Source organism: Salvelinus alpinus, chromosome 38 (assembly GCF_045679555.1).
Source record: "Salvelinus alpinus chromosome 38, SLU_Salpinus.1, whole genome shotgun sequence".
NCBI lineage: Eukaryota > Metazoa > Chordata > Actinopteri > Salmoniformes > Salmonidae > Salvelinus > Salvelinus alpinus.
Window position 1 is genome coordinate 13748079 of NC_092123.1, and position 122567 is coordinate 13870645.

The 122567-nt window shown below is 42.4% G+C and overlaps 3 protein-coding genes and 1 pseudogene across 4 annotated transcripts in view; 3 read left to right on the forward strand and 1 right to left on the reverse strand.

The window, feature by feature from the left end:
* The window catches only part of LOC139566265 (integrin alpha-4-like), a 24539-nt gene extending 22001 nt beyond the window's left edge, over nucleotides 1-2538 (forward strand). Inside the window, exons 27-28 of the mRNA XM_071387323.1 lie at nucleotides 536-655; nucleotides 1034-2538. Coding sequence (XP_071243424.1) covers nucleotides 536-655; nucleotides 1034-1114 — 201 coding nt within the window. The 3' untranslated portion in view covers nucleotides 1115-2538. The remainder of the gene's footprint in view (nucleotides 1-535; nucleotides 656-1033) is intronic.
* Nucleotides 2539-9664: 7126 nt separating this feature from the next.
* Nucleotides 9665-10960, forward strand: LOC139566266 (neurogenic differentiation factor 1-like). Its single transcript, XM_071387325.1, has one exon. The coding sequence runs from the start codon at nucleotides 9749-9751 to the stop codon at nucleotides 10742-10744; it is 996 nt and encodes a 331-aa protein (XP_071243426.1). The 5' UTR covers nucleotides 9665-9748; the 3' UTR covers nucleotides 10745-10960.
* Nucleotides 10961-58611: 47651 nt separating this feature from the next.
* Nucleotides 58612-91226, forward strand: LOC139566424 (protein phosphatase 1 regulatory subunit 1C-like). 2 transcript variants are annotated; one of them, XM_071387590.1, is made up of 6 exons: nucleotides 58618-58848; nucleotides 59572-59632; nucleotides 75244-75284; nucleotides 77503-77569; nucleotides 82374-82601; nucleotides 82955-83528. In XM_071387590.1, the coding sequence occupies exons 1-6, from the start codon at nucleotides 58768-58770 to the stop codon at nucleotides 83008-83010; spliced, it is 534 nt and encodes a 177-aa protein (XP_071243691.1). In that variant the 5' UTR covers nucleotides 58618-58767; the 3' UTR covers nucleotides 83011-83528. The 2 variants fall into 2 exon arrangements, with proteins under 2 accessions (XP_071243692.1, XP_071243691.1); XM_071387591.1 differs by lacking the exons at nucleotides 82374-82601; nucleotides 82955-83528 and adding an exon at nucleotides 89046-91226 and having other exon boundaries at nucleotides 58612-58848.
* A 928-nt stretch (nucleotides 91227-92154) lies between these two features.
* LOC139566237 (dual specificity calcium/calmodulin-dependent 3',5'-cyclic nucleotide phosphodiesterase 1A-like) lies at nucleotides 92155-113279 on the reverse strand (annotated as a pseudogene).
* Nucleotides 113280-122567: the final 9288 nt, after the last annotated feature.

The window sequence follows — 122567 nt, forward strand, 5'->3', positions numbered from 1 at the left end:
ATCTGAACTTCTTCAAAACTTTGTCCCTGACCTGTTTGGAGAGCCCCTTGTTCTTCATAGTGCCGCTTGCTAGGTGGTGCCCCTTGCTTCATGGTGTGCAGACTCTAGGGCCTTTCAGGACAGGTGTATATATACTGAGATCATATGACAGATCATGTGACACTAAGATTGCACACAGGTGGACTTTTTAAAAACGAATTATGTGTCTTCTGAAGGTAATTGGTTGCACCAGATCTTATTTAGGGCTTCATAGCAAAGGGGGTGAATACATATGCACGCACCACTTTTCCAATTTAAATTGTTTAGAATTTTTTGAAATTTCACTTAACCAATTTGGACTATTTTGTGTATGTCCATTACATGAAATCCAAATAAAAATGTATTTAGATTACAGGTTGTAATGCAAAAAAATAGGAAAATAGCCAAGGGGTGAATACTTTTGCAAGGCACTGTACATTTAAATTACATTTCTACTTAAAATAGGCACGAATACGGCATTGTTTATCACTTACATATTTGGATCTATGTTCTCCAGGTTGTCCTGGAGGCCCATCATAGCCACAAACTGAAACCAGTCATTGAGCTGTCCATCATCGTGGCCAGTCTCTTACTAGGCCTCCTCATCCTTGCCTTGCTGGTCATCTGCTTGTGGACGGTACATTTTATAGTTCTTAAAAACGAGTTGATTTCCTGGTTCTTACTGATTAATTTCCTGGTTCTTACTGGTTAATTTATTACTTCTTACTTGTTAATTACTGATTCTTACTGGTACATTTCCTGGTTCTTACTGGTTCATCTTCTGGGTCTTACTGTTCTTTATGTAATTGTTAAGCATCTTGTGAATGTGTATTATGTTAGACTAAGCGACTGCTGCTTTTCATCTACAGCCTTTAAGACCATACAACATAAATGTTTTTTTTTTTTTATATCAGTATATTTTAACAAAGTAACATTCAACAATTGTTTATTGCTAACAATTAGACCTGTGCATGTCTGTTTTAATTGTGTACTAAATCAAGGACTTTGTTCACAGAGCGGCTTCTTTAAGAGGGATTTGGAGGAAAGATGGAGAATATACGAAGGCACAGCTGGGACTACTGAGGACGGACATTGATTCATATCAAATATATGACACAATATCATAGTTAAAGGGGAAATTCAGTACAACATAATGTTAGATGGTTCCTCAATCTGAAAGTAGTCTAATCATCTAAAATTAATTAGATTTGCTGACACCCTGCAGTCACATTTTGGCACCAGTAGACTAACTAGCTAGCTAGCTATGTAAACCACACCCTTCTGCGAACACGCCTTCTGCAATGATGGCTACAAGGCAGTACTTATTTAAATTAGGTAAGAGTATAAGATATTACCATTGGTGTATTAAAATTACCGGCTTTATGTGGTCTCTCACAAAGCCTTAGCTTTTCGAGGAAGCCAGTAACCGTATGGTCAAACGTTATCGATGTACCAGCAACAGTCACTTTTCATTCTTTTGTCATCGTACTATGATCTGGTTTCATCCAAATGTCATCCAATCTGATGAAAAACATGATTTTGACTGTTTGTGACCTTTAAGTTTTATAATATTGAACTTCCCCTTTAATCAGTGACTGAGGATTGATTGACCCACGGTACAGTGTCTTGCAAAAGTATTCACCCCCTTGGCGTTGTTCCTATTTTGTTACATTACATCCTGTAATTTAAATTGATTTTTATCTGGATTTCATGCAATGGACATACACAAAATAGTCCAGATTGGTGAAGTGAAATTTTAAAAATGACTTTTTTTTTATTTTTTTAATGGAAAATTGGTGCATGCATACCGTATGTATTCACCCACTTTGCCATGAAGCCCCTAAATAAGATCTGGTGCAACCAATTACCTTCAGAAGTCACATAATTAGTAAAATAAAGTCCACCTGTGTGCAATCTAAGTGTCACATGATCTCAGTACATGTACACCTGTTCTGAAAGGCCCCAGAGTCTGCAACACCACAAAGCAAGCGGCACTATGAATACCAAGGAGCTCGCCAAACAGGTCAGGGACACATTTGTGGAGAAGTACAGATCAGGGTTGGGTTATAAACAAATATCAGAAACTTTGAGCATCCCACGGAGCACCATTAAACAGCCATCACTAACATTGAGTGGCTGCTGCCAACATACTGACTCAACTCTAGCCACTTTAATAATAAAATTGATGTAATAAATGTATCACTAACAATGGCACTTTATATAATGTTTACATACCCTACATTACTCATCTCATATGTATATACTGTACTCTATACCATCTACTGCATCTTGCCTATGCCGTTTGGCCATCACTCATGCATATATTTTTATGTACATATTCCTATTCATTCCTTTACACTTGTGTGTATAAGGTAGTTGTTGTGGAATTGTTAGGTTAGATTACTTGTTAGATATTACTGCATGGTCGGAACTAGAAGCAAAAGCTTTTCCCTACACTCGCATTAACATCTGCTAACCATGTGTATGTGACAAATAAAATTTGATTTGATTTGACAAGTACTAGAAACAGTAGAATTCTATGAAATATTGGGGACACCAGGCCTGGTTTTCATAGCTGATTTTGAAAAGGCTTTTGATAAAGTACGACTGTTAAAATGTTAGCTGTTAAAATTACATCCAACAATAATATTAAGGGATTAGAAATCCATAGTTTAAAAACAAAGGTGTCATTGTACGCTCATTTCAGTTTATCGGTGATTGTCACACCCTGACCATAGCCCTTGGTTCTCTATGGTGTTGTAGGTCAGGGCGTGACTAGGGGGTGTTCATTGTACGCTAAAACCACAATTATAATCCCTCCACGGCCTCTTAGAGGATCTAGATACTTTTGGATACCTCTGGATTAAAACCCAATTATGATAAGTGTACTATATGATAAAGTGTACTATATATATTACATATTGGATCACAAAAAATTTCAAATTTTACATTACCATGTAGTTTACCAATAAAATGGTCTGACGGGGATGTGGACGTACTCGGTATAAAATCCCAATAGAAAGACATCTCACTCAAATACATTTGTATAGAAAGTTAGCAAAAATAGATAAGATCTTTCTACCATGGAAAGGAAAATACCTGTCTATTTGTGGAAAAATCACCCTGATGAACTCTTTAGTCATATCACAGTTTATCTATTTGCTTATGGTTTTGCCTACACCTAGTGACCTCTTTTTTTAAATTATATGAACCAAAAAATATTCAATTTTATTTGGAATGGCAAGCCAGAACATTTTTTAAGGGCCTATTTATATAACGAATATGAATTCGGAGGGCAGAAATGATTATACACTGCTCCAAAAAATAAAGGGAACAATTAAACAACACAATGTAACTCCAAGTCAATCACACTTCTGTGAAATCAAACTGTCCACTTAGGAAGCAACACTGATTAACAATACATTTCACATGCTGTTGTGCAAATGGAATAGACAAAAGGTGGAAATTATAGGCAATTAGCAAGACACCCCCAATAAAGGAAGGAGTGGTTCTGCAGGTGGTGACCACAGACCACTTCTCAGTTTCTATGCTTCCTGGATGATGTTTTGGTCACTTTTGAATGCTGGCGGTGCTTTCACTCTAGTGGTAGCATGAGACGGAGTCTACAAACCACACACGTGGCTCAGGTAGTGCAGCTCATCCAGGATGGCACATCAATGCGAGCTGTGGCAAGAAGGTTTGCTGTGTCTGTCAGCGTAGTGTCCAGAGCATGGAGGCGCTACCAGGAGACAGGCCAGTACATCAGGAGACATGGAGGAGGCCGTAGGAGGGCAACAACCCAGCAGCAGGACCGCTACCTCCGCCTTTGTGCAAGGAGGAGCAGGAGGAGCACTGCCAGAGCCCTGCAAAATGACCTCCAGCAGGCCACAAATGTGCATGTGTCAGCATATGGTCTCACAAGGGGTCTGAGGATCTCATCTCGGTACCTAATGGCAGTCTGCTTTTCTGATGTATCAAATACTTATGTCATGCAATAAAATGCAAATTCATTACTTAAAAATCATACAATGTGATTTTCTGGATTTTTGTTTTAGATTCCGTCTCTCACAGTTGAAGTGTACCTATGATAAAAATTACAGACCTCTACATGCTTTGTAAGTAGGAAAACCTGCAAAATCATGTATCAAATACTTGTTCTCCCCACTGTATATATATATCTCATATTGGTCATGGCTCGTGGCGCAGCAGTCTAAGGCACTGTATCTCATTGCAGGTGGCATCACTATAATCTCTGGTTCAAATCCAGGCTGTATCACATCCGGCCGTGATTGGGAGTCCAATTGGGCGGCGCAAAAAACCCAGAGTCATCTCGGTTTTGCCGGGTAGGCCGTCATTGTAAATAAGAATTAGATCTTAACTGACTTGCCTAGTTAAATAAAGGTGATTTTTTTGTGCAATTTTGTCATGTGTTTTGTAAATATTCATTCACATTTGTGGTGCCACTAAATAAACAATGACTTATTTAAATCAATATTGCCAATATTTGTATTATTACTAAAATACGGCCTTATGGTGCACCCCTTTTCCACATTAGGCACGGCCTCATGGCGCACACCAATATCAAGGTGTACATGGGCTTATTTATATAATGAATATGAATTCGAGGGGGCAGAAATTATTATATATGAAAGCTTTAGAGTTAAGAATTGTGTGTGTGTGTTCAATTATTTGTGACGTTGTGGCATTTAAAGCATATTTCACTTTAGAAGCAATAGGATTTGAAGCAATACCCCACCAGTGCGTGGTCAACTATTTCAGCACCGTTTCGCGCTACTCTGAGACCCTCGAGCGCCAGAGAGAGGGAGCGGGAGCAGGCATGACAGTTTCACCTGTCTTGTCCTTGTCTCCATCCCCCTCCAGGTTTCACCCATATCCCCCATTATCCCAAGTGCATTTATACCTATGATTTCGGTTTGTCTGTTGCCAGTTCGTTTGGTCCGTCAAGCCTACTAGTGGTTCCCCTTGCTCCTGTCTTGTTCCTGTTTTCTAGTTTTTGACCATTCTGCCAGCCTGTCCCTGAGCCTATCTGCTGTTCTGTACCTTGTCACACCACCCTGGATTATTTACCTCTGCCTGCCCTGACCCCGAGACTGCCTGCTATTCTGTACCTTATGGACTCTGGTCTGGATTACTGACCTCTGCCTGCCCTTGACCTATCGCTTTGCCTGCCCCCTGTCTAGTAATAAACTTTTGTTACTTCGACACTGTCTGCATCTGGGTCTTCTCCTGAAACGTGATTGCTATAAAATACCATAACATACCAAGAACGAACATTGAGCTTACCCTTTGTCAGGTTGTTTTTCTGATCAGAAAATGGCGGCATCCAAAGGAATCTTACAAAAAAAGCAGATATAACTTGAAGTTTCTCTCTTCACTTTGTAACATTGTTGTCACGCCCTGACCTTAGAGATCCTTTTTATGTCTCTATTTTTGGTTTGGTCAGGGCGTGAGTTGGGGTGGGCATTCTATGTTGTGTGTTCTATGTTTTCTGTTGTGTGTCTGCACCAGCCAGAACTGTTTCGGTCGTTCTCTTTGTTATTTTTGTTATTTCAGTGTGTTATTTTTGTTATTTCAGTGTTCATTAAATAAATATGGACACGTACCACGCTGCACCTTGGTCTTCTCCTTCCAACAGCCGTTACAATTGTTTCTTAATGCTCTGTCTTGACCTGGTCCTGTATTAAGTAGACTACATTTACATAAGATGGGTAAATAGGAAAAACAAATGATAATTTGCTATGCAAATATAGGCCTTTATTAAGAAAAGGAGGTGTGCAAATAAAATAGCTTTATTTGACATGTATCACCAGACAGCCCATGTAGACAAACAAAAACATTCCGATTGAATACATAAACCGTGACTGTGCAGAACTAACATCAATGATACATTCCACAGAACAACCATATTTGTCCAAAAACATTTCAGGCTACATACCGTTAAATTCTTAAATGTAACCTAACCAATACACAACTAAAAGGTTGTTGAGAATTTATTCTGTTTGTAGACTTTGAACATACACGTTGTCAGGTTTTGGCCAGGACTGTTCAGGTTTTGGTCACTAGATGTCCCCATTGCACCTTTTTTGTACCTTTTGTTTTTTCCTTGCTCTAATTATTGTTTGCACCTGTGTGTCGTTCCCTTGTTAGTATTTAAACCCTGTGTGTTCCTCAGTTCTTTGCTCAGTGTTTGTATGTTAGCACCCAGCCCCAGCCCCAGCCCCAGCCCCAGCCTTGTTGTGAACATATATTTCTCTTATTGGATTTTCCAGAGGTTCTCTGGTTTAGTGCTTGTGTATTTTTGAGTAGTCTTTTGAGGTTTGTTTTTCCCTGCTGTTTTTTCCACTTTGTGGAGTTTCTTTGTATTTTGGAGGATACCCATTTTGTGCCTCTTGGCTTTATTTTTGGACGTGGTGGATTTATATTCTTTGCCTGAAGATCTTGTCCTTTTATTAAACCACCATCTCTAGTACTGCTGAGTCTGCCTCATCTTCTGGGTTCTGCCGACTATTAGTGACTGTTTCTCTCACCGGGTCCTGACACACGTCAAGTGTATTTTCTTTGCCTTTGAGCTGTTTATTCTGCCAGCAGACCGAAAACTGAAGCCATAGGGGTAAACTTTATTCCTGTTATGTTTAATGCTAGATAACAAAGGCTGAACATGACTGAATATTATTATTATTATTCAATAGGAGCTGAGTTGAAAATCGACAAACCTCAGATTTCCCACTTCCTGGTTAGATTTTTTCTCAGGTTTTTGCCTGCCATATGAGTTCTGTTGTACTCACAGACATCATTCAAACAATTTTAGAAACTTCAGAGTGTTTTCTATCAAGATATACTAATAATATGCATATTCTAGCTTTTATGGCTTTGTAGCAGCTGTTTACTCTGGGCATGCTTTTCATCCGGGCGTGAAAATATTGCCCCCTACCCCAAAGAAGTTAAGACATGTAGCTAGCTAGCTAAACAATTAACCATTATCCCAACTCATGACGTTACCACCCTGCATGAATCTGCAGGTAGCTAACCAACCAGGTTCAATGTTAGCTAGCTAACATTAGGCTATAACTAGTGGCTCTGAAATACAAATTATAAGATCATACACGTAACTTGTGGTGGAATATTCTAATCAGGTGAGAGAGACTCATTTCTTCAAACAATCATCTTTATTCAATATCGATTAATTACTGCAATAATGAAACTAGTCAACTCAACAGTCTTGACTGTTGAGCTGAGTATCCTACCCTTTACAGACCATGCTGTTCCTTACATAGCTGATACCAAGATTGCTTAGTCACCTCTCCCATATAGATTGGGGGCACCATAAGGCACCATGGGGGCACCATAAGCCATAAGGTGTTGTTTCCCAGATGCCAGGATAAGTAGGAACACTGATGCCTTTGTTCTGTTCCTCCAGGCTCTCTCTAGCTGGTGCAGTGTTTGAATGTAGTTTCAAAGAGCGGCTCAAGCGCATTCAGACAGCTAACGTTAGCTAGCTAACAGTACACAAACTTGAAATGAATCCATTTTTTATTTTTTTATTTTTTACGTTCAAGCGGCTCTCCTATGAAGTAGTGACCCGCGACATACGCCTAGTTTCATGAAACAGGTCACATATACATTATATGCAGATGACACAGTCCTGTTCTACTCAGTTAATACCACCGGAGAGTGTGAGGAGTCAGTCTCAAAAGACATCAAGAGGGTAGCAGCTTGGTTTGCTGACAACAAGCTCTCCTTACACCCTCAGAAGACCATGGCAATGCTGTTTGGCATCCCACAAAAGCTGAGATACACAGGCAAAAATATCACAATAACAGATTGACAAAACACTTATGAAGACGTAAACACCATAAAGTACCTGGGGATGTAGTTGGGCCTACACCTAACACTGGACTGAACACGCCAGCCTGGTCACAGGGAAACTACTATCTGGATTATCTGGATTTGTCACTCTAAAAAGGGCAAGGGACTTCATCTTCAAGGATGAACAGCACTTTGAGATATCAGCTGATGTAAGAAGGGCTATATAAATACATTTGATTTGATTTGAATTTGATTTGATTATCCTGACAATTTAGCACCCATGATAAAACTCACCTGGACTACTGTGCCACAGTGTGGCTTTCCACCCTACATCATTGCAATAAGACCGGTCTTAACCAGTTACAGCGTATCATCAACAGGGTTGCTCGTATCATGACCGAGCATTCACGGAGGTAACACAGGTTAATTCTTACCGATTAAGATACAGATGAGAGGGGATGTAACCGAGTTGACAGTGTTATATATACAGACAGTGTTATATTCTCCCATCATGTCACATTTTTACACACACAGCTCTAAGACCATTCTGACCAAGTTAGTGAAGCGGGAAACACTGCTATATTGTTATTGTGTGTGCGGCTCGAGTGCCCAACCCTGGTTGAGAAGGACTATTGGCTCAGACCTCGCATCTACCGTCTCTTAAGCCACCAGCCAAGGCACGCACGGTTAGAATTTAAAAACCCAATTAAATCCATGTTTAGAGTTGTCTGACCCACAGGTCTACCTCTCTGTGCATTTGGGCCTCAAACTTTCTTGTGAAGGGCACTCTTTAGGGCTACAAGCTTTTTCCTATAGCCTAGAATAGGCTACAGGTGTTAATGAAAAGTTAACGGTATTCTACTACCTGAAATGTCTAATAAGAATAATAGGCCTATATCAATTGCTTAGGCTTTTGGGCTAATCCAACCATCAAATCCAACATTTTCCCAAAATAAATACACACTGTCACACTAAACGTAACTGTAGGCCTATAACCAACCTAATCTTTCTGCCATAACTCTAGGCCTCAATGGAAACAAAATGTAGGCCTATGCTGCTGGCAGAAATGGGTTAGGGTGCGTGTGAGCAAGCTTCTTTCATGGCATACACCTGCTAATTGGAAGAGTTCATTTATCCTGCGGGTGTTAACAGGTCCGTGCAGTCTGACTGGTGACAGATGGTCGTATTTCTTTTCAGCCACAATAGGGGAGGCACCCAGACGTCCAGTGAATCTAAATTGGAAACATCACGTGAAGCTTGAGGCCTTTTGCCGGAGTCTAGGTCCGCGACATGGCACGTGTCTGAGAAAGGGGCGGGCATTGATCCTACCGTTATCCACGCATGGATTTTATAAAGTGCATCCATTGGTGCACTGCACCATCAGTCAGCCTCAGCATCAATACTATAAAACTGCAGCATCTGAGGTTTGCAGACAGATTGAATCAGGACTTTTCAAAGGATATGGAACTCTTATAACAACATACTCTGCATTAAAAAGGTAATTATTTATAGTTTCTGTTAAGAATGTCTCTAATGTTAACTTTTTCTTGTCTGTAGACTGCTATTTGTGTTGGGTTCAAACATTACTCTGCTGGTGTTTTTTATGAAAACAATTGCAAAGACACTTTATTAAGCGCAGGGATGATGCATAAGGATGATAATGATGTAAAGTACTAGTGCCCCATTCAGCCTACTATGCCTCATAACATGATTCATTGCCTGCATGGCTATTTGGCAGGTATTAATAGTTTAATCTGTCTAAGCTCATATCATTCAGTTACAGAATCATACATGGGCGTTAGGATTTCACAGAGCCACACACATTTACCGCAGGTGTCTTTGTATCAGCAGTTTTGAACTGTGGAAGTAACTCTCCTTCTCTGCCCCAACAGAGGACAGCACCATGCCAGTGTCACAGCAGCATGTTTCCAAATGGACTGAGGGATGCCGCGCCACTCAGAACATGGAAACCGTAAATGGTGTGCACAAAACCATGATTAAGGACGGCGACAATGACGACGAGGATGGATTCAACAGAATGGAAGAGAGTAACAACGATGACGAGCAGGGGGGAGAAGGAGGGTCGGGGCAAGAAGAGAGCCTTGATGATAGCCCAAAGAGGATTGGGACCAAGATAAAGAAAATTACAAAAGCCCGACAGAGGTTTAAGGTCCGGCGCATGAAGGCCAACGCGCGAGAAAGAAACCGTATGCACGGGCTCAATGACGCGCTTGAGATTTTGCGTAAAGTTGTACCTTGCTACTCGAATACTCAGAAACTCTCCAAAATAGAAACATTGAGGTTGGCAAAAAATTACATATGGGCTCTCTCTGAGATCTTGCAATCAGATGAATGTCCAGATTTGATGTTGTTCGTGCAGGCTCTATGCCAAGGACTGTCCCAGCCCACCACCAATCTAGTGGCAGGATGTTTGCAGCTCAACCCCAGGACGTTTTTACCGGAGCAGGTCCAGGACATCCCGTCTCAGGTGCACCAAACATCGACTGCGTCCTTCTCTTTGCACCCCTCCTACCCTTACCCTAGCCCGCCATATGGTACAATGGACAGCTCCCATATCCACCACGCCAAGCCCCACACTGTCGACAATGCGCTTGAGCCGTTCTTTGAAACTACATTCACAGACTGTACCAGCACCAGCCCCCGGTTCGAGGGACCCCTAAGTCCACCATTGAGCGTGAATGGAAACTTTTCCTACAAGCACGAGTCAACGGCAGAGTTCGACAATAACTTTGCCCTTTCCATACAATATGCAACTCAAGGTCTGGCGGGAGTACAATGTCTTCATCCTTTTTATGCAAGCTCATCAAAGCGCTTTGATATTCCCATGGACAACATTATGTCATTTGAGACTCATCACGAGAGGATGCTGAACGCTTAGCTCAATGCCAAACATTTTGTTTGATTACTCATGGACAGTGAATGCACTTGTAAATGATGTATGCATTTAATGTATTCGTTACTAACGTTAGTATGACATACAATTATACTGTTTCATTCTTCGCTGCAAACTTCTCGGTAGAAAGATCAAATGAGTCTGTGTTGCCCAACCCAATCATATACCAAGACCAATAGTTTGCATTCATCAAATAATTGTTACAACAAACAATAATGGAAATAAAAACATTTCTATATGTATGACTTTGTTTGTGTATTTCTCAACCAATTACTTATCCCTCTTTGTAATGATTGTGCTATCAATGTATACCATTAATTAGGCTACTCGCTGTTTTACCCAAGCATTAGCCTGCTAACAAGAACATTGTATGTGCTGTCCGGTGCTTCAATTAGAACATCGAATAATGTAGGCTAACTAACGATAATGGACATCCAGCTTTGTACTGGTACAAAATTAGCAAACATGGACTGACTGCACTGTTCAAAGGAAAAAATATGTCAATAGTCATCATCATGTCCTTCTCCTTTCAATGGGTCAATACTCTAGCTGCTCTGTAGTTGTTGGATTCTCATACATATTATGATTAGTCAATAATACAGTTACTTCATTTGTCATTAGCCTCTGACGTTCGCCTATCAATTACTCGTAGTCAAAACACAACAGGATACTGAACACAAAAAGACGCAACGTGTGGCCTTCCGCCACCATTCAAGCTTCAGACAGTGTCAGTAGACATCAGATCATGGGTTCAAATAGTATGTGTTTTCTTTCAGATACTTTAGCTGCACTTGATTGAGCATGCCAGGCATAATGGCACCAATGCAATAGTGACAAAACCCCACCCATCTGGCACTCCAGGCAGGTTCAATTATAACAAAGTATTTTAAATAAAGCAAATACTATTTGAACCCAAATGTGGACATGGATTACTATTAAAGTACTACTCAACCTAAAACAATCAGCACAAACTGCTGCCAAACGTTTTGTATTGTAGATATGTAGTAGAGTAGTGGCCTTTTACAATGTCTTGTAAAAAGTGTTATGAAATGTAATGTCATCTAATATATTAAACTGTATACAATTGCCTTAATGTTGCTGGACCCCAGGTAGCAGCTAATGGGGATCCTTAATAAATACAAATATTACACACTACTATACAGTATAGTAATATATAGTACACCATATGAGTATACTATAAACTCTGCAGCCTTATATTATGAATGTGTGAAACACTATTATACCTGAACCGAGGACAAATAGATTGATACGGCCATTTTATGAGATCACTGAGTCCTATCCACCTCTGCATTTGAAATAACACTCTTTAGTCTCCATGGTTAATAAGGTGACACCCTTGTTGCCCACATTATTTCCACAATACACAAGGCCTGTACTGTCCTTTTGATTTGAAATGATCAGGGGCCTCATAAACAATATAATTCAGTATATACATTACAATGTAAACATGAACAGTGACAACCTATGTGTGTGTTGGTTACACCTTCATGATACAAATCCAAGCTTGACAAGGCTAGCTAAGTATTAAGGACCAACAGATTTAGGTGTCATGGGATTAAATGAGGAGAAGACTCTTGACTGGAAAACAACTTCAAAACGATTAACTTCAAAACTAAGTTGTTGTGTGTAAAGAGGGCAAAACCATCATGTGAATGAGATCCTGCCTATATTATAGCAACCCCCACACCCATTAGACAGACTGCTGTAACTATTATCCACTGAGATAGTTACCCTTTCGAATAATACGCATAATATCTGAATGTTTAAGCAATATCGTATAATGTTATCTTATTTTGAATACTATGATAATGTGGAAAGAAAGAGGGTCCGAACAAGGAATGCCAGAGTGGCTGGGGCTGCATGATTCCAGTGATACAAACTCTGACACGACCCCTACATAAAAAGTCAGTATGTCCAAAATATTATGTCAATGTGTTCCCAAAAAATATGTCTGCCAATAAAAAAGTTTGAGTAAATTTTCCACTCCGTGACTTATTACCAGACTAAATAAAGACTATCTGTCGTTCTGCCTCTGAACAAGGCAGTTAACCCACTGTTCCTAGGCCGTCATTGTAAATAAGAATTTGTTTTTAACTGACTTGCCTAGTTAAATAAAGGTAAAAATAAAAAATATTCCAAAATGAAACCTGAACAGGCTGGTAGAGCATGTTTTGACAGTGGATTTAAAAGTGGATATGAAACAAAACTTAACTTGATTGGTCATCTCTCCGAGCTCTCTTTTCAAATACATGTAAAATAAATTCTGCCCATCTGTGTTTGTGTGTGCATGTTGCTAGTTAGTGTCTCTCTCAGGGATCTACTTTAGGGTCAGCTCTAGAGATTGGGTTAAACCCTTCTTAGAATGAGCCGTTGCTCGGGTGGGGTGCGTTCACGGGTTCTCATTTAACCCCGATTAAGGAGGGTAATCCTGGGGCTTGGAAAAAGTCACTGCATCAGATGGTCAAGGTACATAAAGGCACCAAACAGGAGCAGTGTGCCCAGAATCCCAGTTACCTTCTAGGGATTTACTTTCCAATCCAAATTTAGCCCGTGATTTCAGTTAAGATTGTCAGACTAATACAGATTAGCCTATTTGAGACAAGCATGTTATGTCTTCCTTGAGCATTCAGAGCAGTGAGGACATCTTTGTTTGTTAACTGACCTACAAACTATGTACATACAAAGTAAACAAAAAGTGTTGGCATGGACCAAGCCGATCTATGCGTTCACGGACTTCAATTCACTGACCTCAGATACTGTAGATGACACACGGTGGATACATTTAAAAAAAAAAAATCAACATTTCCATCCACCCTAGTCATAAACTGTTCTCTCTGCTACCACACGGCAAGCGGAACTGAAGCGCCAAGTCTAGGTTAAAAAGGCTTCTAAACAGCTTCTACCCCCAAGCCATAAGACTACTGAATATCTAATCATATCTAATGAGTCAATCACCACCTTCCGGAGACACCTGAAACACCACCTCTTTAAGGAATACCTAGGATAGGATAAAGTAATCCCTCCCCTTAAAAGAGTTAGATGCACTATTGTAAAGTGGTTGTTCCACTGGATATCATAAGGTGAATGCACCAATTTGTAAGTCGCTCTGGATAAGAGCGTCTGCTAAATGAATTAAATGTAATGTAAATGTAATCAAATGGCTACCCAGACTATTTGAATTGCCCCAGCCCTCCCTTTTTTACACTGCTGCTACTCTGTTACTGTCACGTTCCTGACCTGTTTTCTGTTAGTTTTTGTATGTGTTAGTTGGTCAGGACGTGAGTTTGGGTGGGCAGTCTATGTTTTCTGTTTCTATGTTGGTTAATGGGTGACCTGATATGGTTCTCAATTAGAGGCAGGTGGTTTTCATCTCCTCTGATTGAGAATCATATTAAGGTAGGTGTTGTCACATTGTTTGTCGTGGGTGGTTGTCTTCCGTGTCTGTGTTTGTTTGCACCATACGGGACTGTTTCGTTCGTTCATCGATTTATGTAGTCATTTTTCCTGTTCGTGCGTTCTTCGTGTTATATGTAAGTTCGTATGTTCAGGTTTGTCTACATTCGTTTTGTTGTTTTGTAAGTATTCAAGTGAAGTTCGTGTTTTTCGTCTACACTTAAATAAATTCATTATGTCTAAATACAACGCTGCAGTTTGGTTCAATCCCTGCTCCTCCTCTTCGGATGAAGAGGAGGAGGAACGCCGTTACAGTTACTATCCATACATAAGCCACTTTGATAACTCTACCTACATGTATATACAGTTGAAGTCAGAAGTTTACATACACTTAGGTTGGAGTCATTAAAGCTTGTTTTTCAACCACTCCACAAATTTCTTAATAACAAACTAAAGTTTTGGCAAGGTTAGGACATTTATCTTCTGCATGACACAAGTAATTTTTCCAACAATTATTTACAGACAGATTATTTAATTTATAATTCAATGTAACACATTTACAGTGGGTCAGACATTACATACACTAAGTTGACTGTGCCTTTAAACAGCTTGGAAAATTCCAGAAAATGATGTCATTGCTTTCGAAGCTTCTGATAGGCTAATTGACATAATTTGAGTCAGTTGGAGGTGTACCTTTGGATGTATTTATATGCCTACATTCAAACTCAATGCCTGACATCATGGGAAAATGTTTAAAAATCAGCCAAGACCTCAGAAAAAAAATGGTAGTCCTCCACAAGTCTGCTTCATCCTTGGGAGCAATTTCCAAACGCCTGAATGTACCACATTCATCTGTACAAACAATAGTACGCAAGTATAAACACCATGTGACCACGAAGCCGTCATACTGCTTAGGAAAGAGATGCATTCCGTCTCCTAGAGATGAACGTATTTTGGTGCGAAAAGTGCAAATCAATCCCAGAACAAAAGCAAAGGACCTTGTGAAGATGCTGGAGGAAACCGGTACAAAACTATCTATATCCACAGTAAAACAAGTCCTATTTCAACATAACCTGAAAGGCCGATCAGCAAGGAAGAAGCCACTGCTCTAAAACTGCCATAAAAAAAGCCAGACTACGGCATGCAACTGCACATGGGGACAAATATCGTACTTTTTGGAGAAATGTCTTCTGGTCGGATGAAACAAAAATAGAACTGTTTGGCCATAATGACCGTTGTTGTGTTTGGAGGAAAAAGGGGGAGGCTTGCAAGCCGAAGAACACCATCCCAACCGTGAAGCACGGGGGTGGCAGCATCATGTTGTGGGGGTGCTTAGCTGCAGGAGGGACTGGTCCACTTCACAAAATAGATGGCATCATGAGGAAGGAGAATTATGTGGATATATTGAAGCAACATCAAGACATTATTCAGGAAGTTAAAGCTTGGTCGCAAATTGGTCTTCCAAATGGACAATGACCCCAAGCATACTTCCAAATTTGTGGCAAAATGGCTTAAGGACAACATAGTCAAGGTATTGGAGTGGCCATCACAAAGCCCTGACCTCAATCCCATAGAAAATGTGGGTGCAGAATTGAAAAAGTGTGTGAGAGCAAGGAGGTATACAAACCTGACTCAGTTACACCAGCTGTGTCTGGAGGAATGGGCCAAAATTCACCCAATTTATTGTGGGAAGCTTGTGGAAGGCTACCCACAACGTTTGACCCAAGTTCAACATTTCCAAGGCAATGCTACCAAATAATAATTGAGTGTATGTAAAATTCTGACCCACTGGGAATGTGAGGAAAGAAATAAAAGCTGAAATAAATCATTCTCTCTACTTTTATTCTGACATTTCACATTCTTAAAATAAAGTGGTGATCCTAACTGACCTAAGACAGGACATTTTTACAAGGATTAAATGTCAGGAATTGTGAAAAACTTAGATTAAATGTATTCGGCTAAAGTCTTTGTAAACTTCCGACTGTACATTCATATATGGTTAATATAACAGACACTGATCACAAAATAGTGCCATTAGATTCCTGATAAAAGGGTAAAAGGGGGCCAGAAAATTGTGAACCGCTCCAAAAATGGATCAAGAAATGATTTTGTAAATACACATCACAGCTCATTTACAAAATAGATAGGCTTGTAGTTCAGCCCAGCGTAATACAAATAACAAAATACTCAGAACTAATTTAAATACATATTTCAAATACATGTCACAGAAATACTGCCCATCTCTGTCAACAGTGTCTGGAACATCACTCTGATATAAGATTTGTAAGATTTGCGCGTTGTGTAAAGTAAGAATATAATGGCGCCGGAGAGGATGGCTGCCGTTCTATGGGCTCCTAACAAACGGTGCTGTTAAGTTTGTTTTTTCGCATTGTTTGTAACTCATTTTGTACATAACGTTGCTGCTGCCGTCTCTTATGACCAAAAATAGCTTCTGGACATCAGAACAGCGATTACTCACCTCAAAGATTTTTCTTTAATGAGCCTGACGCGTAGAATATACTGCTTGGTCAAGACAAGGCCCAAATCCCTGTCATCAGCGTGAAGAAAAGACAGAGGAAAAGGGGGAGGAGGGGAGGGTGCCTCGTAAGAATTTGTATACCAGTAGGTAAACCACCACTTCCCTCTGTATTATTGGCCTACTTGCAATCATTGGAAAACAAACTGGACGATCTACGATTAAGACTATCCTACCAACGGGACTGTAACGTCACCGAGACGTGGCTGAACAATGACACGGATAATATAGAGCTGGCTGGCTTCTCCGTGCATCGGCAGGACAGAGCAGCTACATCTGGTAAGATGAGGGGCGGGGGTGTGTGTCTATTTGTCAATAACTGCTAGTGTGCGATGTCTAATATTAAAGAGGTCTCGAGGTATTGCTCGACTAAGGTAGAATACCTCATGATAAGCTGTAGACCACACTATCTACCAAGAGAGTTCTCATCTATATTATCACCACAAACTGATGCTGGCAGTTAGACTGCACTCAATGAGCTGTATAAGGCCATAAGGAAAACAAGAAAATGCTCATCCAGAAACGGCGCTGCTAGTGGCCGGGGACTTTTACCTCGTTTCTACCAGCATGTCACATGTGCTACCTGAGGATTTAATTTTTTTTAAATAAAAATAAATAAACTCTAGACCACCTTTACTCCACACACAAAACTCTCCCTCGCCCTCCATTCGGCAAATCTGACAATAATCTATAGTTTGTTAACAAGACATTTGTGGAGTGGTTGAAAAACGAGTTTTAATGACTCCAACCTAAGTGTATGTAAACTTCCGACTTCAACTGTATATACTAGGCGGTGTCAGAGGTAGGCCGAAAAGAATTGTCAAAGACCAAGTCATAGACTGTTCTCTCTGCTACCGCATGGCAAGGGGTACCAGAGCGTCAAGTCTATGACCGAAAGGCTCTTTAACAGCTTCTACCACCAAGCCATAAGACTGCTGAACAATTAATCAAAGCGCCACCCGGACTATTTACATTGACCACCCCCCCTTCTCCCTTTGTTTTTACACTGCTGCTACTCGCTGTTTATTATCTATGCATAGTCACTTTAAAAATTAGCTCGACTAACCTGTACCCCTGCACATTGACTCGGTACTGGTGCTCCCTGTATATAGCCTCATTATTGTTATGTATTTTCTTTTAGATTTTTTGATAACAAATAAACAAAAGTAAAATAAATATTAAATATTTTCTTAATTCTATTTCTTGAACAGCATTGTTGGTGAAGTCCATGTAAGTAAGCATTGTATTCTGTGCATGTGACAAATAACATTTGATTTGAAATAACATCAGACTTTGGAAATACAAACACACTGCTTTGAAGGTTCAGTAAGAATATATTTAATGATCTACATTCATAATGGATGGCAATGAAAATGTTTCTTAAATGAAATGATGATTATAGTACAGATGACACCTGTAGTATGTGGGTTAATTTGGGGTCAAGTATGGTACTGGTGAGGCGTGTATGGTGTTAACCAGTGCCACCATGTGGCGCCTTGAAGAGTTGCAAATGCATTCAAACCAGTGGTTTCTAGAATAAGCACTTTCCTTACTTGAAATCGGTTCAACTTCAGGTAATTGGTAACATCCTAAAGACAAGTACCATTTAGTGGAAGTGACAAACAGAGGTCATGCATTTCCAAAATAACTGAGGGTGTCAACCTGTCTTTTTAAAAGTTAAGCAAATAAAATAAACCACATTTCAGTGCAATAGAGTGCTGAGGTGTGCCGGTGTCATTTTGTAGTACACAAAGCAAAGAAGTGATTTGCTACCATTTGCCCCCATCCATTTTCGCACAAGATGTATTTTTTATAGCGATAAAAAGGTCTGTGTAAGACTTAGGCTAACTATTTGCAATACGTTTTTTTAACCAAATGAATATCTTTAAGAGGTTTTTAGTCTTTCTTTTTAGTCAAAGATTGATTGACATCACCTTCTCGGAATAATAGCTAGTCAGTACACCTACATGCTACACAGACCTTATTGTAGCTATTTAAACTAATCACTGTGGAAACATGGGTGAAATTTGATTAGAACCAGGCAGTCAGGCTCGGCCTACAAAATGACAACACCTTGTCTCACTGTACAGGAATAACTAATCATTTACAGCATGGCACAATTTGTATTTTTTTTAGAAAAACAATACTGCAATTTAGATGGCATGTAGTCTATTGAAATTTAGAATAACATTTGAGACATTTCAAAAACTTGAGTTGCATAGAAAACAACATTTCCTTTCAAAAGCTGAGCATTTTTTCTAGTTCCTATATCAAATATTGTTTGCTTTTGTTCATGTTGGTTAATCTCAAAATGTCTCCTGTCAAATAAATATAAAGTGCATTTTGTCATTTTCCCCTGAGTTCATATAAATCCACATAAAAAAATCTATTTTAAGTGTGTCTATTTGCCAGTTTTTCTCCTGCGACTTCATTATTATAATATTTAACTAGGCAAGTCAGTTAAGAACACATTCTTATTTACAGTGACGGCCTACCGGGGAACAGTGGGTTATGAAAAGATTTTTACCTTGTAGGTTCAGGGATTCAATCCCCGCAACCTTTCGGTTACTTGCCCAACGCTCTGACCACTAATACAGTATATATATAATATAATATAATATAATATAATATATATAATATAATATAATAACCTGCCACCCCCAATACAGTGGCTTGTGAAAGTATTCACCCCCCTTAGCATTTTTCCTATTTTGTTGCCTTACACCCTGAAATTAAAATCGATTTTTGGGGGCTTTGTATTATTTGATTTACACAACATGCCTACCACTTTGAAGATGCAAAATATTTGTTATTGTGAAACAAACAAGAAGTAAGACAAAAAAACTGAAAACTTGAGCGTGCACAACTATTCACCCCCAATATTCGTGGTACCATTTGAACGGAAACACTTTGAAGTTTGTGGAAATGTGAAAGGAATGTAGGAGAATATAACACAATAGATCTGGTAAAAGATAATACAAAGAAAAAAAACTGTTATTTTGTATTTTTTTTGTTCCATCATATTTGAAATGCAAGAGAAATACGATAGTGTATCATTCCAGCCCAGGTGCAAATTAGAATTTGTCCACTAGATGGCAGCAGTGTATGTGCAACGTTTTAGACTGATCCAATGAACCATTGTATTTCTGTTCAAAATTGTGTCAAGACTGCCCAAATGTGCCTAATTTATTAATAACTTCTGATGTTCAAAATTGTGCACTCTCCTCAAACAATAGCATGGTATTATTTCACTGTAAAAGCTACTGTAAATTGGACAGTGCAGCTAGATTAACAAGAATTTAAGCTTTCTGCCAATATCAGATATGTCTATGACCTGGGATATTTTTGTGTTACTTACAACCTCATGCTAATCGCATTAGCCTACGTTAGCTCAACTGTCCCGTGGAAGTGACACCAATCCCGACAAAGTTAACAGTCTGATGGTCTTGAGGTAGAAGCTGTTTTTCAGTCTCTCCGTCCCCACTGTGATGCAGAGGTACTGACCTCGCCTTCTGGATGATAGCGGGGGTAACAGGTAGTGGCTCGGGTGGTTGTTGTCCTTGATGATCTTTTTGGCCTTCCTGTGACATCGGGTTGTGTAGGTGTCCTGGAGGGCAGGTAGTTTGCCCCCGGTGACACATTGTGCAGACCTCACTACCCTCTGGAGAGCCTTACGGTTATGGGCGTAGTAGTTGCCGTACCAGGCGGTGATACAGCCCGACAGGATGCTCTCGACTGTGCATCTGTAAAAGTTTGTGAGTGTTTTTGGTGACAAGCCAAATTTCTTCAGCCTCCTGAGGTTGAAGAGGCGCTGCTGCGCCTTCTTCACCACGCTGTCTGTGTGGGTGGACCATTTCAGTTTGTCCGTGATTGTTACGCCCTGACCATAGAGAGCTCTTGGTTCTCTATGGTGTTGTAGGTCAAGGCGTGACTAGGTGGTGTTCTAGTCGATATATTTCTATGTTTGGGTTTGAGTATGGTTCCCAATTAGAGGAAGCTGATTATTGTTGTCTCTAATTGGGGATCATACTTAAGGTGTCCCTGTTCCCACCTGCATTTGTGAGATATTGTTTGTGGTATATGCTTGTTGCAGTACGTTACTTCATGTTTCATTGCTTGTTTATTGATTTTGTTGAGAAGATTCACTTTTAATAAAGATGTGGAACTCAACACACGCTGCGCCTTGGTCCGCTCCTTTAAACGTTCGTGACAGTGATGTGTACGCAGAGGAACTTAAAACTTTCCACCTTCTCCACTACTGTCCCGTCTATGTGGATAGGGGGGTGCTCCCTCTGCTGTTTCCTGAAGTCCACAATCATCTCCTTAGTTTTCTTGACATTGAGTAAGAGGTTATTTTCCTGACACACTCCGAGGGCCCTCACCTCCTCCCTGTAGGTCGTCTCGTCATTGTTGGTAATCAAGCCTACCACTGTAGTGTCGTCTGCAAACTTGATGATTGAGTTGGAGGCGTGCATGGCCACGCAGTCATGGGGGAACAGGGAGTACAGGAGAGGGCTGAGAACGCACCCTTGTGGGGCCCCAGTGTTGAGGATCAGTGGGGTGGAGATGTTGTTACCTACCCTCACCACCTGGTGGTGGCCCGTCAGGAAGTCCAGGACCCAGTTTCACAGGGCGGGGATCGAGACCCAGGGTCTCGAGCTTAATGACGAGTTTGGAGGGTACTATGGTGTTAATGCTGAGCTGTAGTCGATGAACAGCATTCTTACATAGGTACTACTCTTGTCCAGATGGGTTAGGGCAGTGTGATTGCGATTGCATCGTTTGCATCGTTTGTGGACCTATTGGAGCGGTAAGCAAATTGGAGTGGGTATTGGGTGTCAGGTAGGGTGGAGGTGATTTGATCCTTGTCTCTCAAAGCACTTCATGACGGAAGTGTCTGCTATGGGGCGGTAGTCATTTAGCCCAGTTACCTTAGCTTTCTTGGGAACAGGAACAATGGGGGCCCTCTTGAAGCATGTGGGAACAGCAGTTTGGGATAAGGATTGATTGAATATGTCCGTAAACACACCAGCCATCTGGTCTGGGCCTGCAGCCTTGCGAGGGTTAACACGTTTAAATGTTTTACTCACATTGGCTGCAGTGAAAGAGAGCCCGCAGGTTTTGGTAGCGGGCCATGTCAGTGGCACTGTATTGTCCTCAAAGCGAGCAAAGAAGTTGTTTAGTTTGTCTGGGAGCAAGACATTGTGGTCTGCGACGGGGCTGGTTTTTCTTTTGTAGTGGGTGATTAACTGTAGACCCTGCCACATACCTCTCGTGTGTGCGCCGTTAAGTTGCGACTCTACTTTGTCTCTATACTGACGCTTAGCTTGTTTGATTGCTTTGTGGAGGGAATAGCTACAGTGTTTGTATTCGGTCATGTTACCAGTCACCTTGCCCTGATTAAAAGCAGTGGTTCGCGCTTTCAGTTTTGCGCGAATGCTGCCATCAATCCACGGTTTCTGGTTGGGGACTGTTTTCATAGACGCTTGTCTTGTATTATCTCCAATGTATTGTCCATGTAAAATCCTGTCTGATTAGGATGAATAATATCTGAGAATACTTTTTTAATACTATGCGCCAAGCATTTAGCTAGGATTTTTGCATCACAACACTGAAGTGTAAGAGGCCTCCAATTTTTTAAATGGACTGGATCTTTATGTATACCACTTGGGTCCTGTTTCAGTAATAATGAGATCAGACCTTCTTGTTGCGTGTCCGATAATCTATCATTTATATTGGAGTGGTTAAAACATGCTAATAATGGTCCTCTGAGTATATAAAAAAGAGTTGGGTATACTTCCACTGGTATGCCATCCAGCCCTGGAGTTTTCCCATCCTTAAAGTGTTTAATTGCATCAAGAAGTTCCTACTCTGTAATTTGGCCTTCACATGAGTCTTTCTGTACAGATGTTAATTTTACATTACTTTTTGGAAAAAAATCCATACAATTAGCTATATTTAGTGGAGATGGAGGAGACTGAAATGAAAACATATTCTTAAAGTACTTTACTTCCTCTTTCAAAATATCATTCGGTGAATCATGCGTGACTCCATTTGTAACAAGTTTCAATACTTATTTTTTTGGTAGCATTTGTATATTGAAAATTGAAAAGGAATTTGGTGCATTTTTCCCATATTCCATCCAGTTCGCTTTATTTTTTATAATATATTAAACTGGATCTTTCTTCAATAAGTTCCTCCATTTCTTTTGTTTTTCCTCTAACTTATTCTGTGCCTCTATGGTACTGTCACGCCCTGACCTGAGATATCTCTGTTTTCTTTATATTTTGGTTAGGTCAGGGTGTGACTAGGGTGGATACGCTAGTTTTGTATTGTCTAGGGTTTTTTTATTGTCTTGGGGTTTTGTATATCTAGGGTTTTGTAGGTCTAGGTATTTGTATGTTTATGGTGGCCTGATATGGTTCCCAATCAGAGGCAGCTGTTTATCGTTGTCTCTGATTGGGAAACATATTTAGGTAGCCATTTCCCTTTGGTGTTTGTGGGTTCTTGTCTATGTGTAGTTGCCTGTCAGCACTCGTTTCGTAAAGCTTCAGGTGTCTTTTGGTTAGTTTGTTCAGTGTTCATTCTTATTATAATAAAGAATGTACGCATACCACGCTGCGCCTTGGTCCGATTCATACGACGAACGTGACAGGTACAGTTTTTATAGCTATCTAACTGTACTGTTAGTCCTTAAATTTCATTTGTTAATATGGACTATTTTGATCTAAATTACTTTTGTTTTATAGATGAGTACTGAATTGCATTTACAAGTGTCCCATACAATAAGGGGATATGCTGTACCTATGTTATGTCTGATAAAGTCAGTTATAATTTCTTCTGTCCTAGTTAAACATTTTATCATGTAGTAGGCTTTGATTAAATTTCCAATATCCTCGCCCACGTGGAAATTCTTTAAGAATAATATATATGCCAATTATGTGATCCGACCACATTCTGTCCCCTATCAACCCTTTTTTAAACTTTTGGTGCCAGAGAGAATGATAATAAGAAAGTAATCCAGACATCTAGCTTGATTATGCCTCTGCCATATATCTCACTAGGTCAGGGTATTTAAGCCTCCATATATTCACTAATTCCAATATATCCATGACATTCATGATTTCCTTAAGTGCCTGAGGGTGATAGTTTGTAGTGGGATTTCCTTTCCGTTCCATAGAGGTATTTAAGACCGTATTAAAATCTCCCACCATAATAATAGAGTCTAGTGTTGCTTGTAGAGTTGATACATTCTTAAATATATTTTCAAAGAAGCTTGGATCATCATTATTTGGACCGTATAGGTTAATGAGCCATATCTGTTTATTGTCCAATAACATATTTAAAATAATCCATCTACCTTGATGATCTGTTTGGACAATTTGCACATTTGGATCAAAATTACTGTTAATTAATACCATCACCCCTTTTTGAATTTCTTTGCCCATGGGAGAAATATCTTTCGCCAACCAGTCCTTTTTCCACTTTCCAACTTCCTCTAAAATTGTTGAATGAGTTTCCTGTAAACAATAGATATTATATTTCTTCTCTTTTAGCTAGGTAAATACTGACCGTCTTTTCTTATTATCTGCTAAGCCATTACAATTAAAACTGCCTATACTTATTTCATCACTTACCATGAGACACAACTTTCAATTCTATTTATCAAAATATATGTTTGTAAACTTACCATTAAAAAGTAAAATGATGATTGAGTGTCTATATAGCTGTACCATGATATTTGCATTGCTACTAAGTAAACCTCCAATTGGTCCCCACTATTCCACCCGCTAAAAGCCCTCCTCATCCCAAGTTGGGTTGTCACCCCAATACCCGGCAGACCACCCCCGACACCCGGATCCCATAGCCCTGAAGAGACTGGGATGCATCCTTCGAAAAGAGCACACAGTGCAACTCAAAGAACAGAAGTAGATCAACCGCCAAATGCATTTCCATCGCCCTCACCTCGATTTGTATTATATACAGCAATCAAAAATAGATATATATTTTTAAAATCCTGTTGATCTTATTTTCCATAATTAGCTATTAATATTTGTAGTAATGTAGGCAATTTATGCAAAGGATTTTACCTCTCGCCATTAAAAAAATTACATTATTGCAAGCAATTATTGTGAATCATCCTATACTGTCCCTAACATATTTTACTCCCTCGCAACAGTTGTGGGATACACTCATACACACACATGTACACTCAACCCCTTTCCCCCACACAACCAGAGGCTCACATTCTCAACAGTTGCACCATCCCAGAGCCCAACTCAAGAAAGATCTTGATTTACAAATGCATATACAGTTGCAGCTGTATGAGAAGGCCTGCAAAACTGTGCAAAAAATGGGCAGAAATGGGGAGATATTATTAAACATTGTCACGTTCTAGATGATGGAGGTCAGATGTACCCCTTTCCCCTGAAACACCCACAACATGGTCCCCCGTATTGACCATATTCCCAAGCATCTCCATGTAGTCAGACTTTTGATTTTGTGCCACCAGGGCCACAATAATATACCCCCTCTCTGAATGTCTGAGTGTGACCCCCCTCCCCATGGGTTACTAGTGTTATTAGTGTTGCCAGCACTGCCACTGCCTGGGTGGGGGCACCCCACCGGAATCTCCACCGGCTAGGTACAAGGTCGTCAAGGTTCTCATTAACAGCTTTGAGAATTATCTTGTATATTATGCTCTCCCTTTAGGGGGCTTTGGCTTTGCAGGACCAACCCTGCCAAGCAGGCTCAGAATCTTGAGGGGGCAGTGCTGCTCTAGGTCTCTGATCGCATTTTGGCTGCATACAGACCGCTTGCAGCAGGCCCATAAAACAGTTAGGGACATCCCAGTATCTGGGTCATTCGGGTGGGTGTCTAGGGTATAGGGTTGTGGACCGTTCCATCAATATAGGATCATAAATAAATAAATAAATATTTTTTTTTAAACTGTTCCCATGATAGGACAATAAATACATTAAATGTATAATTTATTTTAAAACGCTGTTCCACCATGATAAATAAGATGTATAATTAATTCTAAAAAGTATATCCATCAACGTTGAAAGCTTTCTCACAACCCCTGCTCACAGCAATACATTGGTTCTGAGATATGCAACCATTTCCTTTCTCACTCAATGCCACACTTTCCCAAACACCAAAAATCACACACCACACCATCTACACATACTATGCCTTCTGTTTACTGAGTTTATTGTCACCATGTTGAATTGGTGCTTTTGTGTTCAAATTAGTTATATTTTAAGATATATAGAAAAGCCATATTTTTTGTTGTATTGTTACAATCCATAACCGGGCTAGAATTGTGTGTTTCATTATTTTCCTTGTCTATAAGAACTTTGTAATTTTTAAAATAGCCATGGAGTAGTCGTTGTGTCTCTGAACAACTGGTTATCAATATATAGTTTATTGACAACGAGAGCTACTCCTTTCCCTTTTAATCTCTTTTCCTTGAAAATTGGATACAGAACTTTGCGCCGTTCCGCAATTTCCTTCGGGAACTGGTCATTTATGCGAATTTTCGTGCCAGCAAGTCTTTTACCCAGACTTTTAACCATTATTTTATCTTAAAAAAAAGCAAATTTGGCAAATAATGGGCGTTCATACCTCTGCCCTCTCTGTCCAACGCGGAGTACACGTTCGAGGAGGATTTCATCGAGAGCTTCGAAAAGTGCAAAGAAGTATTTGAAAAGCTGGCTCATTTTGGACTTCTAACCCCTTTTAAACATTAAGTGTTTGAGCTACAGCCTTCTGGGTAGTACCATTGGATTGGTATACTTCTTCCGCATTTGATAGATACCTACTATGTGATGATTAACGGGGGCTGAGCTAGAGTGGTGTTTGTGAGACAAGAACGGATCCTGAAGGGGCCCGGGGCCGGGTATTTTTACACGAACGTCAAATGTGGTTTGAACTACAAAGTATTAAAAGCTATCTATGTAAAGACAGCCGAGTCTCTCAGAAACACGAACATGGGTTGGTCTATTTCTTCTGCGTCGGTAGATACCAACTAGCAATCCATGTTTGGCTCTGTGATGCTCACAAGCTACACAAGAGTTGTTAGAAGGTAAGGGGTTCTTCTACATAGAAGATCATAGGATATCCAAGGACATAGTGTCTATAATACTGTAATAAGCTCCACACAGTTGTCACTGACTAATGGATATTATTTTCCCACTGAGCAAACCATTTATGTACTTGCAGCATTCATATAAGTAAGTTACTTTTTATCAGATTTTTGCTTTGACAGACTTTTTTTTTATTGACATTTGTCTGTTTTTCTCAAATTCTTTTGTGTTTGTTCTTGTAGCCCGGGTTGTCCTGAACATAAAATGGTAACACTTCATTGTGAGGCGAAATTTAAGGGCTGGACATATATGAAACTCAGATAAATGGAAAGACGATTTTTGCTCGGGTCTCGGGACTGATAGGGTTAAACCTGTGCTGCTGGTAAAAGTTTGAGTAGCCAATAGCCTACTAAATGAAAGTAGACTATTTTTGCAGCCTATAGCCTATTAAATTGTGGAAATAGTTTATTTAAGTTTCAATGTGACTATTTCATTATCTAAACAATATTGCACTTCAGCGAACAGGCCTTTCTAATCGACCTGGCCGGGGTATCCTGGAAGGATATTGATCTCATCCCGTCAGTAGAGGATGCCTGTTTTTTTTTTAAATGCCTTCCTCGCCATCTTAAAAAAAGCATGCCCCATTCAAGAAATTTAGAACCAGGAACAGATATAGCCCTTGGTTCTCTCCAGACCTGACTGCCCTTAACCAACACAAAAACATCCTATGGCGTTCTGCATTAGCATCAAACAGCTCCCGTGATATGCAACTTTTCAGGAAAGCTAGAAACCAATATACACAGGCTATTAGAAAAGCCAAGGCTAGCTTTTTCAAGCAGAAATTTGCTTTCTGCAACACAAACTCAAAAAAGTTCTTGGAGACTGTAAAGTCAATGGAAAATAAGAACACCTCCTCCCAGCTGCCCACTGCACGGAGGACAGGAAACACTGTCACCACTGATAAATCCACTATAATTGAGAATTTCAATAAGCATTTTTCTACGGCTGGCCATGCTTTCCACCTGGCTACCCATACCCCGGTCAACAGCACTGCACCCCCCACAGCAACTCGCCCAAGCCTTCCCCATTTCTCCTTCTCCCAAATCCAGTCAGCTGATGTTCTGGAAGAGCTGCAAAATCTGGACCCCTACAAATCAGCGGGGCTAGACAATCTGGACCCTTTCTTTCTAAAATGATCTCCCGAAATTGTTGCAACCCCTATTACTAGCTTGTTCAACCTCTCTTTCGTGTCGTCTGAGATTCCCAAAGATTGGAAAGCAGCTGCGGTCATCCCCCTCTTCAAAGGGGGGGGACACTCTTGACACAAACTGCTACAGACCTATATCTATCCTACACTGCATTTCTAAGGTCTTCGAAAGCCAAGTCAACAAACAGATTACCGACCATTTCGAATCCCACCATACCTTCTCCGCTATGCAATCTGGTTTCAGAGCTGGTCATGGGTGCACCTCAGCCACGCTCAAGGTCCTAAACGATATCCTAACCGCCATCGATAAGAAACAATACTGTGCAGCCGTATTCATTGACCTGGCCAAGGCTTTCGACTCTGTCAATCACCACATCCTCATCGGCAGACTCGATAGCCTTGGTTTCGCAAATGATTGCCTCGCCTGGTTCACCAACTACTTCTCTGATAGAGTTCAGTGTGTCAAATCGGATGGCCTGTTGTCCGGGCCTCTGGCAGTCTCTATGGGGGTGCCACAGGGTTCAATTCTTGGACCGACTCTCTTATCTGTATACATCAATGATGTCGCTCTTGCTGCTGGTGATTCTCTGATCCACCACTACGCGGACGACACCATTTTGTATACTTCTGGCCGTTCTTTGGACACTGTGTTAACAACCTTCCAGACGAGCTTCAATGCCATACAACTCTCCTTCCGTGGCCTCCAATTGCTCTTAAATACAAGTAAAACTAAATGCATGCTCTTCAAACGATCGCTGCCTGCACCTGCCCGCCCGTCCAACATCACTACTCTGGACGGTTCTGACAACTACAAATACCTAGGTGTCTGGTTAGACTGTAAACTCTCCTTCCAGACTCACATCAAACATCTCCAATCCAAAGTTAAATCTAGAATTGGCTTCCTATTTCGCAACAAAGCATCCTTCATTCATGCTGCCAAACATACGCTCGTTAAACTGCATCCTACCGATCCTCGACTTTGGCGATGTCATTTACAAAATAGCCTCCAACACCCTACTCAATAAATTGGATGCAGTCTATCACAGTACCATCCGTTTTGTCACCAAAGCCCCATATACTACCCACCACTGCGACCTTTACGCTGTCGTTGGCTGGCCCTCGCCTCATACTCGTCGCCAAACCCACTGGCTCCAGGTCATCTACAAGACCCTGCTAGGTAAAGTCCCCCCTTATCTCAGCTCGCTGGTCACCATGGCAGCACCCACCTGTAGCACACGCTCCAGCAGGTATATCTCTCTGGTCACCCCCAAAACCAATTCTTCCTTTGGCCGCCTCTCCTTCCAGGTCTCTGTTGCCAATGACTGGAATGAACTACGAAAATCTCTGAAACTGGAAACACTTATCTCCCTCACTAGCTTTAAGCACCAGCTGTCAGAGCAGCTCACAGATTACTGCTCCTGTACATAGCCCATCTATAATTTAGCCCAAACAACTACCTCTCCCCCTACTGTATTTATTTATTTATTTTGCTCCTTTGCACCCCATTATTTCTATCTCTACTTTGCACATTCTTCCACTGCAAATCTACCATTCCAGTGTTTTACTTGCTATATTGTATTTACTTCGCCACCATGGCCTTTTTTTTGCCTTTACCTCCCTTATCTCACCTCATTTGCTCACATTGTATATAGACTTATTTTTCTACTGTATTATTGACTGTATGTTTGTTTTACTCCATGTGTAACTCTGTGTTGTATGCGTCGAACTGCTTTGCTTTATCTTGGCCAGGTCGCAATTGTAAATGAGAACTTGTTCTCAACTTGCCTACCTGGTTAATTAAAGGTGAAATAGGCCTCCCGGGTGGCGCAGTGGTCTAGTGCTCTGCGCCACCCGCTAGCTGCGCCACCAGAGTCTCTGGGTTCGCGCCCAGGGTCTGTTGCAGCCGGCCGCGACCGGGATGTCCGTGGGGCGAAGCACAATTGGCCTAGCGTCGTCCGGGTTAGGGAGGGTTTGGCCGGTAGGGATATCCTTGTCTCATTGCGACTCCTGTGGCGGGCCGGGTGCAGTGCGCACTAACCAAGGGGGTCAGGTGCACGGTTGGTGCGGCTGGCTTCCGGGTTGGAGGCGCGCTGTGTTAACTAGCAGTGCGGCTTGGTTAGGTTGTGCTTCGTCTCTCCCGAGCCCGTACGGGAGTTGTAGCGATGAGACAAGATAATAATTACTAGCGATTGGATACCACGAAAATTGGGGAGAAAAGTGGGTAAAAAAATAAAAAAATAAAGGTGAAATAAAAAATAAAATAAAATTGCATGTGAAGGTATTGTTTTGTTATATTGGCTATAGTCTTTCATTAATTAAGCTAATAAAGATTTGTTCACAATTGCAGTTTAAATCTGTTCTTTTCCTTGCAGTCTGACAAGCCAAAATGCACATGGAATCGGATATTTCAAGACACATTTCAAACCACCTTCATAGCTGATTTGAAATCAGATACAGATCCTTGCCATTCAACTTGTATTTGAACGGTCAAATCTGATAAATTTGCCCTCAAGTGTTTTTAAGAATATTATTTGGCATATCTTGTTGTTTGCTACTGTTTTGACAGTTTGACAAGAACATGTGGTAGCTAACTAATGTGTTAATTGTTTACAAACAAATTAGTGAATGTGCTAGAAAGCTAAACAGCTAACTAGCAAGATAGTTGACTGCCTTGGCTAGCCAAAAATGACTCGTTTTGAAAATTCGATCAATATCCTTTGAGGCTTTAAAAGTGTTCTTACACTATGATTTTGAACATTCAAAGCAACTGGGAAACATCCATGGCAGGCATTGTTGTCACCGTAGCTTGCTAGATAACTTCTGAGTGCACTAGCACCACCACCAATCAGCCTACACCACTGCGCACACACCTGCCATTACTATGACAACTAGCGTAGACATGTCAGCAAATGACTGCTGTCTGAACACACACAAGTCCGATTTGGTCACTTGTAACTTGCTGTTTGGACAGTCAGTATTCCAAAACTGATTTGAGCATTCAGGCCTGGATTGTGAGCAAGGCTTAGATAGACAATTTGATTCCTTATGAAAAAGAGCTATGTGCAGCATCGCATTATGAAAAAATAAGAAGATAGGCCTATTCTTAATTCATGGTTATGGTTACGTTTTATCCAAATGTTGAATAAACATGCACACAAATGAATTCTGACAGACTAATAGCCTTATAGCTTACTACTCTGGAGTCATAAAAACAATGAAATACATTGGTGTTAGTTCGTGTGTCATGGATCGGCTTTTGGAACGATTCTATATGTGTGGGTCGGGTTGCGGAGAAAAATCTGTCCTGATGTCAGATATCGGGGGACTCGTGGGGTGGGTGCAGCTCAAAAAAACTCACCCGTGCAGGACCTTACAAACCGGTACTTTCTCCTCGCTACTCACTAACTGATCTGATACGAGACAAATGTGGTCAAATATTGCACCCCTTGCACTTTACAAACGAAAATGCCTTAGTTCCAACTAGGGAAACAACCCTAGTTGATATTACCACCACACCATATTACCACCACACCATGACCGCAATCAAATTCAATATGACCGTTTAGTTACGGTGACTAGGCTTCTCCAAAACTGAGCTCTGATGCCGCTGATGGTCATTAGTAGCCTACCGAACTTGTTACCAGTCACTAATGGCCTGGTACTTATCGTTCTTCTAATCACTCTGACATCAATGCAAATGCATAGCCTACAGAGCCTAGTGAAACGTGGTCTTATAAGCCCAGCCATTGCGCAATCACGTGTTTAAAGACTTTTGACTGGACACGATATAAAAGAGGATCTCAGCTTTCTTGTGCTGCTTTATTTCTTGCTCACTTCTTAAAATGAAGCACATTAATCTGCTTTACAAGCGGTGTAGCCTACCAGGCATACATAGACTGTGCGTGAGTTAAGTTTGGGGAAGAACATTTTCCCAATACAAATGCACCTTTTAATAAAAGCATTACATGCATAATCACATTTGCAGACTTATGTAAGATAGCCTACTATTCGTAATGTGATGAATAGTTTGGATAGTAATTCATAGTTCCTGGCTGATTACAGCTTGGAGAATGATTTGACACTACAGGTCATACCATTTGTTTACACAACAGCCCTGTACATAGAGTTTTCTATAATTGTGTTTTTGTGCTCCTTGTGTTCTGTTTCCAGTGCCAAAGTGTCCTACCTGTTTCACAGTCACCAATGGCTCCGCCCTAGGCTTCGCCTCAGAATCCAGCTCTCCCCATGTCTCTGGCTCTGGGTCAGGTTATGGAGCCCCCAGTCATGCTTCCTGATGCGCCTGCAAGTGAAGAATGTATACCTTTGCCCTCTGCTTGTGAGAAACAGGCCAGGCAGGATCCTAGGAATGATATGGCCTCAAGGGGTCCCAGAGAGCTGAAAACGGCCACTCCTACAGAAGAGTCATTCTGTGCCCACTTCCCTGCCCAGTGTCCTTCGCGTGGTTCAACTGTGTCTGGGAGATATACTTCGCTGCATCTCACCCTCCCTCTCTCTACCATTACAACTCAGTGAGGAAGGAGGAGGAAGAAGATTATGAGGAGGATGAGGACAGGGAGGAGGAAGAGAGAGGAAGATGAGGAGGTTAAGGAAGAAGAGGAAGAGCAGTGGTCCTGTCACTCTAACCGCATCATTAACAAACCCACCAATAAGGAAAGAGATATTCCCAGCATGCCTGTGAACCTTGACCCCCCCCCCCCCAGGTCAGCTGACCAGTCTGCCCCATCCCCTCCCCATCCAAACCCTGGTCTGGCCTGAACACACCCAGTGGGAGCGGCACAGCCCCTGGAGAGCCCAGTGTGCCAACCCAACCCTCAAACAGTACTCCCTACTAGAGGCCTTCAGACTATGGACAACACTCATATTCCAGGCTACCGCCTGACACTGCAACAACAACAACGAGAATGGCAACAACCACAGCAATAACTGCCACATTATCAAAAATGAGAGTGGCAAGACCTCCAACTCCAACAGCTACAGCAGCAACAACAGTGGCAACAACAACAAGAGTGGCAACAACCACAACAACAGTCACAGCTTATTTAAATCCTAAATCCTATCCCTATGCCATGACTGACCATCCTCCAAGCAGTGCTCACTACGGTTGGCCATTTAGTAGGACTGCCAATGTCCCTCATAGCTGGGGTCACAGTGAACTCACCCATGAATTCTACGGTAACTTTAGCTTAAACACAAATCCACACATTAGGCATTACACTAACATACGCAGTCAACCGAAAAGACTGCCAGCCTAGGTGAGCCCCTCTACTGTCCTGTGTGGCTCAGTTGGTAAGAGTGACACTACACAAAGGTTGTGTGTTCAATCCCCACAGGGATCACATACACACGTACTATACATGTAATTTGCGTTTCCACATACACACTGACTGGGGGCGGCATATCCCCAGCTTTTTTTTCAGGCAGCCATTCTCTCTCTCTCTCTCTCTCTCTCTCTCTCTCTCTCTCTCTCTCTCTCTCTCTCTCTCTCGCAATGGAGTTGTTGGGGCTAACTCAGTGCATTTGTGTTGTAGACTTGGGGCCGAAGAAGAGGTCAGAGCTTGGACAGACAGTTTGGCGTGCCATTGGGCCAGTGAGTATATTTTAGCCTCAACCCATTAAAATCTCCACCCCAAGGCAGGACTCTGCATGGCAAGCGTCTGCATCCTCTCCACCCTTCCACCCAGACCTGACCTGGAGCTCTTCAGCACCCCACACTGGCAGGACTGAGGCCTTTCTCACACAGAAGGGGGAGACACAGACATGGCCCTACAGCACTGGACCAACCAACTGAACCAGGAAAGGACTGACTGTGAAGAGAAAGAAGAGGTGTGGTTCCAGACCTCCCCATCACAATGAAACATTTTGTAACAACTTGAACGCCCCCTTGATTGCAGTGGCAGTCGGTGCCGTGTTAAAATGAGGGAGAACCATTTTTGTTTTTTAATGAGCATAGCCTCATTTCTATTACAGCATATTGGATGACTGTCATTCATATTCCATTCACCCAGCTTATTGTAACATCATTAGATTTAGGCTACTACATGATACTTTAATGTTCACTATACCCATCAAGAGGTGGCTACAACCTACCCTACGAATAAAAGTTTACAAAATTGGTGTACAGGTTGAGAGAATCATTTGAGTAATCAAGGTGACAGATCTGTGCACCAACTTTGTAAACTTTTAATCGTAGGGTAGGTTGTAGCAACCTCGTGATGGGTATAGTGTCTGCCAGACAGTGACACATTCAATACAGACTTGCACACTTTAGCCTGCGTCTAGCTGATTTCCAAACAGTTGCAAAAGAGAGTTTCTATTTGACAAATTCCGGTCTGTTTATCCCCACTTCATTCCGTTTGCTTCCATTTAAGAAATATTTTAACAGAATTGGCGGAATGAATACAGCCCTGATCACCCCGAAACACAGTTCACTTTTATGGCTGTCACATACAAACAGCATGATCTCTTTGCTCGTTGTATAATTCCTTCTCGCATCTACACGCTATTCTGCAACCAGAAACCAAACCGTCATACCATAACTGCTAACCGCTACACACAGCCTACATCATTGTTGCCTTATTAGCTAACCTCATAGTCAACATAGCTACTAGAACTAACACGTTAGTAAACTCGCTACAGTCATGTAGTACGGTGTACAACAAGCAGTTTAGCAGTTACGCCGGCAGGCACCAGTGGCAATAAATTAATAAAACCAAAAGCTTAACTTGACTTGGAAGAGTTCCAGTGCTTGATAGCCATTGCCAGCTAGTTAACATAGCATCCCTCTCTGTTTGAGCCAGGTGTTTGAGTAGGCAAAAATATTTTTACAAAACTAAACCATTTATATATTTACATTTTAGTAATTTAGCAGACACTTATCCAGAGCATACTTTTTTCTCATACTGATCCCCCATGAAAATGGAAACCCTCAACCCTGGTGTTGCAAGCTGAGCCACATGGGACCATCTGTCTTATGTAACCACACTAAATTCAAGTTATTTTTTTTGAGTGTTGGATTTACGTTTACTATGTTATGTCTAGTCTATGAGACCAGGGTGTTTGATTGGGTGGACAACATGTCAGTTCATCCTGCAAGATCTCTGGTAGGTTGGAGGATGTCCTCTGGAAGTTGCCATAATTACTGTGTAAGTATGGAAGGGGGTGAGAACCATGAGCCTCCTAAGTCAATGTACCCAGAGGAGGACGGAAACTAGTTGTCCTCCGGCTACACCATGGTGCTACCCCAGAGAGAACTGTTGAGGCTACTGTAGATCTTCATTGCAAAATAGTGTGTTTTAATAAATGATTTGGTGAAGTGAATATATTTAGTATTGTTTAATCTGAAAAGGATCACTTTTTAATGTTTTACAATTAGTATTTTTATGAAATTCACTGAGGAGGATGGTCCTCCCCTTCCTCCTCTGAGGAGCTTCCAGTGCTTGGCTTATATTTTTATCAGCTCTGCTTGTTGTATTGTAATGTACATATTCTATGCTGTACATGTTAATATCATTTGTATAACAGTGTGAAAATGGAATGTTTTATTTTCTTTATTGACTATAGGTTTTTCTGCGCAACAAACTCTCAGTCTTACTGCAGAATTAGATGTTCATCCACATTCTACAAACATCACATTTTGAAGTTGAGGGTAAAATGTAGGCACTCGTTCTGAATGGTTAAGGTAAGGGTTAAGGTTTGGGATAGGGTTAAAATAAAAAATAAAAAACAGTGTCCACGACTGGGATCGAACACAACACCTTCTTATCCAGAGCCATTGGTTTACATCCATCCACAATGCTTTAGCAAAACCCAAACCTACTTGATGGTAATAGCACTCACTTTTGCCCCTAGTGGCCAGTTCTGAAAGCATTTCCCAATGTCCTCAGGACATGGATAGACGTCCAATTTCGACATCAATCTTGAACGATCTCCCTGTCCTCTCTAGGGCTTTAAGAGTGGAGCCAACAGCAGCTCCCCTCAACACTCCTGATGTAATTCTCCCCAGATAGACTCGTTCTGTCTACATGGGGACGCCGCATTTCCAGAGCTACCGCCAACTGGAGCTCAATTAGCATTGTCCACTCTCGTCACATCCATCGCGCTAGCGCTGATCATTTCCCTCTCAGAATTGATGTGTGTGTTTTGTGCTGCGTTTAACAATGTCACACTCACAGCCAGTAAAAGAGTATCATTGCCAATAAAATGGAGTTGGCTACGGTGGAGTGGGCCAGTGCGTGATTCAGCAATTTGAGGATAGTAATGGTCAAAACATATTTATGAAACTGTTGCTAAGATGGGGTGAGGTCTGTCCTTAATAAAGCACTGCTTTGCCTTCTTAACAACGTTATCAACAAGGCAGGTCCTACAGGCCCTAGTTTTATTGCACCTGGACTACTGTCCATTTGTGTTGGTCTGGTGCCACAAAGAGGGACTTAGGAAAGTTACAATTGGCCCAGAACAGGGGTCCTAACAGGGCAGCACATCTGGCCCTTGAATGTACCCGAAGCGCTAACATTAATAATATGCATGTCAATCTCTCCTGGCTCAAAGTAGAGGAGAGATTGATTTCATCAGTACTTGTTTTTGTGAGAAGTATTGACATGTTGAATGCACTAAGCTGTCTGTTTAAACTACTAACGCACAACTCAGACACCCATGAATACCACAAACAAACATGCCACCAGAGGTCTCTTCACAGTCTCCAAGTCCAGAACAGACTATGGGAGGTGCACAGTACTACATAGAGCCATGGCTACATGGAACTCTATTCCACATCAAGTAACTCATGCAAGCAGTAGAATCAGAAAAAAAAACGGATAAAAATACACCTTATGGAACAGCGGGGACTGTGAAGAGACACCCACAGGCACAGACATGCATACACACATACATGATAACATATGTACTAAACACACGCGTACACATAGATTTTGTGTTGTAGATATGTGGTAGTAGACTAGTGGCCCGAGGACACACTTAATGTGTTGTGAAATCTGTTGTTAAATTTATTGTAAGTTGTATTTAACTGTCTTCATAATTATAAAAACATTTACATATATTTTTTCTTTAAAACAACAATACAATACAATACACAGACAATACAAATAGCCGCTCCCATCAGTGGGTGCGCTCGCCCCTCCTGCCCGAGATGCCGGCAAGGCCCCGCCCCCGGACCAAGGGGATTTTCCAAGTGCGGGAAAAACCAAGCCCTGCCTGACGCCCGGGTGGGCATGGAGGCAAGCGCACCCATAACTACCAGGACCAGCACACACAACGCTCACAGCATGAAGCCAAACCACAGAACATAAATAGCGAAATGCAAAATACACAATTATTTAATCCCCTCCCTCAGCCCTGATTGGAGGACCTCAAACATTTATACTGTACATTTGTGTATATAATGATTCCAAAACTCACCAATTCCACCCTTCAGACAGTCACAAATCAACCCATCTTTCCCAATAAATCATCATTCTACAATTTCCTCTCGCAATTCATCCATCCATTCTCCGATGGTGTCTCACTAGGGACTTCTGCCAAAATTGCCCCAAGAATAACTATTTTACCCAAGTGCACAATGATATTTCCTATTGACTGACTGTTGTCCTTCAAATCCCAGAGCAATACAGTTTGCAGGTCCAACCGCACCCTGATATTACGGCATAACGGCATTATTTTTTTTATTTTTATTTTTTATTTTTTAGTTATTTTTTTAGTTTTTTTAGTTTTTATTTTACTTGCTGTGTTGTACTCACTTCGCCTCCATGGCCTTTTATATTTTTATTTATTTATACATATATTTGTTTGCCTTCACCTCCCTTATCTCACCTCACTTGCTCACATTGTATATAGACTTATTTATTTTTTATTTTTTTTCACTGTATTATTGACTATATGTTTGTTTTACTCCATGTGTAACTATGTGTTGTTGTATGTGTCGAACTGCTTTGCTTTATCTTGGCCAGGTCGCAATTGTAAATGAGAACGTGTTCTCAATTTGCCTACCTGGTTAAATAAAGGTTAAATAAAAATAAATAAATAAATAAATAACAACCATTCCTAGACCTGACTCCAAAAACAGGCCACCGACTGACAGCACCCAAATAAATGCTCTATTGTTTCTATTTCCACATGGCAGAGTCTGCACTATGCTGACTGTTGAATATACCATACACTGAACATTCTTTTTGTAGAGAGAATTTTATATAAATTGCAAAGAATGAATTGATACATCAACTGCCTTAATTTGGCTGGACCACAGGAAGAGTAGCTGGTGCCATTGCAGCAGCTAATGTGAATCCTTAATAAATACAAATACAAATCTGACAAGATCAACATTAAAACCCCCTAGAGTCAATTGACGTACTGATGCGTCAATCTAAGTAACATAATAAAAAATCCCCATCAAAATCCATCAGTGTAAGCTATAGATAGTTTCAGATATCTACCTATAGCGGCATTCCGCATCTGCAGTGGAAGTTGGCTGAGCTACAGAAAAAAATCTGTAATCTCAAGAAAACATCTGAACAGTTTGGACTACAAAACTAATTTGACCCCACTGTGTAAAGGGGAGATTCTCACAAATGCAATGATCATTTTGCTTTACTACCCCCACAATTGTCAAGAGACTCGACGGAAGGTAACTGATGCCAGTTAAAACAATTAACGATAGTATGGAGGTAGTTTTGTGCATTCCCAAAAAAGGGTTGAATATGTGTAAAAATATATATATATATAATTCCTGAGCTTTTCTTATATCTCCTAGATATAGGACAGATACTTCAAAACCGTATTCCTTACGATTCATTTTTTGACCGTTTTTTTTTTGCCATTTATGAATGTGTTATTCAATGTATTTCTATGGGCTATAGTAGTAAAGGCCAAATTCAATATATTATGCCGCAACATTTTTTTATACCTAAAATAAAAAATCGAATAGCTAAATGATCCATGGTATGGCAGTCTTAAAACAATTACATTGGTCAGCTTAGAACTCCCAGCCCCCTCCACCCAAACGGCTTAGACTTAGTGGTTAAATCTATCGAAATAGACTTTTGTTTAGATTTTTTTGCAGTTTACTAAACCGAGGAGCTAAGCACAGACAAAGTCCTAAAGGAAAACCTGATTCAGACTGCTTCTGGAGATGAATTCACAATTTAACAGGACAATAACCTAAAACACTAGGCCAAATCTACACTGCAGATAAAAGGGTTCTGTGTATGGCAAAGGGTTCTACCTATGAACCTTAACATCCTAAGAACCGCTTTTGGAGGAAAGGATTCTTTCATAATTCTTTGGAAGGCAATAAGAATTTTTTGTAAGGCATGAAGGGTTCTACATAGAACCATATATCCTATTTCCCAGCATGCTCTATTGCAGGGTGATTTTCAGAATGATTTGTTTAAATATTTTTGTTTTTGTATGTACATTTATTGGTTGATACATTTTATGCTACAAAGATATACATCATACATTTTTCTAAACTAATCCGATCTGTTAGTAGATGGATTAGTACTGAGATGGTTGTTCCAGTTTAGATGATTGAGGTAGTCTCAGTATATCATTTTCCCTACGCTGGCAGTCATTCTGAAGTCAGGTTGCAGTTCTACTGTACTTATTGGATATCCTAACTGGCTGGATTCCAATAGGAATTACGCATCACCATTGGTGTAAAAAGTACTTATTTGTTATACCTGAGTATAAGTAAAGATATCTTAATAGAAAATGACTCAAGTGAAAGTCAAATCAAATCAAATTTTATTTGTCACATACACATGGTAAGCAGATGTTAATGTGAGTGTAGCGAAATGGTTGTAGTCACCCAGTAAACTATTACTTGAGTAAAAGTATAAAAGTATTTCTAGTACTATCAAAACTCAATGTAATTGCTAAAATATACTTAAGTATCAAAAGTTAAAATAATTTCAAATTCCTTATATTAAGCAAAGCAGATGGCGACATATTGTTATTTACGGAAAGCCAGGGGCACACTCCAACATAATTTACAAATTAACCATGTGTGTTTAGTGAGTCCGACAGTTCAGAGGCAGTAGGGATGACCAGGGATGTTGTCTTGTTAAGCGTGTGAATTGGATAGTTTCTGTCCTGCTAAGCATTCAAAATGTAAAGAGTACTTTTGGGTGTCAGTAAAAAGTGTATTTTCAATAGGAATGTAGTGAAGTAAAAGTAAGTTGTCAAAAATATAAATAGTAAACTACAGATACCGCAAAAAAACGAATTAAGTACTTTAAAGTATTTTTACTTACTTTACACCACTGCGCATCACTTGTCAAGCCAGTATAATATGACTTGCAGGCCTGATGTGACCTGTAAACCAGGATTTTCCTAACACCACTGTGTTAGAGTACAACTAGGGCCAAAGAAAGGCCTTACGATACTGTATGTGTAATGTATTGTCATAAATTATTACATTTTAAAGGCTGATGAGGCTGGTGGAACCGTTCAAAGAGGGTTATAAGAAGAACCTTTAAATGATAAACTGGTTAATGGTAGAACCCTTCATAGACGGTTGTAGGTAGAACCATATACAGGGGGTTCAATAAAGAACCCTACATAGCATCAATCAATCAAATGCATTTCTAAAGTCCTTTTACATCAGATGTCACAAAGTGTCACGATCGTCTTGCGGTGAGAGAGAGGACCAAGGCGCAGCGTGTGAAAAATACATCTTCTCTTTATTTTGAAGATGAACAAACGACACAAAAACAAACAGACGAACGTGAAGCTATGCAAGAACTAGTGCACACATGGAACATAGAACATAGACAATTACCCACATTAACCTAGTGCCTATGACTGCCTTAAATATGGCTCCCAATCAGAGACAATTAATGACATCTGTCTCTGATTGAGAACCATTCAGGCAACCATAGACACAGCTAGACCTCTATACTAAACACAAACCCAACTACTCTACTTAACCCACTAAACCATACAACCACCCTAGACACTACAAAAACACATACATTCCCCATGTCACACCCTGACCTAACAAAAATAATAAAGAAAACAAAGAATACTAAGGCCAGGGTGTGACAGTACCCCCCACCAAAGGTGCGGACTCCGGCCGCAGAACCTGAAACAGAAGGGGAGGGTCCGGGGTGGCCCCCATCATGGCGGCGGCTCGGGCGCGGGACGAGGCCCCCACTTCACCATTGTCAATTCCCGCTTTGGTAGCGCCTCTGGAGCTGTGACCCTTGTAGTAAGTCCCTGACTGAAGACCATCCCAGAGGGCGCCACCGGACGGAGGGGTAGCTCCGGACTGAGGGGTAGCTCCGGACTGAGGGGTAGCTCCGGACTGAGGGGTAGCTCCGGACTGAGGGGTAGCTCCGGACTGAGGGGTAGCTCCGGACTGAGGGGTAGCTCCGGACTGAGGGGTAGCTCCGGACTGGCTGACGGATCTGGCTACTCATGGCTGGCTGACGGATCTGGCTGCTCATGGCTGGCTGACGGATCTGGCTGCTCATGGCTGGCTGACGGATCTGGCTGCTCATGGCTGGCTGACGGATCTGGCTGCTCATGGCTGGCTGACGGATCTGGCTGCTCATGGCTGGCTGACGGATCTGGCTGCTCATGGCTGGCTGACGGATCTGGCTGCTCATGGCTGGCTGACGGACCTGGCTGCTCATGGCTGGCTGACGGACCTGGCTGCTGATGGCTGGCTGACGGACCTGGCTGCTCATGGCTGGCTGACGGACCTGGCTGCTCATGGCTGGCTGACGGACCTGGCTGCTCATGGCTGGCTGACGGACCTGGCTGCTCATGGCTGGCTGACGGATCTTCTCTTTATTTTGAAGATGAACAAACGAAACAAAAACAACAAACAGACGAACGTGAAGCTATGCAAGAACTAGTGCACACATGCAACATAGAACATAGACAATTACCCACATTAACCTAGTGCCTATGACTGCCTTAAATATGGCTCCCAATCAGAGACAATTAATGACATCTGTCTCTGATTGAGAACCATTCAGGCAACCATAGACACAGCTAGACCTCTATACTAAACACAAACCCAACTACTCTACTTAACCCACTAAACCATACAACCACCCTAGACACTACAAAAACACATACATTCCCCATGTCACACCCTGACCTAACTAAAATAATAAAGAAAACAAAGAATACTAAGGCCAGGGTGTGACACAAAGTACTATACAGAAACCCAGCCTAAACCCCCAAACAGCAAGCTTTGCATATGTAGACGCACAGTGGCTAGGAAAAACTCCCTTGAAAGTCAGGAACCTAGCAAGAAACCAGGCTCTGAGGGGGTGGCCAGTCCTCTTTTGGCTGTGCCAGGTGGAGATTATAAGCGTACATGGCCATTAAGGACAGATTGTTCTTCTAGATGTTTAAACATTCATAGATGACCAGCAGGGTCAAATAATAATCACAGTAGTTGTAGCGGGTGCAACAGGTCAGTACCTCAGGAGTAAATGTCATTTGGGTTTTCATAGCCGAGCATTCAGAGATCGAGAAGGCAGGTACGCTAGAGAGAGAGAGAGAGAGTCGAAAACAGCAGGTCCGGGACAATGAAGCATGTCCGGTGAACAGGTCAGGGTTCCATAGCCACAGGCAGAACAGTTGAAACTGGAACAGAAACACAACCAGGTGGACTGGGGACAGACGCCTCACAAGTCCTCATTTGGCAGCTTCATTAAATAGTACCCGCAAAACACCAGTCTCAACGTCAAAAGTGAATAGGCGACTCCGGGATGCTGGCCTTCTAGGCAGAGTTGCAAAGAAAAGGCCATATCTCAGACTGGCCAATAAAATAAAAGATTAAGATGGGCAAAAGAACACAGACACTGGACAGAGGAACTCTGCCTAGAAGGCCAGCATCCCGGAGTCGCCTCTTCACTGTTGACATTGAGACTGGTGTTTTGCGGGTACAATTTAATGAAGCTGCCAGTTGAGGACTTGTGAGGCGTCTGTTTCTCAAACTAGACATTCTAATGTACTTGTCCTCTTGCTCAGCCTCCCACTCCTCTTTCTATTCTGGTTAGGGCCAGTTTGTGCTGTTCTGTGAAGGGAGTAGTACACAGCGTTGTAAGAAATCTTCAGTTTCTTGGCAATTTCTTGCATGATATAGCCTTCATTTCTCAGAACAAGAATAAACTGACGAGTTTCTGAAGAAAGTCTTTGTTTCTGGCCATTTTGAGCATATAATCGAACCCACAATTGCTGATGCTCCAGATACTCAACTAGTCTAAAGAAGGCCAGTTCTATTGCTATTTTAATCAGTTTAAGCTGTGCTAACATTATTGCAAAAGGGTTTTCTAATGATCAATTAGCCTTTTAAAATGATACATTTGGATTAGTTAACACAACGTGCCATTGCGACACAGGAGTGATGGTTGCTGCTAATGAACCTCTGTATACCTATGTAGATATTCCATTAAAAGAATCAGCCGTTTCCAGATACAATAGTCATTCACAACATTAACAATGTCTACACTGTATTTCTGAGCAAATTTATATTATTTATATGGACAAAAAATTTGCTTTTCTTTCAAAAACAAGGACATTTCTTAGTATCCCCAAACTTTTGAACGGTAGTGTATGTTTCTCTTAAGGATACCCTATAACTATAACACATCCAATAGTCAGGTGCTGTGCTGATGTTCTTCACCAGTGTTTACCCTTTGGAGCTGTGAATGACCCAGGTTAGCATTGTGTGAATGTTCAGAGAGTGCCGACCTGCTCCCTATCACTGTATGCAGTCAAAATGCACTCCACTCTAGATAGCACTAGTGGAAATAACTGCCTGTAATGATTCAATAGAGCACTTCCTGCTCCCTCTCCTGCCAGGTACTAATTACATTAGCAGCTCTCACAGAGATGAGTGCAAATGGCTATATTCACACACACACACACGAGCGCACACGGACGTACGCACGCACACACACGGACGCACACACACACACACACACACACGGAGCCACACACACACACACACATACACGACAAGCCTGTTAGTTCTCTTTACTGCACCTTATGTTTAAACGCAAAATTCTTCGACCGACCATTAGTGGAATTGAAAATGGAAGGCTTCTGAATGTTGTTTGGTTTTTTCATATCTGTCTGAGGGTCATATGGTAGATGTTTCAGGATAATGGAATGAGGCACACAAATAACTCCAATCTCTATACCGTAGGCTTTTATGTGTCTTTACGTAGGTCAAAAGTTTTGTTAATATTCTTGGTTTTTTGCACATTAAATACAGCTCAAACTATCAAACTACTTGTAAAAATAGAACAGTACCACTTTATTTAAACCCTGCAAAGCACATGTTTATAGGCTGTTATAATGCATTGTAAGACTTGTCATAAGCTTGTATGACCCCCTTGTAATGTGCTATTACCAATGCTTAATAACCCTTACTAAATAAAAGCCATTTTGAGTCTGTTGAAAATATCTATATAGAGACATAGCATAGCCTTATAGAGATTATGAAGGTTCACACTTAGTAAAGTGTTACCGAAATAGCACATTGGATTTGGAGGGAGATACAGTAAGGTAGATCAGGGGAGGAGAGCTACACACTAAAACATGTGGATTCCTCAAGGGTTCTTTGGGAAGGCTGCTGGTTCTATGTGGAACCATACTTACCCAAATAAGCCCTTCAATGGTTCTTTGCAGTTCAAAAAAGGGTTCTTTCCTCTTTTAGTGATACTTAAAATGTAGGGGCGGTGGGGCTCATTCGAATATTTTGGGGCGTAATTTATGCACAGCTCTTTTTGTGCAACCGTGAGTGAGAGTGTCATTCCAGTTTTTTCAACTTGTGTGTTATATATTTAAATGTTAAATACCATAGTTGTTAATGGTGTCTTGTGAAAGACTTACTAGGTCAGTAGATCTCAATTCTTTCCTCTGTGATCCCCAGCTGTTCCAGAGCTAGCACAACTGATTTAACTTGTTAATAACACATTAATAAACTTCTTAGGGATGGGCCCTTTTTTCTCTCAATTTCTGCCTGAATGATGTGCCCAAAGTAAACTGCCTGCTCAGGCCCTGAAGCCAGGATATGCATATAATTGGTACCATTGGAAAGAAAGCACTTTGAAGTTTGTAGAAATGTTAAAAAAATGTAGGAGAATATAACACAATAGATATGGTAGGAGAAAATACAAATATTTATTTTTTTGAGAGACCATCCTCTTATAAATGCAAGAGAAAGGTCATATTGTAGAATATCTCCCTGGATGCAATTCCTATGGCTTCCACAGGATGTCAGCAGTCTATGTTCAAGGTTTCATGCTTGTAACTTCAAAAACGAATAAGAAATAACAGTTTGTATAAGGACACAGTATTGGAAATCCGTGTCTTGGAAATCGGTTTCCTATTGAACATACTTCTTTCCGAAATAAATATTATAGTTTGATTACATTTTAGGGTACCTGAGGAGAAAATAGAAACGTATTTTGACTTGTTGAAACAAAGTTTAGGGGTAGATTTTTGGATTTCTTTCTCTGCAAGTTGAACGAGCGGATTACTCAAATCGATGGCAGGCACCAACTAAACAGACTTTTTGGGATATAAAGAAGGATTTTACCTAACAAAATTACACTACATGTTATAGCTGGGACCCTTTGGATGACAAATCAGAGGAAGTATTTCAAAAAGTAAGTGAATATTTAATCGCTATTTGTGAATGTATGAAACCTGTGCCAGTTGAAAAATATTTTGATGTGCGGCGTCATCCTCAAACAATTGCATGGCATGTTTTCGCTAAAATGCATTTAGATTAAGAACAATGTAAGCTTTCAGCCAACATAAGAAACTTACATGTACCTAAATGTTTAAAATCCATACTATTTATTTGAATTTATTTGAATTACATGCATTACATACATCACTTTTATTATAAGTCGAAATCCTCCCAGATTGCAGTTCCTAGGGCATCCACTAGATGTCAACAGACTTTAGAAAGAGTTTCATGCTGGTTTTCGGAAAAATGAGCCAGGAATTGTAGTTTTTCTAGGTGTCTCCCATTTTGGCTGTAGTGTTTCCAAGCGTGTGGAAGAGAGCGCTTTCTTTGGTATTTTTCTCCGGTAAAGACAATAACGATTCTCCGTCTTAAATTGTATTGTTGTTTGACTTGTTTGGAAAAGTTTATTAGTAACGTTTGAGATTCATTTTGTACGTATTTTGATGGACGGAAACTGGATTATGACTGAAGCGCGCCAGCTAAACTGAATTTTTATGGATATAAAGAAGAACATTATCGAACAAAAGGACCATTTGTGATGTATCTGGGACCTTTTGGAGTGCCAACAGAAGAAGATCATCAAAGGTAAGGCATTTATTATATCGCTATTTCTGACTTTCGTGGCGCACCTGCCTGGTTGAAATGTTTTTCATGCTTTTGTATGCAGTGCACTGTCCTCAGACAATCACATGGTGTGCTTTCTCCGTAAAGCCTTTTTGAAATCTGACACAGCGGCTGGATTAACGGCTGGATTAACAAGAAGTTCAGCTTTATTTTGATGTATTACACTTGTGAATTTCGCGCTCTGCAATTTCACCGGATGTTGGCCAGGTGGGACGCCAGGTCTCACCTGCCCATAAGAAGTTAAAGAACTAGAAAAAGGATTGTAACCGTAGCGGTACCCTTTTTTGGTGCTGTATGGAACCTTTTTTTAATGGTTCTTTATAGAAACTTAGGAAAGTGTTTTTTATAGCACCATACAGTATTTTGTTTTTTATGTATTATTTCTTACATTGTTAGCCCAGAAAACCTTAAGTGTTATTACATACAGCCAGTGAAGAACTATTGGATATCAGAGCGACATCAACTTACCAGCACTATGACCAGGAATAAGACTTTCCCGAAGTGGATCCTTTGTCCGCACCACCCAGGGCATTTGAACTGATTCCAGAGGCCAACCCAAAACAACGCCGCCGAGAAGAGGGAGATAGAGTGGTCTTCGGAGGCACGCACACCCCCCACCACTTCTGAGTATATTACTCGCTAATGTCCAGTCCCTAGATAAGAAGTTAAACGAAATCAGGGCAAGGGTTGTTTCCAGAGAGACATCAGGGATTGTAACATACTATATTTCACGGAAACATGGCTCACTCAGGATATGCTGTCAGAGTCGATACAGCCACCTGGAATCTCAGTGCGTCGCGCCAACAGGAATAAACATCTCTCTGGGAAGAAGAAGAGCGGGGATTTCATGATTAACGACTCATGGTGTAATTGTAACAACATATAGGAACTCAAGTCTTTTTGTTCATCTGACCTAGGATTCCTCACAATCAAATGCCGACCGTATTATCTCCCAAGAGAATTCTCTTCCATTATTGAGTCACAGATGTATATATCCCCCCTCAAGCTGATACCACGACAGCCCTCAAGGAACTTCACTGGACTTTATGCAAACTGTAAGCCATATATCCTGAGGCAGTATTTATTGTAGCTGGGGACTTTAACAAAGCACATTTGAGAGCAAGGCTACCCAAATTTTATCAGCATATCGACTGTAGCACTCGCCCTTGATAAACACTGTACCACTGTTTGTCACTCAAACTGACGTACGTCGGACACCGACTTATTGCTTCCAGACAAACTAAACACCTTCTTTGCCCGCTTTGAGTGTAATACAGTGCCACCGACGTGGCCCGCTACCAAGGACTGTGGGCTCTCCTTCTCCGTAAGTAAGACATTTAAACGTGTTAACCCTCGCAAGTTTTAATGCACCGTAATATTGGAACAAAATTCTGAATACATTTTATCTTGATGTTCTGGTGCTGTTCGGGCAATTTAAAGTATTGATTTATTTGTGGAGGAATTTAACTGTTTTCTGTGTGATTTGTAATGTGTTATTTGTGCTTAGCATGACTGTTTTTGTATTTTAATGTGTGTATGTACACTGAGTATACAAAACATTAAGATCACCTGCTCTGTCCATGACAGACTGACCAGGAGAGTCCAGGTGAAAGCTATGAACCCTTATTGATGTCACTTGTTAAATCCACTTCAATCAGTGTATATGAAGTAGAGGAGACAGGTTAAAGAAGGATTTTTAAGCCTTGACAATAGAAACGTGGATTGAGGCTGTTCTGAGTACAAAATGGGGTGTGCAACTCAATATTAGGAAGGTGTTACTAATGTTTGGTATACTCAGTATATATATACAGTATATATGTATATATATATATATATATTTACATTTACATTTAAGTCATTTAGCAGACGCTCTTATCCAGAGCGACTTACAAATTGGTGCATTCACCTTATGATATCCAGTGGAACAACCACTTTACAATAGTGCATCTAACTCTTTTAAGAGGGGGGGGGTTAGAAGGATTACTTTATCCTATCCTAGGTATTCCTTAAAGAGGTGGGGTTTCAGGTGTCTCCGGAAGGTGGTGATTGACTCCGCTGACCTGGCGTCGTGAGGGAGTTTGTTCCACCATTGGGGTGCTAGAGCAGCGAACAGTTTTGACTGGGCTGAGCGGGAACTGTACTTCCTCAGAGGTAGGGAGGCGAGCAGGCCAGAGGTGGATGAACGCAGTGCCCTTGTTTGGGTGTAGGGCCTGATCAGAGCCTGAAGGTACGGAGGTGCCGTTCCCCTCACAGCTCCGTAGGCAAGCACCATGGTCTTGTAGCGGATGCGAGCTTCAACTGGAAGCCAGTGGAGAGAGCGGAGGAGCGGGGTGACGTGAGAGAACTTGGGAAAGTTGAACACCAGACGGGCTGCGGCGTTCTGGATGAGTTGTAGGGGTTTAATGGCACAGGCAGGGAGCCCAGCCAACAGCGAGTTGCAGTAATCCAGACGGGAGATGACAAGTGCCTGGATTAGGACCTGCGCCGCTTCCTGCGTGAGGCAGGGTCGTACTCTGCGAATGTTGTAGAGCATGAACCTACAGGAGCGGGTCACCGCCTTGATGTTAGTTGAGAACGACAGGGTGTTGTCCAGGATCACGCCAAGGTTCTTAGCACTCTGGGAGGAGGACACAATGGAGTTGTCAACCGTGATGGCGAGATCATGGAACGGGCAGTCCTTCCCCGGGAGGAAGAGTATATATATATATAATATATACAAAATATATATTGTGTTTAATGTGTATTTTATATTGTATTATACAGGGCGCATTTGGTAAAGAGACTTCGTTCTCAATATGTCTTTCGTGTCAAAATAAAAGTTAAATAAAACTAAACATAGGCTTTGAAAAAGCACACGCAAGTACCAGTAGCGACAAGTTGGACATGGACTTGGACATTTTTGCCAACATATGGCTAACCTTTTGACATGTACGAACACACCAGTGTGATCATTACACTCAAACCGGTGTGATTAGAACACTGCAATATAACATTGCCACAGTCAGCGTTGGAGCTGGCCACGCTGTTTTTCACAGAAACATTTTGCACAAACACAGTCTTTACAACTTTATGTCCTCAATGGGAGATGTTGATTTTTAAATGTAGATGTTTGGACATTCACAGAAGTAGCAAAAGCTTACACAATTCTCATCCAAATCAGAAAATGTAGGCTACATTAGTCTGAGGAAAGAGCGGGCTAACACAAGCGGTCATATAACACAAGCGGTCATATCCCGACTGACAGAAACCATAATATGAATTAGCTAATAGCATTTACTATTTAAAATGTATCACATAAGGGGTGAGCTCACCAGTGATCAAAATAATTGAGTAAAACACTTTCTAAAAATCTAAAGTAATCTGATGGTGGGCAGAGTGTGTGCACACTACCATATTTGTTTTTCTGTGTCAACCAACACGCAAAATGCATGTTGAAGGTGAAGGGGGTGGGTCGTCTACATCATTCACTTCCCATCATTCAGTTTACTAATTTTGCTATGACATCTTTAGTCTGACAGACATTTACGTGACCTTAAACGCATTCTCTTAACTTCCTACGTTACCTAACCTGCTGCTTTAGTTAGTTCCATCAATATATTCCCTCCAAAAGGTACAGGTTTGGGGTCAAGTACTTTGTTATGTGCGGCGTGAAGACCAGATTTGTCCAGGACATTATTGTCTACACAGGGTTCACCACTGACTTCTATCTAACCTTAAAAGGGGCTTGGGGTGTCTAGGTCCGTGGTCATGACAATGCTGGCTCCTCATCTCAGGGAGGGCCACACTTTGAATGTGGACAAGTCCCACACCCTTCCAGCATCTGCTCTCCCACAGCACAGGGGCCTGTGGCACAGTCCGGTTGAACAAGAAGGGGATGCTGGCAATCAGAAGCAGGAAGATGCAGAGGGGGAAGGTGGAGTTGGTCAACAGCTGGCAGTAAAGTGGCATGACAACGAGACGTCCATGTTCTCTCCACTGTCCATACAGCAACCATGTCTGCCACATAGACGGTGGACCATCTGACGGGAGAGAGAAAGATCAAACCAGACTGAGAACCTCATGAGAGAGCTGCTGGAGGAGCACTACACTGCTCAGCGTCCATTCATTGGGGGCCGCCCTGCTGCAGACAATCCCCTACGCCTCACTGTAAGTCATTTTCCCTACAAAGTTTTTAAAATTGCTGCTAAAGGCAGTTGCACACAGAGGCATTGCAAAGTCCGGCACCAGGAGAAAGAAGCAGAGGAGTTTGACAAAGTACACTTGTTTATGTTGTGACACACCCCTGTGTGTTGCACCATGCTTTGGGGAGTATCATAAACTCAAGTACTATTGAGCACATCTGCAGCAATTAGTGACTGACTGACTGACGTGACCTGCCATGATATGATACTATGCCCTAAGGGATGGCGGTGGGAATGCAGTTGTTCAATTCATATGAATATTGAAATATAGGTTAGGCATATTATTAAGTTGTCAATCTTTTCTTTTGTTTTTTTCCTCAAGTAAAACTACTTTTTGTTTTTGTTGTTCAACCACTAGCAATACTTCAATAAAATAGACAACCATTACATATAGGCCTATGTAATTTCTTGCATTTTCTTCCTCCAGTAAAACTGTAAAGCAATGCATGATAAAGCACTATGTTGCTAGTTGACAGAAGCTGGCCTCAATCTTCAGCAATAAATATGTGCAGTTCCAGTTATGATGTTGGCAAATCATTTTAAATACTGTGTGTGTGTGTGGTTTCTGAATGTACAAAATAAAGAGGAAGAATTAGTACTTATAATATCAGGATATAGCAATAAAACAATATTACAATGGAGTAACATAATAACACTGCTATAAAAAATAAGTTGCAATGACAAAAATCACAATTATGAATGATATAAGAACAGTAACTGAAAAGCTCTACAAGGGCTCCACAAGAGGGCAGGGCAGGACAGGGCAGAGCTATGCTAAACAGGCCAAATTAATACATAGGCCGTGGTCACGATAAGACCAGGGTAGCTTCAAAGGACACAACACAAGCTAATACTTCTTTGACGCCATTAGCATTGTTTTACAGAGCTAATAGAATAATGTAGCTAGCTACATAAGCACAATTGAGTATATCACTACAAAGGTTATGAAATTAGTATCTTGCGTTGCACGGTTACAAAGGCATACACACAGAATACGTTATGCTCCATACATACATACATGCTGTGACGCTCGTTGATAGAAGGATCGGACCAAGGTGCATCGTGGTAGGCGTACATCTTACTTTTATTTGATGACACCGAAAAAACAACAAATACAAAACAAAACGCACAGTTCTGTAGGGCTGGAAAGTAACAGTACAAAAACAAGATCCCACAAACTAAAGGTGGAAAAAAGGCTGCCTAAGTATGATCCCCAATCAGAGACAACGATAGACAGCTGCTTCTGACTGGGAACCACACCCGGCCAACAAAGAAATAGAAAAACTAGAATGCCCATCCAAATCACACCCTGACCTAACCAAATAGAGAAATAAAAAGGCTCTCTAAGGTCAGGGCGTGACACTACCCCCCCAAAGGTGCGGACTCCGGCTGCAAAACCTGACTCTATGGGGGAGGGTCCGGCTGGGCATCTAGCCTCGGTGGCGGCTCCGGTTCGGGACGTAGACCCCGCTCCGCTCGCTGATCCCTCCGCTTCCGTGGAACCGGACCGTGGATTGTCGCCGGAGGCTCCGGACCGTGGATTGTCGCCGGAGGATCCGGACAGTAGATCGTCGCCGGGGACTCCGGACCGTAGCTCGTCACCAGAGGAACCAGATCGTGGATCATCGCCGGAGGAGCCGGACCGTGGATCGTCGCCGGAGGCTCCGGACTGTGGATCGTCGCCGGGGGCTCCGGACCATAGATCGTCGCTGGGGACTCCGGACCGTAGGTCGTCGCCGGGGACTCTGGACCGTAGTTCGTCACCGGAGGAACCAGATCGTGGATCGTCGCCGGAGGAACCGGACCGTGGATCGTCGCCGGGGGCTCCGGACCGTAGGTCGTCGCCGGGGACTCCGGACCGTAGATTGTCGCTGGGGACTCCGGACCGTAGATCATCGCAGAAGGCTCCGGACTGGGAACCGTCGCTGGAGGCTCCGGACTGGGAACCCTCGCTGGCGGCTCCGGACTGGGAACCCTCGCTGGAGGCTCTGGACTGCCGACCGTCGCTGGAGACTCCGGACCTTGGATCGTCTCTGGAGGCTCCGGTCCATGGATCATCACGGGATGCTCCGGGCCATGGATCCTCCCTGGAGGCTTTGGGCCATGGATCATCACTGGAGGCTCCGGGCCATAGATCATCACTGGAGGCTCTTGGCCATGGATCATCACTGGAAGCTTCGGGCCGTGGATCATCACTGGAGGCTTCGGGCCATGGATCATCACTGGAGGCTTCGGGCCATGGATCATCACTGGAGGCTCCGGGCCATGGATCATCACTGGAGGCTCCGGGCCATGGATCATCACTGGATGCTCCGGGCCATGGATCATCACTGGATGCTTCGTGCCATGGATCATCACTGGAGGCTTCGGACTGGGAACCTTCACAGGAGGCTCCGGACTGCGAAGGTGCACTGGAGGCCTGGTGCGTGGAGCCAACACAGGGCGTACCAGGCTGGGGAGACGCACGTGAGACCGGGTGTGTGGAGCAGGCACAGGGCTTACCAGGCTAGAGAGACGCACTGGAGGCCGGGTGCGTGGAGCTGACACAGGATATACTGGGCCGTGGAGGCGCCCTGGAGGTCTGGAGGGTAGAGCTGGCACAACCCGTCCTGGCTGGATGCTCACTATAGCACGGCAAGTGCGGGGCGCTGGCACAGGACGCACTGGGCTGTGAAGGCGCACTGGAAACACAGTGCGTAGAGCCGGCGCAGGACATCCTGGTCCGAGGAGGCGTACTGTAGACCAGGAGCGCTGAGCCGGCACAACCCGTCCTGGCTGGATGCTCATTTTTGCACGGCAAGTGCGGGGAGCTGGCACCGAGCGCACAGGGTTGTGAATGCGCACTGGAGACACAGTGCGTATCACCGCCTTGATTTGAGCGGGCAGGGTGCCTTGGTTTGAGGGCAACGTGGGTTAACTGACCTGTTGTGTGACATTCATATTTTGGAACAGTGACATTCTGGGTTGCCGGTTTGCCCAGGTAGCTGTCCCTGGGCAAAAAAGTTTGAAGACCCCTGATTTACAAGATACCTGCAATTTGCTCTTTAGCGCCATCTGTTGAGTACACTATATAGCAGATCAGATGACCTGGGTGGTCATTTCAGCGCCCCAGGACAGTCCATTTACTTTGTGCTGCAACCCGAAACCCTTCAATCTCATTGGTGCAGAGCAGTCCCATAGCAAAGCAATCCATTAGCTTGCAATGCAATCCGAGCACTGGGTGGCAGGCCCTTGCGCCTGGAGCTTATTGTAAGAGTAGGGGTGTTAACCCGGTATCCTGGATAAATTTCCAGTCTGGCCCTCATACCATCATGGCCACCTAATCATCCCCAGCTTCTAATAAGAATGGCGCCGGAGAGGATGGCTGCCGTTTTACGGGCTCCTAACCAATTCTACTATTTTGTTAGTTTTTTTGCATTGTTTGGAACTTATTTTGTACATAATGTTGATGCTACCGTCTCTTATGACCGAAAATAGCTTTTGGATATCAGAACAGCGATTACTCACCTCAAACTCGACAAAGATTTTTTCTTTAACCTTTCTGGGAACGGGGTTCTCGCCAACAGCCAATAAAATTGCAGGGCGCCAAATTCAATCAACAGAAATCTCATAATTCAAATTTCTCAAACATACAAGTATTAGACACCATTTTAAAGATAAACTTCTCGTTAATCCAACCACCGTGTCCGATTTCAAAAAAGCTTTTCGGCGAAAGCAGAACATATCATTATGTTAGGTTAGCAACTAATCACAGAAAATATACAGCCATTTTCCAACCAAAGAGAGGAGTCACAAAAAGCAGAAATGGAGATTAAATTAATCACTAACCTTTGATATTCTTCATCAGATGACACTCCCGGGACAACATGTTACACAATACATGTATGTTTTGTTGGATCAAGTTCATATTTATATCCAAAAACCTCAGTTTACATTTGAATTTGCACAGAGCCACATCAATTTACAGAAATACTCATAATAAACATTGATAAAAGATACAAGTGTTATTCATAGAATTAAAGATATACTTCTCCTGCAACCGCTGTGTCAGATTTCAAAAAAACTTTCCGCAAAAAGCAAACCATGCAATAATCTAATTTTGGCGCTCAGACAACAAATCAAGCCAAACAGATATCCGTCATGTTGGAGTCAACATAAGTCAGAAATAGCATTATAAATATTCACTTACCTTTGATGATCTTCATCAGAATGCACTACCAGGAATCCCAGTTCCACAATAAATGTTTGATTTGTTCGATAAAGTTAGTCTTTATGTCCAAATACCTCCTTTTTGTTCGCGCATTTAGCCCAGTAATCCAAATTCATGACGTGCGATCACTAGGTGCAGACAAAAGTCAAAAAGTCCGTAAAAACATGTCAAACGAAGTATAGAATCAATCTTTAGGATGTTTTTAACATAAATCTTCAATAATATTCCAACCGGAGAATTCCTTTATCTTCAGAAATGCAATGGAACTCAAGCTAACTCTCACGTGAACGGGCATGGTCAGCGCATGGCACTCTGGGAGAGACCTTACTCAATCCCCTCTCATTCGCCCCCACTTCACAGTAGAAGCATCAAACAAGGTTCTAAAGACTGTTGACATCTAGTCAACAGCCTTGGTTGGTGCAATATGACCCCATAGACACTGTGTATTCGATAGGCCAAGAGTTGAAAAACTACAAACCTCAGATTTCCCACTTCCTGGTTGGATTTTTCTCAGGTTTTCGCCTGCCATATGAGTTCTGTTAAACTCACAGACATCATTCATACAGTTTTAGAAAAGTCAGAGTGTTTTCTATCCAAAACTAATAATAATATGCATATATTAGCAACTGAGACTGGGGAGCAGGCCGTTTACTCTGGGCACCTCTGGGCACCTTTCATCCAAGCTACTCAATACTGCCCCTGCAGCCATAAGAAGATAAGCTTCCCACAATAAATCATGCCAAATATTGGCATCTTACATTCAAACAATGAATCCTGATCTAGGATAACTTTTAAAACATGAAATTATTTGGCTTGCTCTAAAAGGATTTGGCTAAAAGCAAATCACATACACATGGTTAGCAGATGTTAATGTGATTGTAGCGAAATGCTTGTGCTTCTAGTTCTGACAATGCAGTAATAACCAACAAGTAATCTAACCTAACAATTCCACAACTACTACCTTATACACACAAGTGTAAAGGGATAAAGAATATGTACATAAAGATATATGAATAAGTGATGGTACAGAACGGCATAGGCAAGATGCAGTAGATGGTATCGAGTACAGTATATACATATGAGATGAGTAATGTAGGGTATGTAAACATACAAGTGGCATAGTTTAAAGTGGCTAGTGATACATGTATTACATAAAGATGGCAAGATGCAGTAGATGATATAGAGTCCAGTATATACATATACATTATATTAAGTGGCATTGTTTAAAGTGGCTTGTGATACATTTTTTATCAAGTGAGCTGGAGTTGAGTCAGTATGTTGGCAGCGGCCACTAAATGTTAGTGGTGGCTGTTTAACAGTCTGATGGCCTTGAGATAGAAGCTGTTTTTCAGTCTCTCGGTCCCTGCTTTGATGCACCTGTACTGACCTCGCCTTCTGGATGATAGCGGGGTGAACAGGCAGTGGCTCGGGTGGTTGTTGTCCTTGATGATCTTTATGGCCTTCCTGTGACATCGGGTGGTGTAGGTGTCCTGGGGGGCAGGTAGTTTGCCCCCAGTGATGCGTTGTGCAGACCTCACTACCCTCTGGAGAGCCTTACGGTTATGGGCGGAGCAGTTGCCGTACCAGGCGGTGATACAGCCCGACAGGATGCTCTCGATTGTGCATCTGTAGAAGTTTGTGAGTGCTTTTGGTGACAAGCCGAATTTCTTCAGCCTCCTGAGGTTGAAGAGGCGCTGCTGCGCCTTCTTCACAACGCTGTCTGTGTGGGTGGACCAATTCAGTTTGTCCGTGATGTGTACACCGAGGAACTTACAAATTACTACCCTCTGATGCTGCCATCCCTGTGGGATGATGTTCTTTGGCTTGCAAGCCTCCCCATTTTTCCTCCAAACATAACGATGGTAATTATCGGCAAACAGTTTTATTTGTGTTTCATCAGACCAGAGGACATTTTCTCCAAAAAGTATGATCTTTGTCCCCATGTGCAGTTGCAAACCATAGTCTGGCTTTTTTTATGGCAGTTTTGGAGCAGTGGCTTCTTCTTTGCTGAGCGGCCTTTCAGGTTATGTCGATATAGGACTAGTTTTAGTGTGGATATGTCACGACCTCCGCCGATGTCGGCCCCTCTCCTTGTTCGGGTGGTGTTCGGCGGTCGACGTCACCGGCTTTCTAGTCACCACCGATCCATGTTTAATTTTTGTTTTGTTTTGTCTGTATTACACACACCTGGTTTCAATTCCCATATCATGTTCCTTATTTAACCCTCTAGCATACCTTTCTGTTCTGTCCGTGATTGTTGGTGTCTTAGTGATTGTAGTAGGTGTTATTTTGTATGTATTTTCCTTATTGGAATATTGCTTGTATTTTTTTGTGATTAAAACTCAGTTGTTTTTGTTCAAACCTGTGTCCTGCGCCTGACTCCGCTACATCTCTTCACCCAATCGCTGACAGGATATAGATACTTTTGTACCTGTTTTCTCCAGCATCTTCACAAGGTCCTTTGCTGTTGTTCTGGAATTGATTTGCACTTTACGCACCAAAGTACGTTCATCTCTAGGAGACAGAACGCGTCTCCTTCCTGAGCGGTATGACGGCTGCATGGTCCCATGGGGTTTATACTTGGGGACTATTGTTTGTTCAAATGAAAGTGGTACCTTCAGGCGTGGAAATTGCTCCCAAGGATGAACCAGACTTGTGGCGGTTTACAATTTCTTGGCTAAGAAGGTCTTGGCTAACTATTTTAGATATTCACGATGTCAAGCAAAGAAATTGACACATTGACTCGGTACCGGTACCCCCTGTAGATAGCCTCATTATTGATATTTTAATGTGTTAGCTTTTTTTTTAACTTAGCCTATTTAGTAAATATTCTTCACTATTTTCTTAAAACTGCTTTGTTGGTTCAGCACAAGTGAAAAAAATTATATTTTATTGGCTCATTCATCCCCTCTCCTCTCCCCTGTAATTATTCCCCAGGTCGTTGCTGTAAATGAGTATGTGTTCTCAGTCAAGTTACCTAGTAAAATAAGGGTTAAATATAATTAAATAAAAGGCTGTCAGTCATACTCAGAGCCCTGTGAACTGGGCCACCCACACATATTCTGTACGGTGGCTCAGATGCAGCCCTAAAGAGATTTTGTAACGCTTGTCGTCTGGAGGAGAAGAAGAGGACCAAGGTGCAGCGTGGTAAGTGTTCATATCATTTAATAAAATATGCAACACTAAACAAAACAACAAACACGACAAATGAACAGTCCTGAAAGGTGACACAAACACTAACCCGGAAACAACCACCCACAAACATAGGTGGGAACAGGCTACCTAAATATGATTCTAAATCAGAGCCAATGAATGACAACTGCCTCTGATTGAGAACCATACCAGGCCAAACACACAGAAATACAACACAAGGACAACATAGAACACCAGACATAGAATGCCCACCCAAACTCACGCCCTGACCAACCAAAACAGAGACATAAAAAGGATCTCTAAGGTCAGGACGTGACAGATTTAGAGGCAGTATTTTTAAAGGAGGGTGGAGATTCACTCTGCTTGCATATTTTTTTTACAGATATATCAGAAACAGAGGTGGCAGGTTAAGAGGAAACAAAGTGTGAGAGGTGGCATCAGGTATTGAATCCCAGTCTCATGCGGGGAATCGTACATGTGCGTAAAGCCGGGGCTTAATGCATCATGTACATGGGACGCACATGTACAAAGGAGCTCAGCTACATTAGACAGCTACATTACCCACAGATATCAAGTACTGATCACTGCACAGAAGTTCTCTTTCAATCTCATCCCTTCTCCCGTGTGCTACAACCTTAACCATTTGACTGGCGAAGAGGAGGGAGGGCTATCCACTCCGTGGTAGTTAGATGGATTGGGAGGAGGAGGAGGAGAGTGACTGCTGCTGTGTGCCTGTCTACACAGCCCCCCTCCCTCTCTCACTCTGTCAGCAATCCCCTCTTCTCTTTCTCCCTCTCCATCTCCCTTGCGCTCTCTCTGTCTGTCTGTTGTGTTAGCAGTATGGAGCCCAACAGTCCTAAGAAGATCCAGTTTGCTGTGCCTCCCTTTCAGAGCCAGTTGGACCCTCAGGCAGCTGAACATGTGAGTTCATCCAACTGCACTATTGGCTTGTGGGGGGTGGGTGGGTGGCGGGTAATGTGCATGGGTGACAGGGATATTTGATCATTTGGACTTCACTAGAGAGTAGATGGCTAGTTGGGTTTGTTGCTAATTGACAAGCTGGGAACGTATCAAGTGTCTCAGCGTAACAGTGCTGATTTAGGATCACTTTAAACATTTACATCACAAAAAATTATATTACATGGACAGAGGGAGCTGAGCCTAGATCAGCACTCCTGCTCTGAAACACTTGATACATAATTGCCCTGGTCTTTATGAAATAGCTTTTGGTTTTATTCGTGGTCATCTTTACAGCTGATTTCAATATTTGTGCATTAAACTATCTAACAATTATTCTAAAGATGATTCACAAACATCATGCTTGAAGTTGATTGCATTTACACAGTCAGCATTGGATGAACAATATCATGTTACTTTAATGGTTGAAGCAAAACCTTCATGCCCCTAAATCCATTACTACAACCAACATCAGCCTGATGCAACTCTTTTGGCTAGTAATGGCTGGAACACACAGAATGAGAGGATTGGATGCAGTTGAGGATTAGATGCTGCTGTGCATTATACTGTAGGGTGGTTACCCCTAGGCTCTGATCGTGGGTCAGTTTTTGATTTTCCCCTCTAATGGTTATGGTTGGGATTGGGAAAGGGGAAGCTGATCCCTCACCCCTTCCTCCCCCATCTCAGATTCGTAGGAGAAGACCCACCCCTGCGACGCTGGTCATCTACCAAGAGCCATCTGGGGCAGGTAAGACAGGGAAAACTCTATCCCATCACAGTGTGTGAGTGTGTCTGTCTGTCTGTCTGTCTGTCTGTCTGTCTGTCTGTCTGTCTGTCTGTCTGTCTGTCTGTCTGTCTGTCTGTCTGTCTGTCTGTCTGTCTGTCTGTATGTTTCTAGGAGGTTTAGGGTTAAGGTTAGAATTAGTATTAGGGTTAGAATTATGTTCTAACCCTAATACTAATTAGGGTTAGGGTTAAAAGCTAGGGTTTGTTTTAGGGTTTGGTTTAAGATTATGTTTTAGGGTTAGAGTTAGGGTAAGAGTATGGGTTAGGGTTAAGGTTAAGGTTTAGGTTAGGTATAGGGGTTAGGGAAAATAGGATTTTGAATAGGACTGAATTGTGTGTCCCCACAAGGTTAGCTGTACAATACTGTGTGTGTGTATGTGTGTGTGTGTGTGTGTGTGTGTGTGTGTGTGTGTGTGTGTGTGTGTGTGTGTGTGTGTGTGTGTGTGTGTGTGTGTGTGTGTGTGTGTGTGTGTGTGTGTGTGTGTGTGTGTGTGTGTGTGTGTGTGTGTGTGTGTATCTCTCCGTGTGTGTCCTGCAACTAAGGTTACAATGGAGGGGCGTACACCACCATATCATTTTTACCAGCTTTTACAGAATGTCTGGAGGCTCCTGAGTGGAGCAGTGGTCTAAGACACTGCATCTCAGTACAAGAGGTGTCACTGCAGTACCTGGTTTGAATCCAGGCTGCATCACATCTAGCTATGATTGGGTCCCATAGGACGGTGCACAATTGGTAAGGGTCGTCCGGGTTTGGCCGGGCTAGGCCGTCATTGTAAATAAGAATTTGTTCTTAATTGGTTAAAGGTTAAATACATGTCTTCACTCTCACACTAGAGACTATATACTTTATCTGCCTCAACATTATCAGCATAACATTTACTGTGAGTTTATAGAAGTCAGGACATTCACTCATGCTCACTCATATGCTATTGAGAGCCAATTATCTAAGGAAAACTCTTCTGCTATCTTGATCAGGACTATCTTGAAAAATGTATTTGTATCTTAATGAGACAAAGATGGATAAATAAATATCAAATAAAAGGAGTCAGCTGATAGTTTGTACAGGAATTCCAGCGGAATGTTAGTCATAACAATGTAAGAACCTTTTAGCACTGGCCCAAATTCAAAGGCGTCTGCATCCCAGAGCATATTCCAGTCTGTGCTAGCAAAACAGTCCTGTAGCTTAGCATCTGCTTCATCTGACCACTTTCTTATTGACCGAGTCACTGGTGCTTCCCTGCTTTAATTTTTGCATGAAATCAGAAATCAGGAGGATAGAATTGTGGTCAGATTTGCCAAATGGAGGGTGAGGGAGAGCTTTGTACGAGTCTCTGTGTGTGGATTAAAGGTGGTCTAAAGTGTATTTTCCCCTCTGGTGGTCTGTAGGTTTCCTTCCAGTGTTGGCCATTTTAGTTTTGTCCCACACTTGTCTATAATCTCTGTATAGGTTGCCAGTGGCATTATCCTCCTCTCATCATTTAGGGTGGCCATTACTCCTAGTAGCCATCTGAATGGTCACTTTTATCATATTTGGAATTCTGGAGCAACATTAGGACGTGCCAATGCACAGGCTGTGCAGTTGTAAAGGTGCTTTGGAATGGTTAAACTGTTCAACCTTGAATCTGAACCTTGAATCAGCGCATGCTCGGAGTACACGTCCTGGTAATCCGTCTGGCCCTGCGGCCTTGTGAATGTTGACCTGTTTAAAGGTCTTAATCACATCGGCTGCGGAGAGCGTGATCACACAGTCATCCAGAACACCTGATGCTCTTATGCCCCCCCCCCTTCCAACAGAGATCAAATGGACAGAACTCATAGAAAGTTGGTGGTAGGGGGACACTGAAACATAGTGAGTGTTTTGGTTTTGTAAGTCTGGTGGCTAAGCCTTACTTTTTAAAACATATGTTTTGTTATTTTTATTGAATATCCAAAACATACAATATACTTGCAGTGAAGCCGCTCAACAACTACATCATACCAGTCAACCAACAGACTCCCATTTAGAGCGACACACAGAAAAATCCAGGGTCAATGCCCTGCTCAAGTGCACATTGACAGATCTCCCACCAGGCCAAAAAACATGAACCCGAACCCAGCAAGATGTGTGGGGGCCACAGTTCCCCAATAGCTGTCCCTCAACCATTCGAGACCCCTCCAACATCCCCCCCCTCCAAGAAGAAAAATGTGATTCGATTCATTCCATTCCCCTGTCACGACTTCCGCCGAAGTCGGTCCCTCTCCTAGTTCGAGCGGCGTTCGGCGGTCGACGTCACTGGCCTTCTAGCCATCGCCGATCCACCTTTCATTTTCCATTGGTTTTGTCTTGTCTTCCCTCACACCTGGTTCCAATTCCATCAATAGCCTAGCCTAGCGCCACAGGGATATAATATAATTTCATGAAATCACAAGTCCAATACAGCAAATGAAAGATAAACATCTTGTGAATCCAGCCAACATGTCCGATTTTTTAAATGTTTTACAGCGAAAACACAACATATATTTATGTTAGCTCACCACTATATCCCAAAAAACACAGCCATTTTTTCACAGCAAAGATAGCTTTCACAAAACCCACAAATAGAGATAAAATTAATCACTAACCTTTGAACAACTTCATCAGATGACAGTCATATGACATCATGTTATACAATACAGTTATGTTTTGTTCGATTATGTGCATATTTATAGCCAGAAATCATGGTTTTACATTGGCGCCATGTTCAGAAATGGCTCCAAAATAGCGAAAGTAATTACAGATAGCCACGTGAAGTACAGAAATACTCATCATAAAACTTTGATGAAAGATACATGTTGTACATATAATTAAAGATAAACATCTTGTGAATCCAGCCAACATGTCCGATTTTTAAAATGTTTTATAGCGAAAACACAACATATATTTATGTTAGCTCACCACAATATCCAAAAACATACCGCCATTTTTTCACAGAAAAGATAGCTTTCACAAAACCCACAAATAGAGATAAAACTAATCACTAACCTTTGAACAACTTCATCAGATGACAGTCATATGACATCATGTCATACAATACATTTATGTTTTGTTCGATTATGTGCATATTTATAGCCAGAAACTGTGGTTTTACATTGGCGCCATGTTCAGAAATGGCTCCAAAATAGCGAAAGTAATTACAGATAGCAACGTGAAATACAGAAATACTCATCATAAACTTTGATGAAAGATACATGTTTAACATATAATTAAAGATACACTGGTTCTTAATGCAACCGCTGTGTTAGATTTAAAAAATAACTTTAGTAAAAAGCACAGCATGCAATAATCTGAGACAGCGCTCAGCCATTCTCCGCCATGTTGGAGTCAACAGAAATACGAAATTACACCATAAATATTCCCTTACCTTTGATGATCTTTCATCAGAATGCAGTGCCAGGAATCCTAGTTCCACAATAAATCGTTGTTTTGTTTTATAATGTCCATTACTTCTGTCGGATTAGCAACTTTGGCTAGCATGTGTAGTACACGTGTCCAAACACTTGCGCAATTGAACGAAAACGTTGAACGAAAACTTCAAAAAGTGGTATTACAAGTCGAATAAACTGGTCAAACTCAGTTGAGAATCAATCATCAGGATGTTTTTCTCATTTATATCCAATAACGTCCCAAACGGAGCATTTCTTCATGTCTATCTAACGCAGTGCAGACAAAGACATCACATGCCCTCTGTGCGTGGCCAAGAACTGGCAATCTGCCTGACCTGTCACTCCAAAGGCTCTCATCCGGTCCCACATGAAGCTATATGCTTCATTCCATGTTCTACTGCCTGTTGACATCTAGTGGAAGGCGTATGAAGTGCATACAGATCCATAAATATAAGGCAATTGAATAGGCGATGCCTTTCACAGCGACCCATTTCAGAATTTTCACTTCCTGTTTGGATGTTTGCCTGCCATATGAGTTCTGTTTTACTCACAGATATAATTCAAACAGTTTTAGAAACTTCAGAGTGTTTTCTATCCAATAGTAATAATAATATGCATATTATATGATCTAGGACAGAGTACGAGGCCGTTTAATTTGGGCACAAATTCATCCAAAAGTGAAAATGTCGCCCCCTATCCCTAAGAAGTTTTAAACAATGGATGAGCTTTTCTTAGTAATCTACTTGAGAACCATTTAGGGTTCAAATACATCTTTTGAATAAGTGAAGCTTTTAGAGAGAGGTTTAGTGCTTTTATATTTTATAATCTCAACCCACCCAATTCATATTCATTAAATAGATAGGCACTATTGTGCCTATTTTGTCTGGTTTAGCGTCCCAGATGAAGCAAAATATTTTTTGCTCATATGATTTGAAAAACGAATCATCAGGAGTAGGCAGCACCATAAGTAAGTGAGGGTACTGAGATATGACTAAGGAGTTAATCAGGGCAATTTTCCATAAATAGACAGGTATTTACCTCTCCATGGTTGCAGGATCTTGTCTATTTTTACAATTATTCTATTGAAATTCATTGTGGCGAGCATATTTATATATTTTGTGATATGAAAAGCAATTATGTCTACTTCACCATAATATTGTACACTTATCATAATTAGGTTTTAGTCCAGAGAGTACAGAAAAGTTATCTAGATCTTCCATGAGACATTGCTGGGATCTAGCTTGCTGACGTAATATAAAACTTGAGTCATCAGCATACATGGATACCTTTGTTTTTAAGCCTTGGATTTCTAATCCTCTAATGTTATTGGATCTGATTTTAAGGCCTGGCTTCTTAGGAGTTACATGATGTTCTATTATTTCTAGTATATATCTACAATGTATCGTCCATGTAAAAAACCTGTCTGATCAGAATGAACAATACCTGGTAATACCTTTTATTTCTGAGTGCTATGCATTTCGCTGGTATTTTTGCATCACAACATTGAAGTGTAAGGGGCCTCCAGTTTTTTAGATAGACTGGGTCTTTATATTTGCCATCTGGGTCTTGTTTTAATAATAGGGAAATCAGAAATTCCTGCTGAGTACCTGACAGACTACCATTTCTATAGGAGTAGTTACAACAATCTAACAGGCTGACTACACTGCACGTGTGTTTCAAAATACATTTTGAAATCTAGGTTATTCAATTATTGCATCCACACTGGTCGTGCGCGCCAACGAGTGTCTGCGTTGCCAAGGGCTAAAATAGAAGTCCGTTCTATTTCTGATGCAGATTGCGCCACAAGTCCTGCCTCTCCCATCTCCTCATTGGTTTATAGAAGCAGTTACAAACGCGCCATCTCCTCATTGGTTATACCCACGTGGGTGACTGAAAGACGAACGAGGTCAGTGGCGGTAATGCACCTAATTTAAGAAAGTTCCAATCGCAATTTAAAGTCAAGAGAAGAAAATGCCTCGAAGGAGGAGAGATGACTAGAAACGATTCGGTTGACCATTTTATGTGTGGATTAATTGTCAGAGTAGAGGACCTTGTGCATTTCAGATAAAATAACAACTCAATGTTTATATCCCAGGACAAATTAGCTAGCAACAGCAAGCTAGCTAAATAGGACAAATTAGCTAGCAAGTGCAAGCTAGCTAGCTAAATTGCCATAAATGTTTAATGCTTTTTGACCTGTCCCCAAATGAATGTAATTGGTTCAGAGTTGGTTTTGATATGTTAACCTGCGTGTCGTGATCGCGTTTGGTGTGGGGGGACAAAATACATTTATGCATGATGGCGCACGGTTTGGCTTCCGTGTAACAATGGAGCTTTTAGTATATCAAAAAAGGCTTGATATACCTCTACCGGTATGCCATCAAGCCCTGGGGTTTTTCCAGATTGAAAGGATTTAATAGCCTGAAAAAGTTATTCCTCTGTAATTTGGCTTTTCACACTGATCTTTCTGTACATTTGTTCAAAATTTTCATATTATTTGGAAAGAATTCCTTACCGTAATCTTCATTCAGTGGGAAAGGATGAGAAGGAAAAGAGAGCTGCTAAAATAATTAGCTTCCTCTTAAAATTTCATTCGGAGAATCATAGATGACTCAGTCTTCAGTAACAAGTTTCTGCAAATTCTTTGTTAGCGTCCCTGTATTGGAGAAAGGAATCATTTTGTGCATTTTTCAAAAAATATTCCATTCAGTTAGCTTTATTTTTGTAATATTTTACTTGAGATCGTTCTGGAAAAAGTTCCTCAAGTTCTTTTTGTTTTTCCTCTAACTTATTTTGTATCTCTGTGGTATCGTTTTTATTGCTATCTACTTGTACTGTTAGTTAATGGATTTCCCTTGTTAGTCTTGTCTCTTATGGTGGTTAATTTCTGTATTACCAAATGAGGAGAAACAAACTTCACACATCAGTCTGAGTTATACTTAAACTACATCTTTAATAAGAGCTCTGCAATAGCATTGACTTTCAATGATTCCCTATTTCTAATTAACCGTTGAGAGTGACAACACAAAAGTACAAAGATATTTTATAGCCAAGATACACCCCTCTCAACCTACATGACGAACAACAGATACATAGAATGGTCACAAGGTTAAGATTTGTATGAAAGATATCTATAATACATAGCAGACAGGATCTGCTATGTCAACAGTTTATTGTATAGACCAGTGTCTGGTCCTCCTACTCCAAACTGGAACCGTCTCTTCCTGGTACGGTATAGAACAGAAACATTAGCTCATCCAATGGCATAACTCAATTGTCAACTCTAGATTATCTCATCTCAAGTAAAACCCCTTCTTGACCCCACTCCTGGACAAGCTCACTGAGGGGAGTGAGTCTCTAGGTCATATGCTATCCCAGGATAAGTGCAACATCAGAGAGGACATACAATGGTTCCATACACTGCCATACACCTCCCCCCAATGCCAAAGGAGGGAGTGACTTGCGCACAGACACTGTGGAGACAAGTAATTGGTTCCCCATTATTAATCACGCCATCCCTTCACATGGTTTAAGAATAGGTAAAGACACATTCACATATGAAGACAATGGTCCATCCTGTCCTCTTCCCTTTCTGATATTCTGCATAGCACCAGAGACATGTAAAAGGCAAGCCTGACCTTCCCCTCTCTGGGCCCCAAGTGACTGAGCCCCAGCTGAGGGAAGAAGTGCAACTGCCAACACCAGAGTCCAAAGGGATACATTCTAATAACAAGTATATCACATAAGCATATTATGCAGATAAGACATCTTAATTATTTATGTTACCCAACTAATTCTGATTCATCCGCCACACTCTTTAGCAAGAAACTGCTTTTTTATTATTGATAAATATTGAATTGAATGACCCCTGAAGGTACATTTTGTCACTACTTCCGCCGGAGTCGGTCCCTCTCCTTGTTCGAGCGGCATTCGGCGGTCGACGTCACCGGCCTTCTAGCCATCACCGATCCACTTTTCATTTTCCATTTGTTTTGTCTTTGGTTTTTACACACCTGGTTTCAAATTCCCTCATTACATGTTCATTATTTAACCCTCTGGTTTCCCCCATGTTTGTGTGCGTGTTTGTTCTATGTTGATGGCTGGGTTTTGTATTTACGCCCGTTTATTCGCGGTACCGATATAGTTCACGCACCGTTGTATTGTTTCTATACTGGTGTATTAAATACCTTACCTATATCTCACTAGGTCAGGGTTTTTTAGTTTGCAAATATCCACTATTTCTAATGTGTCCATCATATTTGTGATTTCCTTAAGGGCACGGTGATGACAGTTTGTAGAGTGATTACCTTTATGGTCCATTGAGGTACTTAACGCTTTGTTATTGTTACGGCTCTCGTTTGTGGAATGACCGGACCAAGGTGCAGCGTCGTCGGCGTACATCGTTCTTTTTATTGATGACACCAAAAGCAAAATAACAACGACAAAAACGAACGCGCACAGTTCTGTAATGCAAAATAAACTATACAGAAAACAAGATCCCACAAAACCCAAAAGGAAAATGACAACGTATATATGATCCCCAATCAGAGACAATGGTAGACAGCTGCCTCTGATTGGGAACCATACTCAGCCAAAAACACAAAGAAATAGAAAACATAGATTTTCCCACCAGAGTCACACTCTGACCTACCCAAACATAGAGAATAATAAGGATCTCTAAGGTCAGGGCGTGACAGTTATAGTATCCTACCATAATGATCATTTGTTGCCTGTAAGTTCAATAAATTGGTATAAATGTTTTCGAAGAAGCATGGATCATCCTGATTTGGACCATATAGATTAATGAGCCAAATCTCTTTTTCATCCACTTTAATATTCAAAAGGATCCACCTTCCTTGCGAATTATTCCTGACTATTTGCACATTCAGATCGAAATTTTTTGTTAATTAATATAATCACACCTTTTGAGTTCCTTTGTCCATGACAGAAAATTATTTCACTACCCCATTCCTTTATCCACGCAACTTCATCTAAGGATGTGGAGTGAGTTTCCTGTAATCAGTATATGTTATATTCCTTTTCGTTTAGCCATGTAAGACTGATATTCTTTTTTTATAATCTGCTAAACAGTTACAATTATAACTGGCTATACTTATTTCACCCCTTAACATAACTAGATACTATTCTCAGTCTAAATTGACCATACTTAGTGTTTGTAAAGTTACTTCCATCAGAGATATTATGACGGCCAAAACTAGAGCTTTCAAATATCTGATATTTTGAATTCAAGAAATAGGTTCAAGCAATATTTGTTTTATTCCCTTGCCTGTTTGCCTGTGAGCCAATGCCACAGATGTTAACAAACTGAGACAAGATATTATGTGTTTAGTAAATCTGAGTAGGTTCATGTGTATGATATTGGATGTGATTTAGTGAGAGTGTGTATGATGTCTATATAAGACTATTCCCCTGATTTCAAAACTCAGTCCTCCAGAAAGTGGAGAACAACACTTTTGCAGTTCTAATAAGTGATATCTTTAAAAAAATATACACGTTAGAAAGGCTTACCTACACATACTGACCAGTTCATGTTATAGATAGAAGCCTGCTACATGGCAGACCAATCCGAACTCATCTCTCGGCATTGATCCATTAAATCAAATCAAATGTTTATTTGTCAAATGCGCCGAATACAACAGGTGTCGACCTTACTGTGAAAAAGGTATCAGCTTTCATTATCTCAGCCAATCAAGGCTAGCGGGAAGGTTCCTGTCTTTTCCCGTGGCTAAACCAACTAGGCTGGTAATTTAATAATGTTACTCGTATTTACAGATGGCATACATATTAAGGCACATGAAAGTTCACATGTTCCTGATGGAATTTCTGCCACACTTTTTCCCGGTTCTGTTTCTGTTACTTAGTTTCTTTTTTGTATTTCAGTTCTGTTCCCTGAACTGGTTCCAACCTCTGGTTAGGGCCCCTGTCTTATCCAAAGCTGTTGTCAAATAGAGTAGCTCTTTGTCAGGTTGCTGATTCTCTCCTGCCAGATGACTTGTCACTGTTAATTCCAGAAATACCAGGGCGGGTTCTTAATCGTCATGTGTTTCCTGGACTTACAGTAGTAGACCTGTATCCCTATCGAGATGGTAAAGATCATTGTGCCGCAACTAGCAAACAAACATGAATTTGTTTATATGACTTCATAGCCATTTCAATCTTGCATGAATTTATTCCATTTCATTTTAGTGCTGCTGTAGAGTCACCGGCTTCATTAATATGTGCATTGACAACGTCGTCCCTACAGTGACTGTACGTACATACTCCAACCAGAAGCCATGGATTAGAGCCCACTGCAAACAGACGTCAATTCAACGTCTATTCCAAGTTGGTTCAACATAATTTAGTTGAAATGGCGTGGAAACAACGTTTATTCAACCAGTGTGTTCCCAGTGGAAGGCCACATCTGCACTGAGCAAAAGGCTAGATAAAATGTGATCTAATGTGCTTTGATTTGAAGGAATGATTGAAGTGGTGTGCAGTTTTTGAGGGTGTAACAAAAGTTAGTGTGCTGTTTCCTAGTTGATTCTCCAAGTCTCGGCTCTTGTGTAAAATCATCAATGGGCACTTTACTCTGGTATTGCCCCCTGTGAATGATCAAAGCACTCGCTAACACCAGGGGGATTTGGGGAAAACTTTTACAAGCAAACCTATTAGAGCAGTGCAGGCCTTTCCAGTTCCTGTTACTCTCCCTCTGGTCATGATTACAACATGTTTGGAGCTTTAACAATAGTGCTTTCGTTGAGGAGTGTGGTCAGGGAATAAGAGAGTGAGAGTAAAAATAGTTATTTTGCCTGATTCCTCTGAATCAATTATGAATTGTGACAAGTCACAAATCTTGCAGCTTTGATGGCACACTCTGGTATTTAACCCAATAGATATGGGAGATTACCAAAATTGGTTTTGTTTTGGAATTGTTTGTGGGTCTGTGTAATCTTTGGAACATATGTGTCTCTAATATGGTCATACATTTGGCAGGAGGTTAGGAAGTGCAGCTTAGTTTCTACCTCATTTTGTGGGCAGTGTGCACATAGCCTGTTTTTCTTGAGAGCCAGGTCTACCAACGGCAGCCTCTCTCAATAGCAATGCTTGTTTCCTTAATTTTGGGTCAGTCACATTGGTCAGGTATTCTGCCACTGGGTACTCTCTGTTTAGGGCCAAATAGCATTACAGTTAGCTCTGTTTTCTGGTCAGTTCTTTGTAATAGTAATTATCTTTTTGTTTTCTCATGATTTTGTTGGTTCTAATTGTGTGCTTTTGCTGTCCTTGGGCTCTGTGGGGTCTGTTTATGTTTGTGAACAGAGCCCCAGGACCAGATTGCTTAGGGAACACTTCTCTAGGTTAATCTCTCTGTAGGTGATGGCTTTGTAATGGAAGGTTTGGGAATTACTTCCTTTTAGGTGGTTGTAGAATTTAATGTATATTTTCTGGATTTGGATAATTAGCTGGCATTGGCCTAATTCTGCTCTGCATGCATTATTTGGTGTTTTACATCGTACACTTTAAATGATGTTGCTGAAGTCTGCATGCAGAGTCTCAATATGGTATTTGTCCCATTTTGTGAGTTATTGGTTGGTAAGCGGACCCCAGACCTCACAACCTTAATGGGCAATGGCTTCTATAACTTATTCAAGTATTTTTTGCCAAATCCTATTTGAGATGTCAAATTTGATGTTCCTTTTGATGGCGTAGAAGGCCCTTCTTGCCTTGTCTCTCAGATCGTTCACAACTTTGTGGAAGTTACCTGTGGTGCTGATGTTTAGGCCGAGGTACGTATAGTTTTTGTGTGCTCTAGGGCAACAGCTTTTAGATGGAATTTGTATTTGTGGTCCTGGCAACTGGCCCATTTTTGGAACACCATTATTTTTGTCTTAGTGAGATTTACTGTAAGGGCCCAGGTCTGACAGAATCTGTGCAGAAGATCTACGTAGGTGCTGCTGTAGACCCTGCTTGGTTGGGGACAGAAGTACCAGATCATCAGCAAACAGTAGATATTTGACTTCAGATTGTAGTAAGGTGAGGCCGGGTGATGCAGACTGTTCTGTTTCTTCTCTCTCTCGTTTTCTTTTCAAAACATACATCTATTAAAATATGTACAGTACATACAATAATTTCCAACATTATTGGCACCCTTAATAAAGGCGAGCAAAAAATGCTGTGTAAATGAGATAATACAACAACTGAGCTATATTAATTGTATGCAACTAAAACAAAACATTTATTTTGCAGAGAAAGATTTTTTTTATCTAAAAAAGGTAGGTATCAAAATGATTGGCCTCCCTAAAGATTCATATAACTAATATCTAACAAAATAAAATCTGCATAAACATAACACTTTTTTAAGTTTAGCTATTGTAAATTGACGACAAAATCAACATTTTGCTATGGCCGTCTCAGTCTCAGGACTTAAACCCCACTGAAAAGCAGTGATTTGAATTGAAGCGGCAGTCCATAAGCACAGACCGAAGGATATCAAGGATCAGGAAAGATTCTGTATGGAGGATGGAAAGATTCTGTATGGAGGATGGTCTAAGATCCCTCCCAATGTGCTCTTCAATCTCATAAAACGTTATACAGTAGAAAAAGGCTAAGTGCTGTTACAATCATAAGGGGAGGGTGCACAAAGTATTGAAAACAGAGGTGAAAATAATTAAGACACCTATGTTTTTTCGTTTGTTTTGTATTACTTGTTAAACATAATATTTTTCTCTGAGCAATTTTATTAGCATAATATAATATGATTTACCTATTTTATTTTTGCATACACTAACAGCTCAGTATTTGTACTATTTAATACTTTTATATTGCATATACAGTACAGTACCAGTCAAACGTTTTGACATCTACTCTTTGAAGGGGTTTTCTTAATTTTTACAATTTTCTACATAAGAGTGAAGACATCACAACTATGAAATAACACATATGGAATCATATAGTAACCAAAAAAGTGTTAAACAAATCAAAATATATTTATAGTTGAGATTCTTCACAGTAGCCACACTTTGCCTTGATGACAGCATTGCAACTCTTGGCATTCTCTCAACCAGCTTCATGAGGTAGTCACCTGGAATGCATTTCAATGAACAGGTGTGCCTTGTTAAAAATTAATTTGTGAAATGTCTTTCCTTCTTAATGCGTTTGAACCAATCAGTTGTGTTGTGACAAGGTAAGGGTGGCATACAGAAGATAGCCCTATTTGGTAAAAGACCAAGTAAATAATATGTAAAGAACAGCTCAAATAACCAAAGAGAAACAACACTCCATCATTACTACAATACGGAACATTTCAAGGACTTTTCAAGTTTCTTCAAGTGCGTCGCCAAAACCATCAAGCGCTAGGATGAAACTGGCTCTCATGAGGACCGCCACAGGAAAGGAAGACCCAGAGTTACCTCTGCTGCAGAGGGTATTTCGTTAGAGTTACCAGCCTCAGAAATTGCAGCCCAAATAACTGCTTCACAGCGTTCAAGTAATAGACGCATGTCAACATCAACTGGTCGTATTGCCTCAAAGAAATCACTACTAAAGGAAACCAATAATAAGAAGAGACTTGCTTGGGACAAGAAACACAAGCAATGGACATTAGACCGGTGGAAATCTGTGCTTTGGTCTGATGAGACAAATTTGCGATTTTTAGTTCTTACCGGCGTGTCTTTGTGAGACGCATAGTAGGTGAACGGATGATCTCCGCATGTGTGGTTCCCACCATGAAACATGGAGCAGGAGGTGTGATGGTGTGGGGGTGCTTTGCCCGGTGACACTGTTGGTGATTTATTTAGAATTCAAGTCACACTTAACCGGCATGGCTACCACAGCATTCTACAGCGATACGCCATCCAATTTGGCTTGCACTTAGTGTAACTGTCATTTGTTTTTCAACAGAACAATGACCCACCATACATTGAGGCTATTTGACCAAGAAGAAGAGTAATGGAGTGCTGCATCAGATGACCTGGCCTCCACAATCACCCGACCCCAACCCAATTGAGATGGTTTGGGATAGGTTGGACCGTAGAGTGAAGGAAAGCAGCCAACAAGTGCTCAGCATATGTGGGAACTCCTTCAAGGCTGTTGGAAAAGCATTCCTCATGACGCTTGTTGAGAGAATGCCAAGAGTGCCTGAGAATGCAAAGCTGTCATGAAGGCAAAGGGTGGCTACTTTGAAGAATCTCCTTTGTATTTTGATTTATTTAACACTTTTTTGATTACTGCATTATTCCATATGTGTTATTTCATAGTTTTGATGTCTTCGCTATTATTATACAATGCAGTACAAATCAAGAAAAACCCTTAAATGAGTAGGTGTGTCCAAACTTTTGACTGGTACTGTATATACATCACATTCGGAAGGTATTCAGACCCTTTGACTTTTTCCACATTTAGTTACGTTACAGCCTTATTCTAAAATGGATTAAATAGTTTTTCCCCCTCACAATACCCCAGAATACCCCATAATGACAAAGCAAAAACAGGTTTTTAGAAATGTTTGCAAATGTATTAAAACAAAAAAAACGGATATATCACATACGTAAGTATTCCGTCCCTTTACTCAGTACTTTGTTGAAGCACCTTTGGCAGTGATAACAGCCTCGATTCTTCTTGGTTATGACGCTACAAGCTTGGCACACCTGTGTTTGGGGAGTATCTCTGCAGATCCTCTCAAGCTCTGTCAGGTTGGTTGGGGCACGTTGCTGCACAGCTATTTTCACGTTTCTCCAGAGATGTTAGATCGGGATCAAGTCTGGGCTCTGGCTGGGACATCCAGGGACTTGTCCCGAAGCCACTAATGCCTTGTCTTGGCTGTGTGCTTAGGGTTGTTGTCCTGTTGGAAAATGAACCTTCGCCCCAGTCTGAGGTCCTGAGCGCTCCGGAGCAGGTTTTCATCTCTCCCTCGATCCTGACTATTCTCTCAGTCCCTGCCGCTGAAAAACATCACCTCAACATGATGCTGCCATGCTTCATCGTAGGGATGGTGCCAGGTTTCCTCCAGACGTGACGCTTAGCATTCCAGCCAAAGAGTTCATTCTTGGTTTCATCAGACCAGAGAATCTTGTTTCTCATGGTCTGAGTCCTTTAGGTGCCTGTATGTGTGCCTTTTATGTGCCTTTTACTGAGGAGTGGCTTCCGTCTGGCCACTCTACCATAAAGGCCTGATTGGTGGAGTGCTGCAGAGATGGTTGTCTTTCTGAAAGTTTCTCCCATCTTCATAGAGGAACTCTTGAGCTCTGTCAGAGTGACCATTGGGTTCTTGGTCACCTCCCTGACCAAGGCCCTTCTCCCCTTATTGATAATTTTGGCCGGGCGGCCAGCTCTAGAAAGAGTCTTGGTGGTTCTAAACTTCTTCCATTTCAGAATGAAGAACTGTGGTCTTTGGGACCTTCAATGCTGCAGACATTTTTTGGTAGCCTTCCCCAGATCTGTGCCTCGACACAATCCTGTCTCTGAGCTCTACGGACAATTCCTTCGACCTCATGGCTTGGTTTTTGCTCTGACATATACTGTCAACTGTAGGACCTTATATAGACAGGTGTGTGTGCCTTCCCAAATCCTGTCCGATCAATTTAATTTACCACAGGTGGACTCCAATCAAGTTGTAGAATCATCTCAAGGATGATCAATGGAAACAGGATGTACCTGAGCTCAATTTTGAGTCTCATAGCAAAGGGTTTGAATACTTATGTAAATAAGATATTTCAGTTTTTTATTTTTAATACATTTGCAAACATTCTGAAATCCTGTTTTTGCTATGTCATTATGTGGTATTGTGTGTAGATAGATGAGAAAAAAATATATATTTTATCCATTTTCGAATAAGGCTGTAATTTAACAAAATGTGGAACAAGTCAAGGGATCTGAATACTTTCCGAATGCACTGTGTATAATATATGATGTCAAATGGTATACTTCTTTATCAAGCGTGTAAATAATTTTGCAGGGGACTGGATGTGCAAACTTTTTATTCTCAATGCTGTAGACATTTCTAGAAATCAGTTATGCTTCATGCATGTTTAGAATGAAATGGAATCTACTTGTGACCTCTGGGCTAAAATACTACTTACATTGGTAAGATTCCCTTTTCACATATATGTAATTGAAAACTGTATACCCACCTCCTTTTCCAAATCAGTGTGCTTGTGTCCCTTTTTCTTCTAGAAGCAGATGAGAAGCGGACAACAAGCAGTAGTATGGAAGATGTAAGTAAAGATACTCTATTTGGTGTAGGGTGAAGTTGCCCCTAGACACTGATCTTCGGTCAGTTTTTCATTTTCGCCACTAATGGTTAAGGTTGGGATTCGGGGAGGGGAAGCTGATCCTAGATAAACTCAGCAAAAAAAGAAATGTCCTTTTACTGTCAACTGCGTTGATTTTCAACAAACTTAACATGTGTAAATATTTGTATGAACATAAGATTCAACAACTGAGAAATAAAGTGAACAAGTTCCACAGACATGTGACTAACAGAAATGGAATAATGTGTCCCTGAACAAAGGGGGGGTCAAAATCAAAAGTAACAGTCAGTATCTGGTGTGGCCACCTGCTACATTAAGTCCTCCTCATGGACTGCACCTGATTTGCCAGTTCTTGCTGTGAGATGTTACCCCACTCTTCACAAAGGCACCTGCAAGTTCCTGGACATTTCTGGGGGGAATGGCCCTACTAGCCCTCACCCTCCGATCCAACAGGTCCCAGACGTGCTCAATTGGATTGAGATCCGGGCTCTTCGCTGGCCATGGTAGAACACTGACATTCCTGTCTTGCAGGAAATCAATCACAGAATGAGCAGTATGATGGTGGCATTGTCATGCTGGAGAGTCATGTCAGGATGAGCATGCAGGAAAGGTACCACATGAGGGAGGAGGATGTTTTCCCTGTAACGCACAGCTTTGAGATTGCCTGCAATGAAAACAAGCTCAGTCCGATGATGCTGTGACACACCGTGGCGGACCCTCCACCTCCAAATCGATCCTGCTCCAGAGTACAGGCCTCGGTGTAACACTCATTCCTTCGACCATGGACGCGAATCTAACCATCACCCCTGGTGAGAGAAAACCGCGATTCATCATTGAAGAGCACTTTTTGCCAGTTCTGTCTGGTCCAGCAACGGTGGGTTTGTGCACATAGGCGACGTTGTTGCCGGTGATGTCTGGTGAGGACCTGCCTTACAACAGGCCTACAAGCCCTCAGTCCAGCCTCTCTCAGCCTATTTGCGGACAGTCTGAGCACTGGTGGAGTGATTTTGCGTTCCTGGTGTAACTCGGGCAGTTGTTGTTGCCATCCTGCCATGTTCGGATGTACCGATCCTGTGCAGGTGTTGTTACACGTGGTCTGCCACTGTGAGGACGATCAGCTGTCCGTCCTGTCTCCCTGTAGCTCTGTCTTAGGCGTCTCACAGTACAGACATTGCAGTTTATTGCCCTGGCCACATCTGCAGTCCTCATGCCTCCTTGCAGCATGCCAAAGGCACATTCATGCAGATGAGCAGGGACCCTGGTTATCTTTCTTTTGGTGTTTTTCAGAGTCAGTAGAAAGGCCTCTTTAGTGTCCTAAGTTTTCATAACTGTGACCTTAACAGTCTGTAAGCTGTTAGTGTCTTATCAACTGATCAAACAGGTGCATGTTCATTAACTGTTTATGGTTCATTGAACAAGCATGGGAAACCGTGTTTAAACCCTTTACAATGAAGATCTGCGAAGTTATATACATTTTTACGAATTATCTTTGAAAGACAGGGTCCTGAAAAATGGATGTTTCTGTTTTTGCTGAATTTATGTACCTTGGGAAACTTCACCCTGGACTATTGTCTATATGTAGGGTGAGGATTCTGACTTATACCATCATCTACTACATTCACACCCAATCCCAAACTGATTTCTAACAACTAGCCCCTAACCCCCTAAGTACTTGTTTATATCTGTCAGGATTGGAGAGGTGTAAACATAAACAACATGGCCAAAATTTCAAGACTTTCGTGACAACAAAGTTGAACTATTACCATGTTGCTTACACCTATCCAATCCTTCTAGATCTACAGGAAACGCAGAGGGGTAAGGCCTATGGGTTAGATTGGGATTGGATGCTATCGTCAAGCGCCAGGGATCCCTTTTTGCAGGTTTTTACCAATGTTGTACGTATGTGACGTGCTGTGGAATATTGCCATGAGAAACCTTCTGATTCACGGACAATCATTGTGTTGTGTAATACTAGTTGTGTAATACTAGAGTCTGATAGACTTCCTTCTTCTAGAGATCATTTCAGCAGTCCTCTGGGAGGTTATTTTATGGAGGCACGTGGTTTCTTGAGAGGTTATTTTATGGAGGCACGTCTCACCCGGTACCTTTGATTCTTGTCATCTTGAAATAGCTGGAGTGAAACTAGATCTTTTTATTTTGTTTACTCCTCTCTTCCCATCAGCTCCAGGGTGCAGATTTGTCCTCGGCACAGAGGAAGCAGAGCACCTTCATTCCGCCAACTGTGAAAGGTACCACCATAATGCCCACCTCCCATCAGCCATTTCATGAGTACCCTAATAGTTGCTACTAGATACACACCAGAACAGGAGTATGAGGGTATAAATTCTAACAATGCAATATATTTTCATATGATTTCCCTTTTTTTTGAGGGGGGAGGGCAATTGCAACAATTCGACCATGAAGGCCTGATTCACGCAGTCTCCTCTATTCAGTTGATGTTGAGATGTGTCTTTTACTTGAACTCTGTGACGCATTTATTTGTGCTGCAGTCTGAGGCGCAGTTAACGCTAATGAACTCATCCTCTGCAACAGATGTAACTCTGGGTCTTCCTTTCCTGTGGTGGTCCTCATGAGAGCAAGTTTCATCATAGCGCTTGATGGTTTTTGCGACTGCGCTTTAAGAAACGTTCAAAGTTCTTGAAATGTTCCGTATTGACTGACCTTCATGTCTTTAAGTAATGATAGACTGTCGTTTCTCTTTGCTTATTTGAGCTGTTCTTGCCATTATATGGACTTGGTATTTTACCAAATAGGGCTATCCTCTGTATACAATCCCTACCTTGTCGCAACAGAACTGATTGGCTCAAATGCATTAAGAAGGAAAGAAATTCCACAAATTAACTTTTAACAAGGCCCACATGTTAATTGAAATGCATTCCAGGTAACTACCTCATGAAGCTGGTTGAGAGAATGCCAAGCGTGTACAAAGCTGTCATCAAGGCAAAGGGTGGCTACTTTGAAGAATCTCAAATATAACATATTTTTCGATTTTTTAACACTTTTTTGGTTACTACATGATTCCATATGTGTTATTTCATAGTTTTGATGTCTTCACTATTACTCTACAATGTAAAAAATAGTAAAAATAAAGAAAAATACTTGAATGAGTAGGTATGTCCAAACTTTTGACTGGTACTGTATATATAATTTACATAACTGTAATAGAATACAATAAATCATCTTTATAATAAATCATGCTCTATACTCTAGAACTGATTAACCTAAACTACATGGATTGGACCATAGTCTCTTGAAAGTCCCACAAATGCGGAGGCAGTGTGTGAAATAACACAATTCAAATAAATTGGACAGAAATACCATTGGACTCAAATGAGCCATCTTCTGCAGAGCTATTACCTCAACTGTGAAGCAATGAGAAATGTGGGTGTTTTTTCGAAGAGGTAGGGGGTGAGCATTAGGATCTCCATGCTGACTCACTTTAACAGAGCAGCTCATTCCTGGAATAGTTGTGCTGCTTAACGCTAAATGCGTCTTTATCTCTGTTATTGATCCAGCCAGAGTGGGCATGCAGTAAATGGCTGCAAATGGACTGGCGGTGCCAGCCCAAGGCTGAGTTGTGTGCAGGCACTTAGCTAGCTACCTTGAGCCGCTCTGTAACAGAGCTGTAATGGACTTCCAGTTTCTCTGCTACTCCGGGCATATCAAGTGTTTGAGAATCAGTTAATTACAAATAGTTTTCTGTTCAATGCAATATACACAGTTTTAAATGGTTCATGATGAGTTTTGTAGCAATGTGTCAGGGAATATGGTGTATTGGGTGATTGGTTAGTTGAACCAAATAGTGGAATAGGTTAATATGTTGTATTTTTATTATTTCACCTTTATTTAACCAGGTAGGCCAGTTGAGAACAAGTTCTCATTTATAACTGCGACCTGGCCAAGATAAAGCAAAGCAGTGCGACAAAAAACAACAACACAGAGTTACACATGAGATAAACAAAAGTACAGTCAATAACAATAGAAAAAGCTATATACAGTGTGTGCAAATGGAGTAAGGAGCTAAGGCAATAAATAGGCCATAGAAGCGAAGAAAGTACAATTTAGCAAATTAACACTGGAATCATAGATGTGCAGATGATGATGTGCAAGTAGAAATACTGTTGTGCAAAAGAGCAAAATAAAGTAAATAAAAACAATATGTGGATGAGGTGGGTAGTTGGATGGGCTATTTACAGATGGGCTGTGTACAGCTGCAGCGATCGGTGAGCTGCTCAGATAGCTGATGCTTAATGTTAGTGAGGGAGATATAAGTCTCCAACTTCAGCGATTTTTGCAATTAGTTCAGGTCATTGGCAGCAGAGAACTGGAAGAAAAGGCGGCCAAAGAGGTGTTGGCTTTGGGGATCACCAGTGAGATATACCTGCTAGAGCGCGTGCTATGGGTGGGTGTTGTTATGGTGACCAGTGAGCTGAAATAAGGTGGCGCTTTACCTAGCAAAGACTTATAGATGACCAGGAGCCAGTGGGTCTGGTGACGAATATGTAGCGAGGGCCAGCCGACGAGAGCATACAGGTCGCAGTGGTGGGTGGTATATGGGGCTTTGGTGGCAAAACGGATGGCACTGTGATAGACTGCATCCAGTTTTCTGAGTAGTGTTGGAGGCTATTTTGAAAATTACATCACCGAAGTCGATGATCGGTAGGATCGGAATCGTGAGTGAAGGAGGCTTTGTTGCGAAATAGGAAGCCGATTCTAGATTTAATTTTGGATTGGAGATGCTTAATATGATTCTGGAAGGAGAGTATAGTCTAGCCAGACACCTAGGTATTTGTAGTTGTCCACATATTCTAAGTCAGAACTGTCTAGAGTAGTGATGCTAGTCGGGCGGGCGAGTGCAGACAGCGATCGGTTGAAGAGCATTCATTTAGTTTTACTAGCATTTAAGAGCAATTGGAGGCCACGGAAGGAGTATTGTATGGCATTGAAGCTCATTTAGAGGTTTGTTAACACAGTGTCCAAAGAAGGGCCAGATGCATACAGAATTGTGCCGTCTGTGTAGAGGTGGATCAAGGAATCACCCGCCCACCCGCACCCGCAGCAAGAGCGACATCATTGATATATACAGAGAAAAGAGTCGGCCCGAGAATTGAACCCTGTGGTACCCCCATAGAGACTGCCAGAGGTCCGGACAACAGGCCATCCAATTTGACACACTGAACTCTGTTTGAGAAGTAGTTGGTGAACCAAGCGAGGCAATTATTTGAGAAACCAAGGCTGTTGAGTCTACCGATAAGAATACGCCTTGGCCAGGTCGATGAAGACGGCTGCACAGTACTGTCTTTTATTGATGGCAGTTATGATATCGTTTAGTACCTTGAGCGTGGCTGGGGTGCAGCCACGCTCAAAACCGGATTGCACAGCTCGGAAACCGGATTGCACAGAGGAGAAGGTATGGTGGGATTCGAAATGGTCAGTGATCTGTTTGTTAACTTGGCTTTCGAAGACTTTGGAAAGGCAGGGCAGGATGGATATAGGTCTGTAACAGTTTGGGTCTAGAGTGTCTCCCACTTTGAAGAGGGGGATGACCGCGGCAGCTTTCCAATCTTTAGGAATCTCGGACGATACGAAAGAGAGTTTGAACAGACTAGTAATAGGGGTTGCAACAATAGCGGCAGATCATTTTAGAAAAAGAGGGTCCAGATTGTCTAGCCCAGCTGATTTGTACAGGTCCAGGTTTTGTCGCTCTTTCAGAACATCTGCTATCTGGATTTGGGTGAAGGAGAAGCTGGGGAGGTTTGGGCAAGTAGCTGCGGGGGGTGCGGAACTGTTGGCCGGGGTTGGGGTAGCCAGGAGGAAAGCATGGCCAGCCGTAGAAAAATGCTTATTGAAATTCTCGATTATCGTGGATTTATCGGTGGTGACAGTGTTTCCTAGCCTCAGTGAAGTGGGCAGCTGAGAGGAGGTGCTCTTATTCTCCATGGACTTTACAGTGTCACAGAACTTTTTGGAGATAGAGCTGCAGGATGCTTGAAAAAGCCAGCCTTTGCTTTCCTAACTGACTGTGTGTATTGGTTCCTGACTTCCCTGAAAAGTTGCATATCGCGGGGACTATTCGATGCTAGTGCAGTACGCCACAGGATGTTTTTGTGCTGGTCGAGGGAAGTCAGGTCTGGAGTGAACCAAGGGCTATATCTGTTTTTAGTTCTACATTTTTTGAAAGGGGCAGCTTATTTAATTAAGATGGTGAGGAAATTATGTTTAAAGAACAACCAGGCATCCTCTACTGACAGAATAAGGTCAATATCCTTCCAGGATACCCGGGCCAGGTTGATTAAAAAGGCCTGTTCGCAGAAGTGTTTTAGGGAGCGTTTGACAGTGATGAGGGGTGTCGTTTGACCGCGGACCCATAACGGATGCAGGCAATGAGGAAGTGATTGTTGAGATCCTGATTGAAAACAGCAGAGGTGTGTTTGGAGGGAAAGTTGGTCAGGATTATATCTATGAGGGTGCGAATTTACGGATTTAGGGTTGTACCTGGTAGATTCCTTGATAATTTGTGTGAGATTGAGAGCATCTAGCTTAGATTGTTGGACGGCCGGTGTGTTAAGCATATCCCAGTTTAGGTCACCTAGCAGAACAAACTCTGAAGATAGATGGGGGCAATGAATTCACATATGGTGTCCAGGGAACAGCTGGGAGCTGAGTGGGGTCTATAACAGGCGGCAACAGTGAGAGACTTAATTCTGGAGAGATGAATTTGTTTAATTAGAAGTTCGAACGGTTTGAGCAAAGACCTGGAAAGTATCATGTATAGGTGTATACGTTTCTCATATGGCTCATTCCTCTGATACTTCTCTGTTGCCAACACACTCTTAATTATGCTTTTATTTTACGACCCTTATTTCCCCCCTTATTTTCAACCAAACTATAGTTTATCTTCTTGGTTCAGTTTCAAAGACCGCTCAAAGATCCACATTAACACATTATTATTAATGAATGTTTAAAATGTATTAGCTCAGCTGTCAGCTTCCCACCATAGGCGATGCCTCTGTGTTCCCCTGTTGAGTTCAGAGCTACAGATGGTGATGGACCAAAACTTTCAGAAACCGGAACATCTGGAAGCGGGCCTCTGTGAAAACACTGACCAGCTCAGCCCAATCACAGCCCAGCACTATGGCAATACTGCCCAACGGGCTAATCATAATGGGCCTGATGAGCCAAATGGCAATGAGCTGTATGTCAATCATCGACTGCTAGCCAATGGGGGCCTCTCATTCGCAGACAGCAACTGTACTGGGGGTAAGTGTGGCTCATTGTTTGCCACTGTCCCACCTCACCTTAAAAACGAGGAAACTATTTGAAATCTCCATGTTTTCACAAAGGACACTAAGTTGCTTATCACCTGCACCATCATCCACAAAACAGCCGTTTTAATCTTCTCTATACAAAATATCATAAACACATAATGAAAATATAATAAGTATCAAGATGAAAAATGTAAAGTTTGTGCTGTACTCTCTATTCCTCTTCAGATTTTGGGGGGGGGTTGAATTCTCCAACATGTTACTAATATATCTCTTTTGTCTTTCTCCCCTCTTTTGTTTTCATTATTACCATTATTATTGTCATTATCATATTTGTATTATTATTAGAGACTTCTACAAGTCAGCAGGACAATCTCTCCAGTCCCACATCTATCTCTCGATAACGTTGCCACTCTGTTTTGTCATTCTGTCTATCGCTTGTTCCTGGGTCGTGTTCATTAGGGCATAAAAAACGTAGCAAAACGTTTTGCAATGGAAACGACAAGTTGACATAGTACCTCCCCATCTCTTTAAGCATCAAAAGTTTTATTCTGTTTTGTGCCTACTGAACAAAACCCTGGTCCTCTGTTTCCTCTTCCAATTATACAATGGTTGTTGTCCCTGGAAGTTATGTTTCCATAAACTATACAGCTCCAGCTCTCCTGATGTACGAAGTGTCTCAGAAGTGTAAGATTGGATTATTTTCATTGCTTATCTAACTGGATGTTACATTATTTCTGTATTTAGTGAGGTCAAATTACATTTTTGTTCAGAAAGCTTTCTGGTTTGTTTCTTAGTTTTTAGTCCATTTATACGATAGTTGGTCTCTTGTTATTAATATGTTGGTATGTACTGTTCTTAAGATTTATCTTGCAAAAATGAATGGAACTTGTTCAAATAAAATGTGTTTTATGAAATGCCACATAATTCTCTGGTACATTGAAATAACACAAGGATTCACAGTACAGTAAACGGATAGGGACTCAACTAGCACAGCAACACCATGAAAATACCTAAGTCTGGCTTTGGTGCGCATGAGTCAGCATTCCCATAGCTGTAAAAGCACAAACAAAACTTCTAGCACCTGACACAAGCATAAAACATGTCATATGGATCCCAATTAGAACAGAAACAAAGGGAGAAAGAGAGAGCGACAGAGAGAGAGAGAGAGAGACTTTGGGGAACATGTTAAGAACATACATTTACTTTTACGCACCTCTGCCCCTCACCAGTTGGGACACTCTGTGGGAAGGCAAAAAACCTGACCTCTGATCTCAGAGCAGTAGGGATAGACAAATTCTTCTCCTTATTGGGCCCATAATGGCTCAGTTCTTTGAGTGCACTACGTCAGCTCTGACACTAAGTAGAGAACAGGGGTTTAGATTTCTCTAAAGAGGTCAGTGTATACCATAAGTACTCCAGAAGGGTGGTGGGTGACCTCATGGAACAATTAGATGATTCCCAACAGGAGGGTTATTATAAGTATGCGTCTGACAGTCTTAGGCCTTGATTCAATCAGATCAAGCATTAACCAGCGATACCCGACACCCGCATAGCTGATGTTTTGCAGTCGGGGGTGTAACTGCGTTGGAGCTATCAAATATGAGAGCAGCTGCTCTTGGTCATTGTCACAAAGCCAGAAGTTCAGGACAAGAAAGTGTAGGCTATAATAGAAATAATGAGGATTTCTATTAGCATATTTGAGGTCTAGATTACATCTAAAATTCCAGTGTTTTCGCTTGTAAACTTGGTTGTGTGGTATTTCTCTTAATGCGACTCCGTGCAGTTAATAGCAATGTCCGCTTTAAGTATAATGCCAGGAGCTGCTTCAGTATTTGACAGAACTAATGCAGTTCCACCTCCGACACTGCCATAACATTGGATCTGACTGAATAGTATGCGGTATCTGTCGTATTTACAGTACCAGTCAAAAGTTTGGACACCTACTTATTCAAGGGTTTTTATTTATTTTTACTATTTTCTACATTGTAGAATAATAGTGAAGACATCAAAACTATGAAATAACACATATGGAATCATGTAGTGACCAAAAACCTGATGACAGCTTTGCACACTCTCTGCATTCTCTCAACCAGCTTCATGAGGCATGCTTTTCCAACAGTCTTGAAGGAGTTCCCACACATGCTGAGCACTTGTTGGCTGATTTTCCTTCACGTTGCAGTCCAACTCATCCCTAACCATCTCAATTGGGTTGAGGACGGGTGATTGTGGACGCCAGGTCATCTGATGCAGCATATTCACTCTCATTGGTCAAATAGCCCTTACACAGCCTGGAGGTGTGCTTTGGTTCATTGTCCTGCTGAAAAACAAAAGATAGTCCCGCTAAGCGCAAACCAGATTGGATGGCGTATTGCTGCAGAATGCTGTGGAATCCATGTTGGTTAAGTGTGCATTGAATTCTAAATAAATCACCAACAGTGTCACTAGCAAAGCACCCCCACACCATCACACCTCCTCCTCCATGCTTCACGGTGGGAACCACACAAGCAGGGGATCATCCATTCACCAACTATGCGTCTCACAAAGACACAGCGGTTGGAACCAAAGATCTCAAATTTGGACTCATCAGACCAAAGGACACATTTCCACCTGTCTAATGTCCACTGCTCGTGTTTCTTGGCCCAAGCAAGTCTCTTCTTATTATTGGTGTCCGTTAGTAGTGGTTTCTTTGCAGCAAATCGACAATGAAGGCCTGATTCACGCAGTCTCCCCTGAACAGTTGTTCTTGAAATGTGTCTGTTACTTGAACTCTGTGAAGCATTTATTTTGGCGGCAATTTCGGAGGCTGGTACCTCTAATGAACTTATCCTCTGCAGCAGAGGTAACTCTGGGTCTTCCATTGCTGTGGCGGTCCTCATGAGAGCAAGTCCTTAAAATGTTCCGTATTGACTGACCTTCATGTCTTAAGGTAATGATGGACTGTTGTTTCTCTTTGCATATTTGAGCTGTTCTTGCCATAATATGAACTTTTACCAAATAGGGCTATCTTCTGTATACCACCCCTAACCTGTCACTACACAACTGATTGGTTCAAACAGATTAAGATGGAAAGAAATTGCACAAATTAACTTTTAACAAGGCACATCTGTTAATTGAAACGCATTCCAGGGGACTAGCTCATTAAGCTGGTTGAGAGAACGCCAAGAGTGTGCAAAGCTGTCATCAAGGCAAAGGGTGGCTACTTTGAAGAATCTCAAATATAAAATATATTTTGATTTATTTAACACTTTTGGTTACTACATGATTCTATGTGTGTTTTTTCATAGTTTTGTCTTCACTATTATTCTACAATGTAGAAAATAGTAAAAAGAAGAAAAACCGCTGAATGAGTAGGTGTGTCCAAACTTTTGACTGGTACTGTATGTTTGTTTATAAACAGTGTATGCACGTTAAAGGGGAAGTTCAGGATTTTACAACTTGGCCCACTGACTACCCTGAAAGTGTAAGTGGCCAAGAAAAACTGTGATCCGTGGTTCTGTTTTCTTTACAACCACTACATAGTTCAGCTAACTTTAACTACCGCTAGCTGACAATCAATGACAGTGATAAAGGGATATTGTGAGAAATAAAAAAAGTGAAAAACCTTTCACTAACATCAAACCAAATAAGTTGATTTGGCCATGAGATTTTGTCAATTGGACAATTGACCGTATCACTCCCAGGGTGTTTCTCACGCATCAGTCAGAGTATGAGTCTAAATCAATGTATGCAAAACGGAGCATGGAGGGGACTTCTCTGATGTGTACTCGGCTTGTACACATTTCGAAGTATGCATCGATGCAAGCTTCAATGAAAAGTATGGACAGAAATATATGCATGAATATGGATGAAATATGATGTAAAACTCAAACGAAAAATATAGTGAAATCCATGGTGCCCATTATTTGGGCTGAAATGAAAGAAAATAAACTCAGGCTTTGGAATAAAATGTTGCCCATTCCTATCTCACATGTTGCCTGACTACAATATTTTATCTTGATACATTAATAAACACATTGTGTTCATTTTGGCATGTTTACCTGCAAAAAATACTGACGGTAATGTGCGTATATCGCAATCCCATAGTACTGTAAGTTAACAGGGCTAACTTGCTACAGTTGATGTCGGAAGTTAACATGCACTTCGGTTGGAGTCATTAAAACTTGTTTTCAACCACTCCACAAATTTCTTGTTAGCAAACTTTAGTTTTGGCAAGTCGGTGAGGACATCTACTTTCTTCGTGACCCAAGTAATTTCTCCAACAATTGTTTACATTCTTTCACTTATAATTCACTGCATCTTAATTCCAGTGGGTCAGAAGTTTACATACACTAAGTTGACTGTGCCTTTAAACAGCTTGGAAAATTCCAGAAAATGATGTCATGGCTTTAGAAGCTTCTGATAGGCTAACTGACATCATTTGAGTCATTTGGAGAGGAACCTGTGGATGTATTTCAAGGCCTAACTTAAACTCAGTGGCTCTTTGCTTGGCATCATGGGAAAATCAAAAGAAATCAGCCAAGACCTCAGAAAAGAATTGTAGACTTCCACAAGTCTGGTTCATCCTTGGGAGCAATTTCCAAATGCCTGAAGGTACCACTTTCATCTGTACAAACAATAGTATGCAAGTATAAACACCATGGGACGACGGAGCCGCCATACCGCTCAGGAAGGAGACGCATTCTGTCTCCTAGAGATGAACGTACTTTGGTGTGAAAAGTGCAAATCAATCCCAGAACAACAGCAAACGACCTTGTGAAGACGCTAGAGGAAACAGGTACAAAAGTATCTATGTCCACAGTAAAATGAGTCCTATATCGACATAACTTGAAAGGCTGCTCAGCAAGGAAGAAGCCACTGCTCCAAAACCGCCACAAAAAAAGCCAAACTACAGTTTGCAACTGCACATGGGGACAAAGATCGTACTTTTTGGAGAAATGTCCTCTGGTCTGATGAAACAAAAATTGAACTGTTTGGCCATAATGGCCATCGTTATGTTTGGAGGAAAAAGGAGGAGGCTTGCAAGCCGAAGAACTGTAAGGGTCCTGTGTGTAGCTGGTGTAGAGAGTCAGGCGCAGGACAGCAGATATGAGTAATCAACGTTCTTTTACTCAAAGATACAAATATACAAAGGAACATACCGAGCCCACAAAGACGGACCGAATTACAACAAACAATCACTCACAAACACAACACGGGGAAGAGAGGTTTAAATAATAAACAAGTAATTGGTTGAGTGAAGCCAGGTGTGTAAGACAAAGACAGAACAAATAGGAAATTAAAAGTGGATCGGCGGTGGCTAGATAGCCGGTGACGTCGACCGCCGAACGCCTCCCGAACAAGAAGAGGGACAGACTTCGGCGGAAGTCGTGACAAGAACACCATCCCAACCGTGAAGCACGGGGGTGGCAGCATCATGTTGTGGGGGTGCTTTGCTGCAGGAGGGACTGGTCCACTTCACAAAATAGATGGCATCGTGAGGAGGGAAAATTATATGGATATATTGAAGCAACATCTCAAGACATCAGTAAGGAAGTTAAAGCTTGGTCGCAAATGGGTCTTCCAAATGGACAATGACCCCAAGCATACTTCCAAAGTTGTGGCAAAATGGCTTAAGGACAAAAAAGTCAAGGTATTGGAGTGGCCATCACAAAGCCCTGACCTCAATCCTATAGAAATTTTGTGGGCAGAACTGAAAAAGTGTGATCAAGGAGGCCTATAAACTTGACTCAGTTACACCAGCTCTGTTAGGAGGAATGGGCCAAAATTCACCCAACTTATTGTGGGAAGCTTGTGGAAGGCTACCCGAAACGTCTGACCCAAATTAAACAATTTAAAGGCAATGCTACCAAGTACTACTTGAGTGTATGTAAACTTCTGACCCACTGGGAATGTGAGGAAAGAAATAAAAGCTGAAATAAATAATTCTCTCTACTATTATTCTGACATTTCACATTCTTAAAATAAAGTGGTGATCCTAACTGACCTAAGACAGGGAATTTTTACTAGGATTAAATGTCAGGAATTGTGAAAAACTGAGTTTAAATGTATTTTGCTAAGGTGTATGTAAACTTCAGACTTCAACTGTAGCTATCCACAAGAATTGGTTAGCTAACGTTAGCTATCCATGAATAATTGACAGCTAGCTAGTCATCTCCCTTGCATTCCATTAGTTTTGGTTTGCCTGTTAAACTAGCTGCCTAGCTCGATTGTTATGATTCACCTATAGTTAGCTGATAATTATGAACTTAAACTTTTCTTTATGTACTTATCTTGTTTCATCTGTGTTACCATTAGTCTGGATGTCTGGCAGGCAGCAGATTAAGAGAATAGGCAGTAACATTACAGGTTATAGTTGTGCCCTGGAATGTTACAGGGCACTCACACTTCTCATCTGCCGGCTCTCACCCTCTCACTTAAAAAATTTAATCTGACGCAGAAGATGGCGACCAGTGCTGACTGCCTGATGACATCTGCAAACCACAACTAATCCCCTGCAATCATTGGGAAGACCACAAGAGATACCTACACTCACAGACAGCGCCACGACAGCAGCTCTCAGTGCTTCCTTCCACTGCCGCCCTCTAGCTTCCCTCCTCTGGATGGATATTCACCTAGCTGTCGGGTCTGTATTGTCCGGATGTTTATTTGTAGTGTAGCTAGTACCAGGTTTAGTACCAGGTTTTTATATTGGCATGTTTTCCCAGGGTTGACAGAGTCCTTGCTACTACTCCAGTAGTAGCCCACGTAGCCATGGATCATGACGAGTGATAGCTTAGCTAGCCAGCTAACTTGGGCTGCTTGCTAAATAACCATGGATCATGATGAGGGGTAACATCTAGCTACTGCACTAGCAAGTTACCTTTTGTATTAGACAAGTAGGGTCGTTACCTATGCTAATGTTCTATGTTAACGTTTTGTTAAATATGTTGCAAAATAATTTATATAATGTCTCTTGCTAGCTAGCTACTTTTGTTGACCACATTTCTATGTAGCTATATAACACAAAACAACAACAGATTAACAGTCTCAATTTCTTTACTAACAATAATGCAATATTAAACTAAATCTGATGTTCAGATCTACCCTCCTGCTGTGTTCCGGTCGAATTGGACCGACTTACAAGTTGTCTCTCTGAAAAATGTAGTTCATTTAATCTGATTGTCATAAGGTTCCATGACTTTGTCCACACAGGGCATCTGAATAAACAAAATACATGTTGATGATGTTCCTAAAATATGGGGTGTTTTGTTTAACTTTTGTACACCTGTGGTGTTCCAGGGTTACCAGGAATCAAGGTAAGACCCAAGTGCAGACTGTGTGGAGTAACAATGTTTATTGTAACCACAGGGGCAGGCAAATTACAGGTCAAGGCAGGCAGAGGTCGATAATCTAGAGCAGAGGCCAAGGTACAGGACAGCAGGCAGGCTCAGGGTCAGGTCAGGCAGAGGTTGGTTATCCAGAGATGGAGCAAAGGTACAGGACGGCAGGCAGACACAGGGTCAGAGACAGGCAGTGGTCAGGCAGGCGTGTACAGGGTCAGGACAGGCAAAGGTCAAAAACCAGGAGGAAGAGAAAAAGAGAGACTAGGGACAAACAGGAGCTGCGACAAAACGCTGGTAGGCTTGAACAAACAAGACAAACTGGCAACAGACAGACAGAAAACACAGGTATAAATACACAGGGGACAATGGGGAGATGGGCGACAAGCACAAGGACAGCTGAAACAGATCAGGGCGTGACACCGGTCAAAAATGACCGGTCATTAGAATTGAATGAGTGAGACTACAATTAGTGTATAAAATTGAGTTCAGGCACATGCCCATTCATCAGATGGACACATTTCCTCTGCCAGACCCCCACATACATGTGTGTTTGAGCACACACACACACCTCACTCCCCTTCTTGGCGTTTATGTCAACCCCCACGAGAACCTTTCCCCAATATAATATTTCCCCCATGGGAACCACACCTGTTAGCATTCTCACAAACAATCGCAACATTGTTTCAATAATATATAGAACTTTTCTTGTGGCTCTGGTATATAAAGCTTTTTTGAGGCCTTGCTCACAATTCATTCTGTGGCAGCACAATGACCAAACGATATACTGTATGTGAGGCTCTTGATCATATCTTTGATCATGACACTGGTGAGGAGGAGAGAGTCCTTGTTCAACTTTGACACAGAGTAGTCTGTGATAAATAGCACAATATGTTTCATCTGAGTATTTGGTATAGTCAAAATAATCCGTACATTATGCTTTTATGAGCTCAGGTCAATCTGGACTACAGGCCATAATTAGCAAATAAAAGTTCAAAACTTGTAATGTTCACAAGAACTTAAGTTGATAAAAACATCTAACACAACATTAGGTGATAATATATGTATTATTATGGATTTATAATCAGCTATAATGGGGTGGTCATTTTGGACCGGGAACACAGAATTAACTAACATGAAACGAACACAACAGGAGGGTTAATGAGCTTCTTGATATGCCACACCTTTTCAGGTGGATGGATTATCTTATCTTATCTTAAATTAACAAATTTGTGCACAACATTTGAGAGAAATAAGCTTTTTGTGCATATGGAACATTTCTGGGATGTTTTAGTTCAGCTCATGAAACATGGGACCAAAACTTTATATGTTGTGTTTATATTTTTGTTCAGTATATATACTAGAGCGGAATTGGTTTGCTGCAAAGGCTATATCACCTAATGCATCTGTCCAAGCCAGAACTACCCAAGCCAGAACTACCCATACCTTTAGCGAATGCTTTTACCATGGCCCCTAATGGCCATCAAAAGGAAATTGAATCAAACTGAGTGCTCTGCTCCTCTTCATTAGACTAGACCGGAGAGTTAGGTTTCAGCTGACACATCCATGATGGGTTCATATTTCCAGAGGGAATCCTGCCAATCCTCCATCTGTCTTTGACTCTTCTTGTCTATTATTTTGTAGCCAGCCTGTACTATAGGCCTAATATTATGTTCAAGATACAAACATGTATGTTAACCATATGCTTTGGCACTATTTCTTGTTTGGATATTTTGGGAGAAAATAAAGATATTTGTCCTTGTACATGTTTATCCTTGTATGCTACAGAGCACAGTGCTAGATGATTCATGATTCAATTCCATAATCCATTGTATGAAGGTGGGGTTGGACACCTTTACAAAGGTGACTAAGCATGATTTAATCATTTAAATAATTAATTCAACAATGTGTGTTATAAGGGAGCACATATATACTGTAACCAGAGTTTTGTAAACAGAGAATTGCAAAACGCCTCCTTATCACGTTTCTTTTTTAAGAAAAGTTTCAAATCAAATCAGTACTTTTTGCACAGATCTGTTCTCTTTAGCGCCCCGAAAATGGTGCCAATACAGCATAACAATGTAGCCTATGCAGAACTGATTGTTGAAAATAAAACATTGTGCTGCAGTCACTACCCTACCTTTAATAAATAGCTGAAAATAATGCATTTACAAAAAATAATAGTACTGATACTGAACATGAGAGACAATTTTGCAAAAAGGTGGATCAAGGGCTCTGGGGCTCCTCTTCCTCTTCATTAATCTCTGTACTCTCTCCTGTGAAGTCATATCACACACCAGTCACGATAACGTCTTTCACACACGCATGTCGCCAAGGTAACATGACATTTGTCTCAGGGGAAGAAGGATGCACAATATAATTGGAACATTTGTCTGCATTAGAATACTATGGATGTAAAAATCCAGCTGAATCCAAATGAAGCAAAAGGTTGGAATCCTAAAGCACTGTGATCTTCTTGTTAAAAATATATACACCCAACACACCTGTGCACACAGTGGTGTGTGTGTGTGTGTGTGTGTGTGTGTGTGTGTGTGTGTGTGTGTGTGTGTGTGTGTGTGTGTGTGTGTGTGTGTGTGTGTGTGTGTGTGTGTGTGTGTGTGTGTGTGTGTGTGTGTGTGTTCGCACGTGCACATGGCATATGTCTGTCTGTGTGTTCTTGTGGTCAAATTCGAGACGGGAGTTTCTGGTGTGTCCACCCCTTTGTCTACAAAGGAGGGCCAGCAGTCCTGTGGTTGGGCATTATGGGTATCATCCAGTTCATCTAGACCCTCTGTATCTTCTGTATCGTCTATATCATCACTCCTCTCCAAAGCTGTCTGTGTCAGTGAAACCTTTGACCCCTCTGTGACTGTGCTCGACTGGTCTTGTCCATGCTCATTTCTTTGACACAACCTCTCTTTGCTGGCCAGCTCTGGTCATCAACAAACAACAGAAGACAATGACACTGAAACAGCTCACTAGACATTATTGTGTTATTATTACACAGGCATTACAAGTGTAGTAAACACTTTTGTACACAATTCCGGATGAATAGACTGGAGTTGTGTGAAACACATGGTGAGACAGATTTGTGCTGGCTAGGCATAGACAGTGTTAGGGTTAGACCATTTAGTCATGCGGTAATATACTGTAAGAGCTGGGAATATTATATTGTGCAATGTTCTTTATTTTTTCTACGTGTACAAACAGTGGTAACCAGGTGGTGAATCGCATCTCTGCATGTCTGGCAGACATATCAGTGTGGATGACGGATCACCACCTCAAGCTGAACCTCGGCAAGACGGAGCTGCTCTTCCTCCCGGGGAAGGACTGCCCGTTCCATGATCTCGCCATCACGGTTGACAACTCCATTGTGTCCTCCTCCCAGAGTGCTAAGAACCTTGGCGTGATCCTGGACAACACCCTGTCGTTCTCAACTAACATCAAGGCGGTGACCCGTTCCTGTAGGTTCATGCTCTACAACATTCGCAGAGTACGACCCTGCCTCACGCAGGAAGCGGCGCAGGTCCTAATCCAGGCACTTGTCATCTCCCGTCTGGATTACTGCAACTCGCTGTTGGCTGGGCTCCCTGCCTGTGCCATTAAACCCCTACAACTCATCCAGAACGCCGCAGCCCGTCTGGTGTTCAACTTTCCCAAGTTCTCTCACGTCACCCCGCTCCTCCGCTCTCTCCACTGGCTTCCAGTTGAAGCTCGCATCCGCTACAAGACCATGGTGCTTGCCTACGGAGCTGTGAGGGGAACGGCACCTCCGTACCTTCAGGCTCTGATCAGGCCCTACACCCAAACAAGGGCACTGCGTTCATCCACCTCTGGCCTGCTCGCCTCCCTACCTCTGAGGAAGTACAGTTCCCGCTCAGCCCAGTCAAAACTGTTCGCTGCTCTGGCACCCCAATGGTGGAACAAACTCCCTCACGACGCCAGGTCAGCGGAGTCAATCACCACCTTCCGGAGACACCTGAAACCCCACCTCTTTAAGGAATACCTAGGATAGGATAAAGTAATCCTTCTAACCCCCCCCCCCCCCTTAAAAGAGTTAGATGCACTATTGTAAAGTGGTTGTTCCACTGGATATCATAAGGTGAATGCACCAATTTGTAAGTCGCTCTGGATAAGAGCGTCTGCTAAATGACTTAAATGTAATGTAAATGTAAACAGTTAGTCTGCATTCTGTTGGCTTTTTGAATGTAGGAGTAAGCTTAGGAGTATGCTTCTACTCTAGAAGACGCTAAACAAGACTGGTCTGGTTGTTATGTTTGATAAATCAATAAAATACTGAGTTAGGTTGGGCTACCTTGCTCAGCTAGCTCCTTCCATCTTTCCTTGTTGTGCTGGGTTAGGGTTAGGGTTAGACGGTGTACCCGTCTGAGGTCTATGCTGGGCAGGGAGTAGTCAAATGGAGCTCCACAGCCAATGTGTCTCTGTACCGACTCCATCACTGTCCCCGTGTCTGTGCCAGTCATGCTTAAAGAAAGACCAACACGTACAAACGCACACACCAACATATGCACGTGCAGGCACGCACACATGTAAGCAAGCACCCTCACGTATAAGCACACACATGCATGCTTTGAATTTACTTATACCTGAACACACGGAAGTAAATGCCATTTTTTAATATATCTGCTCTAGTGTCAGATGAGTCTATGGGTCTCTGCTTGGGTTTCATGGAAAGTACCTGGACATTCTGACTCCAGAGGCTCCTGACTTCACAGTCGATCAGGGCAGAGAACGTCGGCTCAACAATGAAGTCAATGAATCCTGAGAGAGAAGGGAGACCATTCCAAAGAGTAATTGCAAAGAATTTTGTAATCATGCCAAACTTTAAATTAAGGTCAAACATTTTCCTCATCAGAGAGGGTGCATCTTAGTAGTGACGTGTCTTCCTCTACTCATCTACTATACTGAAAACACAGAACAGGTGAAAAGCAATATGTTGGAAGTTATGTTGTTTTCTCTATTCCAGTTCTGCTAGATCAGTGCAGATATAGGGAAGGAGACAACAAGGCCACTTTTTTTTATTGAGATGCAAGCAATTGTTGAAGCTAATTTCCCAATATTCCACTGCCCACACGGGGTGGTAAAGCCCTGTGATTAAGACTGAGGTAGTGAAAGGCCCTGTCCAAACACTTTGAAATGCTTCCTTCCTTCCTTGAAGTAATCACTGATCTGACATTATAGGATTGGAGCAAGCTTTCCAATTGAATCGAATGGACTATCCTCGCTAAATAAAATACAAATGAAAACAAATGAAAAATGAATGAGGATGCATTTTAAGAGTTTTCTTACTGGGCTATCTGTGACTGAGCGATCATGGTTGTGTTGCGGTCACAGAGAGGGGAGAAGGGCAGTCCAAATTCAGCCTCCTTGTCACCCTGAAAACATACAAAAAAAGCCAATGACAAACAAAAAAAGCCAGAACAAAGACATGAGTACAGTGCGTTTGTGTTTTCGCACACTAATAAGTGCTCCATATAGTATGCACATACAGTGGGGAGAACAAGTATTTGATACACTGCCGATTTTGCAGGTTTTCCTACTTACAAAGCATGTAGAGGTCTGTAATTTTTATCATAGGTACACTTCAACTGTGAGAGACGGAATCTAAAACAAAAATCCAGAAAATCACATTGTATGATTTTTAAGTAATTCCTTTGCATTTTATTGCATGACATAAGTATTTGATACATCAGAAAAGCAGAACTTAATATTTGGTACAGAAACCTTTGTTTGCAATTACAGAGATCATACGTTTCCTGTAGTTCTTGACCAGGTTTGCACACACTGCAGCAGGGATTTTGGCCCACTCCTCCATACAGACCTTCTCCAGATCCTTCAGGTTTCGGGGCTGTCGCTGGGCAATACGTAATTTCAGCTCCCTCCAAAGATTTTCTATTGGATTCAGGTCTGGAGACTGGCTAGACCACTCCAGGACCTTGAGATGCTTCTTACGGAGCCACTCCTTAGTTGCCCTGGCTGTGTGTTTCGGGTCGTTGTCATGCTGGAAGACCCAGCCACGACCCATCTTCAATGCTCTTACTGAGGGAAGGAGGTTGTTGGCCAAGATCTCGCGATACATGGCCCCATCCATCCTCCCCTCAATACGGTGCAGTCGTCCTGTCCCCTTTGCAGAAAAGCAGCCCCAAAGAATGATGTTTCCACCTCCATGCTTCACGTTTGGATGGGTTCTTGGGGTTGTACTCATCCTTCTTCTTCCTCCAAACACAGCGAGTGGAGTTTAGACCAAAAAGTTATATTTTTGTCTCATCAGACCACATGACCTTCTCCCATTCCTCCTCTGGATCATCCAGATGGTCATTGGCAAACTTCAGACGGGCCTGGACATGCGCTGGCTTGAGCAGGGGGACCTTGCGTGCGCTGCAGGATTTTAATCCATGACGGCGTAGTGTGTTACTAATGGTTTTCTTTGAGACTGTGGTCCCAGCTCTCTTCAGGTCATTGACCAGGTCCTGCCGTGTAGTTCTGGGCTGATCCCTCACCTTCCTCATGATCATTGATGCCCCACGAGGTGATATCTTGCATGGAGCCCCAGACCGAGGGTGATTGACCGTCATCTTGAACTTCTTCCATTTTCTAATAATTGCGCCAACAGTTGTTGCCTTCTCACCAAGCTGCTTGCCTATTGTCCCGTAGCCCATCCCAGCCTTGTGCAGGTCTACAATTTTATCCCTGATGTCCTTACACAGCTCTCTGGTCTTGGCCATTGTGGAGAGGTTGGAGTCTGTTTGATTGAGCGTGTGGACAGGTGTCTTTTATACAGGTAACGAGTTCAAACAGGTGCAGTTAATACAGGTAATGAGTGGAGAACAGGAGGGCTTCTTAAAGAAAAACTAACAGGTCTGTGAGAGCCGGAATTTCTTACTGGTTGGTAGGTGATCAAATACTTATGTCATGCAATAAAATGCAAATTAATTACTTAAAAATCATACAATGTGATTTTCTGGATTTTTGTTTTAGATTCCGTCTCTCACAGTTGAAGTGTACCTATGATGAAAATTACAGACCTCTACATGCTTTGTAAGTAGGAAAACCTGCAAAATCGGCAGTGTATCAAATACTTGTTCTCCCCACTGTATACAGGACACACGTACAGCACACAATGCCTTTCTTTTTTGTGTTCAATATTTTTCATGTATGAATGCTAAGGTTTCATTGTGTGCTAAGGTTTATTTGAGCTTCTACGTATTTGCAGCTGATTGCTTTGGAGGTTATCCAATAAGGGTCAAATCCTCTGTTCTCCTCGAGGTCATTGATGATAGAATGTTCATATTTGAAGATTTCTGAAAGGCCAGACTGTTAGTCTTGACAATGACAAAGGAGTAGGCAAAAGTGCAAACAGATCTGGTACCAAGCTAGAGTAAACGTGTACAGAAAACATTTAAAATTAGTCGATTTAGATAAGGGGAATAAAGAGTTGATTGGAGAGTTGATACGAAGCAGTTCAGAACGGGAGTGGAGGGAGCAGCATCTTTGGTCAGCCTGGTATCATAGACTAGACGTAACATAGTAAACGTAGTAGTAAACGTAACATAGTAAACGTAGTAAATGCAAGCGTCCCACATGGCCAACATCCAGTGGAAATGCCGAGCACCAAATTCAAATAAATTACTATAAAAATTCAACTTTCATGAAATCACACATGCAATAAACCAAATTAAAGCTACACTTGTTGTGAATCCAGCCAACATGTCAGATTTCAAAAAGGCTTTACGACGAAAGCACACCGAACGATTATGTTAGGTCATTACCTAGTCACTGAAAAACAAAGCCATTTTTCCAGCCAAAGAGAGGAGTCACAAAAAGCAGAAATAGAGATAAAATGAATCACTAACCTTTGATGATCTTCATCAGATGACACTCATAGGACTTCATGTTACACAATACATGTATGTTTTGTTCGATAAAGTTCATATTTGTATCCAAAAATCTCAGTTTACATTAGAGCGTTACGTTCAGTAATGTTTTGCTTCCAAAACATCTGGTGATTTTGCAGAGAGCCACATCAATTTACAGAAATACTCATCATAAATGTTGATGAAAATACAAGTATTATGCATGGAACTTTAGATGCACTTCTCCTTAATGCAACCGATGTATCAGATTTCAAAAAAGCTTTCCCGAAAAAGCAAACCATGCAATAATCTGAGTACAGCGCTCAGAGCCCAAACAAGCCATACAGATATCCGCCATGTTGTGGAGTCAACAAAGTCAGAAATAGCATTATAAATATTCTTACCTTTGATGATCTTCATCAGAATGCACTCCCAGGAATGCCAGTTCCACAATAAATGTTTGATTTGTTCGATAAAGTCCATAAAGTCCATTTATGTCCAAATACCTCCTTTTTGTTCGCGCTTTTAAACATGTCAAACTATCAATCTTTAGGATGTTTTTGGCAGACCTCTGACTCATTCAGCTCCCATTCCCCCCTCCTTCACAGTAGAAGCATCAAACAAGGTTCTAAAGACTGTTGACGTCTAGTGGAAGCCTTAGGAAGTGCAATATGACCCCATTTCCACTGTATCTTGGATAGGCAAAGAGTTGAAAAACTACAAACCTCAGATTTCCCACTTCCTGGTTGGATTTCTTCTCAGGTTTTTGCCTACCATATGAGTTCTGTTATACTCACAGACATCATTCAAACAGTTTTCTATCCAAATCTACTAATTATATGCATATTCTAGCTTTTAGGACTGAGTAGCAGGCAGTTTACTCTGGGCACCGTTTATCCAAGCTACTCAATACTGCCCCCTGTCCCAAAGAAGTTTAAAGTTGCGAGCTTGCACCGCGGGACTTAGAGGTACCCAGCGTCACGGCTTCATTGCTCCACACCACCACAAGGGGGAGTTAGAACACTCATTATGCATTTGGGTTCCAAGATTTTATATTACCAATCATATTCAGTGGTTCCAATGATGAATTTGACGCGAGTCACCCGTCCCTGGTGACTTTCTGCAGCAAAGATAGCTGACAAAACATTACAGGGGAAGCAAATGTAAGCAATTATAACATAACGAGTCAAGCAAAACATTTATAATTGAGAAGAATATATTAGTTAATGTAGAGACAAATGGTTCAAATTTTTTTGTCACAAAGTTAATTTACGAAAATCACGATTTAGCAAGTTAACTGACTAGCTAACATTAGCCAGCTAGCTAGCTGGTGTTACAGTATGACATGGTAATTTGTGCTGTTTAATGTTTTAGGGACTCCCGAGAAAACCAGCAAGCCAGGCTGTCGTCTTGGGAAACCATGGATGTAAAAAATCTAGCTAGCTAAAGCATTTACTGCAAATTGAATGTACAGTTGTGTAAGCTTGCCTTGCAATGCAGCTGAAGTAACATAGCTAGCTAACTATTTACTTGCTTGTTGTGTAGTGGAGAATAAGAATAAAAATATCTGTATGCCTATGGATGTGTAGCTAGCTACAGTATGTAGCCAATCTGTGTATGGACCCTAAAACTTTAGGTTCTGAACTAATTTTCATACCAATCTATGAACCTCAGCTATCAGAGTTGTTGTATCAACTTCAAGTCTGAATGGCATGGATTGAGTAGGATATAATAACTTTATTGTGCCAAGGATGCAGGTCCTATATACTTGTACTGTAGTTATTACCACGCATGATATCCCCACATTGAAGCCTGTACATTGAACATATTCACTGATCATGTACTCTTCCTTGGCAAATAAAGGTCTGGTTCAGGTATGAATCTCTGTGAGACATTCTTTTTCAGTCATATCCAATACCAGGTGTATTCTTTGAATGATGCTGTGTCTGGATGTATGTTTTACAATTATACACTTCAACAGTGTTCAACACTCCTGCTCCTGGGACATTAATGATTACACATTGTAACTATGCAATAGACTAGAAACATGATTTAAGTAAAGGCTGATTTGTAATTCATGAATACAGAAAAAAAAAACTTTGCATATCAAACTCCCTTCATCTGCATTAATCTGAGGACACAGGATAATATTTCAATGAGATACTTCATTTCAACCAGTGGAGAATGTGAAACGTTTTATTGAAAGAAGTTCATTATCCAGGTGTCATAAATACATAATACATGCATTATAATTATGATTATTGAAATATTATATTATAAATACAAGTTCAATCTGTACTTCAATGCACATCTGGTGTGCATTATAAAACGAGGAAGAAATACGAGGTGGAGAGAGGTGTAGAAGACAGAAAGGGAAAGAGGTAAGAACAGAAGCAGACAGCATATGATTAAATGAATTACAGTGATAGCATAATATTCTCTCAGTTCATCACAATTACAGTGTCTCCTAACCAGCCTTGGGCCCCCAGTTGGCCCAAAGGTTATCTTAAGAGCGGGTGAGGTCGCGATGACTGGACTGGCTGCCTCTCTCACATCAAAACATACCTGGAGACGAGAGACAGATGGATAGAGAGAGAGCATGATTAAGCCTTGTTTTTTTTTTATTCTAACACGGTCAGTCATCATAATCATCAGGAGGTGAAATGCAAATCTGACCGTGGATCATTAACTCTGGGACTACTACATCTCTATCTGTATTTCAATGGAAAGGATCTCATTAATTATACATCCTGTTGACCCGACCAAGTGACCTCTCAGCTATGATCATGCTGTGCTCTTTGTGTCAGCCAGTTCAGATGCGGGAGGGGTTCACCAACACTGCTGAAATAACCTAGAGGATTTAGGGAGAGGGGGAGTTTAAACAGTTTAATTACATCTGGTTATGGACACTTTTGCCAGTTCCTCGGACAGTGAACATCTGGAAATATCTAAATTTTCGACCCCTTCATCAACTCGCACTCTGAAAGTAAAGAAAATAGCTTCTTTTATGTAGATATGAAAACAATAACTGAGATATGACCTCTCAATCTAGACCAGCAGATGTCATTTTCAGGATACGTCAATACAGCACAGAAAGCTTAACACCAGACTGGTATTGTGGTTGTTCATTAGGTGATGGGAAATATGCAGTATGTATACAAAATAATATACTTACCTGTTGTATCTTGAAAAAAAGCATTGGTATTAAAAGTGAAATGTTTACCCTATTAACCTCCATTATTTATGTATTTTACATTTAAGTCATTTTAGCAGACGCTCTTATCCAGAGCGACTTACAAATTGGAAAGTTCATACATATTCATCCTGGTCCCCCCGTGGGGAATGAACCCACAACCCTGGCGTTGCAAGCGCCATGCTCTACCAACTGAGCCACACGGGACCATGTATATGTATGTATTAACAGTTGATGAAGAACAACTCTAATTTCATACATCATTGAACATTTTTCTAAGAATAAGAAAGAATGAAAAAGTTGAAATAACGTTTTAGATGTGATGGAGACATTATATATCTTAATACCTTATCAATTTATGATTTGTATCAATGTGGACGCGAGACAGGGGGTGCAGGAACAGAGTATTTTTGCCGAGCAATGCAACGAAGCTGGATCATTCTGGCAATGATACCTCCACCATCTACACACTGCAAAGACTCCCTAACTCTTCGCCATTGTACACGATGGCCCATTGCTCTGAGACTTCCTTTGACCATTCTAAAGCCCGCATGGGGAATCCTTGTTTTAATGGCGTTTACTTTCTGGTCTAACTCTTTATATGACATATCAGAATAGTATTCCCTGACAAACATATTGTGTTCTTTCATCCTTCTGTACAAAAACGTAACCGTTACACTGTCATGAAATATGATTATACTGTATATCGACTATGAAATAAATAGGACATGGCCTGCTTATGAGTTGCTATGAAAGAAAGTTAGATTAATTAAACTGAAAATGGTGAGAACAGCCGTTCATAGCTAAATGCTTTTGATTAGCTTGAGAATAATAATTGCATGATTTATCATTCTACGTATGTATGTATGTAATATTGTACAATGTTATGAATTGAATCTTAAAACCTTTTCTCAATATAGGGGGTGCTGTTTCAACGTTACCATTTATCGTTCCCAAATTAAACTGCCTCGTACTCAATTCTTGCTCGTACAATATGCATATTATTATTACTATTGGATAGAAAACAATCTCTAGTTTCTAAAACCGTTTGAATTATGTCTGTGGGTGAAATAGAACTCTTTCTGCAGCAAAATTCATGACAGGAACTGCGAAGGTCTGAAAACGAGGCTCTGTTCTCAGATCAGTTTAAAGCTCTGTATGTATCCTATGGGTCGACATGAACTGAACGCGCCTTCCCCTGGATGTCAGTAACCAATGAGAATTGGAATGGAGTTTCTACGTAGATCTCAGACCTTATAAAGCCGCAAGGAACGGAGGGAGCTCTCTTTTTGACGTTCGTCATGACACAAAGCAAGACCTCAGGATGGCATTTTGAAACGCTCAGTTATCGGCCTTAGATATATCCGTCTGTAATTTAATTCGATATAGGTGTTAGAAACATCATAACGAAGTTATTTTAAACCGAGTTATATCAGTTTATGCGAGTATATTGCAATTTTCGGAATTTCCTTAGTATTGCGTTTTGAACATTTGGGCACGTCTTCGCCACATGGCTAATGTTTGCTGCTAATTCCTAAGTTGAAGACGGCAATCTACAACCGAGCAACGATGATTCTGGACAAAGGACCACTTGCCCAAGATTCTGATGGAAGCTCGTCCAAAAGTAAGAGCTATTTATGATGTTATTCCGTATTTATGTGGAAAAATGTAAAAGGATTTGTCCGCCATTATTGCGGCACTGGTCTGGCTGTAACGCACACTGTATGTCTAGTAATGTTAATTTTAAAAATCTAACACAGCGGTTGCATTAATAACTAATGCATCTTTCAATTGCTGTCCAACCTGTATTTTTTAGTCAAGTTTACGATTATTTATCGATTAGATTAGGTGCCTCTCTAAGATGGCGCCGGCCAGAATGCATGAAATGCTGCTACTGTTCACATTGTATAACCACGATTTGTGCCGCTAAATATGCACATTTTCGAACAAAACCTATATGCATTGTGTAATATGATGTTACAGGACTGTCATCTGATGAAGTTTATCAAGGTTAGTCCAATTATATATCTTTTGCTGGATTGTTACGATCGCTAACATTTGCTGCTGGTAAATGCGGTTGTGTTTCTGGCTATTGTGGTAAGCTAATATAATGCTATATTGTGTTTTCACTGTAAAACACTCAAACAATCTGACATATTGGCTGGATTCACAAGATGTTGGGCTTTCATTTGCTGTACGCTGTGTATTTTTCAGAAATGATTTATGATGAGTAATTATGTATTTGACGTTGGTCTCTGTAATTATTCTGGCTGCATCGACGCTATTTCAGATTGCAGCTGCAATGTAGAACTGTGATTTATACCTGAAATATGCAAATTTTTCTAACAAAACATATGCTATACAATAAATATGTTATCAGACTGTCATTTGATGAAGTTGTTTCTTGGTTAGTGGCTATTTATATCTTTATTTGATCGAAATTGTGATAGCTACCTATAGTCGTTCTCAATGGACGTTCGGGAGCATTCGTAAATTCGCCCTGGCTATCTACTCCGATTTCAGAGCACTCTCGTCTGAGTGTACCAGAGGGCGGAATAATGAATTTACAAGCGCTCAACACCCGTTGAATATGGCTGGTATCAGTAAACGTCGGCAAAAAAAACGTAATTACATTGTTTCCAGCAGCACAGTTACAGTCACCAACGCTCTGGTTAACACAAAAATTTGAGCCTAACCAGCTCTGCTAGGGTGAGTAAAATGGTCAGAGTGGTCTCATTTGTGTCTGGAAGTAGTTAGCAAGCTAGCCAACGTTAGCTTGGGTGCTTGATTGCTATTGTAAGGCCAGAATGCTCAAATCAACTCTACTCCTCGGCCCGAACATCCAGTGTGCGCTCAGAGAGCGAAACGGTCTGAATTTACCCAACAAGTACCAGTCAAAAGTTGACACCCCTACTCATTCCAGGATTTTCTTTATTTTTACTATTTTCTACATTGTAGAATAATAGTGAAGAGATCACAACTATGAAATCAGTTAAGAACAAATTCTTAATTACAAGGACAGCTTACTCCCCGTTGGGGAATTGAACCCCGATTGAACCCCGAATTGAACCCCACACAACACAGGGATTCTTTAGCTAAATATCCCAGTACTGTACTGCCGACCGTCAGGGTTTTTTGTTTTTCATTAAATAGTATTAACCATAATATTAATCAAATTAATTAAGCAAGTACCAATCAAAAGTTTGGACAGACCTACTCATTTTAGGATTGTTGTATGTTTTTACTATGTTCTACATTGTAGAATAATAGTGAAGACATCACAACTATGAAATAACACATATGGAATCAGTTAAGAACTGATTCTTATTTACAAGGACAGTCTACTCCTTCCTCCCCGTTGGGGGATTGAAACCCGGTCACCCGCGTGCCTGCAACATGGAAGACTATCAAATGCTTCTCAAAGATGCCCTCTGTTGGTCAAACTAGCAATAACTTGCATTGACAGAAAAAATGGCTGACATATAGATAAAGTGCCACAGAATGCTGCAGCAGCCCGCAAGGTGTGCTGCAGTATGATGAAACTTTTAGAGGAACCACTCTATGTGTTCAGACAGCATTAATTTGCTGACATGGCTATGCTTGTTGTCATAGTAACAACGGGTGTGTGCACAGTGGTGTAGGCTGATTGGTGGTGGTGCTCGTGCTTCCTATCACTTAGAAGTTATGTTGCAAGCTAAAGTGACAACAATGCCTGCTACGGACATTTCCCAGTTGCTTAGTGTAAGAACACTTTTTAAAGCCTCAAAGGATAGATAAGATGATCCAACTTGCAAGACTAGTCCTTTTTGGCCAGCCACAGCTGTCAACTAGCTAACTAGGTAGATGTTTAGCTTTCTAGCACATTCAATCATTTGTTTGTAAACAATTAACAAGATAGTTAGCTCCACAGCTACCACATGTTCTTGTCAAAACTACCAACAGGGTAGTTAGCAAGCAAGCAACATGATATACCAAATAACAGTCTAAAAACCACTTGAGGGGAATTTTTCAGATTTGACCGTTAAGACACAAGTCGCATGGCCAGGAATCAGATTTATATCTGATTTCAAACCACCTGTGAAATGTGGCTTGAAATATCTGATTCCATGTGCTTTTTGTGTGTTCAGACTGGAGGAAAAAGCACAAATTTGAATCAGACATGCAAAAACAATGTATGAATTTGAGTCACAACTGCCAATGTGAACAAGGCTTTAGAGAATTGTATACAGCATTAGCATACTATTTTACCCACTGGAAACAGTAACAATCTCAAAAAACATAACTTTAAAACAACTAATTTCAACTAAGCCACAGGAGCGATCAGCTTCTGGCACCATGGCGACAAGCTTATTTGAATTATCATAATTTATGATGTTCCGGAGCTCTTCATATGACGTTGTGTGGTGTTTACTGTTTTTGTTGAGTCTGTTCTGTTTGTTACTGTTCATTTCTGTGTGTGAAAATCAATAAAGAAATGTGAATCACAAAAATGCTGTTCACAAGAACTTCAGTACCTGTCTGAAGAATTCCATGAGGGCCTGTGTCCAGCGGTAGTGCAAAGGCCAGTCCTTGGCTGGGTGGCTGATGTCAGCCACATGTAGCATCAGAGAGAGAACCTTGGCCTTGTACACGCTGAACTCCACAGACAAGCATACATCAGCCCATACACACACACACACATACACACAAAAATGCAAGCACGCATGCAAATGCACATAGACACACACAGGCAGACATGCACACAAACAGACACACACATATGCATGCAAACAAATACAGGCTCACACACACACACGTACACACAAACAGAGGAAGGAAAGAAAGTGTCAGTTGTATATGTGTGTGTTTGTGTGTGTGTGTGTGTTTGTGCTCCTCTGTTTAGAGAGGAATCTTCAGGACAAAAGCATTGTTAAGAGGTGTAATTAGAAGATCTGAAGTGTCTCAAAGCCTCTTGAGTAGAGTGGGAAGGAAGATAGGAGGGATGGTCTGGAGTGCAACAGATAGAGGAGAGGAGCAGTGAGAAAGGAGTGGACAGAGTGTGAAGACACACCCGTCTGACTGCTGCAAAAGCACTCCTCGTGGTCTTGATCTGCTGAAAGTGGCACGACAGATCTCTGATCATGACCATCTCAATTACCAGTGCACGGAGCTCCCTGCAAACACATGCAGGCACACACACAAGTTCACACATGCATACACAAACGGATACCTGTTGTTAGCTCCTTTGTTTCCTCTGTGTCTCCCTGGATCTGCTAATGGAAAACCCCTTACCGCCAGTCATATTTAGGTTGAGTTTTAACAGTATATATTTATCTCCTGCTCTTTCCCCACATTTAGTCATTACTCCACTCTATTCAATACTGACAACTGTTCCCTTTCATGTAAAAAAGTGTCAAATTACATTTCACAACTGAAAAGTGTTGTGATCTACAGAACCGTTTGTCTTTCTAAATCAGGGTTGGGGTCAATTTGAATTGAAGTAAGTCAATTCAGGAAGTAAACTGAAATTACAATTCAATAACTGGTCAGTAAGCTGAAAGGAGAAGGTATTTATTTAATTCTTTCCAGTTTGGGATTTGAAATTCAAATCACTTTCTGAATTGACCCCCAACCCAGTTCTAAATGAGACTTACCAAAGAGGGAGAGTGCTGACTGACTTGGTCTGGATATGGAAGTTGTTGGTGGTCCCTGTGTGCTCAAAGTGGCTAAAATCTCTATGTCATTGAGCCAGTGCTGCAAAATGAATATCCAGGTTGGAAATCTAGTATAGCTTCTTTGCATGTGTGACAGTGTGTGCGTATGCAACACAATAACTACAATTAGCTATGCAAAATGGCGACACTGCATTGTTAGGTAGTACGCAGGATTGCCATTTTGCAGAGCAAATTGTGTTATTGCATTGTGAACGTACGTAGGGTATAAATTAGGCTTAACTCACCATAACACCGGTGTGGAGCATTAGGTAGTGTGTGGTCTCCGTGACATCGGAAGCGTGGATCAGGTTGTGATAGGGTGTCACGATCGTGTGGAGGAGAGACGGACCAAAACGCAGCATGTGGAAAATAAGCCATCTTCTTTTATTTTTTTTTACTACGAAGATGAACATGAAACGAAACACTATTACAAACTATACAAAAAAACGACCGTGAAGCTATAAACGTAGTGCACACACACACACACATACACACATACACACATACACACATACACACACACACACACACATACATACATACATACATACATACATACATACATACATACATACATACATACATACATACATACATACATACATACATACATACATACATACATACATACATACATACATACATACATACATACATACATACATACATACATACATACATACATACATACATACATACATACATACATACATACATACATACATACATGCTACAAACGTTCAACATAGACAATTCCCCACAACCAGCTAAAGCCTATGGTTGCCTTAAATATGGCTCCCAATCAGAGACAACAATAACCAGCTGTCTCTAATTGAGACCCAATTCAGGCAAACATAGACTTTCCTAGATACCTACACTCAACCATAGACACAGCTAGACTACTATACTAAACATAAACCCAACTACTCTAATAAACCCCCTAAACCTTACAACCACCCTAGACACTACAAAAACCACATACATTCCCCATGTCACACCCTGACCTAACCAAAATAATTAAGAAAACAAAGAATACTAAGGCCAGGGCGTGACATAACCCCCCCCCTTAAGGTGCGAACTCCGGGCGCACCAGCACAAAGTCTAGGGGAGGGTCTGGGTGGGCGTCCTTCCACGGCGGCGGCTCCGGCACTGGTCGTGGTCCCCACCCCACCATAGTCACTACCCGCTTTCGTAGCCTCCTCCAAATGGCCACCCTCCACATTAACCCCACTGGATTAAGGGGCAGCACCGGACTAAGTGGCAGCACCGGACTAAGGGGCAGCACCGGACTAAGGGGCAGCACCAGGATAAGGGGCAGCACCAGGATAAGGGGCAGCACCAGGATAAGGGGCAGCACCAGGATAAGGGGCAGCACCAGGATAAGGGGCAGCACCAGGATAAGGGGCAGCTCCGGACTGAGGGACGGCAGCTCCGGACTGAGGGACGGATCCTGGCTGGATGACGGCTCTGGCGGATCCTGGCTGGACGGCTCTGGCGGATCCTGGCTGGACGGCTCATGGCTGGCTGACGGATCTGGCTGCTCATGGCTGGCTGACGGATCTGGATGCTCATGGCTGGCTGACGGATCTGGCTGCTCATGGCTGGCTGACGGATCTGGCTGCTCATGGCTGGCTGACGGAGCTGGCTGCTCATGGCTGGCTGACGGAGCTGGCTGCTCATGGCTGGCTGACGGAGATGGCTGCTCATGGCTGGCTGGCGGCTCTGGACGCTCATGGCTGGCTGGCGGCTCTGGACGCTCATGGCTGGCTGGCGGCTCTGGACGCTCATGGCTGGCTGGCGGCTCTGGCAGATCCTGTCTGGTTGGCGGCTCTGGCAGATCCTGTCTGGTTGGCGGCTCTGGCAGATCCTGTCTGGTTGGCGGCTCTGGCAGATCCTGTCTGGTTGGCGGCTCTGGCTGGTCATGGCTCGCTGACGGCTCTGGCTGGTCATGGCTCGCTGACGGCTCTGGCTGGTCATGGCTCGCTGACGGCTCTGGCTGGTCATGGCTCGCTGACGGCTCTGGCTGGTCATGGCTCGCTGACGGCTCTGGCTGGTCATGGCTCGCTGACGGCTCTGGCTGGTCATGGCTCGCTGAAGGCTCTGGCTGGTCATGGCTGGCGGAAGGCTCTGGCTGATCCGTTCTGGCGGAAGGCTCTGGCTGATCCGTTCTGGCGGAAGGCTCTGGCTGATCCGTTCTGGCGGAAGGCTCTGGCTGATCCGGTCTGGCGGAAGGCTCTGGCTGATCCGGTCTGGCGGAAGGCTCTGGCTGATCCGGTCTGGCGGAAGGCTCTGGCTGATCCGGTCTGGCGGAAGTCTCTGGCTGATCCGGTCTGGCGGAAGGCTCTGGCTGATCCGGTCTGGCGGAAGGCTCTGGCTGATCCGGTCTGGCGGAAGGCTCTGGCTGATCCGGTCTGGCGGAAGGCTCTGGCTGATCCGGTCTGGCGGAAGGCTCTGGCTGCTCCTGTCTGGCGGAAGGCTCTGGCTGCTCCTGTCTGGCGGAAGGCTCTAGCGGCTCCTGTCTGGCGGACGGCTCTGTAGGCTCATGGCAGACGGGCGGCTCTGTAGGCTCATGGCAGACGGGCGGCTCTGCAGGCTCATGGCAGACGGGCGGCTTTGAAGGCTCAATACAGACGGGCAGTTCATGCGCCGCTTGGCAGACGGACAGTTCAGACGGCGTTGGGCAGACGGGCAGTTCAGGCGCCGCTTGGCAGACGGGCAGTTCAGGCGCCGCTTGGCAGACGGGCAGTTCAGGCGCCGCTTGGCAGACGGGCAGTTCAGGCGCCGTTGGGCAGACGGCAGACTCTGGCCGGCTGAGACGCACTGTAGGCCTGGTGCGTGGTGCCGGAACTGGAGGTACCGGGCTAAGGACACGCACCTTCAGGCTAGTGCGGGGAGCAGGGACAGGGCACACTGAGTTCTCAAGGCGCACTATAGGACTGGTGCGTGGTACCGGAACTGGTGGTACCGGGCTGAGGGCACGCACCTCAGGACGAGTGCGGGGAGAAGGATCAGTGCGTACAGGGCTCTGGAGACGCACAGGAGGCTTGGTGCGTGGTGCCGGGACTGGAGGCACTGGGCTGGAGACACGCACCACAGGGAGAGTGCGTGGAGGAGGAACAGGGCTCTGGATACGCACTGGAAGCCTGGTGCGTGGTGTCAGCACTGGTGGTACTGGGCTGGGAACACACACCACAGGGCTAGTGCGAGGAGCAGTAACAGGACGCACAGGACTCTGGAGACGCACAGGAGGCTTTGTGCGTGCTGTAGGCACTGTCTTAACCAGACGGCTAGCACGCACCTCAGGACGAGTATGGAGAGCTGTTCCCGGTGACATTAAATCACCAACACGTTCATTCGGACGGATGCCGTGCCTCATGCACCAAACCAATACATCCCTCATAACTCTCTCCTCCAATTTCTCCATTAACTCCTTTACTGTCTCTGCGTCACTCTCCTCCAAATCCGCCCTCACCGGCTCCTTACGGTAAGCAGGAGGAGTTGGCTCACGTCTCCCGACTGACCCAACTAAACTACCCGAGAGCCCCCCCCCCCCAAAGAAATTTTTGGGTTTGACTTACGGGCTTCCAGCCTTGTTTCCTTGCTGCCTCCTCATATCTCCGCCTCTCTGCTTTCGCTGCCTCCAGCTCAGCTTTGGGGCGGTTATATTCTCCTGGTACTTCGCGGTCCAGAATTTCCTCCCAATTCCAATAGTCCTGTGTAGGTGGGTCCTGTTGTTGTTGCACACGCTGCTTGATCCGATGTTGGTGGGGAATTCTGTCACGATCGTGTGGAGGAGAGACGGACCAAAACGCAGCATGTGGAAAATAAGCCATCTTCTTTTATTTTTTTTTACTACGAAGATGAACATGAAACGAAACACTATTACAAACTATACAAAAACAACAAACGACCGTGAAGCTATAAACGTAGTGCACACGCACACACACACACACACACACACACACACACACACACACACACACACACACACACACACACACACACACACACACACACACACACACACACACACACACACACACACACACACACACACACACACACACACACACACACACACACACACACACACAGGCTACAAACGTTCAACATAGACAATTCCCCACAACCAGCTAAAGCCTATGGTTGCCTTAAATATGGCTCCCAATCAGAGACAACAATAACCAGCTGTCTCTAATTGAGACCCAATTCAGGCAACCATAGACTTTCCTAGATACCTACACTCAACCATAGACATAGCTAGACTACTATACTAAACATAAACCCAACTACTCTAATAAACCCCCTAAACCTTACAACCACCCTAGACACTACAAAAACCACATACATTCCCCATGTCACACCCTGACCTAACCAAAATAATTAAGAAAACAAAGAATACTAAGGCCAGGGCGTGACATAGGGGTTCCTGTGCTTGCTGTTGACCACCTCCAGAGCCTCCACAAAGGATACCAGGGAAGACACAGGTATCTGATGAAGGGAGGATAGGACATTTACACCTCAAGCCTAAGTAAAGTCATTTAAAATATGTAAGCCTGTTGGAGCTGCCCTAGTTAAATAAACCAATATTAAAGTGTCAAAATGGCAAACCTGCCCATCTGGCACTCTAGGCAGACTCAGGAAAATGCTCAAAGTATTTGAACCCAGGTCTGATTGATGAGAATATTTTTGAACATCTGACCCGAAAGCGGTTGATCAGGTCATATCGGTCATATCTGATCAGGTCTATGAGCTCCTCAGCTCATAGACCAAGAACTTGAGTGCATGTTCCCCACTACCTTCATGGAGCACAAAGACATCAAATGACCACTTGTCCACATCCTGCAGGCAACAAGAGAAAATACTACTTTAAACGTTTACTGAGTTTGACAGTTATATAAGGAACATAAGTCATGGTCTTAAAGGGATTTTTCACCCAAATTACAAAATAACACATTGTTTTCCTGAAGGCGCGGACACACCAATAGCGTTTGCCTACCGAGATTACTTAGCCCCTCTGAACAGAGTGCCAGACGTAATTTGCGAACTAAGTCCAACCCGAAAATATAAGCAGTTGTCAGAGTGTGCGCAACTGGTCGAAGGAAGTCAGGTTCAGGCGAGCAGAGATGAGTGAACAGGCACACTTTATATAGGCAGAGGAAAACAGCCGGACGCAACTGCGTCACAACACTCCGTGTCACGCCCTGAGCTTAGAGATCCTTTTTATGTCTCTATTTTGTTTTGGTCAGGGTGTGATTTGAGTGGGCATTCTATGTTCTGTAATTCTATGTTTTGTATTTCTTTGTTCCTGGCCGAGTGTGGTTCCCAATCAGAGGCAGCTGTCTATCGTTGTCTCTGATTGGGGATCATACTTAGGCTGCCCTTTTCCCTCTTTCTGTGTGGGATCTTGTTCTTTGTTTGTGTGCAGGGAGTTTGCACATCGAAGCTGTTCGGTCGTTGTATTCTTTATTGTTTTGTCCTGTTTTAGTTTCACTTCGTGATTAAATTATGTGGAACTCTAAGAACGCTGCGCCTTGGTCTCTTCCGACGACGACAGCCGTTACACTCCGGCCCAAGGGAAAAAGCGATGGCGCACAAATTACACAAATAGGTACAAATAACAAAACCACGGGTTACAACAATACCCGGCGCAAAACCAGCCTGTAGCACGTAACGAACGAACAATACCACACACAGACATGGGGGAAACAGAGGATAATATACACGTAGAGTAATGAGGGGATGTAAACCAGGTGTGCGGGGAAAAAAGACAAAACAAACGGAAAATGAAAGGTGGAGTGGCGATGGCTAGAAGACCAGTGACATCGACCGCCGAACGCCGCCCAAACAAGGAGAGGGACCGACTTCGGCGGGAGTCGTGACAGTAACCCCCCCCCCCCCTCCAGCAGCGCGCCGACACCGGCCTCGGGGACGACCCGGAGGGCGAGGTGCAGGGCGATCCGGATGGCGACGGTGGAACTCCTGCAGCAGTGAAGGGTCCAACACGTCCTCCACCGGAACCCAGCATCTCTCCTCCGGACCATACCCCTCCCACTCCACGAGGTACTGAAGGCCCCTTGCCCGATGCCTCGAATCCAGTATGGAACGAACGGAATACGCCGGGGCCCTCTCGATGTCCAGAGGGGGCGGGGGAAGCTCCCGCACCTCAGAATCCTAGCCTGCGGAGAGACACATGGAACGAGGGGTTAATACGGTAATCGGGGGGAAGCTGTAACCTGTAACTAACCTCGTTCAGTCTCCTCAGGACTTTAAATGGCCCCACAAACTGTGGCCCCAGCTTCCGGCAGGGCAGGCGGAGGGGCATGTTTCGGGTCGAGAGCCAGACCCGGTCCCCCGGTGTTCCGGGGCCTCACTGCGGTGACGGTCTGCGCTGGCTTTCTGGCGCAGCACGGCTCGCTGGAAGTGAACATGGGCGGCGTCCCATGTCTCCTCCGTGCGCCTGAACCAATCGTCCACCGCAGGAGCCTTGATCTGACTCTGATGCCAAGGCGCCAGAACCAGCTGGTACCCCAGTACGCACTGGAAGGGGGAGAGGTTAGTGGAGGAGTGGCGGAGCGAGTTCTGAGCCATCTCGGCCCAAGGCACGAACGCCGCCCACTCCCCCGGCCGGTCATGGCAATAAGACCGCAGAAACCTACCCACATCCTGATTCACTCTCTCCACCTGCCCATTACTCTCGGGGTGAAAACCGGTGGCCAGAGTCCGAAAGTCCAGGGCGAACTCCTGGGCGCTCCTCGTACCCTGCCTCAGGTGGAAGCGACGTTCACCCGCCGCTCTACCCTCGGGCGGGTTGGTCAAAGACTGCCCGGAAGCGACGGGTGAACTCCTCGAAGTGGTCCAGCGCCGCATCTTCTTCTACCCACACGGCGTTAGCCCACTCCAGGGCTCTCCCCGAGAGGCACGAGACGAGGGCGGACACCCTCTCACGTCCCGAAGGAGCCGGGTAGACGGTCGCCAGGTACAGGTCCAGCTGCAGCAGGAAACCCTGGCAGCGTGCCGCCGTCCCATCATACTCCCCAGGAAGGGCGAGACGAATCCCTGGGACCGGGTGCAGGAGGGGCGAGTAGTGGCGACCCCTGTTGTGCTGGTGGAGGCGCTGGAGGGACTCCTTGTCTCTCCCAGTGGTTCATAGTCTGAACGCCGCGCTCCATAACGGCACCGAGATGGTGGAGCATCGCCGCGTGCTATCGGAAGCGCTCCTCGACCCCTAAAACAGGGGTACCTGCTCCTGCTGACTCCATAAGATGGTGTAGTATTCTGTCAGAGTGTGCACAACTGATCGAAGGAAGTCAGGTGTAGGAGAGCAGAGATGAGTGAACAGGCACACTTTATTCAGGCAGAGAAAAACAGCCGGACGCAACTGCGTCACAACACTCATGCCCAAGGGAAAAAGCGATAGCGCACAAATTACACAAATAGGTACAAATAACAAAACCACGAGTTACAACAATACTTGGCGCAAAACCAGCCTGTAACATTTTTAAAAAATGTTTTAAATGTAAGTTTTATTTAACTAGGCAAGTCAGTTAAGAATAAATTCTTATTTACAATTACGGCCTACCCCGGCCAAACCCGGACGAGATGACAATAAAATATTCTGCAAAACCTGCAACATTAGGCTACCTTCGATTGCAGAATGAAAAATAACCCAACAGATCGTCACGTCAGACAGTGCAATAACCCACCAGTCCGGTACGTCCTGTGCCAGCTCCACATACCAGGTCTCCAGTGCGTCTCCCCAGTACGGTACATCCTGTACCTGCTCCCCGCACTCGCCCTGAAGTGTGTGTCACCAGTCCGGTACCACCTGTGCCAGCTCCACGCACTAAGCCTCCAGTGCGTCTCCCCAGTCCGGTACGTCCTGTGCCTGCTCCTCGCACTCGCCCTGAAGAGCGTGTCACCAATCCGGTGCAACCTGTGCCGGCCCCACGCATCAGGCCTCCAGTGCACCTCCCCAGTCCGGTACGTCCTGTGCCAGCTCCCCGCACTCTCGCTGAAGTGCGTGTCACCAGTCCAGTACCACCTGTGCTGGCTCCACGCACCAGGTCTCAAGTGCGCCTCCCCAGTCCAGTACGTCCTGTGCCAGCTCCCCGCACTCACCCTGAAGTGCATGTCACCAGTCCGGTGCCACCTGTACCGGCTCCACGCACTAGGCCTCCAGTGCGCATTCACAGTCCAGAGCCTCCGGCGACGGTTCACAGTCCAGAGCTTCCGGCGACCGGTCACAGTCCGGAGCTTCCGGCAACGGTTCACAGTCCGGAACCTCCTGTGACGGTCCACGGTCCGGAACATCCTGCGACGATCCACGGTCCGGAACCTCCTGCGACGGTCCACGGTCCGGAACCTCCTGCGACAGTCCACGCTCCGGAACCTCCTGCGACGGTCCACGGTCCAGAACCTCCTGCGACGGTCCACGGTCCGAAACCTCCAGCGATGGTCCACGGGCCGGAACCTCCAACGACGGTCCACGCTCCGGAACCTCCAGCGACGGTCAACGGCCCAGAGCTTCCAGGCAAGGTGTCCAGGGCAGTTCCAAGGCCAGGGCCTTCCTCTGCGCCGATGCCCAGTCCAAGCACAGCATCCAGTTCCGCTCCAAGGCCGGAGCCTTCCTCTGCGCCGGTGCCCAGTCCAGGCACGGCGTCCAGTCCCGCTCCAAGGCCAGAGCCTTCCTCTGTGCCGGTGCCCAATCCAGGCACGGCGTCCAGTCCAGCTCCAAAGCCGGAGCCTTCCTCTGCGCCGGTGCCCAGTCCAGGCACGGCGTCCAGACCAGCTCCATGGCCGGAGCCCTCCTTTACGTCAGTGCCCAGTCCAGGCACGGTGTTCAGTCCCGCTCCAAGGCCGGAGCCTTCTTCTGAGCCGGTGCCCAATCCAGGCACGGCGCCCAACCCAGCTCCATGGCCGGAGCTCTCCTTTGCGCTGGTGCCCAGTCCAGGCACGGCGTCCAACCCAGCTCCCATGGCCGGAGCCCTCCTTTGCACCGATGCCCAGTCCAGGCACGGCGTTCAGCCCGGCGCGATGGTCGGATCCGGGGTCTGGGCGGGGGCTACGATCTGCACCGGAGCAGCCACCGACACTAATCACCCCCCCTACCCTCCCCATTTGGTTTCAGGTTTTGCGGCCGGAGTCCGCACCTTTGGGGGGGGGTACTGTCACACGCTGACAGTGTAGTAGGTCAGGGCATGACTAGGGGGTGATCTAATATATCTATTTCTATGTTGGTGCTAATATGGTTCCCAATTAGAGGCAGCTGTTTATCGTTGCCTCCGATTGGGGATCATATTTAGGTAGCTTTTTCCCACCTGTGTTTTGTGGGATATTGATTGTTTGTGTTAGTGTGTTTGGGCACCACGTCTTCACAGTCTTTGTAAGTTTTGTTATTTTGTTTCTAGTTTCATTTTGTTATTAAAAGATGTGGAACTCAATTCACGATGCGCCTTGGTCCGCTCATTTCCAAGACCGTGACAGTAACACAACAAAATGTGGAAAAGTCAAAGGGTGTGAATACTTTCTGAATGCACTGTAGATGGAGATAAAAATGTACACTGGCCTACACAATACCCCATAATGTGAAAGTCGAATTATGTTTTTCAAAATATTTACAAATTAATAAAAAACGAAAAGCTGAAATGTCTTGAGTCAATTAGTATTCAACCCCTTTGTTATGGCAAGTCTAAATAAGTTCAGGAGTAAAAATGTGCTTATCATGTCTCATACAGTAATAAATTGCACGTCTGTATAAATCTGTATGCAATAATAGTGTTTAACATATTTTTGTCTTTGCCTTTTTTTGTCTCTATACCCCACACACACAATTATCTGTAAGGTCCCTCAGTAGAGCAGCGCATTTCAAACACAGATTCAACCACAAAGACCAGAAAGGTTTTCCAATGCCCCACAAGAAACGGCACCTATTGGTTGACGGCTAAAAATAAATGTTACGACTGTTGGTGGAAGAAGGAGAAGAGGACCAAGGTGCAGCATGGTAAGTGTTCATAATTTTAATCACTAAACTGAACACTGAACAAAACAACAAAAGACGACAAACGAACAGTTCTGTAAGATGACGACATACACTAAACAGAAAATAACTACCCACAAACACAGGTGGGAACAGGCTACCTAAGTATGGTTCTCAATCAGAGACAATCAGAGACAACGATAGACAGCTGCCTCTGATTGGGAACCATACCAGAAAACAAAACATAGAACAACATAGAACACCAGACACAGAACTACCCACCACCAAAGGACCAAGCAGCGTGGGAAAATGGACTCCTGGACATGGGAGGAAATATTGGACGGCAGGGGACCCTGGGCACAGCCGGGGGAGTATCGCCATCCGAAAGAGGAGCTGGAGGTAGCTAGAGCGGAGCGGCGACACTACGAGGAATTGGCTCGAGGTAACGGGCACGAGAGGCAGCCCCAGAATTGTTTGGGGGGGGGGCACACGAGGAGATTGGCGGACTCAGGTAGGTGACCTGAGCCAACTCCTCGTGCTTACCGTGGCGAGCGTCGTACTGGCCAGGCACCGTGTTATGCGGTGGAGCGCACGGTATCTCCAGTACGTGTTCATAGCCCGGTGCGCTACATCGCAGCTCCTCGCATCTGCCAGGCTAGAGTGGGCATCGAGCCAGGAGGGATGATGCTGGCTCAGCGCATCGGGTCTCCAGTGCGTCTCCTCGGCCCGGGGTATACTGCACCAGCCCTACGCACGGTGTCCCCGGTTCGCCAGCACAGCCCAGTGTGGCCTGTTCCAACTCCCCGCACTTGCCAAGCTACAGGGGGGATCCAGCCAGGACGAGTTGTGCTAGCTCTGCGCTCGAGACCGCCAGTGCGCCTCCACGGTCCAGTGCATCCGGTGCCTCGGCCAAGGACAAGGCCTCCTGCATGTCTCCCCAGCCTGGTGAGTTCTGTGCCTGTGCTAAGCCCTAACCCTCCTGCATGTCTCCCCAGCCTGGTGAGTCCTGTGCCTTTACAAATTCTTTGAATAATGTGACTAATACAGGTATACACTGCGTGCACAATTATTAGGCAAGTGAGTATTCTGATCGTATCATTATTTCTATGCACATTTTCCAACTCCAAACCATATAATCTTGAATGCTTATTGGATTGTTTTCAGGTGATATGTATTTGTGTAATGAGGGAGGGTGTGGCGAAAGTGAAGAACACCTTATATCAAGGTGTGCATAATTATTAGGATTACCTCAGGTAAAATGGGCCAAAAAAGACATTTAACTGACACTGAAAACTAAAAAAAATGTAAAATGCCTATCAGACGGATGCAACACTCTTGAAATAGCTGAACTATTGAGGCGTGTCCACCGGACAATCAAACGTTTTGTTCCGAATAGTCAACTGGGGACGCAAAAAACGCACGGAGAAGAAAAGGCACAAATTAACTGCAAAAAACTTGAGAAGCATTAAACATCAAGCTACAAGGAACCTAGTATAATCCAGTGCCACCATATTCCTGATCGCAACCTACCTACCTATCATTAAGGATGAGGTAGTTGGACCGTTTCGGGTTGAAGATGGACTGAAACTTAACTCCCAAACCTACTGCCAGTTTCTGGAGATACTTTCTTCAAACAGTGGTACAGGAAGAAGTCCTCAGCATTCAAGAAGGCCATGATCTTTATGCAGGACAATGCTCCATCACATGCATCCAAGTACTCCACTGCTTGGCTACCCACCAAGGGGCTCAAAGATGCCCGAATAATGACCTGGCCCCCTTCCTCACCTGACTTAAATCCTATTGACAACTTGTGGGCCCTTCTCAAACATTAACTTTAGTGAGGGAAGACAATACACCTCTTTGAACAGCATTTGGGAGGCTGTGGTTGCTGCTTCAGCGAAAGTTGATCGTGAACAGATCAATAAACTGACCGACTCCATGGATGGAAGGCTCATGGCAGTAATTGAAAAAAGGGTGGCTATATTGGTCACTGAATAGTTTTGAGAGGCCAAAAAGTATTTTAATTGTCATTTTGTGTTACTTATTTGTTACAATTACTATTAGAATACACAAGTTACTTGCAATAAATTATTTTTGTAATTTAGTTGCCTAATAATTCTGCACACATATATATTCCCCTGAGAAATACAAAACTCACTTTTCCTTTGTTAAACATTCAGGTTTGAGGTTCAATAATATTTTGGATTGACTGAGAGCATTGTGTTTGTTCAACAATACAATTTATCCTGAGGAATACAATTTTCCTAATACTAGTAGTTTATACTGACATTTCTGACCACTTCCAATTTTCCACTTCTCTTCAGAAAGGAACAGGTGGGAATGATTAATAGCATTAAATGTAGAATATTTAACGAAAGTAATTGTGAGCACTTTAAGATGTTGATTGATTATATTTCATGAGAACATTTTTATAATCAGGCCGATGTAGAGTCTGCTTAACAGACTTTTTTCACATCTTTCAATTCTGTATTTCACCTCTGCTTTCCCTTACTCAAACCACGTAAGAGAGCAGCATAAGGGTCCTGGAAACCTTGGTTTACAACCGGTCTCAAAAAAATCCTCAGTCAATTAAACAAGTTGTATAAAAAGTTTCTCACAAATCCCTCTCCCCGGAATTCTGCAAATTACTAAAAGTATAAGAACAAATTTTCTCACCTACTTAAGATATCCCCCCAAAAATTCAAAGAATCCTTAAATAATATGAAGCGATCTTTGAACTTTGAAAATTAATCTACAACTATTCCAATTCAATTTATTGTTGGAAATATGACCTATAGTGATCCTGATGTTATTTCATTTGAATTTAATAACTTTTTTGTGAATGTGGGTTATTCTCTGTCAAAGAAAATTGAGGAAACTAATGGAAATCCTTTGGATTACATTAAGGGATGTTTGCCTTCTCTGCTTCAGTTTGATCCTCCTGATGTAATGGAGGTGATGGAGGTAATTGGTAACTTAAAGATATCAGCAGCAGGTCATGATGAGATTGTTGACTGTGGTGAAATCAGTGTCTTCCTCAATTACTGAGCCTCTAATGTATATCTTCACCAAATCTACGCAAACTGGTATTGTTCCTAAAGATTAGAAAATTGCCAAAAACTATCCCCCTTTAGAAATCTGAGGATCCAAGATTTTTTTGAAATTATTGCCCAATATCTGTACTACCATGTTTTTCAAAAATCCTCGAAAAATTGGTCTGTAAGAGAATGTTGAAACATTTAAATCAACACTGTGAGCACCAATATGGTTTTGTAAAAACTACTCCACTGATATGTCTCTTTTGTGACTTGTGGATAAAATCTTTACAGCCCACTTAATCACCCTCCCGGATCAGGGATCATCCTCATCAGAAAAGCTGACTAGCATAGCCCAGCCTAGCGCCACAGGGATATTCATATAATATAATTTCATGAAATCACAAGTCCAATACAGCAAATGAAAGATAAACATCTTGTGAATCCAGCCAACATTTCCGATTTTTAAAATGTTTTACAGCGAAAACACAATATATATTTATGTTAGCTCACCACAACAGCCAAACACACAACGCCATTTTTTCACCGCAAACATAGCTTTCACAAAACCCACAAATAGAGATAAAATTAATCACTAACCTTTGAACAACTTCATCAGATGACAGTCTTATAACATCATGTTATACAATACATTTATGTTTTGTTCGAAAATGTGCATATTTATAGGTATAAATCGTAGTTTTACATTGCAGCCAGTGTCACAAATAGCACCAAAACAGCCAGAATAATTACAGAGAGCAACGTGAAATAAATAAATACTCATCATAAAACATTTATGAAAAATACATGTTGTACAGCAAATGAAAGATAAACATCTTGTGAATCCAGCCAATATTTCCGATTTTTTAAGTGTTTTACAGCGAAAACACAACATATATTTATGTTAGCCCACCACAATATTCAAAAACACACCACCATTTTTCCACCGCAAAGGTAGCTTTCACAAAACCCACAAATAGAAATAAAATTAATCACTAACCTTTGAACAACTTCATCAGATGACAGTCTTATAACATCATGTTATACAATACATTTATGTTTTGTTCGAAAATGTGCATATTTATAGCTACAAATCCTGGTTTTACATTGTGAATACGGCGCCATAATGCACCAAATTGTCCGGAGAAATTTTGGACAGTCACGTAATCTAACCAAAAAACTCATCATAAACTTTGCTAAAAAATACATGTTGTACAGCAAATGAAAGATACACTGGTTCTTAATGCAACCGCTGTGTTAGATTTAAAGAAATAACAAAGTACAGCATGCAATATTCTGAGACAGCGCCCAGCCATTCTCCGCCATGTTGGAGCCAACATATTCCACAAAAATACGAAATAACATCATAAATATTCTCTTACCTTTGATGATCTTCCATCAGAATGTAGTGCAAGGTGTCCTAGTTCCACAATAAATCGTTGTTTTGTTTTAGAATGTCCATTTCTTCTGTCGAATTAGCAACTTTAGCTAGCATTGTGGAGAGCACATGTCCATCAACTCTTGGCGCATGGAATGAAAAATTCCAAAAGTCACAATAAACGTTGAATAAACTGGTCAAACTCAGTTGAAAATCCATCTTTATGATGTTTTTCTCATATGTATCCAATAAGGTCCAAGACGGAGCATTTCGTCGTGTCTACCTAAGGCATTGCAGAAAATAATATGGTGCTCTCCCGTGTGCAGGAAAATACTGCCAATATGGTGGACCTGTCACTCCAAAAGCTCTCATTCGGTCTCAGATCAAGCTAGACACCCCATTCAACATTCTACTGCCTGTTGACATCTAGTGGAAGGCGTATGAAGTGCATACAGATCCATAAATAAAAGGCAATTGAATAGGCAAGGCCTTACACAGAGACCCAAATCATTTCTGCCAAATGAGTTCTGTTTTACTCACAGATATAATTCAAACAGTTTTAGAAACTTCAGAGTGTTTTCTATCCAATAGTAATAATAATATGCATATCGTATGATCTAAAACAGAGTACGAGGCCGTTTAATTTGAGCACGATTTTTTCCCAAAGTGAAAACAGCGCCCCCTATTAAGAAGAAGTTAACAACAATGAATACGCTCTTGGCATCTTTTTAGATTTATCCAAAGCATTTGACGCGGTTGATCATTAAATATTACTTTCTAAATAGTTATGATAGAGAACAATTTGTTCATGCAAACGGCTGTGTATCTACCAGGACCAAGATATCCTGTAGTGTGCCACGGTTCGATAATTGGACCTTTGTTATTCCTAATCTATATCCATGACCTTGATGCTGTGTCTTCTACTGTACTTCCCATTCCCTTTGCTGATGATACCAATATGAGTTTATCATTCAATTTTTATTCACTATTTAATGAAGCCAACTCAGGTATGGCCACATTTTCTAAATGGTTCCAGATAAACAAATAATCTTTAAATGTAAAAAAAAATCTACTTTCATTGTATATATAAAAAATAAAATAAAAGTATAATAAATAAAAGAGCCAGAATCTCAATTGGTGGGAATGAAATGGAACAAGTCACATCCACTAGATTCCTCTGAGATCTAATTGATGAAAAGTTATCCTGGAAAGATCATATTCAATTTGTCTGTCGCAAAGTGATGAAACATGTTGGTATCATCAGAAAGATGAGTGGTTTGGTTAATCAGGCTTGCTTCCTAACTCTATACTATAGCTTAATTTACCCATATCTCATTTACACTAATATTGTCTGGGCCAGTACATATGCCTCTTACCTACATAAATTCCTCATCATACAAAATGCGTTTGTAAGTCTAGCCACTTCCTCAAAATTACCTGGCTCCATCTTCATCTTTGTTTCAGAAACTCAATATCTTGTCTATTTA

What these genes read in the sequence shown, in the direction of transcription:
- LOC139566266 (XM_071387325.1), top strand. Translation starts at nt 9,749, where the DNA reads ATGCCAGTGTCACAGCAGCATGTTTCCAAATGGACTGAGGGATGCCGC.
- LOC139566424 (XM_071387590.1), top strand. Translation starts at nt 58,768, where the DNA reads ATGGAGCCCAACAGTCCTAAGAAGATCCAGTTTGCTGTGCCTCCCTTT. An exon ending in ACCCTCAGGCAGCTGAACAT is followed by an intron (nt 58,849 to 59,571) that starts GTGAGTTCATCC and finishes CCCCCATCTCAG; the next exon opens with ATTCGTAGGAGAAGACCCAC. An exon ending in AGACAGCAACTGTACTGGGG is followed by an intron (nt 82,602 to 82,954) that starts GTAAGTGTGGCT and finishes TATTATTATTAG; the next exon opens with AGACTTCTACAAGTCAGCAG.